Here is a 144,179-nt window from a genome sequence, read left to right on the forward strand (position 1 = left end):
CTTGAGACAAGTGTGAATGTTGCAATTGGCCACCTTGATTAGCACTGAATGGCCTTGCAGCTTCAATGTCTGGTTGGTTGCTGCCTGGAGGAACTCTTTGTTGGTTCATCTGATTTTTTTGTCGTGTCTGCAAGGACGTTGCCCAGGGGATGCCATGATGATTTGATGTTTTTATCATCCTTGTGGGAGGCTTCTCTCATGTCCCTGTATGAGGAGCTGGAGCTGATAGAGGGAGCTCAACTGCCTCTCCCTGGATTTGAACCTGTGACCTGTTGGTCTTCAGTCCTGCCGGCACAGCGGTTTAACGCACTGTGCCACCGGGGGCTCCTGGTTCACCTGATGAACCAACCTGGGCACAACATTTTATTTGAGAACACAGAAATGCTGGCCCACTCTAACAACTACTATGTTAGACTATACAGAGAAGCCATTGAAGTCCATAAGCATATGGACAATTTCAACAGGAAGGAGGAAACCATGAAAATGAACAAAATCTGGCTACCAGTATTAAAAAGTTCTAAAATCAGGACAGTAAATAAAGAGCAACCCTCAATAAACATAGGAGTTCCAGGCAAGAATCAATAAGGGCCAGGTAACACCTCCCAACAAAGGATCTCCCCAGGCAGTAACTAGCCAGGTTTTGAAGCTGAAAGGCTATTAAATGCTAATCAAGGTGGCCAATTGAGAGATACACACCTACCTCAAGCAGACAAGAATTCCTTCTCCCACCCTGGACATTATTCCATGTCAGACTACACAGAGAAGAACATTGAAATCCACAATATATCCTGGAAACGAGACAAGGGAGGTGTATCTGTCCAGGGTGGGAGAAAGAACTCTTGTCTGTTGGAGGCAAGTGTGAATACTCCAATTAGGATCGCCCAGGCTATTGTGTCTCTCATTTTAATGCCTGGTTGCACAACCAAACCGACCCGTGAAGAAAGCTGATAGGCACAGAACCAGCCCATGGGCAGGCGGGGTGGGCGGTGCTTGAGGCACGTCAGCGCCCTCCTCAGCCCGTGATTGGCCGGCTTCCCGGGCCGGGAAGGGGGCGGCCCTCCGCGCCTGATGTCACAAGCCTACAAGTGGGGGAAGGAGTTATTTATAGAGGCGGAGAGCAGCTGCGAGGAAGCAAGCCTTGGGTGAGTCGGGGAGCCTTCCGCCCCCCCCCCTTTTCGCCTTCCCCAGGCGCCCAGTTTGGGTCTCCCTTCGGGTCGGGGAAGGGGAGAGGAGGCCGAGGAGCGGCCATTCTGACTTAAACCTCTCCCTCTTTTCCTTCCGATTGTTGTTCAGAGCTCGATTCGAAAACAAGCCCCGGAGAGAAACAGGAGCGATGGACCCTTGCCACACCGAGGAGACCGGCACAGAGATCCCCGGCCTTGGTGAGTGGGGGGCGCCAGGAGGAGGAGGAGGGGGAGGAGGGAAAGGAAAGGCGGAGGGCGGTGAGGCCTAGCGGGCGTTGAGGCCTGTCTTGCGGCTGCGGCTTTTTTCGAGCGCTGGCGCAGCTCTGGGGGCGGGGCCTGGGCTCGAGCTGCGCGCGCAGCCTCTGAGCCCCTTCTCGCCTCGTTGTGACGTTGCCGGCTTCGCGCGCGCGCTCTTTCTCTCTCTCTCTCTCCCCCTGAGCCCTTCTTATCTCCCTCCCCCGCTTTCTTCTGACCACGTCCTGCCTCCGCCATTGTGGCGGGTGTTTCCGAGGCTGCGCAGTCCTGCCTTCCTCTTGCCTCGCGGGCGCCGCCATTGTGAGGTCAAGGCGCGCGAGGGTGCGCGTGGCGCTTTGCAGGCCGTACGGGGAGAGGAGAAGAAGGAGGTGGCTTAGACTAAGCCGCACTTCCATGATGGAGGAGGAGAGTGGGGAGGGAATCGAACCCACATAAAGCACGGCCTTGGGGGCATCCATGGAGGAAGAAGCAGCGTTGGCTGCCTTTGTAAGTCGGAAACCCCCAAAATGGAGGGGAGGCCGCCACGTGACTGGCGGGCAGCGTGGAAATGCGGCCTGGACGGTTCGCTTCCGCCTCACACCCAAGCTCACGTGGACCTTCCGGCTCCCCTTTGCCCTCGAGTGTCCGTGCCAAGACACCCAAAGGGAAGGGAAACCATATATCCCCACATCCTTATTGTTTTTTAAATCATGCCTTCAAAACGGCTTTGCAACCCTGTGCTTCTTGGCTACCAGGAGATTCCAACTGTCCAAGCAACGCCAAGTCTGTAGTAAACTTCCGATTACTCAAGCCAACAAAATTAAACTTTTTGTAATCATCACAAATGAGAGCAGCATAGTTTCAATCAATTTTATACTGATTTTAAATACCTTTATTTTTTCCCCATCACCAACTTTTAAAAAATAGGACAAATGGTACATTATATTGTAAAGTTTGCACACTTCACATCATAATCACATAACACAATCCGACAAATATATTTCATCAGATGCAGTTTTAGGCCATTTTAAAAGGTTTTTTGTGCTGAATTCAAATCTGTTTACTTTTTCTCTATTACATAGAGGTTTGCAATGAGACTAATCGAAGAATTAATATATTTATGCACTGATATCAATTAGATTCTATTGCTATATGTGCATTAATGCATGAATTGCAGTCCTACTGTTCACATATAGGTTTTGCAGACTAATTGAAGAATTAATATATTTATGCACTGATATCAATTAGATTATATTGCTATCTGTGTATAAATGCATGAATTGCAGTCCTACTCAGCTTTTTGAATGCAGTATTTCAATTTTTTGCCAGTTTTTTTGCGCAGTTTTGTCTACCATAGTACTTTTTAAAACAGTGCTTGGTTTTACCTGGAAATAGCCATATGTTAAAGCAAGAAGAGTTCTAGCGGCACAGCTTTACATTGCTAAGCAAGTAGATGTGTTTTGGAAAAATCCGTAAGTTTGAAATGAGAACATCAACACTAGTTGGGAAAACAGTTTATTAAAGCTCTTTAAAACCAATTTCTAGTTTGAGAATACTTGAAACCCAAAACAGTGCAAGGTGTGTTGTGTTTTGAAAAGCTTTAAAAAATTCAAAAGGTCAGTTTGCTTCAGGCTTACAGAGATATATATATATATATATAATACACACACACACACACACACGAGTTCCCATGAAATTTTGACTTAACTTCCTATGGTGAAATGTGCATCTCTTTATATTTGTAAACCACCTTTTATTAGCACCAGAAATTGGGTGTATCTTGTTCCCTGCAGGAGATCTTTGACCTGTTCCTACCAAGCATTCAGTAGAGCTGGAGATCAGTAATGATGAATAGCAACACTAATATATTAAGTGAAGAGTAGTGCCCTATTAATTGCAATTGCTGAAGTTTTTTTTTCATTCATTGTCTAAATGCAAAAATAACTAAAATAAGAATTTACAAAAATGTTTATTATACATGAGTTACTTATCTGGACAAAGGCAGTGCAACAAACATTGTTTCCATTGACATTGATGAGATACTTTCAGTAACAAGATAAATATTAACTTGTTGCAGTCAGTGTTTTTTCTTTGAAGATAGTGAATGTCCCTTCTCATCAGTATCAATCCACAAGAATTGGCTCTTCAAGTAATTCCAATGTTTTCAGTAATTTATACCCATGTGGTAAAATCCTTTGATCCTGTTATGTCACACCCCTTTTCATGCAGATACACAAAAACAGGCTATAAAAGTAGTTTATATACATTAGGAAATTGCAGATCCTCTTCACTGTGTAGTATTTCTATTTCTTAAGTTGTCAAAAAACCCTTCACCTGTGAAAAAATATGGTACATGAATAACCAGTTAAAAGCAATTTCCAATCAGAATCCTAGTCTTAAACTACACAATCTCCAGTAGTGAGAGTGGGTGGACTGATTTCCCCCTACCCTGGTTTAATATCTGTTCCAATTCATTTTTAAAGCACTACTTGCCACTGCTTGATAAGCAGACTAAGACATTCACTATTAATAAATGGATGACTGGTCTGGACTATACCACATTGACATTTGGGATTACATTTAATTTAATTGCATTCTGCATATTTGACACCAGTGCTACTCATAGTGGTGATCAGTGTTGCTCCATGTGCCCTTGGCTGCCAGTCTGCTATTTATAGGGAAGTTGCAGATACTGGGCACTAATATGATGCCAATCTCTGGCATATTAGGGGGGGAAAGTAATTAGCATTTTGCTAAGGAGCATTTTTATACACTAGCCAAATAACTGTTCAGATATGAACTTCCAAGTCACAAGACTGAATCAGTGGTTATTCAAGTACAAAAAAATGGGTTTTGGAGCAAGCTAGCCAAGATCACATGAAAATGCTGATTAACAAAATAATCTGTTGGGGGTCAGGTTCCTGCAGGGACTGTTCAAAGTACAAAATATACTGAATAGCAATACAGATTTAAAAACAATGGAAATACATACTTTTTCCAGCAAGTGTTCTTGTTTTATTTCATCATTTTTGAAGTCGTCATTAACATCTAGAACCAGAATGGGGATATCTTTCAGGTTGTTGAAATCCACCCTAGAAACAATAATTAGTTAAGTAGATTTTAATCAACAGAAATCACCATGCATTTTTCCAGTAGTAATTTTTGGAAATTTTCCTTGAATCGACGTCTACATTTGGCAACTCTTCATTAGTTTAAAAATTGTGAAATTTGGAAAGCAATTTCTAGAAAACCTTCAACAGTACAATTCATAGAAAACTACAGTGTGCATAGCCCTGAAAAATGGATATAACTCCTACATTTCCTGAACACAAGGATGTCTCAAACATTTCTTAAACAGTTGAGCAATGTCAGAGCATTAATCAATTTATGTAGTGCTTATATTAAATGTATTTCTTCTCTAGCATATCAAACTATTTAAAAAGCTTTAACAACTTACTTCATTGTTCTCTCGTGAAGCCAGATTTCATGTTTATAGTGGAGGTTTTCTAGATATTCAAGCTCAATTCCTTGTTCTTCTTCCCTGCCTCTACGCAGCAGCCTCTCCATGCACTTCTATATTTTTAAATGACAAAATACAATGTTTACAATCTGGTAACTATGAGGTTTCTGAAACACAAATACTCAGTTTTGCCTGCATTTAATATTGAAGTATTTCAAAAGTGACATGGGGCACTGAATCAGCTCTACTTTAGACATTAATACCTTATTTTAGTAGGTTTGGGATTTTTTAATTATTTTCTGCTGATACTACTATTACATTGCTAAAAGAAAACAGTTGAATTCCATGCTTGTCTCTTGGCAACAGTGAGAACTCACAGAATTCTGACATCAGAATACTAAAATATTTGGAATTGTCTTTCGGTTACAGTTGCTCTAAGTAGGTAAGACTGAGTTCTGCTTGTAAACCTCTATAAGGCAATCTTATTGTATTTTATATCAGCTTGAGTCTTGTGGGAAATTGGAGCAGAAGTTTTGATTTTATCTGTAATAGGGCTGAGTTGTACAAATTTAGTGCCACAGTCAAAAGGAGCCTACATTTGTACCTAAATTTGCCCTTGCCACGTGCGTCCAGTGCTTTCATTAGAATAAAAGGCCCTCTCATCTTTAAAAAGCATATTTTTGGGACACAATATGAAAAATTCCTATTTACTCTTTCAGATGGTTATCAAATGTCCAATTTGACCCAGTAAAGTGTACATATGTAACCACTTTAAATCGGAGCTTCGGATTGCTTTCAGCGTCCAAGTTTGCTATCAGCATGTCACCTAAAACCATAACCAACTCAGAAAGCATACCTCAGGGGTTGTCCGCAGGTAGATAATACCATCTAGCTCCAGGTTGGAGTCAAACTGGTTCAGAAACCATGCATGCCAGTCCTGATAAATGGCCCATTCTGTTTCATTGATGTCTCCCGATTCAAATAAACTGGAAGCAAATACATACCTGTGATAATTAAAAAAACAAAAGGATTTTAAAATGTGGATAGAAATGGATTTGAGAATGGAAGTTTCATAAAGCTATAGAAGTTACCTACAATCGTTTAGATGCTAACTTGAAAATAAGTACCAACAAACATAATGCTTCCTACAACCAAACAAACATCCAGCTATAGGATTGGCCTGCAATATCACTGTTGCGTTTTCTTAATGCTTATTTCTGATAACTGAGCATCCACTGTATCTTAAAACTTCCAAAATTCTTCCTGCACCAATTCAGTAAGTACAATTCCACTGAAGGTAGTGACAGTTGAAAAATACAAGAAAAAACAATTTCTGTAATTGAAATGTTGTAAAAGCACCCCACTGACTACAGATAAATTATGTAATCTCTTGCATTCTCATATTGCTATTTAAATAAAATCCTACATGTTTGTTAGCCATAGTCTATTTACAAACATGACTGAAGGCCATAGATGCATGCTGTATCTACCTGCCAGTTTAAAATACTGTCTCTACAATGGCTATTTCTGATGGAGGCATTTTTCAATAGGATTCATTTATACCAAATTTCATCAATCGTTGATGTAGTACTGACATGTAAAGTTACGTAAGCTTACCTATCGCTGTACACCGATCTCTCAAAAAACTGCACAGGATGTTCTGCTTCGTGGAGTTTTGCAGAAACTGGTTTTAATTGCGCTTTGACTCGACTCAAACAGGCATAGGTCTGGAACGTGTAAGCCCATCTTGTAGGCTTGCCATACAACATTTGAAGCAAATTTCCTCCACTCTTCTGAGATGTTGAAAGCTCCTGATAATGTTAAAACATGTTTTCAGTGTATAAAATAGCCATGCTTATCCTCTGTAGAAAATTTGTTTTAAGGTGGGTCCTGAATTATTTTACTGAAATTGTGTTTACCCTTGAGAGTATAGTGCGCTATTTTATGCCTGATGCTGAGGTCTTAATTCAGGCTCTTAAAATTATTTATGCATTTTTTTTCAGTGAAATCAACAACTAGCACTTACTTGGTGTTCATTTTCAGTTGTCTGGATGTTGCACCACTTGGCAATGGGTTCAGGAATTACTTCCCATTCATCGCTGTATTTTTCTAGCAGATGGACAAAGGTAGACTTCCCTGCAGCTGTGAAGCAAAGCAGTTGGAAATATTGGTTGATACTGGCACAGGGGGGGGGGGGGGGGAGATATAGCAGGCCTGAGATATAGTGTCTTCTGGTAGGCAGCCATCTTCCAAAATCTCCAAACTTGGAAGCTATTTTAAATTGCATTTTTTCTATGCTGTTTTGTAGTATGACCCATTTTCTCCTTAGCGATGTTTGTCTCATTCTGTAATCCCCCAAATGATACAAGAATGAAACCATTTGGGTAATATGGGGGAGGAAGACATAGTTGAAGATAATGGAGCTCTGGACAGACTCAAGCTTAATGGTGTATCTACACTGCAGATTAAACGCAGTGTGACCACGTTAAAATGCCATGGCTCAAAACGATGAAATTGTTAATTTTAGAAAGCCAGAATCACTGGGTTGTTGAAGATTTTCTGGGCTGTATGGCCATGTTCTAGAAGCATTCTCTCCTGACGTTTTGCCTGCATCTGTGGCAGGCATCCTCAGAGGTTGTGAGGTCATATGCAAGGGTCCCACAGCAATGAGCTAATGTGGTATCAAACTGCATTTGTGCTACAGTGTAGATCAGACATGGGCAACCTTCAGCCCTCTGGGTGTTTTTGGACTACAACTCCTACAATTCCTAATAACCTACTGTGTGTATTGTAGTCCAAAACACCTGGAGGGCTGAAGTTTCAACGTTCTAGGTATAAATGTTCCCTTTGTGAAAACTGATGACTACCAAGTGTGAGGGAGGCCAGCCTTGGAAGATGTCTTGCTTGTGTTGTAGGTTTTTTGGGGCTGTATGGCCATGTTCTAGAAGCATTCTCTCCTGACGTTTCGCCTGCATCTATGGCAAACATTCTCAGAGGTTGAGACCTCACTTAGTTTCCAACAGACCTCACAACCTCTGAGGATGCCTGCCATAGATGCAGGCGAAACGTCAGGAGAGAATGCTTCTAGAACATGGCAATACAGCCTGAAAAACCTACAGCAGTGGTTCTTAACCTGTGGGTCCCCAGGTGTTTTGGCCTACAACTCCCAGAAATCCCAGCCAGTTTTCCAGCTGTTAGGATTTCTAGGAGTTGTAGGCAAAAACATCTGGGGACCCACAGGTTGGGAACCACTGACCTATAGCAACCTAGCGATTCCTGCCATGAAAGCCTCTGACAATATCTTGCTTGCCCTTGTCACCTTTCATAGAAGTGTTTCATCCAGATTTGGTGCAGTGGGTAGGTCTAGAGTTTGGCCCTGTGGGTGAAGAGCAGCTGAACGCCCACGAGCCCAAGTGTTGTAGATCACCGGCGTTTCCCCCCAAACCAAAAATAGCGGGTGGCGAGGCCTGCCTAGATTTTGGCGCCAACATAAGGCAATGGGGCTGGGTGTTTCGCTTCCCCATAACTGGCACAGTCTCCTCGAGTGTAAGTCTCCTTGGGGGGGGGGGGCTTTGCTCTCATGGAATAGTTTGTAAAAAATGGGATTCAGACACGTGCTCCCCCGGATAGATACTCACCGATATTTCCCTCGATGGAGATCTTCTTGAGGCGCTTCTCGAAGCTGTCGTTGAGGGAGCCCTGGGGGCTGAGGCAGAGGCGCTTGTGCGGCGGGGACATGGCGGTCCTGCTCCTCGGCGGGTCTGGCGGGAAGAAGGAGCGGGGCCGGCGCTTCCCCTGGTTCAAAGCTCCCGCCTCCCGCCGGCCAATCCCTGGCGCTCAGGCAGCCTCCCGCCAACGCTGCGCCGCTGTCTCCGCCCCCTTGGCTGCCTTTGCCTCCAAGCCGCCCCCTTCCCGCGCTCCGGCAAACCGCTTGTTTGCGGAAAAGGGGGAAGGAGGGAGGGCGGCTGGCTGGCTGGCGGGGGAGCCGCCATTTTGTGCCCGTCTCCTGCGTCACTCCGTGCAGGACACACAGGCCGGGTCAGGTTAGGTTTAGTTGTCGTTTTGGGAGTACTCTTGTTCCAGGACTTCCAAAAAGTATATTTCAGGGGTCATCTGTCTTCCTCCCCCGCCCCAAAGCCATAAAGGAAAAAATAAAAGGAAACCACCTCTTAAGGATGCCTTAGGGCCCCTCTACCCAGACATATCCCAGAATATCAAGGCAGAAAATCCCACATCTGTTTTGAACTGGATTATATGGCAGTGTGGACTCGGGGCTCTTCCACATAGCCACATAACCCAGAATATCAAGGCAGAAAATCGCACATTATATGCTGTGAACTGGGTTATATGGCAGTCTGGACTCAGGGCCCTTCCACAAAGCCATATAACCCAGAATATCAAGGAGAAAATTGCACATCATCAGAGTGTGGACTCAGATAACCCAGTTCAAAGCCTATATTGTGGGATTGTCTGCCTTGATATTCTGGGATATAGGGCTGTTTGGAAGGGCCCTCAGGCCCTATATCCCGGGATCTGATCCAAGATTACCCTTAGATAATTACCCTTAGATAGAACCATAGAGTTGCTGAAGACCAACAGGTCGCAGGTCCGAATCCGGGGAGAGGCGGATGAGCTCCCTCTTATCAGCTCCAGCTCCTCATGCGGGGACATGAGAGAAGCCTCCCACAAGGTTGATAAAAACATCAAATCACCTGGGCGTCCCCTGGGCAATGTCCTTGCAGATGGCCAATTCTCTCACACCAGAAGCTACTTGCAGTTTGTCAAGTCGCTCCTGACACGATGCGGGGAAAAAGCACAATCAAAGCACCCCCCCCCCAATAGATGGCCATCTAGCCTCTGTTTAAAAGCCTCCAAGGAAGATCTTCCACCAGACTCCAAGGCAGAGAGTTCCACTGCTGAATATCTCATGATCAGGAAGTTCTTCCTAATGTTTTAAATAAAAACATATATAATTTTATAATTAAGTATATAAATGTTTTAAGTAAGTAAATAAATAATGTTCAGGTGGAACCTGCTTCCACACAGCTGTACAAAATCCTACATTACCTGCTTTGAACTGGGTTGTATGGCAGTGTGGACTCGGGGTCCTTCCACATAGCCATACGACCCAGAATATCAAGGCAGAAAATCCCACAGTATCTGCTTTGAATTGGGTTGTTTGAGTCCACACTGCCATATATCCCAGTTCAAACCAGATAATGGGGGATCTTATTAAACTGTGTGGAAGGGGCCTATGTAAATGGAAAGAGGCCTCTTAAGGCTATTCGATGCTGTCCATTGCTTTGCCTGCTATGAAGTAACTTCCTCCTGCTGCTTTGAAAAGTGCGGTGACTTGTTCCAAGTGATTGAAATGGGAAGGCAAACTTGGGCCTTCCAGGTGTTTGGGACAAGCTTAGCGGGGGGAAAAGGAAGGGGCCTGAGGCCAGGCATTGTGGGACTTGCAGTCCAAAGCACCTGGAGGGCCGAAGTTTCCTCATGCCTGCTTTAAGACGTTGGGTGCCTCTTTGGTTGGGCGACTAGGAGATCGATCACACGCTGAAAGATGTGAACTTTATATTCGCGTGTACGTGCAAACCTTCGGCTTTAAAAAGCGGCTTTGTTCTCGGGCGCATGCGTACAAAGCGATGCCTTTATTGTTAGGCATTGGCGCGTGCGCAGAAAGAGCCGCCGCCTTGGGGCCGAGGGTGGAGCAAGTGCAATTGGGCTGCGTAGGTGGCGCTCTTAGGCGGTGGGGGAGGGGGAGCGGGGGGGAAGGGAAACAATTTCCCCGCTGCGCGTGCGCTGTTTCATTGCCGAGGCGCGCGCATGCGCTGTAGGCTCGGATTGTGGGCCACGCCGCGCCAGACTTTGGAAGTAGGTGAGAGCGCGCTTTCCGGAGTTGTTGTTGGTCCCAATCCCGTGTTGCCAGAGGCGGCGGGGGCGCCTCTTCTGTACCGCCTGCTTTTTCTCCGAGCCGCTTTTGGCGGTTGAGGCCTGTTGTTTTGTGAAGCGGAGGCGGCTCCCGAGTTCGGCCGAGCGGAAGCGCAGGACCCGCTCGGCGCCATTTCCTTGGACTGGCGCCTGCCGCCTCTCGGGAGCTTTCAGCGTCAGGGGGCGAGGCGGGCCGTCGAGGAGAGTTTCTGTTGTCATGTGTAGGTGCTTCACAACGGGGGAGGGCAAGGAGGAAAGGAGCGGGGACCGGGGTTGAGGGGCGGAAGGGTGCCTGGCCAATCCCGGCCCGCACTCAGTGAGGCGACGCCGCCGCCTTTGTTTGTTTTCTTGCCTCGTAGTAACAGAAGGAGAAGCGGAGACTACGCTCACCTCCAGCATGATGTTGAACGCCGAGGGCGGCGAGGGCTACGTCGTCAAGGTGCGGGGCCTGCCCTGGTCCTGCTCCGCCGACGAGGTGCAGAGGTTCTTCTCCGGTAAGTAAGCCCGCCTGCCTGCCTGCCTTGGAGGCGGCTGCCGGGAAATGAGGAGCACCTGTAGGGTCTTGTTGTGAGGCAAAGAAGAACATAACTGTTTGCCATTCATGTGGTGGGAGAACAGGGTGGGCCGAAAGTCACAAAGGGACTTGTATTGAACAACTCCTTTCTTTTATTTTAATTTATTACAGTGACAGTTATAACATCATTTACATGTAAAGTCTTTTGCGTAAGTTATTATAGCAGCAGACACTTTTTGTGAACTAATTTGGCCCAGCTGACAGTATGAAAAGTTCAAAAAGTATTCCTAGGTGTATACAGGTTACTTAGAATGATCAGCCATCAGGGTCAAGAGTGCTTTAAATAACAGACGGAAGAATTTGCAATGACTACAGAACATAGAAATTAAACTCATATGTAGTTCTTGCATTTATTGTCTACTTAAAGTATATTATAATAATTATAATACTAATTGTAATATAATATAATCTTCTATATAATAAAAGTCAATGTTTGTATGCAGGCATGTAGCCAGGAGAGGGGGGGCTTGAGGGGCTTCAGCCCCCCCCCCCCCCAAAATTCTCATGGTGGTCTGCGAAAAGGCCTTACTGGTGCATTATTTAAACTGTTATGCTTATTCATATCATGATCTGATCACCATCCTCAATATATCCCATATGCATGGGGGTATTGGGGTAATGATACAAAAGGTTTGCTAGGGTAGACCCTCTTTCACTCAGACTCAGCCCCCCCCAACCCCCCCTGAAAAAAATCACCCCCCCCCCGAAACGAAATCCTGGCTACGGGCCTGTTTGTATGTATATATGTATGTGGGTATGTGGCAGCTTTCTGATTGGCTGCCACTTCCACAGGCCATTGCCACTCCTATGAATAACTGACCTGGACCAAACTTGACACACATAATTTGGATCACAGACAAGCAATGGCTTTTTCAAATAACTGTCACCGCTGGGTCCGCAAGCTAGTATAATAATAAAACTTTATTTGTATTTTCCCCAAGGGGACTTAGGGCGGATTCCAACATAACAATGGCAAACATTGAATGCCTACAGAAAATGCATGATATTAACATAAAAACCCAGGAAAACCCACATATAAAAGTAGCGTTAAAACCTGACATCAGTAAATTAAGATATATGTAGTCAGACAAAATTCTATAATTATCTTTAGCTTAAATTGCAAATATTTTGTGTCTGTGCATATAATAAATAAATAAATAAATAAATGCATGTGGATTCTGTGGTGCTATTACTGAAAACAAGTGAGAGAAAGTCATAGGAGGAGGGAGCAAGCTTGTTTTTCTTCTGCCCTGGAGACTAGGACACGGAACAATGGCTTCAAACTGCATGAAAGGAAATTCCACCTGAACATTAGGAAGAACCTCCTAACAGAGCTGTTCAACAGTGGAACTCTCTGCCCTAGAGTGTGGTGCAGGTTCCTTCTTTGGAGGCTTTTAAACGGAGGCTAGATGGCCATCTGTCGGGGGTGTTTTGATGCAGTTTTCCTGCTTCTTGGCAGGGGGTTGGACTTTATGGCCCACAAGATCTCTTCCAACTCATTGATTCTATGAATGCTCACTGAGAGTGCATGTGCAAGATTAAAAGTACACCTTTATTAGCCACGTTTTGGTATCCTTTTTCAGAGATCTGTTAGTAACTTTAATTCTCCCATTCTTCCCTAGAATGCAAAATACTGAATGGATCTTCTGGGGTCCGTTTTATCTACACCAGAGAAGGACGACCAAGTGGTGAAGCATTTGTGGAACTGGAAACTGAAGAAGATGTGAAATCGGCATTGAAAAAGGACAGAGAAACAATGGGACACAGATATGTTGAAGGTTTGAATTGGCATAGTAACTGACTAAATAGGTTTTTATTTGGGTGGAGTTTAGATGCATGATTATCTTTCTGTGTGTTTGTGAATGTAAACCTGTTCTCCAAATGATTGTCGTGCATTGACCTTTCTGCGCCAAATTCCAAAATTCATTAATTCTGAGTGCCTCTTACAGTCTTCAAGTCAAACAACGTTGAAATGGATTGGGTTCTGAAGCATACTGGTCCTAACAGCCCTGATACGGCTAATGATGGTTTTGTACGTCTTAGAGGACTTCCATTTGGTTGTAGCAAGGAAGAAATTGTTCAGTTTTTCTCAGGTATGTGAGGTAAAGTTCTGGCTATAGTTGTGGGTAAAGATCAGAAATGCTAGTGGCACTAAAAATGCCTAGCCATGTTGGCACAGTTAATTGTATTTAAACTGCCACTTCTGAATGTTTCATGTTTCTCGTGTTTGTAATTCAAGCATTGTTTAAACTATATTCTATTTGTATTGAAAGTTACCTCCAGAATTTCAAGTATCAACTTGAACTTTTATTCATTCTCATTCTCCAAAGTTTAAGGTGGATTAATACATTAAAAAGAAAAGTAGATACTGATAGACTGGAGGAGAAAAAATAACCATGTTAACCCTTTCAGTGTACTTCAAATCCTTCTGAAGTACGTGAATGGGAGATGGCCATTAATATAGTTAAATACAGGTTGAAATATGGAGTGAAATAATGAAACAACTCTGATTTTCACAGTTGGGCAAAGTTGAGCAAACTAAAGTCACAAAATTGTTAACTTTCTTTTAAGTTCTCAATATGTAGGGGGGGGGGGTGATGAAAAGAAGCTTTAGGGGAAAATGCTTTTGATGTAGGTGAGTCTACATTTCAGTTCTTTTTGGAGGTGGGCTAAATTATTTGCTAGTACTTTGATATCTGATTTTGTTGCCCAGCTGTGATCTTGGGAGTTCTTTCTTCTGGATCAAAATAGCTTTTTGTGTACTCTGAAATAACTCTTAGAACTCCTTTGTTTTCTGACATTTACAATAACAATATAGAAGAAACTTATCCTTATGTTTGTAAAGATGATTAGTTTCAAGATTGGATGTATATTTAAAACATTTGTTTCTTAAAACTGAACTTGGAATTGGAAATGCTTACGCGTAAGAGAAACAAAAGCAAATACAGAAATGAGTTTTACACATGAATGTTTGGAATGTAATGCAGTTGTCCAGATAAATTTCAAGTGTTTTCTTTGTTCAGTTGCAGTGTTAAGATCCATTTATGTAACTTAGATTTCATTGAAAACTGTTTATTTACCAATTTTTTTTTCACAAATTACAATTGTGTGCATATAGTTTCAAAACTGAGTATTTTGTAGTACAAATTTGATTTTATCAGAGCTAGTAAATTTAGTTGTGGTTGTTTTAAAACTTAGAACTTGTTATGATTTGTAGAATTTATCATGCTTTAGTTTTTAAAGATTTTAATTATTTCTTTTAAAAAAGAATGTTTGATCTAAGTGCTACAGAATTGTCTCTTATGCAGGGAGTTTGTGTTAAAAAAATCTCATAGAATGTAAAACATGTTCATGTTGAAATGTTTCTGTTATAATCGTGTTAATAGTATGGTATACTGATTCTAAACTTAAAAGTATAACTTCTGGTGTATGTTAAAGCTATAAGAAAATCGTGATTGGGCTTGTGATGTTAATATTACCCCCCTACTGGGGTTATTTGTCCTTGGGTTGAAGGGTTGGAAATCGTGCCAAATGGGATAACATTGCCGGTGGACTTCCAGGGGAGGAGTACGGGGGAGGCCTTCGTGCAGTTTGCTTCACAGGAAATAGCTGAAAAGGCTCTAAAGAAACACAAGGAAAGAATAGGGCACAGGTGGGGATGGATGGTTGGTTGGATATGTCGCTCTTCTTATGGTAACTGTTGTTAAATCCATATTCTCTCTTCTCAAGTACTCACATTACAACATATAATTTATCCCTACTAACACCTCCCAGTTTTATTTTAAAATGTTACTTTCTTAACATATGCGCAGACTAGCTGAAGCGCTAGTTTTGCTTTTTCCTAGATTATTTTTAAGGCTGTTAATTCTGAACAAGTTAATTCTAAACTTAAGGAGGTTGAGAGACTATGGCTTTAAATTTTTCTGATAGCACCAATTATGCCTCTTAGTTCTAAAGACACTTAGCATCTTATTACCATAAGAAAATGTGATTGCTAAACTTGTTCTATACATTAATGTAACATTTTCTTGTGTAATTTTTCACATAAATTTATAACTTCCAAAAATGTCACAAAGGGTTCTTTTCGAAGTTTTGTGACTTATTAATTGAAGCATGCATTTTTGCCTATGCCGATTTGCTGTGCAAATGCATAGGATGGGCTTGTGAGCACAAAAAGCTTGTTGAACTGTATTGATGGGTTAAAATTCTGGCGGAGGCTCGTTTTTTAACCCTCCTGCTTATTGCCACTTGAGCAAATATGGGTGCTGTTGAGTGGACATCTGTCCCTCCAGAATATGTTCTGATTATTTGAAATATAAATTAGCTTGCTCTCCCAAACCCTTAAGGTTGGGATCCCTTAATGAGCATACACATTATCAATAAACTGATTTATTCAATTAGCCTTGGGTTAACTTTCTCTAATCTTAAAAAAAAAACTGGCTTAAATTTGCCAGTTCCAAGGCTCTGGCTTTATAATGTGTTACTCTGTGTAATGTTTATGTGCGGCGTTTTCAAAAGAGGTTCAATTACTTTTATGTGTGTAAACTTTCCAGGTATATTGAAATCTTCAAGAGTAGCAGAGCTGAAGTGCGCACTCATTACGACCCTCCTCGCAAACTAATGGCCATGCAGCGGCCAGGTCCTTATGACCGGCCAGGTGTGGGAAGAGGCTATAACAGCCTTGGTAGAGGAAGTGGCTTTGACAGAATGAGACGCGGGGCTTATGGTGGAGGTGAATATGCAAACCTTCTTTTATACTTAAAAGCAAATTATATGCCCTGAATGTATGGTGCAAAGGTTAATTTCTGCATGTTCCCAACTTGGATTTGTAGGCTATGGTGGCTATGATGACTACAATGGATATAACGATGGATATGGCTTTGGATCTGATAGATTTGGAAGAGGTAAGCATTAATCATTGGGCTAAATGAAGCCGCTCATTCTACATACAAAAGATATAGTATGCACTCTACTTTCTACAGGAATATCAGATCACAGATATGGAGATGGATCTTCTACTTTCCAAAGCACAACTGGCCATTGTGTACACATGAGAGGATTACCTTACAGAGCTACAGAAAATGACATCTACAATGTAAGTTACTATGTTTCAATTGATCTGTTGTTCTTTGACCTACATTTTAGTGCTTAATTCCAGCTTGCATAGACCAGAGAGTCAGTGTGGTCTAATGATTTGGACTAGCACTGACACCAGGTTTGGATCCCCACTTGGTCATGGAAACCCAGTGGGTGACCTTAGGAAGGTCACACTATCACCCTCAGAGGAAGGCAAAATCCCCTCTGAATGAGCCATGCCAAGAAATCCCTTATTGTTTCACCTTATGGCTGTCACAAGTCAGAATTGCCTTAAGAGGCATACTTAGGTCAAGAATACACCTAGTGGATAAATGGGACTTACCCTATGTGATACTTCTTTATAGCAGTTGATTCAGTGGCTCTTCTGATTGGAACCAAGCAGTAAGATTCAGTCTATAGTGCTACAATTTTCATGAGCTTAACAATAGCTTCTATTGATTTCCTTTTCAGTTCTTTTCCCCACTTAATCCTGTAAGAGTACACATTGAAATTGGACCTGATGGCCGAGTAACAGGTGAAGCAGATGTTGAGTTTGCTACTCATGAAGATGCTGTGGCTGCAATGTCTAAAGACAAAGCAAATATGCGTAAGTCTGTGCTGTTAACATCTCTGCAGCAGTGTTCAGCCTTGAACTAAGACTAGATTTTGCATTAAGATCGTTAAGTTATATTTTCCTACTGTATGTCAGGTACCTTGATTTAATGTGTATGTTGAGATGGTTGTCTCCTTTTTGTTTCTGTAGAACATCGATATGTAGAACTCTTCTTGAATTCTACAGCTGGAGGAAGCGGTGGTGCATACGGCAGTCAGATGATGGGAGCAATGGGTATGTGTAAGCAATTCGGCTTCATGTTAAATGCTGCTGGAATTCAGCAAAGCTGGGTAATTTGATATAGTTCTTGCTTATTTGAAGTGATCTAAAACAAATTCAATGTTCTGTCTTAATCATAGTCAAGGAAACAGAAGGAGTAGTTCAAGATTGGAACACAAACACATTGGCAGGTAAATAAATATTTTAGTTATACATTCCAAAATTATATTACTAAATAAATGTATTTGTTGTGCAAGTAGTGGTGTGAATGATTTTTCAAGGTAGTATGGGGGTACCTAATGTGTGGGAACATTTTTTTCTCTATTTAATGTTGAGAAATAGGGGTTTTTTGAGAGGGGAGTAAAGAGCGTGTGTTAAATGGTGAAATTGCATTAGTAGTGATTAGCACAATGATTATTCCGCATCATTGATTTTCTTGTTATACTGCTAGCACCAAAATTGACTGGCCCATTTTTTTCTGCCTTCCTATATTCTGTAGAAATAATATCTTTAGAATCTGAGGTTGCTTGTTTTTATGATTTATGATTTTATTCTAAAAATGGTGGTTGGTTTCCTCTAATCTATGTGTGTTGCTTTTTGTACAGCACTTTGTGGAATGGCTTACATTTTGTGCTTCACAAGATAAAATTAAGTTTAAACCCTTCATATTCTGAAGTGCAAAAAAGTTTTTCAGATATGTGAATAGCAGTACCTTCGGCATAATTTCGCTTCAAAATGGTTTTGAGGTGCATATTTGAGAACAGCTTGGTTTGCAATGTGTGCTAACAGATAAAGGTTGTGATCTACCAAAATTTTCTACTTCCTATTTTCAAAACTTCACTTTGGTTAGTACATTTGAGAAAAAGATTGAATACTCAGGGGAATAAGCCTATTTCATGCAAACACACACAAATTCCTAACTAAATAGCATAATTGTCTGAATCATGTCACAGAAATTAATCATTGGCAAAATTGGCTCTGCAAAGAGTTTGCTTAGCAATGAAGAGAAAATGAAGAAGCATCTTATTCAAATGAGTATGTGGCAAAATAGCAAGAGATCTGCACTATCTAGGTAGAATGTAGTACGTGAATTTTTAATAAAAGTTGGTGGTAGTCAAAGTTGTAATTTGCATGTCCTTAACTTAAAAGGAAGCCAATCCAGTTATGGTGGTCCAACCAACCAACAGTTGAGTGGAGGTTATGGAGGAGGTTATGGTGGTCAAAGCAGCATGAGTGGATATGGTAAGAAGTTTTAAAATTAATCTTACAGGTCTGTGTATTGGAGCTAGCCAGTTATTTTAGGCAAAAATTACCTAGCTTTGGCAAACAATGAATTTCAGATAGTCGAGGATTCTGCAAGTATTTAGATTGTTACATTTTAAAAACCTAGAGGTGTGTAGTATACAAAAGCAAGGATAAGAACATTTTCTTGATAGCACTGATTATTTTGAACATTGAAACTATATAGTTACTTCTGTCATTTTGTGATGTGCAAAGTGATTATGTATATTAGATTACAGTAGAGGGGGAGGGCACGTTGATGTTTCAGGACTTACTTTGCAAAGAATTGGGGGGCTTTGTGTTTTTAAACTTGAAGTTACATGGAGGGAAGTTTGTCTTTTTAAAGGTAGGGGATTCTGCAAGGTGATACAAGGAAGATAACTTGTCAAGAGGGAGTGCGAACAGCATTGTTTTCACTTTTAACTTTGCTATCTCCCTTAGGTAACCAGAGTGCGATGAACAGCAGCTACTACAGTAGTGGCAACCGTGCTTCCATGGGAGTGAATGGCATGGCTGGGATGTCTAACATGTCCAACATGAGTGGTGGCTGGGGAATGTAAATTGTTCTCCTTGATTTTTCATCATTTTTTAAGAAAACAAAACAAAAAACTAAGTTTAACAGTTTTGCAATACAAGCTTGTGATTTATGCTTTACTTGTAAGTGAAATCAGGATCATTTTAAACCATTCAGGTTCAGTATTTTTGAGTATGCTGAAACTTTCATCTAGGGTGTAAGTCAAGTAAAGACGTTTCCTGTTAAACAATTTCAGCTTTCCCCCCAGTTTTTGTTGTAGGAGTGTATTTGAGCGGTAAGCGTATTTAGGTTCAAGCTGTTTGAATTATGTTAAATGTTGCCCTTATACCATATAACACCAAACACTTTTCAGTGCATGTTCAGGAACATGCTTTTTTGTACAAACAAAATATAGGAGCTGTGTTGGAAACTCAAGTGAACATTTGGCATGTTAGTTCTAGATTTTCTTTTTTAATATCTTGTAAGGCACATTTAAGCTTTTTAAGTTAATGGGGAAATGTGAGATGCAATACAGCTACCTTTAGGATTTTGGTCCTGGTATTCGTATGAAATCTGAGGCCTTGATTTAATCTTTCATTGTATTGTGATTTACTTTTAGGTGTATTGCGCTAAGTGAAACTTGTTAAAATAAAAACTTCCTTTTAAAAACCGGACTTTCTTTTGATTTTAAGTGATCATTTAACTAGTGGTGATTTTGACATTCACCTCTCTTGGGCTGCTGCCTTGCTGGAACTTGGTGATAGTTCTGCCTGACGTGTTCTCATATTTATTTTGCATGGATCTAGCTAACATAAAATAGAGATGTGTGGAAGGATTCTAATGCTAATACATGAGTTTTCTATTGAGAAATTCAGGCCTTACTTTGTCCATCAAGCAGAAAGTTGTCTACCAGATGTTTTCTTATGTTTAGGCAGCATCTCCTTTCTAGCAATTTGAAACCATTGGTTCATTTTCTAGTCTCTGGGGAACTGAAAATAAGCATGCTCCCTCTTCAACATGGTGCCCCTTTGAGCATATTAAAAATGGCTATCATATTTTTTCTCTGTCTTATCCAAGTTAAACATTCCCAGTTGCCTAGGTCATTCTTCAAAGGATTTGGTTTCCTTTGCCTCCTTGATTGCCCTCCTCTGACCATGGCCTAGCTAATCAGCCTATGAATCTCCTTTGAGGAGAGAAAGTAGGGTATAAATAAACACAATAATAATAACATCCTTTTTGAATTGTGCCCACAAGTGGACGCATAATTCTAGGTGAGATCTGGCCAAAGCTGAATTAGGGTAGTACCATTATATCCATTGACCTGGACACTATGCTTGTGCTGATTTTCAGTTTTGCCAGTTATTTTGAATTGTGATCCTGTTCCTAGACTTCATTCGCCTATATCTTTTGGACCTCAAGTCTCAGGAGGCCAAACCAGCTTGGAGCTGAAGTCCAAAACACCTAGAAGACCATCATTTGGGAGCCATTGCTCTAGTATTAGCAACTCCCCTCCCCAAATTTAGTGTCATCTCTGCTAGTCACTTGTGAATGAAAAGGAACCATTGATGTATTTTGATCAGTAAAAACTATTTAACAATAACACCATCTACACCACATTTGAAAAGTTGATCTTAATATCACGGGGGAGCTTTACTAAAAAACAAGACACAACATTCAGTGCCATTCCTTTGCTCAAACAAGCTTGGCTTAAAAGAAAAAAAGTTAAGATTAGTCTGTCCTGACTTGTTTTTGAGAAACCCAAGCTGGTTTAGTAATCACATTATTCATTTCTAAGTGCGCACAGGCTGTCAGTTTAATTTCCTCTGTCGTCAGGTTGACTGGATGCCTCTAATTTGCTATGGGAAAATAGCACTGAGATGCCATTTGAAACGGTCTGTAATGAACAGTTCTCAAATAATGAAACCTTATAAACAGCCAAATAAGTTTTGGACACAAGCAACTGTTGGTCTTTTGTTTAGGCTTGTAAACTTAACCAGACTGGAAATTTGTTTGTTTTAATACATATATGTGTGTGTGAGTTTTGGCTGCAGTGGCATGTTGCTCATTCTGCTTTTCATTGTACCACTTTTTTGTTGTCACTAGCAACCTCCTTTGTTATTGGAGTTCTTTTGTGAAGTAACAGAAAGGCACGGCCAAAAGAGCCCTGCTCACTGTATGGGCGTGCAGGTGGCATTAAGAGGAATTTTTCTGAAATGGCACGTAACAGGAGGTAACTGCTTTCAAAATTAAAAGTCCTGTGCAAAAGAAACTGATAAGAGTGTTTTAGCTACTGATTTGAAACATTTCCATCATGAATCACAATGCTTTGGAGTAGTGTTTGCCCTTTGAAATTGCTAGTGATACTCGTTCTAGACCAGAAGACTGCCAGGGTCTAAGGACCCAAATGTGTTTCCTTTTGGCTGGGGGTGGTGACCAGATTACCCACCCCTGCCGATTGGGCATTGGGATTATCTCCCCCCCCCCCTTTTAACCCTTACCTTGGGTGTGTGTGTGTGTGTGTGTGTATGCCACAATGAAACTAAAGAACTTGGGATAGGGGAGGGGGAATTTTCCCTCCAAAACTCTTAAACCTTATTTTTCAGCCCTAGGAAGGTAACTTGGGGGATTTTCTTTTTAAATGCGGGGGGGGGGGGGGGGGGAGGCTGGCATTGCCATCCTCTTCTCCAGGCTGCCTTAGCCTGGGGAGGAGAAGGGATGACCGTGGGGACTGCCTGCTGGGATTCCAAATAGAGATACCTGCAGAGATCCGGATTTTTTAATAAGGTCTACTACTACTGGGAACTCATGTGGTTATACTGATCTACCATTGGTCAGTGACAGCCTGTGGAGTTTTCAGTGCCTTCAGCAAGGTGCCAGGTATCAACTGGAGAGATTGGTTCTCTTCGCCTCCGGCCTGAATACCTTAGGCATTGGGCGCTCCAGAGAAACTGAGCAAGGGAATCTTTCATCTACTCTTCGTCTACAGAATCATCTATGAGCAATGACTTCAAGAACAATCAGTTACCTCCAAACTTTTAAATATGGAATTTGTTGTGGGGAAATCAAGATAGTGTCTGGGAGATAGGCCCAAGACCAATTAATAAAATGTTTGCTTCTCTAAAGTAACAGCGTGGACTCTGAACTGCTGAACAATAGCTTTCTTAAAATGTACTTTCAGGAATGCTAAAAAGCAAAAATAAAGCTGGCTTCTGCAACCGGCTTCTTGAAATAACAATATAGCTAAAATGAGTTGCGTTTGCTTTTTGCTATTGCATAGGTCAGTAATGGAACGGAACCTCTGCCCATATGATCTTTGAGTCCTGTCCACTGGTTTTGACTGCCTAAGATCTAAAAAATGGTCCATAGTATTAAGAACTTGGAGAGAACTGCTAAGAGCCTTCTGCCCATGCTTTCCCTGTGAAACAAGGGGTTATAAATACATTGTGAAGGCAAACACATTTAATTCCATCTTAAGTCTTTATTGCATTATTAGTATTTCATAGGTGCTTTAGAAACAATCTATATTTTCTGCTGAAGTATAGCGAAGGCACATTCATTTATACATTGCTTTAAAAAAGTCTTCCTTGGGGACACTTTTTAAGTTGCTGACCTGTTCAGCTTTGACTACATACAAATCTAGAGGGAATTTTAAGTGAAACTTCCAGAGTAGGTAGATCCACAAGACTTAAGTGTTCAGAAAAGTAATTTGTTTTTAGAGATCAAATGTACAAATGTCAAGTACAAAGTTAAATACAAATAGATCTTTTTGGTAATTTATAAACAAAGGTATGACTGCACATTCTCAAGAGTTGCAGCATTTTGAGAACATTTTAGGTCATAACATTTTCTGGCACTTAATCTATGCAAAATATTTAGTTGCCATAATTTCTGTAAGCCCCATTATAAATGTTCTTTTCTCTCATCCCAACTTGACAAACGACCATAAAAATTATGTGATGAACAATGGTGCAAATTTGATTCCACAAAAGACCTGTTAAATAAGATTATTACACATGGTTCTCCTAAAACAAACTAGTTACTTTAGGAAGAATTTGATGAACACCTCTGAAGCAATAAAGTGTGGCAAGTGTCACAAACTCGTACAGGCTTTGGATAAGATGGAAGTGCCAGTTCATTGCTGGAACACGTGTTGCAAAAGATGTGTCCACAGTTTCGACAATGGTGCTGTAAAATGAAATATCAAACTTTTACAATCACTAAGGACATGCTTTTCACTTAAGAATGAAGACGTTTCTGATAACTTAAGGGATGCGTCACAGGAGGTTGCTAGATTTCTGAAGCTCTTAATTCCTTGTAATTCGTAATTGGGTGGTCACATTGCTCTTGGTGGCTTTAATGTGTGCATAACGAGAGTTTATAAGTGTGTAAATTATTTTTATTGTTACTTGGAGACTGCTGACAAATTAGGTGCTGTAGGCTATATTGCAGAGAAAGGTACTGGAAAAACCATCTGAGCATTTCTTGCATAAGAAACCCCTATGAAATGTATGGAATTGCCAAAAGTTGTCAGGTGACTTGAAAGGTACGTACACACATACACACACAAATACACAGAAGGTTGTATGCAGTGCTTCCTTACACAATAGCAACTGACAGTCCAAACAGACAGTGACTGCTTGCAAGGGATGCTGAATAGGGTTCGTACATGCCCAATGCCCTCTCTTGGACCTTTGCCATTCTCAGCCTGGCTTCATAGACCTGCAACAACTCCAGCTTCCTTACACTTAAGAGTAACCAAATGAAGACTACTTGCTGTGAATTAAGACATTTATGCCCGCTTTAAAATGGTTTTACGTTATTATTTTGAGTACTGGAGAGCTTACAAAGTATTTTTGTGACATCAGAGTTATAATAGAAGGTATTCTACCACAGATGCTAGTTCATTTGGCTAGAATAGCTGAAATCTAAAAATAATGACCACAACAAATGAAGGAAGGACGTTGAATGGAGGACCCACTAATCTTAAAGGTTTTTTTTTTAATATTGACCCTTTAAATGCTACTATGTCTCTTGATTGAGAAGAAGAAAGAAGTGGAAGAGATTTCATACTGCACTGGAGATAAAGGTGAATGACAAACCCATCAGAATAAAGGTTCAATTCAAAATCCATGTATGACTCTAGAGCAGGCACTTTACTAATTGGATCTGATATATTGTTGCTGGTCCCTTGGTTTTGTAAAATGCTAGAAATGTCTTGATATACACATCCTATAATTTGCAGACTGAAGGGAGCTCCTGTATATTAATATAGTTACAGAAGCCTTCTCCAGAGTCCCCTTTCTTTCTGTAATTTACATTTTGCAATTACTGGATCTGACAAACTGCCCTCAAAAGGACACACAATGCCAAGTCTTGGTTGTTTCAGCCTCAGATGCAGACCTAGTGAGAAATACATACCAGTTCCTGTAACACACCTCACAACTGAACTGGGATGCTGCACTACTGACCCCACCCACCCAAAAGCCACATAATGTCTGTTTTCTCAAGTGAATTTAGGCTTTACAGATGGCCTTGACATTGTTTTGTAACACTGAAACATTGTTACTGGCATTACCTTTCTTCTTGAGATGGAGAACTCTTTCTCACACTGCTTACAGTGGGTTGCTTCATCATCTTTAAGCCAAGTGTGGCCCTAATATTGAAGCAAAAGGAAAATTACTATTGAAGTATTGAGAGGACTGAAACTTTGTTTCAAGGTCTCACACACAAAGTCAAACCACAAGCAGGAACAATAATATCTAGCTCACAAACACATTCAGGGAACTGATCTGAGGTTGCAGCCACTTTTACACTGGCCTGGAAATGGGAGTTACTTCTAGGGAAACAATCAAAATCACAGGAGAGACGAGTCCAACTCCCTGCCATGCAGGAAAAGCACAATCAAAGCACCCTAACAGATGATGTTTTTCATTCTGTTTAAACCCTCCAAAGGAGCCTCCACCACCAGGCAGAGTTCCACTGTTGAACAGCTCTTACACTCAGGAAGTTCTTCCTAATGTTCAGGTGGAATCTCTTTTCCTATAATTTGAACCCATTGCTCTGAGTTCTAGTCTCCAGGGCAACAGAAAACAAGCCTGCTCCCTCTGGGCAAGATCATATTGTTATTCATATAACTGACAATGGTCATTTAGCTAAAAGCATGTCACACTTAGAGGTCAGACAAGATCAGAGTGTCCTAATATCTTGGAAAGAATTTTGATGGTGCTGCACTTTGGAAGATGCAGCCAGGGTGTGTAACGGCTGCGTGTTGGACTAGGACCGGAGATCTTGGTTCAAATCCTTGCTCAACCACAGGGAAGTGACGTGATTTCCTGTCATAATTTTGAGAAGGACTGCAGAGGAAAACATGGCTATTTTGGTTAATTTAGGATTGTGCACTGCTTGGGGGGGGGGGGGGATGAAGGAAGGGGACTTTTGTGTGTTTTCATATGTTGAGGGGCTTTCTACACAATGTGGGGGCACAAATGGCAGGAAAACTGTGCCAGTGTTTTTAAGGGAATTTGTAGGAGCGATGTGGAGCCTAAAGGAGTCCCATGTGGCCCATGAGCTGCAATTTGTCCATCTCTTCAGAGTGATTGTTAAAGCTGTGATACCTTTAATGCCTTGTTTACTTCTTTAATATCTTCCATCTTAAGTTTGGATCTAGGGGGGGAAAAACAATATTTCACAATTACATAGAACTTTGAAAGCTAATGTAACATTATCTTGTGATTCTTACAAAGATATACTGCTATATATGGTTAATGCCATCCTACACAGGAGGTGAAGAGGGAGCAGGTAAATGAGACTACAAAAGAATAGCTAAAAAGAAAACATGTTATAAGTTTATGACATAGGCAAGATTGAACTCAAACAATTCCTAATTTATAGAGCCCTCTCTGGTATGAGGAATGCCTCATAACTCTTTGCAATTATCAAATGGTTAATGATTTTCATTACATACTGGGGTATTAGCGCTGAACCTGGAGACCCAGGTATTGGCGGAGACCAGGAGGGCTTTGCATAATTAAAACTTGTGTGCCAACTTCGCCTATTCCTTGAGAAACCAGATCTGGCCATGGTGGGACATGGCTTAGTTACAGCCCATCTGGATTACTATAATGTGCACTACGTGGGACTGCTTCTGAAGAGTGCTCGGAAATTTTAGCTGGTCCAAAGAGCTGCATCCAGACTGCTCACTGGGGCTGGCTACAGGGAGCAGACAACCCCCTGTTGCAGCAGCTCCACTGCCTGCCAGTCTGTTATTGGGCACAATTCAAAGCGCTGATTATGACTTTTAAAGTCCTAGATGGATCAGGTCCAGGCTATTTGGCTGACCTCATCCCCTTGTACAAACCTGCCCAGGCCCTGAGATCTTCAGGAGAGGCCCTTCTCTCAGTCCCACCTCCATCAAAAGGTCAGTTGGTGGGAACAAGAGAGTGGGCTTCCTTGGTGGCTGTCCTGCGACTCTGGAACTCCCTGCCCAGGAAAGCCAGAATGGCGAAAACCTTTTTATTCAGCAGGCTTTTAAAGAAGGTATTTAAGATTTACTGTGGTTTTCACTTTGATTATCAGGACAGTAAATAAAGAACAACATTCAAAAACAGATGAATTCCAGACAAGAAACCATCAGGGCCAGCTAACACCTCCCAACAAATGATACCCCCAGGCAGGAAGAAGCCAGACCTTCAAGCTGCAAGGCCATTAAATGCTAATCAAGGTTGCTAATTGCAACATTCACACCTTCCTCAAGCAGACAGGAGTTCTTTCTCCCACCCTGGACATTCTGCAGATACATAAACCCCACTTGCCTAGTTTCCAACAAACTTCACAACCTCTGAAGATGCCTGCCATAGATGTGGGCAAAACGTTAGGAAAGAATACTTCTGGAACATGCAGCCTGGAAAATTCACAGCAACCCAGTGATTCCGGCCCTGAAAGCCTTCGATAAAACTTTGATTATGTTTTGATGGATTTAAACTATTTTTTGTGCTGTTTGTGTTTAATTCTGTTTTAATTTTTGTATATTTGTAAATTTTAAACTCTGTGCTAATGCTTTTATGTCAAGCCACTTTGAGTCCCCTTTGGGACTCAAATACAAGTATAAATAAATATAATAATAACCACCCATTTAAAGGAAATATTGATACTAGGTCAAGTTAAAGGATCATCAAGATGTGTAGACTTTTGAAATCTCCAGACTGCTTCTTCAAGCAACATGCTAGAAATAACAAGTCAAATCACATGGACAAGTTGCAGACATTCAAATTGGGAAAGAGGAAATTTTCAGGTTTCATTTGCATAAATAGTGAGTGATTTCTCAATTTCTGAAAATAACATGGATTTCAGAATCAACAAACCATGCTTACTGGCTAAGATGAAGCCCCATTTCTTGAAGGGCCTGTTCTTGTTCTTCACAGGTCTTTTCTAACTGCTGCTTTTCTTCTTGCAGTTTTCTTAATTCCTATAAAACATATGCACACCACACATGAAATGCCATATATTGTTATTTGACAGACCTCCCTCTTCAGTGTCTTCTATTTTGGACTGGCTTTATAAGAACCAAAGAAAAATGGGGAGAGAAACTACCTGTGTAAAGGGAAACATTTCTTTTTGTTGTAAAGCCAACTAACACCAGGAAGATATTTGCACCGTAAGTTGCCCCTGGGGACTTTACCCCTTCTGTGGCCCTGATATGGTGGTTATGTAAAATACAGGTTTCCATCTCACTTACTTTTTTCAAGCCTTCCACTTGTTGTAGTTCTGTTTTTAGCAAAGTGGTGGTATCTTTCTCTTGATGCAGCTGCTGTTGCAGAGTCTGTCGCTGCTCTTTCTCAGATTTTAATTCTTTCTCAAGAGTTGAACTATTTTAGTTAAAAACCAACAAAAATGCCATACGTTAGACTGAAAGCTTGTTTCTGGAAAGTATGAACCTTTTGAGAAAATTCTGGAATAAGAAATGAGGGGTAGGTAGAGAATGCTCTTTTCCTGGGGTCACCAAAGAAGGATTTTGTATTTCTGTGTAGAACAGCACTTGCAATCCAGAGAGCTTCTTCAGGCATGTGCAAGAGCTGGTTTGGTGAGATTCTGGGTTATATTTTGCTTTAAAACAGACATTTGCACATCTTGAGCTATATTTTGCTTGAGCTGGATATTACAATGCTTTTATATTTCCTCTTAGTTTCAAGGCCTTTGTATATGACTATATGAAGAGAGGTGTGTTGCCGTTCAGAAGACACAAAGCCGAAGTGTCCTTATGTCTGGAAAACAACACTAATTGCAAGTCTAAAGTCCTAAAATCACATCATCCAATCCCATCTTTTACTATAAAACACAATTTACATGGGTCCTTTGTCAGGCAAGAATTGGATTCAGCTTTGTGGCTGATTGGTAAAATACACATTAGAAGACTTGGGAGAAAGCCTCTTAACCCTTCAATGTGCAAAATGAAACAGGAAAAAGAAAACATTTTGTTTATCGGTAACCTGTAGTTCTTTGTATAGTCATCCGTGAACTCAACAAATGGGTTACCTATACCAGCACAGGGCATTATTCAGAACTTTCCAGAGCTATTACCTAACTGTTTTGGAAGCAGCCCTGTCCACTCCTTGAGTGCCATACTAGCACATGTTCTACCAAAATCCTCAGTTTTATGGGTGCTGAAGAAGCACCCAAGGATCTAAGGAACACAAGACACAGTGAGGGGAAGATGGGTGGGTTGGGTGAATTCACAAATGACTAGAGGACAAGTTATAGGTAAGCAACCTGCCCTCTTCCTTCATGGTCTCTGTGACTCATCTTAATAGGAGACTAGTAAAGGTAAAGATTTCCCCTGACATTAAGTCTAGTCGTGTCCAACTCAATTTCTAAGCTGAAGAGCCAGTGTTGTCTGTAGACGCCTCCTAGGTCATGTGGCTGGCATGACTGCATGGAGTGCCGTTACCTTCCTACCAGAGCGGTACCTATTGATCTACTCACATTTGCATGTTTTCGAACTGCTAGGCTGGCAGAAACTGAGGGTAACAGTAGGAGTTCACCCTGCTACCTGAATTCAAACTGCTGACCTTTTGGTCAACAAGTTCAGCAGCTCAGCAGTTTAACCATAGGAGGAGGGAGTGCCATGCCACAGAAGGAAAAATAACAGCTTTCCCGAATGTAGCCTCCACTAAGCAGAGGAATTACACAGAAATAGTCTCTAAGACTCTGAAAAGGAAGCTAAACAATCAAAATGAAAGGTCAACACTACAGAAATATATGGAATGCAGAGATTGCATTCAATCAGTAGCAAGATTCTGGAAGAAAGCTGGAAGAACAACGACGTTCTGATTGAGATGGAAAACAGACACCACATTCAGTAGAAAGGAGATACCCAGATTCAGGACCACATTTGAGGCAGAAGATCTATCTATACCCATGGGATTTGCTTTGAGTGTTACATGTATTCCATCCTCTGCAGAACTCCTCTCCACCAGCGCAAGGGCTCCTTCCTCTGTCCTGGTACTCTGAATTATATTCTCAGTGGCTAATTTTCTATTTAAACAAGTAAAACCCACTTTAAAGACAGAGTGAAGACAAAAGAGTTTTAAATACCACTTGCTATCCAGCTGACTTAGTTGTTGCTTCAGGATCTCAATTCTGCTGCTTAGTTCCCTTTTCAGTTTGACGCTTTTCTCTTCTGCATCCCTCTTGGCCTTTTCTGCATGCTGAAGCCTAAAGAAGACACCAACACATACTGATTGTTTCGTAAAATCACAGTGGAAGCTGGAACGCTGTGGAACTAGGAAGATCACAAGTTAGACCAGCTCTATGGAAGAAGTTACCTGTCTTCCATTTGTTTCATAGAAGCAATCATTTGATTTGTTTTGCCTTCAAAGGATGATATTGCTTCTTTCTTCTGCTGTAAAGTAGTCTCTGTATTCTGGAGGGAAAGAATTCAAATATCACATGTCAAATAATTCCTTCAGGCTACAAAAATCAAACCATCTGAGGGCCCTGCTTGATAAGCATAAGAACAAAACCAGTCAGAAAGACAGTTTGCCAGGCCTTTCTTTCAGAAGCACATTTCCCTTCCAAAAAGGTAAATGTATAAAGTTGCCCTGCCTCTAAAATCTTATAATAGGTAATCTGATGGCAAGGGTAAAAGCACTGGCTTAGCTATGGGATGCACAAGAGAGACAAATGAGAGCATAGGAGCAACCCAGCAAATACAGTCTCAATCCAAACAATATGTTAATAGAACCCTAAAGGTTTAAGCCAAACTAGCTCCATCCTATTTCTAAATAAACACAACCTGGAAAAGAGCCTTCAAAATACTTCTAAGGCATTTCAGAGAAGAGCAAATTGTTGCCTCCTCATAATAGGCAAAGATGCATGCAGGCACTGTCTGAACAAACATTGATGCGACAGAGACTCTTACTTTTCTTAGAAAATCTGTCATCACCAAAGTGTCTTTAACAGACAACAAGCTTCCCTTTCAGCTTCTTGTCACTTTGTGCAAGTGAATATCTTTATATCCTACATGCATTATTGAGGTCAACAGGACATCAAGTGTAATTAAGGTGAAGTTTATGCAGGAAGCAGATGGGAGATGTCTGGACAAAATCCTGTTTTTGTATCTAACAGACTAACAAATCCCCAAGGTATTAAAGATGAGAAATTAACCACTGTACTATTGAATGAGATGACTATATACTAAACAGAGGAGAGGTTTTCATGCAGTGTTCGTACACTTTTTGGAATGAAAAATAATTACCAGGCCTGCACGCTTCTTTCTGTACTTGACCCTATTCCTCAAATACCACCTTTAGGATAACTTGGTTTGCTTAAAGCAGAATGTCCGAAATGGAAAGCTGGGTGCAGATGCAATCCTAGCTTAGTCATCTTAGGAGACATGAATCCAGACTTCTTGATCTTGGATGTAATGGGGGAGCCCCAATTTAAATGTTGCAAAAGCCAGCAGGTGAGAAAAGAGGAAGAAGTGTGTAGGTTGTGACACTAGCTCAAAGTGGGTTCAGAAGCTTGCCACATGACTTCCAGACTGGTCCCTGAATTGGAAATGCCAGAAGTCAAATTTCCCTGCCCCTAATAGGTCAAGTGACCTTGGGCAGGTGACTTGTCTTTGGTTCTTATGCAATAAGATGCTGCAAAGGCCACATAAATAAATGTATTTATTTATTTGCCATATTTATATCCCACCCTTCTCAACTCCACACAGAGGCACAATTTGATGCCATATATTACATACAATACATATCCAGCAAATAAAAAACATATACATTAAACCATCTGCTAAAAATATATCAACATTAAAATTATTAAAATTACATAATCCAATATCGTAGTCCAGGCCGTTCCAGTTTTTTTTTTGTCATGTCAGGAGTGACCTGAGAAACTGCAAGTCGCTTCTGGTGTGAGAGAATTTGCCGTCTGCAAGGACGTTGCCCAGGGGATGCCTGGATGATTTGATGTTTTATCATCCTTGTGGGAGGCTTCTCTCATGTCCCCACATGAGGAGCTGTAGTTGTTTGGGTCATCCTTTTTTCCCTTCTTGAAGATTGGGACCACATTGGCCCTCCTCCAATCTGCTGGAACTTCTCCCGTTCTCCAAGAACTCTCAAAGATGGTTGCCAATGGTTCCGAAATGACTTCCGCTAGTTCCTTCAATACTCTGGGGTGTAGTTGATCTGGCCCTGGGGACTTGAACTCATTAAGAGCAGCCAGGTAGTCGTCCAGGAATACCTGACCGCTCTTAATGAGTTCAAGTCCCCAGGGCCAGATCAAATACACCCCAGAGTATTGAAGGAACTAGCGGAAGTCATTTCGGAACCATTGGCAACCATCTTTGAGAGTTCTTGGAGAACGGGAGAAGTTCCAGCAGATTGGAGGAGGGCCAATGTGGTCCCAATCTTCAAGAAGGGAAAAAAGGATGACCCAAACAACTACCGTCCGGTCAGCCTCACGTCGATACCGGGCAAGATTTTGGAAAAGATTGTTAAGGAAGCGGTCTGCAAACACTTAGAAACAAATGCAGTCATCGCTAATAGTCAACATGGATTTATCAAAAACAAGTCATGCCAGACTAATCTGATCTCTTTCTTCGATAGAGTTACAAGCTGGGTAGATGCGGGGAATGCCGTGGATGTAGCGTACCTGGATTTCAGTAAGGCCTTCGACAAGGTCCCCCATGACCTTCTGGCAAGGAAACTAGTCCAATGTGGGCTAGGCAAAACTACGGTGAGGTGGATCTGTAATTGGTTAAGTGGACGAACACAGAGAGTGCTCACTAATGCTTCCTCCTCATCTTGGAAAGAAGTGACGAGTGGAGTGCTGCAGGGTTCCGTCCTGGGCCCGGTCCTGTTCAACATCTTTATTAATGACTTAGATGAAGGGCTAGAAGGCATGATCATCAAGTTTGCAGACGACACCAAATTGGGAGGGATAGCCAATAGTCCAGAGGACAGGAGCAGAATTCAAAACGATCTTGACAGATTAGAGAGATGGGCCAAAACTAACAAAATGAAGTTCAACAGTGACAAATGCAAGATACTCCACTTTGGCAGAAAAAATTAAATGCAAAGATACAGAATGGGGGACGCCTGGCTCGAGCGCAGTACGTGTGAAAAAGATCTTGGAGTCCTCGTGGATATCAAGTTAAACATGAGCCAACAATGTGATGTGGCGGCAAAAAAAGCCAATGGGATTTTGGCCTGCATCAATAGGAGCATAGTGTCTAGATCTAAGGAAGTAATGCTACCCCTCTATTCTGCTTTGGTTAGACCACATCTGGAATATTGTGTCCAATTCTGGGCACCACAATTCAAGAGAGATATTGACAAGCTGGAATGTGTCCAGAGGAGGGCGACTAAAATGATAAAGGGTCTGGAGAACAAGCCCTATGAGGAGCGGCTTAGGGAACTGGGCATGTTTAGCCTGAAGAAGAGAAGGCTGAGAGGAGATATGATAGCCATGTATAAATATGTGAGAGGAAGCCACAGGGAGGAGGGAGCAAGCTTGTTTTCTGCTTCCTTGGAGACTAGGACGCGGAACAATGGCTTCAAACTACAAGAGAGGAGATTCCATCTGAACATTAGGAAGAACTTCCTGACTGTGAGAGCCGTTCAGCAGTGGAACTCTCTGCCCCGGAGTGTGGTGGAGGCTCCTTCTTTGGAAGCTTTTAAGCAGAGGCTGGATGGCCATCTGTCAGGGGTGATTTGAATGCAATATTCCTGCTTCTTGGCAGGGGGTTGGACTGGATGGCCCATGAGGTCTCTTCCAACTCTTTGATTCTATGATTCTATGATTCGAACCTGCGACCTATTGGTCTTCAGGTCTGCCGCCACCGGGGGCTCCGCCGTTCCAGTTATCATTGCACCATTCCATGTTCACATATTGCACTAATCAATTATCCAAACGCTTGGTCCCACATCCAGGTTTTCAGTTTTTTCCTAAAGGTCAGCAGAGAGGGGGGATATCTGATGTCACTGAAGGAGAGCCGGGCCTTCCCAGATCTTAATCTCTGAGATGGTTCAAAGAGGGAGATACGTTCGGACAGGTAAGCTAATTATCCCAATGCATTATGCCCATTCAAAGTGTCAGGGATAGGAACATTAACTTGATACCCATACCTGAGATTTATTAAACATCTGCAAATTGATAGCTTTGACTTCTTCTAGCTGCTGACGAAGGGCAACTAAAGTGTCTTGCTTCTCATGAGTATCTTTCTCCAGCAGTTTCATGGCAATTTCCATTTCAGTTTTCATTCCAATTTGTAGCTCTAGCTCTTTCTCCAGCTCCTTAAAAATTCCAATGCAAAACTCAATGAACAAAACATTTCTGCTGTACAAAACATGAGCCAAGCTTCAGAATAAACAAGCCAAAGGAAGTTGCCTATCTGCAGATCATGGCCTAGTTCACCAATAGAAGTACAAAAGGTGGAATTCCAATATAGCATATTGACTAGGACTTTTGAGGCTCCCCTTCACCAAAATGATGTCCACTTACATGAGCCAAAGGGCTGCCTTGTCCATTTTAAAATTTTTCCCAAATGCTTCCCAAGCCCCAGAGGAATACAACAGTATGTTAGACCATTTGAGGGACAGCAGTGGTTTTGTTTTCCAGTAGGAAGTGAGCTGGGAATAGGCCTTCTCCTGAGTTTAAAATGACCTTGGAGAATGTGGCACAATATTTTCTCAACTTTTCAAAAATACGTTTTGGAGGTGGTAGGGCAGGGGTATGTACCCGTGGGCCACTATCTTCACCCTGATCTATACTCTTTGCTGTTCCGCTATCCAATGGTCAGCAATTCATAGTGCTTATGTACTACTGGCCTTAAACAGAATTGATTCAGATTATGCAGACAACTTATTCACTTCAGATCATGAGAATGTGGCATCTCACCATTCGAATACGTTTTTCCTCTTTCAGTTGTTTCCAGACATCACTATACATCTCATCCAAGCCTTGCCGTGTCTGCTTATAAGTTTCCAGTTCAACTTTCGTGTCTTCTTTAGTCACCTAAATACAAAGTGGTTTGTAAAATTTTGCTGCACACATATTGGAGTAGTTTTTCTGGGGTAGTACTTCCTTCATGGCAGGTTTTACCTGATTTAAAGTTACTTCATACCCCAGACATTACTCTAAACTAAATAAACATATCAGGTTTGTAGGCAAGAATGAAAGAGAGTTTGCTTCTTTTTCAAAGGAAAAAAAGCTGCATTAGTAAGCCAAGCTAGTCGGGGCTTCTAAGCAGTGCACGTCTGCTCTGTAGTATTCCTGACTGACCTCTACATGTTTCTCACTTCGTTCACGGATTTGTTCATTTTGCTGCCTCAGCTCCTGCTGCTCATCCTGAAGTGCCTGGATCCGATCTGTTGCTGCTGTCAACTGGCAAAAGGGAAGCAGGGGAACAGGAAGGAGAGAAAGAGCCATGTGCCCTTGAGGTGAACATAATACCCATTTGTCACTCAACTGGAGCATAAAATCAAGACCTCAAAATTCAGCTAAGACAGACTGCGGAACTATTTACATTATTTCTGCTCCTAAACTGCTTACAGTGAGTGTGGGATTATCTTAAAAGAGGCTGGCTTACAGCTGTTAAATATAAAAGTTATACTGAATACATATTTTATTTATTTGGAATAAACGCACCTAACACTATGCCAGTGCTGGAACCTAAAAGTTAAAAGAGTATCCCTTACAAACAGAACAGACTTTATACAACACAGAGGAATTGGATTTTGATGGCAGCATACCCTTGGGAAGGGAGGGGGATGTCTGATCTGTTAGGATTCGTACTATTGTGCCTTGCCCTCCTTGTCAGAGTTTCTTGGTGTGAAAAGAAAGAGACAAAAATGATGGAAAAGACACGGGAGTATTACAAACAGAATATGACATCTGGAACCACGTAGAATTATTTGAATCAGGGCAATAAATGCCTTGAGTGGAATTACACCTACTATTATTTTTTCTCTCCATCAGAGGTGGGAATCATGAAGCCCTACAGGTGTTGTTCAGAGTGCATTTCCCATCGCTCCTAGCCATTACAGCCAATGGTATGGGGTGATGGAGGTTGTAGTGCAACATCATCATGCATTCTGATTCTCATATCTGTTTCACATCAAAGCACTTTTCCTTTAAGGCAAAAAAAAATGCTCAAGAGGCAGAATCTTTCATAAACTTGGACTAATAATTAATTTTTCTCAGCTCATGGTGCACAACACAATAACACACAAAAGGGTCAATCCCATACAGTAATGGGAAATATTCCTACCTGAAATCTCAGAGAGCTTCAGACAATACTGTGCTAAACAGCTCAATAATCTTAAATGTTATAAAGCAAGTTTCCCAAGTTCTGCATATTTTACAGGTTGTATTCATATTTAATACCCTCTCTTATCTATAACATTCTTTTTATCTTATCTACAGGTATATTATTTCGATCACATGATATTTCCAGCTTGTTGAATTAACATGTGACTTCTCGCTCTGCTTAGGTCTTTGTCAACATTTGCTAAGACTTAATTTTAAAAAAGCAGTTGCTACAATTTTATTAAGGGAAAAAAAATAAAAAATTGAAATAAATTTCACTCTCACAAACCTCTTCCTGAAGCTTTGAATTGGTCTTCTCTAAGCTCTCTATCTTGGTTTGAAGGTCTCCAACCGTACAACTGGAACAAAAGATCATCAATATCTATTTAATTAGAACCACTCCTATGTCATTCAAACCAGGAAATCTTAATAATTACTAACAGGAATTATGTTTTTCTGAGATTTTTTTAAAAGGAAGGATATGATATCAGTAGAATGAAACAAACTAAGTGCCCTCTCCCATGACGCACACCTTAAGTGCATTTATGAAATAATGTGGTAGAACACAAAGGGGAACTAGTGAGTAATAAGACAGAAACATAGAAAATTGATTGCAGAGAAAAGGATAACACATTTGGCAGAACTTGGTACTAGGGAAGAACAACAAAACAGTGGCAGAAAAAGGGGGAGGTACCTCTGAAACTATAGCCCTCTTTATGTTAACATTTTGATTTTCACACAAGAGGGGCAAACAAAAAAAAACTTTCAACAAAAAACCTACCTTAGATGACGGTTAAGTTCTTCCACATAATGTTTCTGATCAAGCACAGCAGTGATTCCTCCATCTCTAGTTTCAAAATAAAGATTTTGTTCTCAGAATTGTCAGTTCTTTCAAGGGCTACATTTATATTAGCAAAAGACCACAAGAAAACACGACAAGCTTGCAGTGTAAGGGTCCAAGTGATCTTTCCTTATAGGGGACCAGTACAGTCTCAAAAAGGCATGGCTCAAATTAAAAAATGAAAATAAATAGAGTGATTTCTTCTGGGGAATTAGTATCAGTCAGGCCCAATGTTTTGACATTAAAGTATAATATGACCGCCACTGCAGCAAAAAATAACTATTTTCAAAAGAATAATTATGTTGAGAAAAGCTATTAAGTTATTGTTATGAAAAGACAGATGAGCATATAACTATATCATGACATATGGAAATTAATATTTCTTTTTAATTCCAAAGTGATCCTTTCAAAGAAGACACAGATCCATTCCAAATATACAAAGTAAAAGGTAAAGGTTTCCCCTTGACATTAAGTCCAGTTGTGCCTGATTCTGGGGAGGGAGGGGGGGCTACTCATCTCAATTTCTAAGCCGAAGAACCAGTGTTGTCCGTAGACACATCCAAGGTCATGTGGCCAGCATGACTGCATGGAGCGCTGTTACCTTCCTGCAGAAGTGGTACTACTTCTACTCACATATGCATGTTTTTGAACTGCTAGGTTGGCAGAAGCTGGGGCTAACAGTAAGAACTCACCCCACTCCCTGAACTCGAATGGCCAACCTTGCGATCAGTAAGTTCAGCAGCTCAACGGTTTAACCCACTGCGTCACAGGGAGCTCCCATATATAAAGTAGTGGGATTGAAATTGTGCAAATTTAATTAAGGACAGAGATCCACATTAGCAGGCAAGAAGCATGTGTTTCCAACTATTATATTTGGTTAGTCATATTAATTTGGAAGGCCTTAGACTCATTCCCTCCATAAGTAACTAGATTAATTCTCTATATATCACAATTCTCTTTTAAATACTGATTAAGAATAAAAGCTTATACATACTCTTTGCCATTGTCAGTGCTTTGTGTATCCTTAAGGTAGAGGGAAAAATCAATCACTGCAACCTAAAAAGAAAAATCAGGTTTACTATACAACTGAATTAATTTAATACTACAGCTAATGCCCAGATAGGATCAGCTAATATTTCCTTATTTTCATACCCCCTTTCACCTTCAAATAAATGTGGAGAAAGAATTGGTGCAACAACACGATACTCTTTTTAGAGAGATTATTCTTTCAGTTCCTTCCTAGGGCCAACTAATTTGCATAGCTTCAATTAGACATCATATCAATTATTTTCTTGCTCTACTCAATATAACCTGGCACCAGACACTTAGGAAACAAGGCCTAGAGTCCCTTCTGAGAAGTCCTTGGACATCTTAACAACAGTTGCTAGAGACTAAACAAACTAGCGAAAGACTAAAGAGGAGTGGCCAATACAAGGAGGAACTGTATTTCTATGGGAAAGAGCTTTCTATACATCTCTCTTCTCAGGAATCTAGCTACTGCAATGGCAGGGGGATAACAAGGAGGATCAAATCTGGGAAGTGGCATGAGCATCTGCTGTTAGCCCCAGCTTCTCCCAACTTAGCAGTTCAAAAACATGCAAATGTGAGCAGATCAAAGTCATGCCGGTCACATGACCTTGGAGTCGTCTATGGACAATGCCGGCTCTTTGACTTAGAAATGGAGAGACACGACTGGACTTAATGTCAGGGGAAAACCTATACTTACAAGGTAATAAGGACACTGACTCTTTACATAGGAAATTCTGCCTCTATAATGAATTTTTTTAGTTCCCAAATTTCAATGATTACAAGAATGGGTTGCTGAAAATCATTCATGCTTACAGCTCTTGCATTTGTTGGGTTCACAATTCCTTGGTCTATTTGCCTGCTCTTTTTCTTTGGATGCTTAAAATGTTTTTCTGAATGCTCAACTAAAATTCTAAGTTACTGTTTAAATTTAAGAGCAGGATAAATATTTCATCTGAGGAGTGTGCATATGTACTATGTTCTCCTTCCTGCCCCATAGTGACACATACATCTCATTTGAAACCAAGAGCTAGATTTTAACTGTAAAACATACACATTTAGATTTTCATTCAGAGTACCTGACTTTTAATAAAAAGATACCACTTTATGGAAGCCCTTGACTCCCTGCAAACTCCCATAGTGTAATTCCTGTATCCATGAAGGATACATCTCAGGACTTTGCATGGATACACAAAACCATGGGTAATAGCAAACCCTACTGAATGAATGACTTCCAACATAGTATATGTTTTGTTAGATGTGGACAAAAGAAACCACAGGTACTGGCCCTGTGGATAGGGGAGTTGTACTGCACCTCTCTTAGGATAGGAATCACGAGGAGCAATAATTCACATTTTGAAATATTAGGTTGTACGCCCCCCACACGGTTTACTATCATAGATCAATCTTTTTCTTACATAATATGAAATGGACATTATTTTCATCCCTCTCTCCTTCTTGACTTGTTGGCAGTCCATGTGGCCTTTGGGTGGTTCTGGGGGAGAAGGATGACCCACAGATTTGCCCTATTTCCATACCTGGACCTTGATTGACAACTGCTGCCCACAAAGGTTCCCCATGTGCAGCTTTTTTTCATTATTACGATCGAGGAACAGGAAAATCCCTTCTGAGCTGCCTAAAGGGGTGTGAATCAGGAAAGATACTCCTTCATTTAAAGGAATAATGGTTTCACCTGGGAATCCAGATCTTCTCCTTTTAAGCAGAGATTTGCATCAATGACATTCAGTCCCACAAGGAGACCCACCATCACAGCTCCTTCCTCTTCCATCATCAAGGCATAAGACTCATAAAATTCACTATAAAAATAAAAGACAAAAATATTTGAGCTGATAAGTTTACACTCTACCTTGATGCCTTACGTAAGGACAAAGCCAATATAAAAGTACATGATGATGATGATTATTATTTGTATCTCGCTTTATCTCACTAAAAAGAGACTCAGAGTGGCTGTACTGTACTTTCAATAATACCTTTTACATTCAATCTGGTTAGGAACTGCTTGGAGTACTGATTTTGCAGAAAATGCAAATCAGTAAATAAAATTAATGAAGGTTGTATTGTAAACAGTGCTTCTGTTGTGGGTGTCCCCAAGTTATGAAGAAAAAGTGGTCTGTAGGTTTGTTCTTAAGTTGAATTTGTTTGGAACAGGTACATTTTAAGTCATATGGAGGTGGGGGAGGAGGAGGGAGTGCTTTGGATAGCAAAGGGAATGTTTACACCCTTGTGGTGTTTGTTTTGCTGTCTGTGGCCCTGTTCAGAAGATTCTACCTCACTGTGTCCCTGTGCTCATTGGATTGTTGGGGAAACAAGGATTGGTGCTAAAGCTTCAGTTGAGACACCTTTTCCCCATGATAACTCTTTGACGAGTGGATTTCCCTTCCTAAGGGAAGATTTTCCTCCCTCTCAGTTGTCTCATCCCTGTTTTTAACTATGAGTCGTTTGTAAGTTGGATGTTTGTAACTCTGGGACCACCTGTGTATGTATGTATGTATGTATACACACACACACACACACACACATATACTTAGAAAATCCTAGCAGTTGAATGTCCCATCTAGCAGTTTCCCCCCCTTCCATATATGCCTCTGAGAATCTGTTCCAGAGCTGTGAAGGAGCAGGTGGAAATAGCATCAGGGAGCAGAGAAAGAGGGGCGTATTTACAGCTAACTTCCATTTCCATTTTATGGATAGTTGTGAAAGCTGGATAGTGAAGAAAACTGACCAAAAAATCCAAAAGACAATTTACTTAATTTCTACCAACACCATGGATTATCAAAAGGACAAATGAGTCCTAGAGCAAATCAAACCTGAATTCTCTATAGAAGCCAAAACGACTAATCTGGGGCTATCACATTTTGGACATTTAATGAGAAATGACTCATTAGTAAAGATAATACTTGGTGAAGTGCAGGCCAGTAGAAAAAAGAGGAAGGACACATGAAAGGTAGATAATAATGGAAACCACCGTCCTGTGTTTGCAGGGCCTGAGAAGGGCTTGGAAGTCTCTCATTCATAGGGTTGTCATAAGTTGATGTAATAGCTATTAACAACAACAACAACAACCCATTTCACCCATAGGTGTTTTCTGAGCAGATCTTTCCATTTAATGGTCTTAACGGAAAAGCAGTACTAATTCAATTATTTAATGCCTCTTTTTTCTGCGTGACAAAAGATATCACTATGAAACAAAAAAAGATGATACCTCAGCAAGTGCTTGTGGTCCAAGAGTACTTTTAGGTAGTCTGCCAGTTTCTTTTGCATCACTGCAAGATAAAGCCAAGCTCTGCCTCTTCCTACAGGAGTCCTACAATTGCACAAAAGACTAGCTATCAAATATGTCAAATCACCAAGCATACATAATATGTTATGATAGCACTTGTATTAAGAAGTACACAACTAGTTAATAAATACAAGGAAAGACAATAAATCTCTTTAAAAAAAGAAAGAAACAGATAAAAATAAACAGGATTTTTCTGCTAGAAATTATTGTTTGAACAAGAGAAACCCATGCTATACTGTTACATCAAGAGTTTTTGACAATCCGAGAGGAAGCTCCACTTGCTAAAAGAAGAGAACCCATTTCTAGCAGAAGATAACCATTTATTAGAAAGGTGGAAAAAGTAGTTATATCTTTATCTCTCTTGATAAAGATATAATTTATTTTAGTACTATTTTGTGATGATGACAATGATGGTTATGATGGTACATTTTTATTTGTTATCTACCTCTCCTCGTGGCTTGAGATGGGGCACAACACAATTGAAACACATCACCATAAAATACATACATTAAAACACACCATCACAAAATACATATACTAAAATACACATTGCAAGGATTAAAATGCAATGCAAATGCATCTATTAAAATACAACTAAAATGTAAATTTAAAGTTCGGGTTTAAAATTGACTGGGTAGGCCTGCAAGAAGAGAAAGGTCTTCAATTCTCTCTTGAACTCTGACAGTTCATTTAGCCGTCAGATCTCTTCCAGTAGATCATTCCATATATGTACTATATTACCTTGTTATAGATAGTTTTAAAAAAATGTTTAAAAAGCGATAAGGGACTACTCATGTATCACTATGAAATTAATCTGTGCCGGGATGAGCAGTTCTGGTACTGAGTCCAGTGTGACCTTTATTACTTTAAGTCAGCTTGAATCCTTGCTAGTGGCACCTGAGTGGCCATTTTCTGGATCAGATTATGAAACCTGATAGTGAATTATCAATACAATTTTGATATTCTTAAATGTGGAATGTTAACATTATGTGAGAAATCTGAATAGGGTAGTTAGTAAACACGCTTCTTTAAAAACATTCTAGCAAAAAAATTACATCTTTTGCTCATAAATTAGTTAGCTCATCATATGATTCATCTAGCTAAACCAGCCACTAAAATATATGATAGCACATAATTATTAGAAATAATAATTGGGTTTTTTTTTTAGTATCTTGTTGGATTTTGATTTGTTTCAACTTACTTTAATTCTGGCAGATTTCTCACACTTGTTGCTAAATCTGATGCTTCTGGACAAAGTTTTTCCACCAGTTCTAGAGGTCCAAAGAAGGATTTGTTTTGACCAATAAAACTCTTTTTAGCTAAATGAAAGGCAAGAAAATATTTTATTTCAGTTCAAAGCACATAAAGCACAGAGAACAAAGCAAGTTACATCTCTGCAGATCAAAACAGAGTGAAGGGAAAATAAAACAAAACGGGATAAACCTTCAATCACAGATTGCTCAATGCATTTTCAGAACAGGCGAGGAGGGAATACAGTGTTTGCTTACTTCCGGGTATTCATTAGACTCAGACTCAGGGTTTAAACTTGTTTTATAAACCTAAATATAACACTTATAAGGAAATAAGACACATTAAATATAGTGGAACTTATTTCTGACTAAATGTATTATTTGACCACAGTGGACAGGTGTATCAAGACACGATTCAGCCATCCTAAAAATAATGTGATTTATTTTCATTCATCTGTCTATCTGTCTGCCTAACAGATTATGCTGGAGAGTTCTTGAAAAACACCTCCAGACTCAGCAATGCTACTGTATAATCCTTTGCCACGAGAAAACATTTCGTTTTAAGAAGACTGTTAAGTCAGCATTAGATACGTTTGCATACAGGAATGAGGTTCCAAAGGAGTTTAAATATCACACACAACAACCTCCTCAAACTTATTAAATAAGCTTTAGAGCACACAAGAACAGGGTCCACAACCACTACTTCAGTAGACTGGCTATTAATTTAATGCCATTGGTAAACTGAGGTAGGTCTATGGATAAGCTGAGTTATGAATTCTCCTTTACAGATATAATTCCTCTATCTTTACCCTTCAGTGTTTCTAATCATTTTCTGTATAAGTGAGATACAACTTTGCAAACGATTTCTACAGGCTTCTGTTTATAACCATGAAGACAAATACCTATAGTGTGGTTAAAATAACTTTGATTAAACTTAGGATGCATCTAAGTTTGGCACCACTTTTATTGCCATGGCACAATGCTATGGAATCATGGGAACTGTGGACAAGGTCTTTAGCCTTCTCTGCCAAAGGGTGCTGATACCTCATCAAACTACAGCTCCCAGGATTCCATAGCATTGAGTGACTGCTGTTGAACTCATGTCAAACTGTATTAAGTCTAGTGTAGATGCACACAAACACACCTCCATAAGGATATATGGCCAATTTTATATGCAGCCCAAACCAGTACTCAAAGAAAACTCACCTTTAAGTCCATGCTTGAGACAATGCTCCATTACCACAAAGAACTGTTGCAAAGGAGGAAAGTCAGAATCTAGAATCCTTCCCAGACTCAGAGCCGACTGAATTAGGACCTTAATGCTCAGCTTCATCATGTTCATGAGATTTGAACGTTCTTCCATCGTGTGGTAATTGGCTGTTGAAGATATATAAATACACACACACATAAGAAAGAGCACCTGAAATAGCATTTCCAAACCATAACATTTCAGAAATAACATAGTAACATCTGAAATCCAACAAACAAACTAAAACGCACAGAACACATCATGCAAGCAAATAAATGGTTATTTCTGACATGTTAGATTATGAGAATTTGGAGAGGATAAGGCAAAAAGAGCAAAAATAATTGGTCATCCGTTGGGGGTGCTTTGATTGTGTTGTTGTATGGCAAGGGGATGGATTGGGTGGCCCATGTGGACTCTTCCAACTCTATGATTGAGTTTTATTCAGTTCATGTAGCATTAAATATTCTACTGGATAATTTACACATTGTACACTGGTGAAGCCTAAAGACATTAGGCATATTGTGATCTACATGCATTCCTAAATAACTCTATGGCATTTATGTTATTTTAAATTGATATTACATGTTTCTAACTCATGTGATGTGTTGTATTTTAGTCTTTTCCTCGTTTCGATACATGGGAGAGGCAGGTAAGAGATAAAGATATTGTCACAAAGCATTTCTATATTTAATACCAATAACTTTTTTGTTTTTAATGAAGAATATCATAACGTAATGTAGGGTATATATAGGAAATAAAATTACATTATGTGTAAAATCTTTCCAAAGAAATTTGTGAAAACGTATGAAAACATCAGACACCTTTGTGACTTTTCTACTACTATCTCTCTCTCTCTCTATATATATATATAGATTGATATAATAACTACATATTATAAATTATTATTTTTATTGAGTTGCTGTGAGTTTTCCAGGTTGTATGGGCATGTTCCAGAAGCATTCTCTCCTGACGTTTTACCCACATCTGTGGCAAGCATCCTTAGAGGTTGTGAAGTCTGATGGAAAACTAAGCAAGTGAGGTTTACATATCTGTGGAATGTTCAGGGATATATAAACCTCACCTGCCTAGTTTCCAACAGACCTCACACCTCTGACACATAAGTGGATGAAACGTCGGGAGAGAATGCTTCTGGAACATGGCCATACAACCTGGAAAACTCACAGCAACCCAATGATACTGGCCATGAAAGTCTCTGACAACACATTATTATTATTAGTCAACAGTAACTCGCAATGCAGATGCAGGCCTGGCAAGGATGTGTGAAACCCAAAGGTTAGGGTGTCTTTGAGCTCCAGTCTAAAACTGGAAGGAAATGCACAGCTCAATTCCATCCCCATGAGGGAAAAAATATTTGGGTGCCACATTTTATTTCCTCTTCAGGTTCCCTACCAGAATTGCTGAAGAGGATGGAGACACTCAGAAACTTCCCTGACAGGAACCCCCACAGAGTGTACACGTGTCTGCCTGGTCCTGAGCCTCATTTCTGAGGAGACCTCTTCCTTTCCTAAGGGCCAAAACAAGAAGTCTCCTGGGGAAAGGAAAGGGCAGAGCACCTGGCCTCCTTGCAGCTTGTTTCCCCCTCCCTGAGAGCCTCCTTCTCCTCCCTTAACACCCCTGTTTGGGCTCCTCATGGCTGACAAGCCCCTCGGGCAGGGCTCCCTCAGCCCCCACGCGCCCACCCCAGAGCTGAGGCCTCAGCATCCCCCTCCCTCCCTCCCCTTCCCCATTGGTTTCTCACCTTCACCTGCGTTACCGCAGCAACAGCCCCCACCCCTTCTCCATCCCAACACAAGCTCCTGATTGGGTCAAAACTCGAGGTTTCTGAGCCCCTTCCTGGAAACCAATTGAAACGCCAGGGGCATAAGCCCGGCGTTCCTGATTGGCTGCGTTCTCTGGCCAGTCCCCACCCGCTCCGACTGATGAGGTCTTACTCCTGCCTCGATCCTGATTGGACAGAGGAGCAGACTGTTTTGGGAAAGGACAGGCGAGGTTGTAAACAAACGGGGAGAGGCCGGCTGTGCATTTGTAGCGGGGCGCCATTTTGGGCGCTTGGCTTTTCTCCCTTCCGCCTGATCTTTTCATGGAGACCCTCACCTTTCTGTGTTCAGTGGGATCCCCCCCCCCCCCCCGTTCTCATTTCTTTCCCTGCTCCCGTTTCGGGACGGCTTGCTTCAGAGAGGGCTAAAACAGTAACTCTCAGGATCCTGTATCATTGAGGCATGGCAGTTAAAGTGGTGCCACATTGCATTAACTTTGCAGTACAGATGTATCCTAAGTAACTGATTAAAATGGATAAACCTATAACACTTGCAAGCCTTTCAAGGATTTATTGTCGAAGGCTTTCATGGCCGGAATCACTCAGTTCTTGTGGGTTTTTTCGGGCTATATGGCCATGTTCTAGAGGCATTTCTCCTGACGTTTCGCCTGCATCTATGGCAGGCTTCCTCAGAGGTCTGAGGAAGCCTGCCATAGATGCAGGCGAAACGTCAGGAGAAATGCCTCTAGAACATGGCCATATAGCCCGAAAAAACCCACAAGAACTGACTTTCAAGGATTAGTTGGTTCTTAATCAGGAAAGTTTGACTCAGCCTAAGGCTCTCTTTATTCCCCCAGCTATTATGCGCTCCTCATTTCTCCATGCTCCTAGCACAGGCCTGGGGCAACTTGGGCCCTCCAGGTGTTTTGGACTCCCAACTCCCACAATTCCTAACTGCCTCAGGCCCCTTTCCTTTCTTTCCTTTTGCTTAAGTGGCTGAGAGGGAAAAGGAAGGGGCCTGAAGCTGTTAAGGAATTGTGGGAGTTGAAGTCCAAACAACTGGAGGGCCCAAGTTGGCCCAGGCCTGTCCTACCAGCGTCTTCACATACATTTGCTGTATAGCGCAAAACTGTCCCCAAATTATAGTTGTCTTTTCACAGAATACTCATAAAAGCTAAGAGAAACCACAAAAGCCAGCCAGTCTAGTTCAGACCTTATTCAGAAAGTTTATTTGACAACAGGTAACAATTGTTTTAATTTGTTGGATTGCTGCTGGTTAGTTTATGTGATCCGTGGTTTCTAAGATATACAGAGGATGCGTTGGAGGTTGTAACTAGTAAGAACATTTTGTTTTTGACACCATCAGAAGGCGCTTTTTAAAAGTTTCCTTTTCCCAATCTGGGATGCACCTACGCTGCAGTTTGATTCCACTTCAACTGCTATGGTTTAATGCTATGGAATCCTGGGAGTTGTAGTTTTACAAGGTCTTTAGCCTCCTCTGCCAAAGAGTGATGTTGATTCAGTGTGTTCTTGAAGGTTTTCATGGCTGGAATCACTGAGTTACTGTGAGTTTTCCGGGCTGTATGGCCATGCTCCAGAAGCATTCTTTCCTGATGTTTTGCCCACATCTATGGCAGGCATCCTCAGAGGTTGTGAGATCTGTTGGAAAGTAGGTAAGTGGGTTTTATATATCTGTGGAATATACAGGATGGGAGAAATGATTCTTGTCTGCTTCAGGCAAGTGTGAATTTTGCAATTGGCAACTTTGATTAGCCTTTAATGGACTTGTGACTTCAAAGCCTGGCTGACTGCTGACAAGAGTTCTTTATCCCACCCTGGACATTCCACAGATATATAAACCTCACTTACCTACTTTCCAACAGACCTCACAACCTCTGAGGATGCCTGCCATAGATGTGGGCGAAACGTCAGGAGAGAATGCTTCTGGAACATGACCATACAGTCCTGAAAACTCACAGCAACCCAGTGCTGGTGATTCATCAAACTACAATCCATATGATTCCATAGTATTGAGCTGTAGCAATTCAAATGGTGTCAAGCTCCATTGATGTTACAGTGGAGATGCACCCCTGGTCTCCCCCACACCTTATATGAACTAGAAAGCCCATAATAAAATTGAAGTTCAACCAGTGCTGTCAGATTGGGAAAGGCCATCCTAAATTTGAAATCTCATTTTACTATCTGATGCGTAAGGCTTTGTAAGAAATGATATGTGAATTTCAGCAAGAGCAGCAATCAGATATTAAGATTCATCTGAATCAAGGACAGTTTGTTAAATAAGATATATTTCTGGTTCCACCTGAGCATATGCAGAATATTTTCCTGCATGCTCTGTCTTCCCATTCCCTATCAGGGTCTGCAATGTGATAGAGCACATGCTTTGCTCATTTAACTGAACAGAAGTTAGTTCCAAGAACATTTTTTAAAAGACATAGTAGGTTGAGAAGTAAATAGTTACAACAGGATTCATGTTTCAGCAGACATAAGGAAGGCATGGGTTCAGCTAAATAACTTGATTCCAGATTAATAGTTCCTCAAACCAAGCAATCCACTGAAGGAGAAAGGGGATGGAGAAAAGCAATGCCAAGAGAAGCAAAATAAAAAGGGGAAAGTTAATCAAACAGTTTACTTATGTCCCATGCAAGGTATATAACAAACACACTAAAGGATTGCAAAGGGGTTCACCCCAAATAATAACGTGCAACAGTTTACAATGGAAACAAGAACAAAATGGATAGAGGAGAACAGTTGAAGAGTGTAGTGACACCACCTGCTCCCTAGAAACACATGCAGGCCCAATGTATCTACAAAATGGCATTTCTGGTCTAATGGCTTGTTCTGCAAGGGCCGTGGCTGCTTGAGGATGAAGCAAATAAATTAAGCCCTCACCCCATTCTATTTCCTTTTCCCCCTTGGAGGCTCTCCAATCCAAGCCCTTGAACTGTTTTCTAACTACAAAACCTTCTCTAAGGCTGAATCTACATTGCCATATAGTGTAGACCTATATAATGCATTCCAATGCAGTTCCAACTATATTATATGGCAGTGTAGATCTAGCCTAATTTTTCCTTTTGCCAAAGGCAGAGATCATAACGACAAGCATATTTACCTGTCTTAACAATAGAGTTTTGTGATATTTTCACCCAAAACTAATCCTTAAGCATTCTTGTTTTACTGAATCTGCCAAAGGAAGAGCTATGGTGAACATTTTTAGAGGAAAGGTTTATTTTGAGTGTTAGTCAGCAAATTTAGCAAGCTAAAGAACAGTTAGGATGAAATACCAACAAGCTAGTAACATACTAACCAAGTAGTTATTCCCCGTCTTTGCTGCATTTCCAAAGTGCTTCTAAGGCAACTCTATGGATTTTAAGTATTTAGAGAAAATTGGTTTCCCATTTTTTAATTCTTTGAATGGACACATATTTGCTAGATAACACATGAATCAGTTGTGTTCATATCTCAAAAGTCAATACCTTAATATAGTGTACAGCGTAATCTGAACTAGATACTAAGTATTGCATTCTTTTAAGGAACCTATGTATGTATGTATGTTTCCATTTTATACTTACTGCAATTCGTATATTTTGTATTTCAGAGTTAGCAGCTGGGGCTACTAGAAATTTAAAACCGATTTTTCATTATTATTTTTCAGTCCTTGGTGTGGCTATACTACTTACGGCTAAGAGAACATTAATGCACAGCCAAATTTGTGATGGGATTAAATGAATATATTACTTGAGAGAATGGAAGAATTCCCATTGTTCTCCTGTCAGCAGGCAACTTTTCCTCTGGCAGGTTTTTGCATAATGACAGCTTGCTGAAGAACAGACTTTCAGCTGGAGATATTATATTTTTATTGATGTGCTTTAAAATTTCTTTGCATTCAATTATATTTTAATAATATAACCTCTTTAACTATATTTTAATATTATAACTTCCCCCATTTGCTGTACCTTTTAAAAGTTAATATGAGACACTTATTAGCTTCTATTTTGGGGAGGAAGATAAGAAATCAAACAAACAAATATATATTGTTATGTCTATGTGCTCTGCACACTGGTTCCAAGGTGCTTAAACATGTCACTAGTGTGGATTGCAACATGGATTGCACAAAGGTCAGAATGAAAGTTAGATTTTTTGTTATTGTTATTGCAACAAGGTATCCTGACATAGTTTTAAGAATTGATTTTTGCAGAGATTTTGCCTTTCATTTTTTTAGTTTAAAAATGTCTAAATTTGAGACCTGGGGTACAGCACAGGAAAGAGGTGCTGTGCAGCAATCTAATTAGAAAACAAATCTCAAGATATTGTGGTTTATTTCCAGATAAACTGGTATAAGATTGTTGCACTGCTAGTAAATAGACTTGTAATTAATATGCATGGGAGTTGGATGTTTGCTTTGCTGGAGAGACACTGTACCTAAACCATAACACTTCAGATGAAAATTATTGTACTTTGACACAGTTATTGTATTTTAAAACAATTGAACTATTATACATATTTTGTTTAAAACACTCATAAACAATTTTAAATCTGAGGACAATTTTGAATCTACCTATGGAAGCATTAAGTTGTACAAAAATGTATACAGAATTGGCAACTTTTGAATATTTGTGTAAGCTCTAACATGAATAAAATGTAAATATATTGAGCTCAGTGCAATATTGTGTTAGTGCACCTTTCCCACAGCATTTGCTCAAAACACTCCATATGGTTTTCTGGCTCCCTGGAGCAGATTATGAGGTTTCAAGGTGACTTCAAGAGGGCAATGAAATTCCTCTCCATCTGTTTCCACGGATGTATTTTTTTTGTCAGCAGAAAGACATTGGATCCTGGCCATTTGCCTATCTAATTCTAAACATATCCACACTCTAATCATATGTATATACCATATTAAGGAACTATTTTTTGTTTGAGCAGCATATTCCAAAGAAAGTGGGAATAGAAGATGAGAGGGAATTGCTGTTGATAATTCTATCAAGTCAGCTTTGATTTCTGGCAACCTGATCAATGTCAGACTGTCAAGGCACCCTAATCAATTCAAGTCTAGCAGACTCAGGGCTGTCACATTTTTATTGAGTTTATCCACTTATAATGTGGTCTTCTTTTCCTACCACTTTCTAACTCACTACATATTATTGTCTTTTCTTGTGAGTTAGGTCTTCTCAGATAGGTCCAAAGTCAACAATCTCAAGTCAACTTGGTTTCTTCAGAGATTTCAGGCTAGATTTGTTCCAACACCCATTCCACTGTATCTATAGAACTCTTCTCCAGTGCCACATTGCTAATGAATGGATTGTCCTACTATTGGCTTTCTTCATTGTCCAACTTTCACTATCATACAGAGGAATGGGAAATATGATGGCATTTAGTACAAAATGATATATCTTGACATTTCAAGATATTGTCTAGTTCCTTCATAGCTGGCTTTCCAAGTCATAATCTTCTGATTTCTTGAATAAGGCTCATTCTGATGAATGACTAAGCCAAAATATGGAAAATCTAAAATGTTTCAATGTCTTCATTGTCTAATTTAAAGTTATGTAAATCAGCTGTGACCATTATTTTTGTTTTGTAAGTGTTCAACTGTAAACCTGCCTATGCATTTTCTTCCTTTATTTTCTTCAGTAATCATTCCATTATCATTTGCATATGTTAATTTCCCTTCTTCTATTCACGTCTCCTTCCTATTTCTTCTTCCATATTTTGGTATTCTGTCATGAAGATAGCATATTGTGCTGAGTACAAGTTCCACATCAGGATAATCAAATGTTGTGGCACACCCACTTCTTTAGGAGTGATACATATTTTTAATGATCTACATAAAAGACTGCAGCATAGACTATTTTTTTTTGGAAAGTCTTTGTTTGAGCTCCATTATCTAATATATGTTTGTAGTACGCTCTCTACTACATATTCCTTTTTTGAGCTTGGTTTAGACATCTGGCATTTCTTGCTCCATATATGGTAAAAGTTTTTGTTATAGAATTTTTAACAACACACTGCTTGCATGAGAATGCTCTTAACGTTATTGGTGTTCCCTTTCCGTGGGTCATTCTTTTATTTAGAACTAGAGCAAATGCTGTCTCTGTAGCTTGAAGTACCTACTGGATGTCATCTATTCATGATGACTTAATTCTCCCAAGTGCTTTGATGCAGATTTCATTACATTTTTTAAAACCAGAGGTTCATCTTCAACTGGTTCTTTACTTGAATTAATCTGTAATCCTTTCCTCTTTCTTATATAGTTTTTCAGAGTACTGTTCCCACCATCTTTTTTTTCTTGCTGTTTGTACAGTGTCCCATTCTTGGTTTAAATTTCCCTTTGATTTCTCAGACCTTGTGGCAGAGGTCTCTTGTCCTTCCCTTTTTTGTCATTGTCTATTTTTCTGCATTGATATTAGTTCTCCTTGTCCCTGTGCCCAAGTCATACAATAGTTGCATTTAGGGTTCTGACTCTATTTATGTCCCCTTTTATGCTTCTCATCTGCCCTTAACTGGTTTTATGCATCATCAGTTGTGGCTTCTCTTTCGTTTGTTCAGAGAGTTTCTTCTTCTTAAGATTTTGATTTCCTGAGTAAAATGCTGTGTAATTGTCTGACCCAAAATGTGCCATTACTCTGCATATCATCATCATCATACTATTTATTTATACCCTGCCTTTCTCCTCTTGGGGACTCAAGGCAATTAAAACTCCACACTAGACAAGTTTAAAAGGTGCAATACAAAAGTTATAAAACAATTAAATAGTAACATGTGGTGAAAACAGAATTAAAATACAGTAAATAAACTAAAATTGCCTTTAGCTGGTTCAGTTCATGTACAGTTCATGTTTATACATTCCATTTCTTGTTTTACTGTGGTTATCTTCCCTCATTTTCTCATTCTGTATTCCTATAACATGTGCTGTGCAGCTTTAGACTTTCCTTTCAACTCAGAGCATGTCAACGGCTGAATGTCCTTTCAACTTGAGTCTAGTTGCATCATTAGACACAGCACTACTCATAGTTGTCTTCCAAGGGCTTGTTGAGTGCCACTCAACCTGGGAATTTCATCTTCTGGCACTAACTCTTGTTTCATTTTCAAATGTCTCATCATAGGGTTGATGAATTTATTATGCCCTCTTTCCTGCATTACTAATAGGTGTTAGCTATGATGCCAATGAGAGATTCTCTTCCAGGATTACTTTCCACTTCTGCTACTGCCCAGTAGCTATTTAGTCTGGCTCCTCAGGAAAAGAAACATTACTAGCAGCACTCCTGCCCTCAGTATAGCCTCTTACCCCACAGGTGTATGCAAACTCATCACTGTGGAACAATGGTGTTAAGAATTACATTGCCATATTATCCTTGTTTACCCAAAGGCAAACTCTATAGAGTTCAATGCAATTCAATCCCAGATAAGTAGATCTTCAATTGCAACCTTAATTAGAGACTCTATTTGGAAGAGGAGAGTAAAGAGCTTGTAAAACTACCATCTCCCATGATTCCATAGCATTGAGTGATGGCAGTTAAAGTGGTGTCAAACTTCATTAATTACATGGTGTAAATGCACCATAAAATGCTAATCTAGTTTCCCCCCACAATTTGGGCACTGATGGAACTGGAAGAAAAGATACCTGGCTCTATGGAGTCTATGAAGGACCCATTCAATGGTTACATTAGTTAAGTTTACAAGTATTGTAATTTGCCAACCTATATTTCCTAGAAGTTGGCAAAACAGAGCCTTCTCAGTGTCACCTTCCCCCCCCCCCCCCCGCCCCCCGGCTTTGGAATGCCCTCCCTAGGAAGATAAGGCCGGCCTCAACACTGTCCTCCTTCCATAGGCAGGCATGTAGCCGGGGGGGGGGGGTCCACGAGAAGGTCTTACTCATGGTGGTCCACGAGAAGGTCTTACTGGTACATTATTTAAACTTTTATGTTTATTCATATGATCTGATCACCATGTTCCCATATGTATGGGGGTATTGGGGTAACGATACAAAAGATTTGCTAGGGTAGACCCTCTTTCACTCAGACTCAGCTCCTCCTCCCCCTGAATCAAACTCAGCTCCCCCTGAATCAAAATCCTGGCTACGGGCCTGTCCATAGGGATTGGAAGACTTGGATGTTTAAACAAACCTTTGAGAATGTCTAGCCCCAATGGTCCACAATTAATGACACGGCACTGCACTCTCATCCCATTCCCTTGTCTTGTTTATAGTTTGGCCACGTCTTATGGCAGCTGTCACCATAGGTTATTGGGTATTGTTCTGAATTTTAAATTTTTGTTTTTATGTGCTGTTGGTTTTACTTTTTTGTATTGTACTGGATGTTTATTTTATGCATTGTTTTTAGGCATTTTGTGACATATGTAAGCCGTCCCATGTCTTTTCGGGGAGATGGAGGTGGGGTACAAAAATAAAGTTATTAAAACAGGATTATTATACATGGAGATGAATGAAGTCAGACTGAACATTAATCTAAAAGAAACCAGGGTAAGAAGAGGATAATTTTATTTACTTGACTGTTATTGTGCAAAACTCAATCATTGTGAAAACACAGATGTAAATCTAACGTTTTCATATATTTTTGAAAAATTGAGTACAAAATTCCTTAAGATTCTATATGCAAATTTTTTAAAAACCATAAGAAGAAAAATAGTCTTGTCATACATTTACAACAAAGCAATTTATTTCATCACACAATTTTTCTTGCATGGAAGAGATGGATTTTAATCTAAGACAGTTTATGATGAAATAAGGTGGTTAGTTTTCAAAGTGTCACATAACTACTTGTTTGTTCCTTTTTTCTTCCCTGTTATGCTTTTACAGAGAAGGCCCCGACTTTAGGCAAAGTCAGAAAACTGCCTCTGTGGCAAATGCTGGAAGAAAGAAGTGGTAGCTCCACATAACTATTTCTTTTGGACTTTTGAACTTTCTTGGGAGGATGGGATGCTCATGCCACCCCCATCTGCACACTCTAGTTTGTTATTTTCTGGTGTTATGGGAGCAGCCACCCCATGACTAGTACTGCAGTAAAATTATACAGCCAATCTGCCAGGCATGAAATGGAAGTTAGGGTGGAGTAGCCTGCCTTTTCTGTCATAAGATTAAAATGTCATGGACCACCCTTCTTAGGACAGCTTTTCTAGTCTTATGCAAACCAGTAGATCACAATCTAACACGCACAAGCATCATTTACAGTTAGGTGGACTTCAAAAAGTTTTCCTAAGTTTGCTGAATTACAGCAATTATGTCTCCTTTTCATGAATTGTTGATTCGAAGGAAGCAATGCAGCTGAGCTTCCAAGAATCACCAAGGCCAGACACGTGATCCTAGAAGTGGAACGGATGAGAAGGCTCAAGGCATAGTTCCTGCATTAATACACATTAGTCTCAGAAGTCATTCATGTTTCAGAAAGATATAATAGCAACCATGGGTGCAACTGTATTCTAGAATTAATGCAGCAACACTTGAACTGCCATGGCTCCATGCTGTAGAACCATGGGATTTGTAGTTTGGTGAGGCAGCAGCACTCTTTGCCAGAGAAGGCTAAAGACATTGTGGAATGACAAGCATTGAGCCATAGCAGTTAAAGTGGTGTCAATCTGCATTCATTCTAGAGTGTATTATTTATTTAGTTAGTTACTATATTTATATACCGTCCCTCTCAGCTTGCAGGCGACTCGGGGCAGTTCACAGTTGGTGCCGAGACCATAAAATACAATTTCAATACAATAAAAATAATCGGATAATAAAACCATAACAAAATCAATAAAAACATGAACATTAGGGTCTCCTATTAAAAACATTGTCTAATCACATTGTTCAACCATTCCATTTTCCTATGTGTATTTGGAAATGCCTGCTCAAAGAGCCAAGTTTTGATTCTCTTTTGAAATGTTAAAAGGGAGGGGGCTGATCTGATATCCTTAGGGAGGGCGTTCCATAGTCGAGGTGCCACCACTGAGAAGGCCCTGCCTCTCTTTCCTGCCAACCATGCTTGTGATGAAGGCGGGACCAAGAGCAGGGCCTTTCCAGACAATCTTAAAGTCCTGGAGCAGTGGTTCTCAACCCGGGGTCCCCTGATGTTTTGGCCTTCAACCCCCAGAAATCTTAACAGCTGGTAAACTGGCTGGGATTTCTGGGAGTTGTAGGCCAAAACACCTGGGAACCCACAGGTTGAGAACCACTGTCCTGGAGGGTTCATAAGGGGAAATGAATTCGGACAGGTAAGTGTAGATAGACCCTTTGTCTGGAGGTGAACCCAATATCAGTAAACAACAAATGCTTGGATTATTCCATGATGAAGCCTAGTTTACATTAAGATTGCTTAGACTTTATTTACTTCTGCTCCAAGTCTCATAACAAAAGCGACACCTCAGGACACATCTACACTGTAGAACGAATGCAGATTGACACCACTTTAACTGCTATGGCTCAATGCATGTCATTTCACAACATCTTTAGCCTTCTCTGGCAAAGGGTGCCAGATAAATTGACAAGAGATTGACACTACTTTAGCTGCCATGGCTCAATGCTATGTAAACATGGGATGTATAGTTTTATAAGGACTTTAGGCGCCTCTTCCAAAAAGTGCTGACGCCTCACCAAACTACAACTCCCTGTTTTTTTGGGTTTTTTTTAAGCACTGAGCTATGTCAGGTAAAGTTGGGCCAAACTGTATTACTCCTGCAGTGTAGATGCAACATCAAAGGACACCTGTTGAGCCCCTTTTCATGGGACAAAGACTTTATAGAGTGGCACTGAAAGGGTGCATCTACGCTAGGTATGGGCAAACTTCGGCCCTCCAGGTGTTTTGGACTTCAACTCCCACAATTCCTGAATTGTGGGAGTTGAAGTCCAAAACACCTGGAGGGCCGAAGTTTGCCCATGCCTGTTCCACACAGTAGAAATAACAGTTTTACCCACTGTCACTGCTGTGGCACAGTACTATGAAACCTTGGGATTTCTAGTTTGGCGAGGAAACCAGGAAAAGCGACAACTCCCATGATCCAACGGCATTGGGTAGTTGAAGTGGGGTCAAACCGCATTACTTCTGCAGTGCAGACGCAGTCAAACTTTTCCTCCCAGACGTGCAAAGTAAGGAACAACTGGCTGGCTGGCTGGCTGAATGACACCCCAGAAAGGAGAAGCAGGAAAAGTAGTAGCCGTACTTTGTTTGGCGGCGCTGTCAGGGCTGACGGGTTTGGGCATGAGTCCTACCAAGGCTGCAGACTTCAAGGCGCTCCCATAGCCGGCCGCCAAGTTTTCCGAGGCCCTCTTGGCCAAAGAGAGGAGGGGCGCCGACCAGGCCGGGCCTTCCACACTCTCCTCCGGGCCGTCGCTTGGGAGCTCGGAAGTGTCGGGCGCCTGGGCCCCGCCGAGGATTTCGGGGCCCCCTCTTGGCTCCGCGGCTCCTTCCCCTTCGGCCATCTTGGCTCGAGGGGGGGGGGGGTGTCACGTGATACGCGCGTCCCAAGAGGGAGCCTCTGCCTCTTGAAGGGTGGATGAAAGAAGGAAGGAATGCAACCTGACGTCACGTGATCTGCCTTGGTTCCATGCTAAGGAATCCTGGGAGTTGTAGTACTTTGGATGGAGGCCCCAGCTCTCTTAGGCAGAGAAGGCTATATAGAGCAGGAGTGGGCAAACTTGGCCCCTCCAGGTGTTTTAGACTTCCACAATTCCTAACAACCGGTTAATTGTCGAAAGTTTTCATGGGCGGAATCACTGGGTTGTTGTGTGTTTTCTGGGCTGTCTGCCCATGTTCCAAAAGCATTCTCTCCTGACATTTCGCCTGCATCTATGGCAGGCATCCTCAGAGGTTGTGAAGTCTGTTGGAAACTAGGCAATTGGGGTTTATATATCTGTGGAATGTACAGGATTGGAGAAATAACTCTTGTCTGCTTGAGGCAAGTGTGAATGCTGCAGTAGGCCACTTTGATTAGCATTTAATGGCCTTGTGACATCAAAGCCTGGCTGACTGCTGAGAAGAGTTCTTTCTCCTACTATGGACATTCCACAGATATATAAATTGCACTTTTCATCCACATCCATGGCAGCAGGCACCCTCAAAATGGCCTATCAGTTTTCAAGGTCTGGCTTCTTACTGCCTGGGGGAATCCTTTTATTCATTAAAATGAACAAAATCTGGCTACCAGTATTTAAAAAGCTCTAAAATATAACAGTAAATAAAGAACAACACTCAAAACGGGAATTCTAGACACAAAACTATCAGGGCCAACTAATAACCTCCCAACAAAGGATCTCTCCCCCCTCCCCCCCCCGTCAGTAAGAAGCCAGACCTTGAAAACTGCTAGGCCATTAAATGCTAATCAAGGTGGCCAATTGAAACATTCACACTTACCTCCAACAGACAAGAGTTCTTTCTCCCACCCTGTACATTCCACAGATATATAAACCCAGTTTTCCTAGTTTCTAACAGACCTCACAACCTCTGAGAATGCCTGCCATAGAGGCAGGTGAAACGACAGGAGAGAATGCTCCTGGAACATGGCCGTACAGCCCGGAAAGCACACAACAACCCTGCTCATGGTGACCTGTTTCATATAATTCTAATTCTAATCCTTTTGCATCTTCCAGGATAATTCTAACCTTTTCTCCTCTTGTCCTGTACCTGAAAAGAGAGCTGAAACTTACTGCAGGATAAAAACTGTGAACCACGAGCTTTCACTGCCATCTAGTGAGTTAATCTAGTCAGTTACCTTGTTTGTTCAAGAGCCTTGCATATAAGGAAAGAAAAAAAAAGAAATGGTATTCACAGTAATATGTGGAAATTGGCTCCCTGGGTGGACAATTAATGGCCAAGCAATGATTCTGCAATTTTAACATTGCAGTGTTTTTCACAAGTTCTCCTATGGATGTGGTCTGCAGTGGAAATATTGGTGGGAAAGGATTCTGCATACCATTGTGGTGGCATCATCTACCTGCGTGGAGGCACCTCCACTACCTAGATTTAAAAAATGAAATTCACAAAAGTCTTGGCTATTTGGTTGTTATGCACTCACATGGTTTCTCAACCTCTAAGGCAGTGGTTCTCAACCTGTGGGTCCCCAGGTGTTTTGGCCTACAACTCCCAGAAATCTCAGCCAGTTTACCAGCTGTTAAGATTTCTGGGGACCCACGGGTTGAGAACCAAAATTAGTCATCTGATTAAATTAGTCATCTGATTAAAAATACAATAATTAAGTAGTTATCTGATTGAGAGCCAGCATGTTGTAATGGTTTCTGTGTTGGGTTATGACTTTGGAGGCCAGGATTTCAAACGCTGCTCCGCCATCGAAACCTACTGGGCGGCCATGGGCAAGTCACTCTCTGAGCCTCAGAAGAGGCAAAAGCAAATCTCCGAACAAATTTTGGCAAAGGAAATCCCATCATTTTCAGGCACAAGAGGAGAAAAAGATCCTGTGGATGACTTTATTGTTATAGAATCGCTTTTGGGGCCCTTCCACATGGCCATATAACCTATAATACCAAGGCAGATAATCCATAATATCTGCTTTGAACTCGGTTATCTGAGTCCACATTGCCATATAACCCAGTTCAAAGCAGATAATGTGGGATTTTATACAGCTGCGTGGAAGGGGCTTTGGCAACCCAACCTATGGCAACCCAAATTAATATGAAGCATGCACTGTATTTTTTTCCAGTTTGATGCTTTATATTCAGATCTGCAATTAATATCAAGGAATTTCATTATATCAGGGAAAGGCAGCTTGTGGCTGATCAGATGTAACTGGACTGCTATTCCCATCAGCCTTAGGCCCCTTCCATACAGCTGAATAAAATCTCACATTATCTGCTAGAACTGGAATATATAGCAATGTGGACTCAGATAACCCGGTTCAAAGCATATATTGTGGGATTTTCTGCATTGATATTCTGGGGTATAGGGCTGTGTGGACGGGCTCTTAGTTAGCATTGACAGTGGGAAGGATAATGGGAATTACAATCCAACAACCCCTAGGGTCATAAGATGCCCTCACCTGACTTACATTCTAGCATAAACAAGAAATTATACTGAGTTTCAGTGTTGAACATAGCTGAGAAACGGGGGAAAATATCTGTTGTTCTCATTACAAGCAGTGGAATTGCCATAGTGGCAAAACGTTGTCCTGTAACTTCCAGATTCCTCCAGCCAGCATTTCTATAGATCCCCCTTTGAAGCAAAAGTTTCTAGCGGAGCCCCATCATTTAACTTATACCACTATCCAATATTTGTGCATTTCATTTTTTTCTTGTCTAAATATAGTACTTTCCTTGTTATCGACATCAAGTTTATTAGTCTTCAGTTGCTTGAGTTTTCTAGGCAACATCCATATTATAGTTTTCTGTACTAATTTATTTGAAATCCAGAAAGCTGAAAAATTAAGGCAACCACCCACATATTTGTTCTATTTCTTTATTCCAATAAAATGACAGTAGCACATTATTTTTGCTAGAACATTTGGCATTTATAGAAAGCCTTATCATGATTCAGAAAGTCAAATGGTCATCTTTGAGTTCTGGTTACCCAGAAACCAAGTTTCTCAATATTTATAAAGCTCTTCCAGATGCAGTATTAAAATTCATTTGGGGTAGCTATTTAATACCATAAAAGGAGATGGTGTATAACTGACTTGGAAACACACCTGCTTCTTCTGGACTTAATAAAAATCAGGATAAAAATATCCTCAAATTAAGGAGAAGGGATATGAGATTTTGAAGAGCTGAAGCGAAAGATTCTGAATCTCTGGTTAGAAGGGAAAAGATTATGCCTGTGCAGAGCTCCTTTCTCAACCATTCAAAGAACAAGGAATTTATTACTTCATAAAGATTTCTACAATTCATATGAAACAAACCTTTTGAAATTAATTTTAAAAACCTTCCTCTGGGATAGCTTGATCTTTTTCAATGAGTGCTTTATGATATAATGTTTAATTAATGTAGTTTGAAATGCAAATGGGTCGGAACATCATTTGGAAGAGATGTATTGAGTTCATAGTGACTAGGATGAGGAACATCCCTGCCCCCTTTTCGCACAACTAGAGTTGGAAATGTTACCTTTTGGGAACTATACCTATAAGTCCCAGTGGTCATACGACATGGGGGATTTTGAGAATTATAGCACCAGTTCCCAGTTCACTTTTCCAAGGTGTTTATCATAGAAGACACTTGTCCCATGCAAAAAGTGCTTTCCCCCTACACGGAAAGATAATATGCTACCTTTTGCACTACTGGTGCAATTTAAGTGTAACAGTGTTGCCTCCTCTAATTGTCCTTTTAGCTTTCTGATGTTGAAGGTAGCTGTGACTCTTCCTTTTCTCATTATTATTACTGGTCAGTGAACTTTATATGTTTGTTTGGCTATGTATGTAAATGCTGTAATCTGCTCTGAGTTCCTTAGGGGAGAAGGGCGAAATATAAATAAAGTGTATTATTATTATTATTATTATTATTATTATTATTATTATAAAATCCAAAGTTGTCCATAAGGGTGTCTGGGATAGGGACACCTGTGCTTTCTGGTGGTCCATGGCACACACAATATTGGTTTCATGCATTATATTATTAAGCATACTACATATGAGATTGACAGGGAAGGCCCTCCTCTCGGTCCCACCACTGCCTCAAGTGCGGTTGGTGGGGACGAGAGAGAGGGCTTTCTCTGTGGTAGCCCCCTGGCTGTGGAATACCCTCCCAAATGAGATTAGATTAGCCCCCACCCTTCATTTTTTCCATTCCAACATGAGTAGGCTGAATGGGTCCATATGAAACACATGTGAATTGACGGCAGTTGGTTTTATCTACTGTTGTTTTAAAATTGTATTGTTTTGATTTTATACTAACATATGTTGACTGGGGATTGTTGTTATAATTTTATGTGACTTGTTTTATACTTTTGTACCATTTTTACCGGTTGTACGTTATATGTGCCCTGGAGTGTTTTGCAAGTTGCCCTGAGTCCCTTTGGGGAGATGGTGGTGGGATATAAATAATTAAATAAATAAATACATTAATTTATTATTATTATTATTATTATTATTATTATTATATAAAATTACTATTGGGATGTGTGTATATGGTAAATATGAAACATAAATGAATTTTGTGTTTAGATTTTGGTCCAAAACACTATAGAAATGCCAAAGAATCATAGAGTTGGAAGAGACCACAAGGTTCATCCAGTCCAACCTCATTCTGCCATGCAGGAATACACAACCAAAGCATCCCCAACAGATGGCCATCCAGCCTCTCCTTGAAAACCTCCAGAGAAGAAGACTCCGCCACACTCCCAGGCAGCATATTTTACTGCTGAATAGATCTGACTGTCAGGACATTTTTCCTGAGGTTTTGGTAGAATCCCATTTCTTGAAATTTGAATCTACTGCTCCGTGGCCTAGTCTATAGAGCAGCAGAAAACAGGCTCACCCCCTCCTCAATATGACACCTTTTCAAATATTTAAACATGGCAATCAGGTCCCTTTTCAGTCTTCTTTTCTCCAAGCTAATCATACCTAGCTCTTCTCAGCGTCTGGCTTCCAAACCATTGATTATTTTGGCTGCCTTTCCCTGCTTTTCAGTATCCCTCTTGAATTGTGGTGTCCAGAACTGAACACGGTATTCCAGGTCAGGTCTGACCAAAGTAGAAAAGAGTGGGGCAATTACTTTCCCTGATCTAGTCACTAAATTCCTATTGATACAGGCTAGAATTGTTTTTTTAGCTACTGCATCGCACTAAAAGATCTCTCATTATGTATAGGTAAAATAATAAAAAATCTGAAATCCAAAACCATTCTTGTTCCAAGCATTTTGTTCAACCAGCACTTTTCTGTAATGTGCTCTCATTGTTAGCTGAGGAACAGACGGAGCAGAGAGCTTCCAGTAGGTGTCACTGTTGCATTTCCCTGATTGTGACTGGACATCTTTAAGGACCAACCACATGGAAGGGTGGCATTGCTGTGTGGCTGCTCTAAAAACCCAAAAGCCAAAGCCCAACTGATTCCAGTGGGTAATTCCTACCCACCCCATTATATCTCACATAAAGTAGATTTTAAAAAACCCCTCTTTATTCAGGCTTTTTCTTCCCTTGCAATAAATATTACAGGAACAAAAAGAACAGCCCCTGCAGTGTCTAGATCAATGATGGGCAACCTTTTGAGCTTGGTGTGTCAATACTTGCCAAAAAAACGAGCATAACTCAGGTGGGGTGTCACTTCGAGAAAAAACCCCCCATAATTTCATGATATTTATAGTTTAATAACAAAAATATATTATTGTAATATATAACTGTATTTAATTAACCAAAAACTAATTATTTAACTTACCTGCTTTTTCTATAATGCCATATATCTTGGCATTATAGAAAAATGCTGGTGTAGGAGCTGAGGATGAAATGTCCTTCTTGGGATGCGGCCCCATCTTCTCTGTATGCGGCTGCATGCGACCGTGTGTCATCAAAAATGGCTACGTGTATCAGTGCTGACACATGTGTCATAGGTTAGCCATCATGGGTCTAGATTATACTTCTTTCTCATTCCCCTAAGACATACTGTTAGCCAAACTGAAAAGTTAAATGAGAATAGGGGAAATTTTAAAAAGAAAAATGGAACACTAATGAGACTAATAGATATCTAACTGTGTCATGGTAAAGCCTTCTATGCTTCCAGATATTTGCTCTAAAATTGTCAGCAGACTCATATATTTAGTAAATTGGGATTTACCTAAATACATATTTTGGGAGCCCCAATGGCACAGCAAGTTAAACCACTGAGCTGCTGGACTTGCTGATCGAAAGGTCGGCAGTTGGAATCCGGGGAGCGGGGTGAGCTCCCGCTGTTAGCCCAGGCTTCTGCCAACCCAGCTGTTCGAAAACATGTAAATGTGAGTAGATCAATAGGTACCGCTCCAGTGGGAAGGTAATGGTGCTCCATGCAGTCATGCTGGCCACATGAACTTGGAGGTGTCTATGGACAACGGCAGCTCTTTGGCTTAGAAATGGAGATGAGCACCACCCCCTCAGACACAACTAGACTTATTGTCAAGGGGAAACCTTTACCTTTTAAACACATATTTTAAAGGCATTTGCTCAGCAAACACAATGTATTTTTAACATATTTTATAATGTTGTAAAAACAAATCAATAAGCCAAATCCCAAGTTTTACACATATAAATCCTGAGTAATTCAACAAATATTAAAGACATCATGCTAATTTACACTGGTGTAGATTACATTTTCCTCACCCTCCCTCCCTCTCCCTCCCTCCTCAACCACAGTATATTTCTACTAATCTTGTAGATCCAGCCAGTGGTAGAGTCTTATTGATCAATGGTTTGGAAGCCAGGCCCTGTGAAGAAAGGCTTAGTGAGCTAGGTATGATTAGCTTGGAGAAAAGAAGACTGAAAAGGGACCTGATCCCCATGTTTAAATATTTGAAAGGATGTCACATTGAGGAAGGGGCGAGCTTGTTTTCTGCTGCTCTATAGACTAGGCCACAGAGCAATAGATTCACATTTTAAGAAATGGGATTCTACCAAAACCTCATGAAAAATTTCCTGACAGATCTATTCAGCAGTAAAATATGCTGCTTGGAAGTGTGGCGGAGTCTTCTTTTCTTGAGGTTTTCAAGGAGAGGCTGGATGGCCATCTGTTGAGGATGCTTTGGTTGTGTATTCCCCATGGCAGAATGCGGTTGGACTGGATGAACCTTGTGGTCTCTTCCATCTCTATGATTCTTTGGCATTTCTATAGTGTTTTGGACCAAAGTCTAAACAACAAAATTCATTCATATTCACCTTATACACACATCCCAATAGTAATTTTATATAATAATAATAATAATAATAATAATAATAATAATAATAATTTATTTATATCCCACCACCATCTCCCCAAAGGGACTCGGGGCAGCTGGGGATTTGGAGAGGGACCTTCTTTGCAATGAATCTTGCCTACTCTATAGATTTGCCCTTGGTCCCATCCTTTCAATAGCTTTGTATAGGAAATTTCAGCAGATTTGCCTTCTATACTAAGCCACACTTGCTAGAGTTGCTTGGTTTACCTATCTGCTGATAAGTGTCAGAGCACTATCTTCTTTTGAATGCAGCAAACCTGATGTAAGAGGAAAAGCATGGAGACATATGGAGACATTTGTTAAGAGGAGAAACCAGCACAAGATCTGGCGACTTGGAAGGCGCTGAACAGACTGCGCTCTGGCACCACGAGATGCAGAGCCAACCTTCAGAAATGGGGCTACAAAGTGGAATCCTCGACATGCGAGTGTGGAGAGGAGCAAACCACTGACCACCTGCTCCAATGCAACCTGAGCCCTGCCACATGCACAATGGAGGACCTTCTTGCAGCAACACCAGAAGCACTCCAAGTGGCCAGATACTGGTCAAAGGACATTTAATCAACTACCATACTCACAAATTCTGTATTTTGTCTGTTTGTTTGCTTTGTTCTGTTAGAAATGTAATATAATTGACTGGCTGCCCTGACACGACAAATAAATAGCACAAGATCTGAGAGAGAATATTGGAGGAAATATTGCAGAACCTACCAATGGTGTTGAGGCTTTGCCTTTTTGTAGATTTCCACTTGTGATATTTTGAAGTGACGTTCTCAGACTGTTTTTCTGGGATGTGTGGGATGCTAATAGAAAGTGTCTCCAGCCTTTCTCTGGCTGTGAAGAGTTATGGCCAAACCATGTCAGCTCCAAAGTCTATTTTCATCTATCCTAGTTCTCATAAAATGCTTTTTCTGATGTCTTCCACTGTTCTGTTGTTGGAGCAATGAGCACTAAAAACCCTCGTATTTTCTTTTATATCCTCACTGGGGAAATTCCTAATGATTTATAGGGAGGCTCTTGATGTTTTCAGCCATAAATCATAAGAACCTAACTAATGTTACATCCCAGTTGCATGTGTGTATATGTTTGGTTTTCAGAGGCTGGAAACAATCTTTATTAAAAACAGCAACCTCTAGGATCTCAAAGGCAACATGCACAATGGCTATACTGACAGGGGAATTCTAGGAGTTTCCATTAATTCCCAGTTTACAAGATAGTTAAGGATTGTTCTCTGTAGCTCAGAATGGAAAGCTGATGGTAATGGTGTTGGATATAGAAGAAAGTGTTCAGGAAAACTAAATGTTTCAAGGTGAAATGCATTGGCAATGAAGATCAGGTCATTTGAACATGTGAAAGACTTAATAATATCACTCCAGTTAGTCACCATTATCCAGTTTGGCCTTGTTGTGCCTGTTGGATCACTTTTCCTTGTGGCAGCAAGTCTTGATTGTCTTGCTGGAAGGCCTTTCGCCCCTGAAAACTGCTTATTTCACTTTTATTAAGACAAAAGGCAACCTCCAACTGAAAACAAGGCCAGAAATAAACCAACATAGCTACAACCTGAACTGGTTTGATTATTCACAAATACATCATTAATACCAAAAAGATGTACAGATAGGATTTGAAGAAAAAAAGACTGATCTTGACAAGATACTGCAATTAAAGAATAAACAACTATCTAAGTTCTACAATCACTAAGAAGACAAATGTGTCAAGGAATGTGTGATAAAATGGGCCAAAAATATTGGCCGTTTGATCAGCTTAGATGAGTAGGTACACCCCCTGAGTGGCCTTGGCCATGTGGAGGGCCTTGCGCTTGCCCCTTCTGAGGCCGCTGGGGGCAAGAGTCTAGCGGAGAAGGCCCCCCAGATAGCCTTGGCCATGCGGGAGGCCTTGCGCTCTCCCCTCGCCCCTTCTGAGTCCGGCGGGGGTGAGAGGTGAGCAGCGAGGAGTCTGCTCAATCCTCGCCCCTTCTGAGCTCAGCAGGGGGCAAGTGGCGAGTGGCGTGTTTTCTCCCGTGTGCTCCTTTGCCTCCAAGCTCCTCCTCTTGACTCCCTGCAGCCCTGTGGGAAGAGGAGAAGGAGCCAACCAGGAGCACCTGGCTGTTTGGCTTGCACAGGTGCCGGCAGCCATTTTGGAGGGGCCATTTTCCGCGACCCCCGGAAAATGGCCCAGCAACCCTCTTGGGGGTTGCGACCCCAAGGTTGAGAATTGCTGAGATAGGGCATTCTTTGTTCTAGCACTTCTATGGAATGAAAAATCTGTTTGTATTTTCCATTAATAATAGAGTTATCTATATTTGACTAATGATGGCTATAAAGAAAACATGAAAGGTAAAAAAAAAGCCAAAAGCTCAATCAGAATTTACAACTTTTGCCAGACAGCTTTCCTGCAACCAAACTTTTGTCTTAAGTTGAGAGCCCAGAAAAGAGAGTTGTCCTTTGGAAGTTCCTTCCCTACACAGTCAACTCCCCATCGCTTTTCCCAGTCTTCTGTTTTGAATTTGTGTGTGGAAAGATGTTTGTTTATTCTTTAAACAAGTTTAAATGACTTCAAAGCAAACAATAACAGCAATTCCACTTAATATCTCAAGACAGCTCACAAATAAAACCAGTTCCATGCAATCCTTAAAAAAACATCTATATTTAAATAGTTTAAAAGTATATTAACTAGTTTAAAGAATGGAGTGGAGAAACCCATCAGGACCAAAGTTTTCCAAAACCTAATGGCCTGGACCCTAATGGTTTTCTTCTGTCTTTTACCAAAGCCCTGTTGTAATTTTAGTGTTTATCAGCCTTCCTGGGGAGGTCATTCCACAACCAGGGTGCCATTGCAGAGAAGACCCCATTTCCCAATATCACAGAGCAGCTGTATTTTTCCCATCAGTGGGACACAATGGAGGATCCTTCCAGCAAACCTTAATCCTTGGTCAGGTTAAATTAGGAAAAGCCCCTCCTTCATATATTGAAAGCCATTTAGGGCTTTTGATGCCATTTTATTCACATTAGAATTCAAACCAGCGCCTTGAATACAGACTGGTAGAATAGTAGAAGTCAGTGCAAATCCTTTTGTGTTTTATGGTTTCTGCCTATTTGCTGCACCACCCACTAGTGAAGCTTCTGAATCATCTTCAAGGGAAACCCCACAAAGTGAAATACAGTAAGACCCCCTGCAAACTCTGCAAAACAAGTAAGACAACTGCAGACTCATAACTTCTATTTTTCTCTAGGAATATGCAAAATTCTGTGGGCAATTCTATGGCGTCCTTCCCCCCAGAAATTTACATAGATCACACCAACAACCACCATGTCAGACTACACAGAGAAGCCATTGAAATCCACAAGCATGTGGACAATTTCAACAGAAAGGAAGAGACCATGAAAATGAACAAAATCTGGCTTCCAGTATTAAAAAACTCTAAAATTACAACAGCAAAACAGCAGAGAGGAAACAACCAGGCACATCTTAACACCTCTCAACAAAAGATTTTCCCAGGCTCAGGCAGGCCTTCAAATGCTAATGAAGGTGGTCAGTTGAAACATTCACACCTAGCTCCAGCAGAGAAGAGCTCTTTGCCCCACCCCAGCCATTCCACAGTTATATAAACCCATTGTCCTATTTCCAACAGACCTCACTACCTCTGAGGATACTTGCCATAGATGCAGGCGAAACCTCAGGAGAAATGCCTCTAGAACATGGCCCTATAGCCCGAAAAAACCCACAAGAACCTAATTTCCATAGAGCTGCATTGTAGGGTATAGGAAATTCCTGAATGCTGGGATTGGAATTGAGGCAGTGGCTTTAGGCTGTATTTGCACCTTCAGGTAACTGTGGTCTGGAGAGAAACATATTCCTCACAAATGCAGGGTCTTACTATAGCTTAATTGGGAAGTTACCAGTACATGAATTATTATAGCCAGATTGTCCTGAGTCAGAAAAAGGTTTAGCTGGTGTATAAGCTGAAGATGTCACAAGCACTCTGAGCCATGTAGCCCTCAGCTTCTTCTTCAGAGCAAATGCAATCACATCCAGGCCATGTCATTTACCCGCATTCAGACATGATTTTGTCAGGATTCAGTTTCAGTCTATTGACCTTCATCTGGCCTCAAACCCAAGCAGATTGTGAGAACAAGAAGGATAACTTTTCTGTTTTGACTTTGTCTATTGTGTTCTTTAATAGTGCAGTCCAAGAAATATCTACTAAATCCTGTAAATGCCTACTAAAAAATAAGCTGTACTGAGTCTAATGGTGACCTCCCTAGGGTAAGGTATTGGATGTCAACTGTTCTTCTATGGACATTTCCAGAAAGTATGTCCAGTTGGTCCCCCCCCTTCCTGAATAGACATTTATTGGATTGATCTGCCATTCACTTGACCTGGCTTATATTGCATGAATAAATGTTTGGGTCAAATGTCTTTAGTTTTGGCTTTGTAAAACATTTACAAATAGCTAAAAGTGTTTGATAAGAAAAAAAGGGATGTAAATCTAGATAAAAATCAGAAACTGAATGCAATGCTTTAAAAATATGTGAGTTGTCTTTGGTGATTAGCCATAAAAAATTGCTAAATAGGACTTAAGGAAACCATCATGATTCCATTGATGCAAAAGAAATATGTTGTGAATTATAAAAGATCCGATATCTGTCAAGCCAATAACAACAACAAACACAAAAGCACATTCCTAGAATGATTCCAGCTTCCATAGTGATGGAAAAACAAAAACAACATTGGATGGGCATGCACTAACCAAAGATATGTATTGTGAATACTGTTTGATTTAATGAGAGAACTACAACATAAGGCGCCAACAAGTCCCATGGGGAAATAAACCCATCGGAGCCCTGTAAACCTCAAAAACTTGGAACTCTCTCATCAGTATGATGAAATGATTCAAGTGTTTAGAAGGATTGGGCTGAGGATGAAGATGCTGCAAAAGAACTTGGGTCTCTGAAGGGTCCAGGCCTGAACAATAAAAGCAAACAGTGTAATTCGACTCCTTTATACGCAGGAAATGGTTACTGGACTTCATGGAAATATGAAACTGTGGATAACAGTGATTATCAATATGATGAATGATAGAAGTATCAAGAAGATGGTGCAGCTTTTACAAGAGGCCCTAAGACAGTGGTTCTCAACCTGTGGGTCCCCAGGTGTTTTGGCCTATAACTCCCAGAAATCCCAGCCAGTTTACCAGCTGTTATGATTTCTGGGAGTTGAAGGCCGAAACACCTGGGGACCCACAGGTTGAGAACCACTGGCCAAAGAGAATAACTGAGAAAGTGAAATGGTGAATAATTAAAACTGTGCATACTGGTTCAGCCTATATAGTGGACATACAACCAGTTTGGCTCCACTGGATGGCCACCCCTTACCATCGTTCTCATTTTCTTGTTGGAGCAGAAGCCACCGGGCATAAAATGGCTAGTACGCCCACATGAAGGCCTCTTGCAAAATCCATACAAGCACAATTTTTTTCTGTCACCAACCTACATTTTTGTTACAATTTCCATTTTGGTGACCAAATTTATAGAACTATGCTAGGAATAACTGGTGAGATAGGTTTATCTGAACTCTGGAGGCAGCCGCTGTTTACCTGCATGTTGTATGCAGACACATGCAGCTGCAGCAGCATCACCTAAAGGAGAATCCAATTCTTTCCCCAGCCCAGGCTTTATTTCCTTGCTTACTGCAACTCAGCTCTAAAAGTCTGTGTTTCTCCAGTCCACTTTCCCCTTACCAATGCATGCAAAAAGCCATACCCAAATTTGTAAAATTCTGTGAAAGCAATGCTGAGTGGAAAGCCTCTAGAAAGCATTGGTTCATGTATGACATCAAAAATGCAAAAGCTTGAAAAGCAGTTGTAAAACCACCTTCCTGCACAGCCAACCACAAATCAATAAACACAAAACTAACATGCATTTAAAATTAGGAAAGATGCTCAAAAGTATTCTGAGTGTTTTAAGTTTGAGATCTATATAAGATATTAATGAATGGTTAAAAAACACTTCATGGGTGGTGATGATACCAAAGATCAGAGCTGACAAAAATGCTGTTGTATAATTGGTAAATAGATGGGGCAGTTCACTAGGAGAGATACCTGGCTAAATTAAAATGTAGCATATGTATGAGTGAAGCTGAACTACAACTGCAGGGTGGGGTTGGGTTTTTTTAAGCAAATAAAGATTTTTACAGTCATATTTCTCAGAGAGTGAAACAAATTTTAACAAACTTTTAAAGTAGTCCATTGACTTTTTATGTAAGCAAGATTGTACTCAATATATAAGAATATAGAACACAAGTCTTTTATTGTTCCTCCTCCTTTTCCCCTGCAATATTATTTAATAATTATTAGTATCTTCCAGTTCTCCATGTTATGAAGACGTTGTGAAGAAATCATGCAGAAAGCTTCAGTTAAGAGTGGTATAGGTTGAATATACCTACTCCAAAATGCTTAGATTTTGATTTTTTAAAATTTTTTGGAATACCTTTATTATCATACGAGTACACAATGAGATTTCTTGGAGATGGGGCTCAAGTCTAAAAAGGAAATTCATTTATGTTTCATATGCACCTTATACACTGGAGGTAACTTTATACAATATTTAAAATAATTTGAGGCATGAAACAAACTTGGTGTACACCAGTGGTTCCCAACCTTTGTTCCTCCCGTTGTTTTGGACTTCAACTCCCAGAAATCCCACCAAGCTTACCAGCTGTTAGGAATTGTGGGAGATGAAGTCCAAAACACCTGGAGGACCAAAGATTGAGAACCACTGGTGTACATGGAACTATCTTAAAAGCAAAGGTCAGCTACCCATGTGGACATTATCAGATTTTGTAATATTTCAGATTTCTCAGTTCTGGATAAAGGATGCCCAACCTGTACCACTTTCCTTCCCAGAGGTGTTTCCTTAAATGGTCAAGATACTTGCAAATCTTGAAGTGCTTTGCTTTGTGAATTCTTTTTTTATTGAAAGCTTAACTTGAAATCTGATTGCTAAAGCATATACCTCATTTAGGGAAGGAAAACAGATTAAGGCCAAATGATATGCATTCTTTTTAATCTCCAGAACTGTTGCTATAGCACATGTTTAGTGCTAAATTATTATAAGACATCAACTGGATGGACTGGTTTAGATACCTGGGTCCACTGGATCACTAGGGTGCAGTTAAATATGTTCCCTCATGGTTCTGCTTTCCTTCTATGACTCTTTTTTTCTTATTATCCACGAAATAGCATTTGTCACAGTAACTGAGTTTATTTGCTGTGACATTCCCAACCGTACATTGCTGGAATAGAGTCGTTACCTTGTATCCTACCTGCAGGGGGATGCATACTGTTTTTGATGGCTGCACTAGCAGTGCAAATTCAGGTAGCACTCAGTCAAAGAGAACAGGTGAAATTGAGTGAAATTTGAGGTAGGATGAGAGGAAGCATTCAAACTTCCTTTTGTATTGCAGGAGACCACAGCTACCAAGTAGATACCTCTGTTTTCAATTACGGCCCTGTTGAATTAGAGCTATTTAGATAAATTTGATGATTTAGATGAATTCTGAATGAGACTCTTCTGTTAAACAAAGACATCTTTTTTGCCTGTTATACAATGTGCACATAAATTTCTGCCAAAGATGTTTGAAAACAGAGACATTTATTGTTGTTAAAACAAGCCAACCAGAAAATATTAAGTGAGAATTCACATTATTATTATTATTTCTGTTTGTTTATAGATCTCTTCTCTATCTAAGGGCTCCCAAGGGGATTTGCATGATGTGAACACACTGAATACACAGTGAAGGCCAACAAAAATATAACAATCCTGCAGTTCTCACAAGAGATTTAAAAGTATTACAGCAGTTAAATAATACTAAAAATCAAAACACATTTAAATGCTGGTAAAACCAGAAGCCAAACAATGAAGAATCAATACAAATCCTGTGATATACTATCTAATTTGTGGGCTGCATGTGAGCCTGGAAGACCCCTCCTTTCCGAGCCCACCAAACCAGACTATTAAATATTTAAGCAGCTTTTGAGCCATGTTTTGCATCAAAACTATACATAAAGGTCCTTAGATGCATGGAAATATACACATCCAGAACTGGTTGACATACTTCCATCCACAGATGAGGACCCTTGATGGCAATCACCTCTGTTTTGTCTGGAGCCCCCGGTGGTGCAGTGGGTTAAACCCCTGAACTGCTGAACTTGCTTACCAAAAGGTCATAGGTTCAAATCCGGGGAGCAGCATGAGCTCCCGTTGTTAGCTCCAACTTCTGCCAACTTAGCAGTTTGAAAACATGCAAATGTGAGGTACCGCTCTGGCGGGAAGGTAATGGTGCTCGATGCAGTCATGCTGGCCACATGACCTTGGAAGTGTCTATGGACAACGCCGGCTCTTTGGCTTAGGAATGGAGATGAGTACCATCCCCCCAAGTTGGACACGACTGGACTTAATGTCAGGGGAAAACCTTTACCTTTACCTTTACTGTTTTGTTTGGGCTCAGTTTCAATTTGTTTTTCCTCATCCAGCACATTACCCCCATCACACACGGGAAGTGTAGCCCAAACCGGTTGGGGCGGGGCCTCTGTCAGAAATCAGACAATGTTGTGTGATGGCAGGTGTGGGGCTCTGTTCTCCACGCAGGCTGGAAGTGTCCTAGGACACTTGATTTGGTCAATGTGATGAGATCCCTAGACAATTCCTAGAGAGGACATATTTTGTTGGATACGGATAGGTGAAACCATGGGTACACGCCTGTCTTACAAATACGCGGTCACTCTTTATGGTACGCTGCCTTGTGGGCAATCTTTTTTTCAGAGATGGCTTGCAAATATGGTTAATAGATAAACTCAGGTACTTAAAAAGACTTCAATTTTGATCAAAGTCATATGAAGTTTAGCCTTTTTCATCTTTGTAGTCATTATCAACCATACTGAAAGTTGCTTCTATTTGCATAAAGTGGAGTTGTCGAGATTTTCCATATGTTTGGCTAGTCTCTGAAACTAATCAGTTTGGCATGCAGCCTAGGAAGTCTGCAGAGTGAAGAGGCAAACTTCTGTTATGCAACCTGGTGGTATTTGTTTGATGAAGGGAACACACTGAAGTCTCAGTGAGGATGGAAGGCAGTTTTATAATTCACCATATCATGTTCGTTCTTTATCCTCTTTTCAGAGAAAAGGAGACAAAACAGAGGCCACAGCAGGATAAGAACAGCTATGCCCACCATTGTTCTGAAACTGTTATGTAACTTATTATATTTATATCTTGCCTTTCCTCCAGTGTACTCTGTGCAGTGTATATGGCTCTCCCCCACCCCCTTTATCTTCCCAACAACACTGTTAGGGCTTCCATTACTCTCCAATTCTTTTGCTCTATACCAAAATTTTGCAAACACAGCCTCTGCCTTTAGGATTTTGCTACTGGGTTAAATCAACTTGTATAAAGTGATTTGCCATAGAATTTCACATTATGATCATGCACTCTCAGGTCCCATGTGCACATCCCAATTTTGCTCTGAATCTTCTGCTGCTGATAATCAACCTTTCACTGATTTCATTAATGATAAAATCTCTACTATCTTTCTTTTGCAATTCTGCTTCAGATCACATTTTGTTGACTAACCTCTGAAATAAAGACCATACACAGATATGGATGGAAATGAGTATAGTATTATTTAAACAGTTACCTATTTAAAGAATTTATTTGAAGTCTGCTAAAGGACAGAACAACGTAGTGCTAGAGCACCTGGGGCAGTTTGTCACCATCCAGACCTCTTTCCCAGCTTTCCCTGGATTAAAACACCTGAGCCCCTGAAAGGAACTCTTTCCAAAAACGGAGTTGCTCCCATATTAACCATTTTCTGGAAGGCTGACTTGTGGGTCTTTACCTTCATGTCACCTGACCTTTATTGTAGTCGAAACTCTGAGTTCACCCTCAATACACAAACTCTTTCTCCACCCCACTTCTTGCCACTTGACTTGCAAGAGTAGTCCCAGAGTCCTATCCTTGACCTAAAGGGTGCCATAGGTGCGCACCAGATTCCTATTTTCTTTCTCCAACACTTATTTAGGCACCATCCTAGCCAAGTCCACTGCTGATAGTGTGGGTGAGAGGTGGAATGAACAGAGGGAGAGACAGTGATGGTGCAACCTTAAATAGGCTTAGACCCACTCTGTTTTCTCCATGCTCTGGGGCTTGGCACCAGGATGCAATTCAATGTGATCTCTTCCATAAGAGGCCAGCAAAATAGTCTCCCTCAACCATGCTGCTTTGGTAGGGGAAAACTGAATTTCTACTTCTGTTAGCAGTGAGGACAAAGGATTTGTATTTGGATTGATGATGCATTTGATTGCACACACATACATGTCTGTGCATTAGTGAGGTCAGATTTAGACTAGGACCACAGTTAAAATGGGCCTATGCCTGGCAAGCATTTACGCTAGAGCCTGAAGTTCCCGATTGAAGAAACCAGCCACAGAGAGGGTTTTTTTTTGTAATCCAGCCAGAAAGGATGTAAGTATGGCTAGCGCCAAAAGTACAAGTATAACATGACAGAGACATGAGGTTTTATAGAGTTGACAGCTATTCAAGTTTTCCCACTCCACCCATTCTCTTTCATCTATTGGCCGCTAGAGGGGCCAGCTTGAAGCAGCACCTTGATTGGCCGATGCAATGACGTTGCTGCCTCCAGGAGGGGATTCCTTGACAGAGGGGAGGAGATGGAAGGGGCCAATCAGCTGTTGGGGGGGTGGCCTCCCCATGAGGAGGCAAGCCCTGGAAAAGTCCATTGTCCAAACCAGGAAATGCAAATGGATACTGAATTAGCTTTGATTGTTTTAGTCTCTGGCAAGGAGGAAATCTCTTGGGATAAACAAGGGTGCAGGCTTTCAGAACAAAAGGTGCTGCTCTCCTTCAATTAAGCCTTGGGTAGAAAATAAAGGACTTCAGTTTGTGCACATACTTTGGGTCTCCATTTCCACAGCCAGCCATCTCTCAGCTCAGTTGAGACCATCAATGCATAAGTACCGGCCCAGTGATATCAGATCGAGAATGGAAACCTCCTGCTAAGCTGTACATGCACACAATGAGTCTTTGACTGTCACCTTTGTTCAAGAGATTAGCCTTACTCAAGTATCCAGGAAATTCCTTGATGGGGTCAATAGGGAGGCGATGTCCCCGTGGCTGTCTCTGGCAGAAATTATATATGCATAAAGGATGGGGAATAAAATGTATAAGATGGGCAAAGGCCATCAAGAAGAGATACAATGTAAGCAGGGTAGCAGAGAAGAATACATTTCATTAATAGGCTGGGAAACTGTTGTCTGCAGAACCTAAACTTGGGATCTACTGCACTATTGCCAGGTGCAAACATACACACTTTGTTGGATGGGGGTATCCCAACAGAGGATTGACTCATAATATATTGGTGCAAGTCCTATTCCCTAATCATTGAATCTTGCCTGTTGCTACATCCAGAAACCTGGTGAGCATAACTGGGTCAAGTTGATAATCTTTCAGTTAACCAGATTTCAGTCATACATGCAAGGTCAGCTTGCTTGTCCATGATTATACAGCTCTTCCTAGCCACTGACCCAGCCTTAAGCAAAGTAGATTGTGGTCTGATGGTTTTTTCCAAGAGTAGACAGGAATCTGTTGGTTGGATAGTGAACTAGAAGGAGGAACAGCCATGAGAACTCTCTCCACTAGTATCTTCCACTGCCTTGTTCTACCTCCTCCGTCATACCTTTTCTGGCCCATTATGACCTTTTTGCCCCTTCTGAACACATATTTTGTTGGCTAGAAATACAAAATAAACTGTCATAAACAATCACACAGATCAGTCTAGCTTGAAGAAATCTCAATACTTAGCCAAAACTGGCCTCATGAGATTCTCCTCAATAGGTGTTCTGGCAAAACTTTCTCAAGACTCATGCATAGTAGCTTGCATTTCTCCACTGGCCATTCCATCTGGATTCAAAGGCAAAGGAGATCTTTGTTGTATCCTGTAATGGATTGGCCTACCTTACATGGTTGGTGTAAAGGCAGTAAACAGGCCTGGTTGGAAAACCTAAGGAGAGCGGGGGGGGGGGGGGGTGGTGGTGGTGGTGGTGGCGGCGGCGGAGAGATCAGGCAGCCTCATAGCTGGAAGTGCAGTCTGATTGGCTGATGAATTTAACGGGAGTTGCTTAGCAACCAGAGATGGGCAGAGCCTGAGGTAAAAGAAGGCACTAAGGCAGCCATAGTTGTGTCAGTTGGTAGTTTGGTGTTTGAATAAGTTACTTAGGAGTTTTGAAGTAGAAGGAAGGAAGGAAGAATTTTGGGAACCGTTTGTTAAGAAGATACCTCTTTGAGGAAAATAGTTAAAGCCTTCAGGAAGAAGGAGAAGAAATATAGTAGGCTTCTATAATGTTAGAGTGCTGGTGTGGAAGGAAGATTAAAAAGGTTCAAAATAACCTGTTTGTATTCCTGTGTGTGGAACATTATTTTAAGAAACTCAAGTTATAAGACCATTCTCTGTAAAAAGTTAAGCCTGACAAGTTATTTGAAACCATTACGCAGCTTTATTGTTCAAGAACAAAATAAACATCATAGTCTTAAGAGTTAGTGTGGCTTCTTAAACATTCTAGTGAAGGAGGTGGCCTATGAAACAATACATTGGTGACAGCAAAAGAAAGCTTAGTAAATATTTGGTGGCAGCAAAGAAATATTTAATATACAGTGGTAGCGCCCTAATGTCCTGCCTTGCGTGTGAGGGTGTGTGTGCCTCTGGTCCCTCATGGCCTTTGCCTTGGGCCATACCTTGCCGTTCCACAGTGTCCATCTTTATTGCATACCCCATACAGTGACCCCAGACTCAGAGCCTCAGGGCAAGGGGTCTTCTGCTCTCATTCTTCTCTCTCGTTCATCTCCTTACATCTCTATACTTGATAATTTAATCTCGAATTATCTTTCCTGCCATTTAAATTATTCTCTTCATGGGAAGTTCCATAAGTCAACATTTTGGAGAGAACAGAGGTGAGTCATGAAGTATGCTTTGCCAAGTTGAGGCTACGTGGCAAGTGCAAAACCTGACAAAAGGCCAAATCATCCTGGTCCCACTGAGCTTAGGTATTTTTTCTCATAAGGAACACATGAAAACAACCATGTCAGATTTTTGATGTAGACACTTGCTTTAAACATTATGAACATTTTCCTCAATGCATATAAATACCTGTATATTTCCCAACCATCTTTTTAAAAAGCAGTTAACTACCAACTACATTTCTCACTCTGCAGATTTATAGCTTTTCTCTAGATAATGCTTTCATCTACTCTTCAAGCCAGATGTTGGAAATAAAATGTACCAGATTGTTGAGTTTTATTCTCCTCCTCATCCCTTCAGACCATTTAAATAACTGTTTTGAGGGTTGAAAACGGTTGTAAGACATGGGTAATTAAAGGGACGAAAATATCATAAAGAGTGTTTATGGTTCTAAAAGGATGCATGTACAACTGTAAAATTTCAAAAATGCTGCTCAGCTTGTAACCGTACTTTTTTTTTGTTATCATGAATTACCATACTGTTGTTGGTATGGAATATTTGTGCATTTCACATCCAATAAAACCCAGTAGTGGAAAGCTGGGCAAAAGTTATCTTCATGTGGTACAGTGGTTCCAAGGTATTGATTTGCTCAGTTCCCAGGCAACTGAGGCTCAAGATTCTGTCAAAATGTAAAAGATTCTTAGGTGCACCAAAACAAAGGTTTATTGGTTACATGAAGATATTAAGCAGGATGCATTGTAAAACCTGAAGCAAAGGCAAAGCTAGCTCATGTCCCTTCAGCTCATTGAAGTAGTCCTTCATCACAGCTGCTGTTTACTAGGGTCCAAATGATGAATCAGACTTCTCTCAACAGATTGTTTCCTGGGCTGGACTGCAGCAGAATTTCAGGAAGAGACTGACTTCACAGGCAAAGTGGAGAACAGTTACTCCATCAGGACCCCATGATTCCTAAGAGTGAATATTTCCAGGTTCCTAAGATTGAATTTTATTGTATTTTATTTTGATGTTATTATTTGCTTGTTTGTATTTTATTTTGCTGTATTGTAATTTTGGGTTCAGCCTCATGTTAGCCACCTTGAGTCCCCTTTAGGGAGATGGTGGCCAGGTATAAATAAAGATTATTATTATTATTATTATTATTATTATTATTATTAGAAGCACAACAAGATGAGTCCACAGCAGACACTCTGCTGGCTGTTGTAGTAGATCACACGTCAGACACTTCCCAAGTGTCTAGGACGGTGTGATGTAGTGGCGAATAATGAGTGCAGATCCCAGTAAGGTGGCCTTTTGCAGCTGGTAGATGGTAATTTTGTCAGTGCCAATTGTGTTTAAGTGCAGACCAAGGTATTATTATTATTATTATTATTATTATTATTTGAATGTTTTTTGAGATAAGAATGTTTCTACTTTAGTGATAGGAATGTTTCTACCTTAGAAACATTCTTATCTACCCTTCAGCATGAGCTACACTTGCACAACCTGCCAAAACCTACCTAATTAGTAACGGCCCAGGTGCTATAATACAGGTATGGGCAAACTTTGGCCCTCCAGGTGTTTTGGACTTCAACTCCCATAATTCCTAACAGTCAGTAGGAAGGTAGGCTGTTAAGAATTGTGGGAGTTGAAGTCCAAACACCTGGAGGGCCAAAGTTTGCCCATGCCTACTATTTATTTATTTATTTTGTATCAAAAACGTTGTATAAATTAGTATAAAACTGATAATAATAGAAGGAGCATAAGCAGCTAAATATTGTTTGACCAAAATGGGCAACAGAAATGGCATTGTCTGTAACCTCCAACAATTCTTCCTCTGTACATGAGGCAGGGCACAATGGACAAGCATACAGATGCAGAGTTGTCCATTCTGCTCCACAGTCACACAATGTGTGGGATTCTTTTACGTAGTGCCATTTTGTAAGGTTGTCTTTTGATCTGCCCACTCCATTTCTGAGTCTGTTCAGGGACTTCCAAAAGCATTGCTTTTAAACATTTTAATGCCTGCTATAATACGCATCCTTTAATCATATATCACACATAAAGTGAATTGTTGGTATTGTTGGGGTTTGGTTCCTGGACTGCTAGTGGATACCCAAATCAGTGAGTGCTCAAGCCCCATTTTATAGAATAGTGTCCAAAAATGATATCTCTCATATATCAGAAGTTTGTCTTTTGGATTAAAAAATATTCAAGCCCTGGGGGGTTTAATCCATGAATTCAGAATCTATAGATATGGAGGGCTGGATGTGAGAGCTGTAGATTTTTCAAACACTTGTTGAGATTACAAATCCCTTCACATGGATATGTATACTGTATATATACACAGTTGCAGTTTGTGAAAGGAACAGAAGCAGAAAAGCACAATGTTCTGCACCAGAGGATATCTGGCATAAACACTAGAACGGATATGTCATCTCATTTAACTCTTGGAAGACAAGTGTAGCCATTAAGTGTCAAGGAGGTTTTAGAGACAGTCGTATTAACAACAAAAGAAAAACAACCTGAATTCCATTACTGAAAGCTAATAGCTGAGGATACTCAGTTGCAATGATGCTGTTTGCAATCTGCTATCATGAAGTTACTAAGTATTGGGAGGCTTCACAAACATACTTTTATTGTGAGACTATGTAGGCTCACACATGTGGTCTCTTTTGCCAGCTGGACATTGGAAACCTACCCAACACTGCTTTTTATGACAGGCAATTGCTGGTTTTCTTTAGGGGCTGGACATATCATTTTCATATCATTGTGCATTTTTTTGGCCTTGGTTGGAATTGTACTGCATATTAGAGTATTGGCTAGTTGTAGTTTTGTTATGAAACTGATCTATGTGGCAACACTGCATGCAATTCTGAAATGCTTAATGGCTTGATATAAATGTATTACCCCTGTTTACAAGGAAGAAGCAAGCCAGAGATTGCTGCAATTTTTCACTCTCTGTGGTAAGTGAGGTAGACTCTATATCCTAAGAAGGGAGAGGGACGTTTGAAGAGGAAGAAGGAGCTCGAGATGGACTACCTTGAAGATTAGAGTAATCACATGGTCTTACTTAAGCTCAGGCTTGAGCCAAGCTCTAGCAGTTTAGAGACAAGGCAGCGAGGGTGGGGGAAGAACATAATAGTCCTGGCAAATTTGGGTTTCACCCCACCGCCTACGTATGTTTGTTTTTTATTAATATGCTCTTATTATGAAATAACGTTATGGCCAATTTTTACATCCAACTTGGGTGGCCAGCCCTTTCTTGCCACAATTATCTCTGGCACTTGGCTCATTCTACAGCTGAGGAATGGATAGTCCTGTTTATTGATTGATTGATTGATTGAGGTCAGTAAAAGAAATAATAATATACAACCATTTATATTCACAATAGGCATCATACAAAATGGGAAAAATGATCAACCTGTTTCAGTTTCAAGACTGATTAATTACATCCAACACATTATATAACAGCACATGTTCCCCAACCAAAGATGCAAATATAAACCACGTGTTTTCGTAGACAAATCTGGTGATTTTTTTCTTTGCTCTTCCTCTACAGCCAAATGAAGCTGACAAAACACTACAGAACAAAACGGTTGATATTTCCTCTATAAAACTCTAAGTAAAGTCTGAGATTGAATCACATATTTTGTCTTGTTCATATAATAAAGATACTTCATTGTTTGATAATGTCTTATATTTGCCTTTATTGGGTTTTGTTTGTTGCTGCAGATAAATGCTATGTGGAAGGCTAAAAAAAAAAGGAACTAAAACTGATTCATGAGTAAACTTAAAGCTCCATCTACACTGATGTATACAGGCAGTCCCTGAGCTGCAAACACCCAACTTACAAAGAAATCACACAACCTCATCAAACAGGCTACTTGGCCTGTCCTATGCCACTTGTTCTTCCCTTTCAGGACAGAGCCCATTACACAACATACTTGTACTTCCGGTCAGCCTTTGTCCAGAAAAGGAGAGCAAGTTGTGTATTCTTCCATGGCAGCAACACGGGATTCTTCTCGTGTTGTTTTACCAGCAATGGGGGGAAGCTGGGTGGCATTGCTTCCCCCCATGGGATGGCGAAAAAGGCAAGTTGTGTGATAGCTTCTCCATGCCCCCTGTCAGGAGCCCATGGATTCACCATGATGCATGGTGAATCCATGGGACTTTGTGATGAGGTCCATAGTGAAGAATGGGGGTGAGACAACAGGAAGTGAGAGAAATCTAGCCCTCAGAAGGGAAATTTACTCCTGGAAGAGTAATCACGGGGAAAAGATGTCTCAACTGAAGCTTTATTATCAATCCTTGTTTCCACAACAGACCAATTTTTTCATAATCCAATTATCACAAGGACAGAAAGTGAGGTGAAATCTTCTGAACAGGGGCACAGACAGCAAAACAAGGGTGTCAACCCTTCCCTATGTTATCAAACACACACACACACATTTGGAGTTACACTTAAAATTTACCTGTTCCAACTTACATACAAATTCAACCTAAGAACAAACCTACAGAACTATCTTGGTTGTAACTTGGGAACTGCCTGTAATGCAGTTTGAAATGCATTATATGGTCAGTTCAGGTTCATATAATGCAGTTTAATTGCATTGAACTGCATTATATGAATTTACATTGACCACATAATGCAGTTCCAGAATGCATTATATGGTACTGTAGATGGGGCCTTAGGAAAAGGAAGCTATGTGAGATGGGATAAAAGAAGAGGTGGACATGTAGTCATAATGTAATGGTTACGACCTGACCTGCATTTCAAAACCTACTTTAAAATCCAGCCAGCTGCACTGGGATGCCAAGGAGCAGGGCACTGAAGGATGATGCATCTAAGAACCTCATTACATGGAGGCAGAGACGCCAGGGGACAGTGGGGGAAACCATAGGGCCATGTACCGCTTCATCCCCTTACCATGGTTGGTTGTGGGATCCCTGCTGTCCCCGGCTTCCTCCCTCATTCTCTCCAGCTTCCTTTCTGAGGGGTTAGGTGTACCCCTGATCACTCAGGATCCCATGTCTCTGCAGAGCCCAACAGCCTCGTTGGAAGTAGCCCTGCATTATCTGATGGACTCCAGCAGACACTTTTAACGTATTTATTATTTATTTACAGTATTTGTATACTATCCTTCTCAACTCCAAAGGTGACTCAGGGCGGTTCACAGCTCTTTGCCCCCCATGTGATGAGGTTGTAACTCTCCTGTCAGTGAACGCTGCTGCACCACCTAAGCAGGGACTCTTGTGACAACTTGTTGACACACTGCCACTTTCTGGTGGAAGGGGGTGGACACATCCTCTATCAGTGCCTGACGGCTGGTGTTGGAAGACTCTATACTTTGAAATGGCCAGTTAGATTTCAAAGTGGCTTTCTGGGGCTTTCATGATTGTGGCAATGGTACCATGACCAAAAATGTAACTGACGCTTCTCAGGATTTTAGCAATGGATTGCTTCAGTGACAGATGTGGGGTCCCCCCAAACACTATGATTTGACGTGGACATTCTGTTCATATATAGGCATTATTTCTTTATTACTATTATTCTATTTATTTATACCTTGCCTTTCTTCCAAGACCAGAACCGAAAGCAGATTACAACCTTAAAAAGTATAAAAGTATAAAACAACTACAAAATATAAATATTAAAATAGAATTAAATATTACATTTATTATAACAATTATTACAAATGTAACGCCTAATTGTACTAAACAGTGCTTACCATCCATATATACAGAAATCTGCTTCTTGTCATATCCAGTATGTCTTCATTTCAACAATGCACTTTTGGATGTTGGACAGTCATTTGGTTGTTGCTATGGCTAAATATGTAATTGGAAATCCGGGATCATCGTTAATCTACTGCAAACCTATGTGATCTAAACCTATCTTCTTCTCATCTCAGAATGAGAGATATGATAAAGAGCTGCACTGCAGGGAGAGCACCTGTGAACTTTCTTTAGTTGTAGGACCATCTCTCAGACTTAGTTTTGGATTTGTGCTTTGTACTAGAAGATTATGGTAGTTCCTCCTCCAATTTTGTGATTCTAATTGCTGTGCAGAGGTGAGGTTGGCAAAATATAGAGAAAGATGGGAAATCTGTGCCCCCTCAAATCTTAATGTTGCATGGTGGGGGAAGGCCAAAATGATTTCCGTGAGCTGGAAGTTCTCCCTTCCTGTTGTACTGTATGGCAAGAGGGAGAATACTGAGGACTAGGGCTGGGTGGTTTCGTTTCGTAATTTTGTAATTCGTTAAAAATTCATTATTTTTTTTGATAACGAAGCGATATTGAATCAGTCAGGAGCAACTAAAAAACTAAACGAATTTTTCCAATTCGTTTCGTAATTGTTTCGGAATTGATTCGTTATTGATTCGTAAATGTTTCGTTATTATTTCCGTATGTCTGGTGCAAGTTTTAGGGTTGCTGTTTGTTTTCTCAGTGAAAAAAAATATAATTATCACACCAGCAGTCAACAACAGAGAGAGAGGGAAGTTTCAGAAGTTTTTTTAGCGTATTGCGCTATCGCGGCCACCATTAACGAATCGATTCATAATCGATTCGTAATTGTTTCGTAATTGTTTTATAATTTCTGAAATTTCGTAAATATCGAACTTTTTTTAAGGAAAATTTCGGAATTCTTTTAAATAACGAAACGCAAAAAACCCCTAAAAACGAATCGAGTTTAGAAACAAATTTTTCCGTGTTTGGACAGCCCTACTGAGGACATATCTTAATTTTGTTTGTATCCCTTTCCAAATATTTCTGCATAGGAAAACTATTTAATAAAATTCATGTTTTTTTTTCTTTTCTGATATTTATTTTTTTTCTCTCTCACTATTCCATTGCAATGCTTTTTTCACTTTTGCTGTAAACATCACTTACAACACAATAAACTTTAACTGGGAAAAAAATTAAAATTTACGTTTATAAAATGCTATAGACACCTACCATATATAAAATGCTATAGGCACCTATTCTGCTTGAAAATGAAGTGCATGCTCAAGGTCCACACTCATTTAATTAAACAAACTGAAGTAAACATTCTGTTGTCACAATCCTTTGTGTTCTATCTTTGGAGAACAATTTGTTCTCTTTGCAGAATGTTGGCTTTGTGGCTATTTTGAAAACTTTTCTTTGTAAGCTTATTCCAACATGTGGATTTTTGTCAAAAACGGCACTTCTTTGATTGTGTTTCAAGAGGATTGAGTTTTAATCCTTTCATTTTTAAACGGTTTAGGATGGGTCAACAAAAGTAAACAATTAGAAGGGCTTTTCTTGGTTATAGTTATTAGAACTTTATTTGTGGCAATTATCACAAGAAATACTTCTATCTCCACACAAAATTATGGAATAAGGAAATATTTTCACTTCCAAAAACACATCTAAAAGTCCAGCATTTTCCCCCTAATCTGGATTGATGTCTTCTCTGCTGGAAACAAGTAAACTTCCTGGCCCAATTTTTCAGAGCACTTAATCGCGGGGTTTTTATCCCTTTGGCCCTTGGGCACATTTAAACATTCAAGTAACTCTTTACAAATAGTTGCTTGATATAATTGATATAAATAGTTGATTGATATATTTATGTTGTGAATTTTATATATTTTTAAAAAGGTTAGTTTGGATGTTTCAGTTCTTAATAAATTGTGTAGACCTTGAGTTTATAAGTATTTGTGATACTAGGTTTATGCTACTGCAAAAACACCAACTTTTACTATTTGGGATTATCTTTGCACTGTGCATATTCTCTTGTTTCTTACACAAATGTGCGAATTGCAATATTCTTTTATCTGGTTGTCCATGGAAGCCATATGCCTTGAATTTAAGGGGAGAAATCCAGCAGCCCCCCCTCCCCCAAATGGCTCATTTTCCTTTCTATGTGGCTTGTGAATAAAGACTAGCTGACTGATTAACAACTGAATGAGCATAAAGGAATCAAAATAGAATTTAACATAGTCAAGAGCTAGGCAGGATGCAATATTTTTGATCAATAATTTAAACACAATTCAATATGTGTAAATGTTGGCAAGAAATGTCAAAGGTTTACTACAAAAATTGATCTCAAAATTAAAAGGCTGTTTTTAAGATGAAGTATTTTGTGTAAGAAGTATGAATGAAAAAATGCAATTAAAAAGAAATTAGATTAAATAATCTATTAAACATCACAAATGGCACAAGAAATTCGATGTGACAAAATAAAATATCTCCTCTCTCCCCACTCCCAGTGGAATACACTGCTGAACTGGATCAACACAGAGATGAAAAGACAACATTAAAAGATTGAAGAATAAAATGGTTATGTAAAAACGCTTTGTAGTGATGGAAGAAGACCTTGCATTTTCTCAGAATGTCTGTGCAAGCAATGGGTGCCGACTGTCATGTGTCAGGAAACAGGAGGCAGATCAATTCCTATGTCACATGATGGTCTAACAATTGCATTTCCCTGAGAACAGGTTTGCTTTTTTCCTGCTGAAACACCATGTCTGTAGCCAGCAGTGTCAGAGCTTATTAGAACTGCATAAATTGAATTCGTATCATAATTCTCTGATTCTCCTTCAGACTAACAGGATTTCTCTCCTTAACAATATAGGCTAGCAGTACATGAACTTTGTATTATTTTGATTATGGGACAGCTTTTCATTACCAGTACCTCTACATGAGCGCTTTCTAAACATTTCATATTGGTGGCACACTTTTTGTATGTACGTAATCTTGTGACACAGCAATTCGGTTTTAATAGCAAACCAAGATTAAACTCACTCCATATAAGAAATATGGAGACATACATAAATCGATTGGGACATGACATATGAAAACCTTTCATTTATATTTTAGTGCATCATACTAATATGCACCTATTCTGCTTGAAAATGCATGCAAGTTGCTTATTTCACACAGAATAAGAAGTTTCTTGTGGTATTTGTGTGACACACCAACTCACTGCAGCAGACACATTAATGTGTTGTGAGACACAGTTTGGAAACAGGGTTGTTGTAGGTTTTCGGGCTGTATGGCCATGCTCTAGAAGCATTCTCTCCTGACATTTTGCCTGCATCTGTGACAAGCATCCTCAGAGGTTGTGAGGTCTGTTGGAAACTAGAAAAATGGGGTTTATATATCTGTGGAAAATGGAGCCCCCGGTGGCACAGTGGGTTAAACCTCTGTGCTGGCAGGACTGAAGACCGACAGGTTGCAGGTTTGAATCCGGGGAGAATGCGGAGGAGCTACCTCTATCAGCTCCAGCTGCTCATGCGGGGACATGTGAGAAACCTCCCACAAGGATGGCAAAACATCAAAACAACAACAATAAAAAACATCCTGCCGTCCCCTGGGCAACGTTCTTGCAGACTGCCAATTCTCTCACACCAGAAGTGACTTGCAGTTTCTTAAGTTGCTCCTGACACGACAAAAAGAAAAAAAATATGTGGAAAGTCTAGGATGGGAGAAAGAACTCTTGTCCGTTGGAGCTAGGTGTGAATGTTTCAATTGGCCACCTTGATTAGCATTTGATGTCCTGACAGTTTTTAGGTGTGGCTTGTTACTGCCTGGGAAATTCTTTTGTTGAGAAGTGATTAGGTGTTCCTGATTGTTTCCTGTCTGGAGTTCCCCTGTGTTTGAGTTTTGTTTTTTATTTACTATTATAATTTTAGAATTTTTTAAAATACTGGTAGACAGATTTTGTTCATTTCTATGGTGTCTTCCTTTCTGTTGAAATTCTCCACATGCTTGTGGATTTCAATGGCTTATCTGTGTAGTCTGACATAGTGGTTGTGAGAGTGGTCCCACATTTCTGTGTTTTCAAATAATATGCTGTGTCCAGGTTGGTTCATCAGGTGCTCTGCTATGACTGTCTTCTCTGGTTGAAGAAGTCTGCAGTGCCTTTCATGTTCCATGATTTGTGTTTGCCGCTGGGTTTGGTGGTCCCTATGTAGACCTGTCCACAACTGCATGGTATACAGTAGATTCCTGCAGGGGTGAGAGGATCCCTCTTGTCCTTTGCTGATGTAGCATTTGTTGGATTTTCTTAGTGCGTCTGTAGATAGTTTGTATGTTGTGTTTCCTCGTCAGCTTCCCTATGTGGACAGTGATTCCCTTGATGTATGGCAAGAACACTTTTCCTCTGGGTGGATCTTTGTCTGTACTCTCAAATGCTAATCAAGGTGGCCAATTGAATCATTCACACCTAGCTCCAACAGACAAGAGTTATTTCTCCCACCCTGGACCTTCCACAGATAGATAAACCCAATTTCCTAGTTTCCAACAAACCTCAAAACCTCTAAGGATGCTTGCCACAGATGCAACGGTTCTGGCCCAACTTACCTATCCAAACGTGTCTCCCCTTATGAACCTTCCAGGAATTTAAGATAATCTGAGGAGGCCCTGCTCTCGATCCCGCCTGTCTCACAGGCGTGCTTGGCAGGGATGAGGGACAGGGCCTTCTCAGTGGTGGCCCTTCAGCTGTGGAACTCCCTTTCTGGGGATATTAGATCAGCTCCCTCCCTCCTGACCTTTAGGAAAAGAGTAAAAACATGGCTCTTTGAGCAAGCTTTTGGAACCTCTTTGTAACCAGATAATCTCAGCATTGTGAACAAATATGGAATGGCCAGGGGCGGCTCAACCCATTACCCAAAGTAAGCATTTGCAGTATAGTTGATTTTGCCCAGGGGCGCTCTTGAGGCGCTCTTGGGGGAAAATAGACCTTGACATATGCGAGTTGTAGTTACTGGGATGTATAGTTCATCTACAATCAAAAAGCATTCTGAACTTCACCAATGATGGAATTGAACCAAATATGGCACACAGAACTCCCACGACGAACAGAAAATATATATCAGTGATTGGTTGGGGGACGCCAAAATACTGTTTGCTTACCGTTGAAAATTACCTAGGGCCGCCTCTGGGAATGGCTTAATGATGCAAATGGACATGGCTTTAAACCTGGAAGTCATTGATTTTTATAGTTTTAAATTGTTTTTTTATATGAATTTTATTATGTGATTTTAACCTGTTTTAAACAATGTATTTATGTGTGTTTGGCATCTAATTAATAACAACAACAACAACAACACTTTATTTGTATTCCGCCGAAGGGGACTCAGGGCAGATCACAGTACATATACTTGGCAAACATTCAATGCCATTTTGTATAGACAATACACAGACAGACAGACAACAGAAGGATTCAGTTTATTTGTTTTGATTCAGTGTCCAGCTGTTTTTGGTGCCATGGAAGGTTGGGCTTGAGTCCAGGGGGTGTTGTTGCTCTATCCTCTATGATGAAGAGCCATCAGGACTTCCTCCTTCCTTTGGTCGCCCAGCATTTTCTGAACTTCTCTCTTTATGGCATCATAAAACACCTCCCCCGCTTTTTTTTAGTGGTACCTAATTTCTCTAATTACAGCTAAAGCTGTTTTCGAATTGCTTAGCTAAACAATGAGCTAGGGTGTCATTTGGCAACTCACGCCAAACCTGGGTGTTCGAACTTGCAACCTTTGGGTTGATAGATTTTATAATTGCTGATGATTTACCAGCTATGCTAAACCTCTGGCCTGTCTGAAATTGTTGCCAGTCTGAAAAGGGCGGGATAAAAGTGTGGTAAATAAATAAATAAATGCAGGCAAAACGTCGGGAGAGAATGCTTCTAAAACATGGCCATACAGCTTAAAAAACCTACAACAGCCCAGTGATTCCGGCCATGAAAGCCTTCGACAATACACAGTTTGGAAAGATGTATTCGACACTATAGAACTGATGTAGTTTGACACTGCTTTGACTGCTATGGCTCGATGCTGTGGAATTCTGGGAACTGTAGTTTGGTGAGGCACCAGCACTCTTTGCTAGAAAAGGCTAAAGACCTTGTATAACTACAGCCCTCATGATTCCATAGTATTGAAATCTATATTCATTCTACAGTGCAGAGCAGACATGGGCAAACTTGGTCCCTCCAGGTGTTTTGGATTTCAACTCCCACAATTCCCTTACAGAGGCATCCCTTTTGAATGATTTCTCAGGAAGAAAGGTGATTGAGCTAGAGATGTTTAAGAACTGGCCTCTGACAGCAACTGTTTGTTAGGGGGCGGACAGGCATTCTGGACAGGCTTTGAATCATTTAACATTTTTTTTCCTGGTGCCAGTGTTGAGACCTTGCACAGAGTAAGTTCTTCTGATTCTCTTCTTTTCAGGTCAATTATTTCATTTTTGGGCTAAGAAAACCCCCCAAATAGATTGCATATTAAATCCCATTTAGGACCTACTATGCCTACTATGCATGTTTTTTTTTTACTGCAGCAGTAGCAATGGGGGAAATAACTTTGGCAGAAGATCCTTAAAGACAACAGCACTTGTTGTTAGTATTGTGCAGAAGAAAGAATGGTGAACCACCCCTAAGGCTTTTACCTAGAAACCCTGATGATGAGAATTTTCAAAATGAAACAACAGATAGTGCCAGAAGATGAGACTTCCAATTTGAAAGGTATTCAACCAGCTCGTGGTAAAGAGGAGAGGACAAGTATGAAGAGATATGGAAGAAATCTTAGGAAACATATTCCGAGGTAGCTGGGTGGACCATACAACAGGCGTAGCTATGTTGGCCGTATAACACAATCTAAAATCTACCAAAAAATGATACTTTTTTATTGCTTAGGGCAGAGGGGGAAAGTGGAAGGAGAAAAGAGAAACTGGAACTTTTAAAAAGTAATTGAAAAAAGTGTGATGACAGAGCATTAATCCTGATTGTCCCTGCCAAATCAGGATAGTTGGAAGATACCCTAGCCAGCTTGTCTGTAGGCGAGGCACAATAAAAATAATATTTCATAAACATCTGGAAAGTTGAATATTCTCCAGGAGGAATCATCTGCTTTCCTTTTGTGTTGCCCAATAGTTTGCAATTATATTAGTAATTGTTATTCTTTTGTATCTGGAAAATTCAAGTGTGAAACCTCTGAATACAGAGATTTTATTGATAAATGGTGTCCACTGACAAAGAGCAGAACTTGGAAATATTGTTCTTTGGCCAACAACTTATTTGCCTACCAAATACTTTTGACAACAACTTCCACCATTTTATTTATTTATTTATTTATTAGATGCACTTATTGACCGCCATTCTCAGCCCTTACGGGCGACTCATGGCGGTGTACAGTACACATAAAAAGACAGTTACAGAGGCCAGTATCAACAGCATATGACTATACAACAAATACAAACTACATAAAAATCCGCTTCGTCTCTTAGTAGAATCATAGCCAGTCTCATTTTCCTTATACCATTCCAGTTCTCATTACCGTAATGTTGTTGCTTAGCACTTAATTAAATGCCCTCTCGAACAGCCAGGTCTTAAGGCTTTTTCGAAAGGACATGAGGGAGGGCGCCTGTCTGATGTGTGCCGGGAGAGTGTTCCACAGCCGGGGGGCCACCACCGAGAAGGCCCTCTCCCTCGTCCCCGCCAGCCGTGCCTGTGATGCAGGCGGGATCGAGAGAAGGGCCTCCCCAGACGATCTCAAGGTCCTCGTGGGCTCGTAGGCCAAGATGCGGTCAGAAAGGTATTTTGGGCCGGAACCGTTTAGGGCTTTGTAGGCCAAGACCAGCACCTTGAATTGGGTCCGGTAGCAAATCGGCAGCCAGTGAAGCTGGGACAACAAGGGCGTTGTGTGCTCCCTGCTACCCGCTCCAGTTAGTAACATGGCTGCCGCACGCTGGACCAGCTGAAGCTTCCGGGCCGTCTTCAAGGGCAGCCCCACGTAGAGAGCGTTGCAGTAATCCAGGCGGGATGTGACAAGAGCGTGTACCACCGTGGCCAAGTCAGACTTCCCGAGATACGGGCGCAGCTGGCGCACGAGCCTAAGCTGTGCAAATGCTCCCCTGGTCACCGCTGAAACCTGGGGATCCAGGCTCAACGATGAGTCCAGGGTCACACCCAAGCTGCGAACCTGCGCCTTCAAGGGGAGTGCGACCCCGTCCAGCACAGGCTGTAACCCTATATCCCGTTCGGCCTTGCGACTGACCAGGAGTACCTCTGTCTTGTCTGGATTTAGTTTCAGTTTGTTCGCCCTCATCCAGACCGTTACAGCGGCCAGGCACCGGTTCAGGACCTCGACAGCCTCCTTAGTAGCAGGTGGGAAGGAGTGACAGAGTTGGACATCATCTGCGTACAGATGACACCGCACCCCGAAACTCCGGATGATCTCACCCAGCGGCTTCATGTAGATGTTAAACAGCATGGGGGACAGTATGGAACCCTGTGGCACCCCACAAGTCAAAGGTTGTGGTGCGGAACAGGAGTCCCCCAATGACACCTTCTGGGTGCGACCCTCCAGAAATGACCGGAGCCACCGCAAAGCAATGCCTCCAAGACCCATTTCCGCAAGGCGCCCCAGAAGGATACCGTGGTCGACGGTATCGAAGGCCGCTGAGAGGTCCAGGAGCACCAACAGGGACACACTCCCCCTGTCTAGCTCCCGGCGCAGATCATCCACTAAGGCGACCAAGACCGTCTCGGTACCATGCCCCGGTCTGAAACCAGACTGTGCCGGATCCAGATAATCCGTGTCTCTCAAGAATACCTGGAGTTGTGAGGCCACCACGCTTTCCATGACTTTGCCCAAAAAGGGGAGATTGGAAACAGGCCGAAAGTTGTCCAATTTAGTGGGGTCCAGTGATGGCTTCTTCAACAGCGGCTTTATAATAGCCTGTTTTAGGCTCGCTGGAATCTTGCCTTCCCGAAGGGAGGCATTCACCACCACTGTTACCCACTCGGCCAATCCCCCTCTGGCCTCTCTCAGAAGCCAGGATGGGCAGGGGTCTAGGATGGACGTGGTGGGCCTCATTCCTCCAAGTATCTTGTCCACATCCTCGGGTTTCACAAACTGAAAAGAATCCAACAAAATAGGACAAGCAGGTGCTCTCGTTACATCCACAGAGTCTGCATCTAACGCGGCGTCCAGCCCAGAACGGATCAAGGCGACTTTGTCTGCGAAGAACCGAGCAAATGCTTCACAGCGCGCGACCGAATTGTCAGGGCTCCCACCTGCAGAGGCGGGAGTTAAAAGACCTCTGACAATCCGAAACAGCTCCGCCGGACGGTTCTTTGCAGACGCAATAGTGGCCGCAAAGAAAGTTTTCTTTGCGGTCTTTATTGCCGCGGCATATGCCCTAAGAAAGGACACAAACCGTGCTCGGTTTGACTCGCTCGGTTCCGAACGCCACACGCTCTCTAGTTCCCTCTTCCTTCGCTTCATAGCTGCCAGCTCCTCAGTAAACCAAGGGGCTGGTTTAGCTCGGCTACTTGAGAGGGGACGTTCCGGAGCAATCATGTCAATAGCCCTGGTCATCTCCCCATTCCAGAGAGCCACCAAGGCTTCGACATGGTCACCTACCGAGGTGGCGGGAAAATCCCCAAGAGCCGTCAGGAAGCCATTCGGATCCATCAGTCTCCTGGGGCGGACCATCTTAATGGGTCCTCCACCTTTGCAGAGGTTAGGGGGCGCAGTGAGCCTAAATCTGATCAGGAAGTGGTCGGTCCATGGCAACGGAGAGATGGACAACTCCTCCACACCGCCACCCTGTTCCCATCCCTGACAGAAAACCAAATCCAATGTGTGTCCAGCACAGTGGGTGGGGCCAGATATTTGTTGGGACAGCCCCATGGTTGCCATGGCAGACATGAAGTCCTGAGCCGCGCCTGTGAGGGTCGTCTCGGCATGGACGTTGAAGTCTCCCAGCACAAGAAGCCGTTGAGACTTCAATGCCAGGCTCGAGACCACCCCCGCTAGCTCAGGTAGGGAGACTGTAGTGCAGCGAGGTGGACGGTACACTACTAGAATCCCTATACTGTCCCGGTCACCCACCCTCAGGTAGACGCTTTCGAAATTTGCGGTCTGCGGGATGGGGCACCTGGTCAGATGGATGGAGTCCCTATAGACCACTGCGACCCCGCCTCCCCGCCCTCCGGATCTAGGTTGGTGCTGCACGGAGAAACCCGGAGGACAAAGCTGGGTCAGATTTACTCCTCCAGCTTCATCCAACCAGGTCTCCGTGATGCACGCCAGATCTGCCCATTCGTCCAGGATTAAGTCCTGGATCCAGGTCGTTTTTCCGTTGACAGATCTGGCGTTCAACAGCACCACCTTCAGACCGGAGGGTCCGCTCACCTGGTTACACCAATTTACCTTAGGAGACCGATTTGGAATTTTGATTATAGATAAGTGGTCCGAATTTGGCCGAATTTGAGGTCTCCTTTTCCCGCATCTCCTCCTTCCCACCACGACCTCTATGGGGGTCCCCTATTATTGGTTATGCTGGTTAAGGCTGATGAGAACTGTAGTCCCAAATAGCAGGAGGACCCCAAATTCTCAACCTCTGATCCCAATTCTTTCAGTTTGCATGTTAGTGCCTGCCTTAGTGCTGTGATCTACGAATGCCTACTGTTATCTTGTCTGACAAAAAATGTGTGGGAAACCACTTGTTTGTTTCTTCCTTTTTCCAATTGAAATTCCAAGAATGTTCTCAGCATTAGAAGAAATCAGCCAATAATTTCTATAATGTGTTATTGTCTGAACAATGTACGACTTCCTGGAAGGAAGCACCAATTCATAGAGTGCAGGGAAAGGAAAGATTGCTAAAACAAAACATTGTCTCCTTTTCACAATCCATAAATTTAGGTTTTTGATCTGCTAGTCCATTTTTTTCTTGATCCATCCCATTTTTTTGCATAACAAAGGCTGCTATTTCGTAATTGGTTATATATATTGTGTATATATTAGATGAATTACCTCTAATTTTCTTCTGGAACTTTTATCACAATGCCAGTAATTCTTATGTTTTTTTTGCACAATACACAAAGAATGCTTGTTATTTAAAACATAGTTCTTAGATATTACCAACACAGTGCTTGCCACAAGGGAGCGCCATAACAACTTTCCTTGAACATTTTTGTGGTTGCAGAAAACATTATATGTGAATAGGAACAATAATGCAGACAGATTGTTGAGGTGGAATTATTGTTTAATAAAGTTGTACAGCAGAACTTCCCAGACAGGGGGCTACAAGTCCCAACACTCTTTACCTATCCAGGAAACCTCAGGAGTTCTGTAGCACTTATTTGGGTGCTGTGGTCAAAGATGCAGTAATTTTGTATTGGAGGCACGTAATGCTATTAAAGCTTGCCCAGAAATTCCCAAGACTTCAATTTCTAATGAAAAAGTGTTCCTAAGACAACTCCTATTTTCAGCTAAAGGATATTGTAGTATTGCCTTGCTCATGAGTTCCAGTCTAAATACGTAGCAACATCTAACACAGTGGTTCTCAACCTGTGGATCCCTAGGTGTTTTGGCCTTCAACTCCCAGAAATTCCAACCAGTTTACCAGCTGGTAGGATTTGTGGGAGTTGAAGGCCAAAACATCTGGGAACCCACAGGTTGAGAACCACTGATCTAACAGATCTCAACTAGCTGTCAGCCTGAAGTTCCAAAATGTCTTTATTTTCTGACGTTGATACATTTGCCTACCCGATTGAGCCACTGAATCAGGCTAGTGTTCCACAGTCCGGCCACAAGCTGCTTTCTGCTAATCTTTTGTGAGAGTTAGAAATGTTATCACGCCAACACTAATTGTTGGTTTTTATGTTTGCTGAATTGTGTTGGTTAGATATATTGCACCCAGACTCTTACACTATTGTGATTTGTAACCATTTTATTCTTTATTATCTCCATTAAATTGCATATATACATAATAAAATTCTACCTTTCCTACAATTAGTTTCAGGCACCCTTCTCTCCGCCCTACTTCCTACCTCTCATTTTATGATCATAGCAGCACTAGTGGAGAAGGTTGTGACCGATAAATTTTGCAACTCAAAACTCCCACATCTCAGGCCAATATGATCACCTTTTCCCTCTGCTTCTTTTCTCTTTGAAGAAAAAAAAAAGAAATCTTCCAGGCATAAAAAATATGTCTAAATACCCTGAAAGCACCAGATTGTTTCTGATCTTGGAAGCTAAACAAGGTCAGCCCTGGTTAGTACTTCGTTGGGAGATCGGCATTGAAGACCAGGTGTTGTCGGTTTTATTTCAGTGCAAGGAACTGGAAAAACTACCAAGAAAACCCTACGAGATTTGTGGGGTAGCCATAAATTGATGGCTTGACAGCATGTACACACATTAACATATCAATGAAAGTTCAAGAAACAACAATAGAGCAGGACAAAATCCCAGATAAAGCTAGAAGGATTGAAAGAAATTATGTATATTGTAAGAAATTCAATTCTTTCATTTTGTGCAGGTTTTACAGCACCAATTGGACCTTATTTTCAAATGGAAATTATTATATAATATTTATATTTTCCAGTACTTTTGTATGATTAATGTGATAGGCTGATCTTTTCTGAAAATGCATAATAAATACCAGCCACACTGATGCATACTATATGGAGAGTTTTATTGCTGTCTTGCTTTCTGAAATTTTATTTCAGAAATTGTAGCTAGTCAATGAATAATTCAAAGGACAGGATAAAACAAAATCTAATAAACTCTGTGTATGATTGAACTTTGACATTAATTCAGTAATGTGTATATATACTTCCACGTAATCTTAAGATGTGATCTTCTGCAGTCTACAAACAACTTTTAAAAATAACTTCCTTATGGTGAAGGGTATTGCCAATGTACTAACTAACTGGCAAAACTGAATTTAGGATTCTTTTCAAAGAAATAAAACAAAGGTCTTCCTAGATGGTGACCAATAAAGTGAGGCATGAAAATGGTTCCAACAAGTTGGTAAGAGGAAAATGGACTTCCCTGGTTGGGTCATAGGCTAGAATTGTTAGACTAAAGTGAAACTATCTAAAGACTTTATTGCGTGAAGGAGGAAAATGGATTTTGAAAGCATGATGCCACGTGCATCCCATTGCCAGTCCGCCTTCCTGTGATTAACCTAAACCCCACTAGTGACAGCAAAACTCATCAATAGTTATCAATCTTGCCACGTTGGCATTGCCTTCCTGGTGGGATGGGACCATTCTATTTCTGTGCCAGCACGCTCACACTGAAGTGACATCAAAAGGTGGGATTCTCCTCCTTTCCCCCTCTCCCTTGCTATTTCTGGGGCAGTACATTTTTGATTTTTAGTAGTATTTCATTTAAAAAAATTAACCATACCTACAATTGTAAAATTGCTTTAAAATATACTTTAAAAATGATGGAGCAGCAGAAGTACAAGGGGTGGAATTACGAAATACTGTGGAAATACAAATGCAAGATCACAGATTGGTGAATCAGTGCAGTTGCACGCTTAGAGAGATCTATGATAGGCAGGGTGCTCATATTGCTATATAGCTGCTATCAGTGATTCCATGACTGCTGTGGGATAACAGCCTTTTGTGATAAAGTCCTAATACAGCCTAATAAATATCACTGCCAACAATGGGCCTCCAGGGTCAGTGCTGAGTCCAGGAGGACCACCAAATTGCTGACCTGTGTCCTCAGGGGGAGTGTAATCCCACCGAGCACAGGTTTCCACCCTATACCCCAATAAGCCTCACGACTGACCGGGAGGACCTCTGTCTTGTCTGGATTTAACTTCAGTTTGTTAGTCTATCACAGCTGACCAGAATGGAGCCACACACAGTACAGGATGTCACATCTAATTTGGCACAAGTTTGCTGAAGAATTGGGTTATGGGAAAGATTATCACTGCCTTTATAATAAACTAGCTGTGCCCTGCCACGCGTTGCTGTGGCCTATAGTAAAACTTATCAAAGTTGAGGTAGATATCTGGACTATTATGAAAGAAAGGTACCTACCTATTCCTTCCCCCTTTTCCTCCCCCTTTCTCTACTTTCTTCCTTCTCTCCCTCTTTCTTTCTTTCCTTCTTTCACTACTTGGTTTCATCCTTCTCTCTTTCCTTCATTCCCTCCCCCTTTCTTCCTTTGCCTTTCTTCCCTCCCTGTTTGCTTCCTTCTTTCACTTTTTATTTCCTTTTATTTCACCACCATCATAACAATAACAATAATGCAATGCATTGCCTCTGGGACCTGACACCTCTCCCATTCCCCCTAAAAGGGTCTCATAGGAACAATAGCATCATCATAATAATAATAGAAATAACAACCTTTACCCGCCACGTGTTGCTGTGGCCAATCTTCCCTCTTTCTCTCCTTCTTTCTCTCCTTCTTTCCCTCCCTCCCTCCCTCCCTCCCTCCCTCCCTCCTTCCTTCCTTCCTTCCTTCCTTCCCATCTTTCCTTCTCCTCTTCTTTCTCTATCTCTTTCCTTCTTTCCCCCTTTTTCTTTCTCTTCTGCTGTCTCTCTTTTCTTTCCTTCCATCTTTCCTTTTCTTTCCTTTTCTTCTTCCTCTAACTTTCCTTCCTTCCCCCTTTTTCTTTACCTCCCTTTCTCTTTCTTCCTTCTTTCCTTCCTTCCTGTCTTTCCTAGATTTTGACAGGGCGGGAAGGGGCGGGGTGGGGTTTGGAGGTGGCCTGAAGTAAAAGGAGGTAAGATTGGGGCAGGCGAGTGTTGGAGCGTGAGGTTGTGTGTGTGTGTGCGGCGGCAGGGGAGTGATGGAGCCTGGGGTTGTGTGTGTGTGTGCGGCGGCGGGGGGAGTGGGGTTGCGTGTGTGTGCGGCGGTGGGGGGAGTGATGGAGCGTGGGGTTGCGTGTGTGTGTGCGGCGACGGGGGGAGTGATGGAGCGTGGGGTTGCGTGTGTGTGTGTGGCAGGGGGGGTGTGTGTGCGGGAAGCGGCGCGGCGGGGCTTCGAGTGGGCATGGTTTCCGCAGAGGGAACGTTGGCCAGAAGGCCATGTGCTTGCGTGATGGAACTTGCGGCTGGGCGCCAATGCACATGCTCAGTTGTTTTGCTGTTTTGTGAGTGTGTTGTTGTGTTGTTTTTCATTTTGAGTAGATATGTTTGTACCTTGTGGGTTGTGTTATGGGCACGGGGATTTTGGTTAAGTTTTGTTGGGGTTTTTTTTAGTTTTGTTGTTTTGCCGTTTTGTGAGTGTGTTGTTGTGTTGTTTTTCATTTTGAGTAGGTATGTTTGTACCTTGTGGGTTGTGTTATGGGCACGGGGATTTTGGTTAAGTTTCGTTGGGGGATTTTTGAGTTTTGTTGTTTTGCCGTTTTGTGAGTGTGTTGTTGTGTTGTTTTTCATTTTGAGTAGCTATGTTTGTACCTTGTGGGTTGTGTTATGAGCACAGGGATTTTGGTTAAGTTTCGTTGGGGGATTTTTGAGTTTTGTTGTTTTGCCGTTTTGTGAGTGTGTTGTTGTGTTGTTTTTCATTTTGAGTAGATATGTTTGTACCTTGTGGGTTGTGTTATGGGCATGGGAATTTTGGTTAAGTTTCGTTGGGGGGTTTTTGAGTTTTGTTTCCTCGTTGGATGCCGCTAACAAATTTATATATATAGATAGTAAAAGTAAAAAGTAGGCAAATAAAATAATATTGAAGAAAGTAGTAAAGTATGAAATACAGAAAGCATCATGGGGGATGACAGCAGCAGGATTTTTGGCAGGAAAATGGTATGATTCCCATTCAGATTTGGAATACTGTGTTGAACTGGGATCCATGCTTGCTCTTCTTTGAGAATAAAAAGACAAATGCACACTTCCTAAAAAGTAAATGTATTTACTTTGGATGACAGCCATTTACCTCAAAACAGCTGTCATGGCTGTCATGCAGAATTCTGCACTATGCTGGGATCTGGGCAGAAATGCTAAAAGGGATGTTAGGGTGGGTAGAAAGTGCTTGAGAAGTGTGTGCGTGGGGGGGGGGGAGCTTGAAAGAGAGGAGCAGGTGTACATCAAGGCACTTTTAGAATAGTGTTTGGGAAACCCTGAAGTCAGACACCAAGCTGTGATTATGGGATTAGTTACAGGATTCATTGGTTTTGGATGCTTTCAAAAAGGGTATTCCAGGTAAGATTATGTAAGTTCTCACTGGCTTGAAAACTGGATGGCAGGAAAGATTAATGTAGAGAATGAGAACATCTTCATATGAAGTTTTGTTCAAACAATTACATTTTATCTTCAATCTTCTCCATGGCTTCACCTTTTGTCACAAAGTAGAAATAATTCTGTGAAGGTCAAGGAGTCCACAGTTTCTGTCATTGCCCTGTTGGGCTGAAACTGCAAAATCTGGCTTCTTAGCTACTTTCTATGGATGGCATCTGAGCAGAAGATCATCTTGAAGTTGTCAGTAAGCAATGTATCAGGTTTATTTGACACCTGTGCAAATATTTTTTTAAAAAATCCTTCCTGGTTGCAACAAAATTATGTTTAATAATAACCATGAAATTAAATACATAATAATAATTGTTGCTTATTTGTTCAGTCACTCCCGACTCTTTGTGACTTCATGGACCAGCCCATGCCAGAGCTCCCTGCTTGCCATTGCCACCCCCAGCTCCTTCAAAGTCAAGCCACTCACATCAAGGATACCATCCACCCATCTTGCGCTTGGTCTGCTCCTCTTCCATTTTCCTCAGCATCATTGTCTTCTCCAAGCTTTCCTGCCTTCTCAATGTGTGGCCAAAGTACTTCATTTTTGCATCTAATATCCTTCCTCCAGTGAGCAGTCGGGCTTTATTTCCTGGAGTATGGTTTCATTTTCTTGCGGTCCAAGATACTCTCAGTATTTTCCTCCAGCACCACAATTCAAAAGCATCCTCTTCCTTCGCTCAGCCTTCCTTATGGTCCAGCCCTCGCATCCATAGGTTACTACGAGGAATACCATTGCTCTTACTATGTGGATCTTCATTGTCAGTGTAATGTTTCTACTCTTCACTATTTTATCGAGATTGGTCATTGCTCTCCTCCCAAGAAGTAATAATAATACCAGAAGAGAAACACAGATGGTGAAAAATCCCTTTTATTGAACTTTGCCTATACAATCATACTAGTAAAAATAAATAAATAATCTCTAACCCTGCATTTGCACTTTATACCTCACCATTCCAAGTCTTGGCTGTCTTCTGTTTGCAGTATTGTGTCAACAAATTGTGTATCTTGATGTTCCTTCTGCTCATGTTTCTTTCCTCCATCCAATCTAATCTAGTTTTATTTGTGATATGTTAAATGTAAAAAATTAGATAAATTACATATGGTGATAAAATACAGGCTTGCCCAAACCTTTTGGCAGCAGTGCTGTTTCTTTATACTGATGACAGTGCCATCTTGCCCTGTGAATTACACACATGACAAGAACAATGTTGTGGAGTACCCATTACTGTGAGGGGGAGTGAGGGAGAACAGAACAAGTCCATCCCCTGATGTCACTTCTGTGAAGGATTGCCCACACAGAAGTGGACCCTGCCTCACTGTATAAGATAAGTGACATGTTAATCAGGGCCTATTGACATGTTTGTCACGGAGAGATAATAGACCAGCAATGGGTCGAGTATGGTATAGTGTGACCGTTCTGCTTCTGCTTCTTCAAGGCTAGTTTGCTAGTTCACAGAAGTGACATTTTCAATATCTCTCTAGCTTTCTACAATTGTGTTTTCCTTTTCAAATGATTCTTCCTTAAATTAGTCTGTCACCCTTTTCTCTCTTTTATATAGTTCTTCAGTGTATTGTTCCCATCACCCCTTTCTATTTCTTCTTGATCATGTACTCCTCTAGCCATATATCATTCACATTCTTCTTTCAAATTTCCCTTTGATTTTTCACATCTTGCAAAAAGATGGTTCAAAGGTGTTGGTGTAGCTTCAATGTCGGTTTGCCTGCCTCATACAATAAAGTCCTGAATGTCTATCTTTACGCCTGAGATTATCACCTAGTTCTTTCATAGGCGCCCTCCCCCCGTCTTCCTTGACTGTAGTCTTCTTATTTATTTATTTAATTCATGTATTCTCACTTTTTAGTCCACCAGGGAGCCTGAGGCAATGTACAATAGATGAAAGCATTTAAAACACTAAAAACATAGCTAAGTTTTCATCAAAGTAAAACACTGAGACTAAGATAAAGGAAATAGTTTACTATTTTATATCTTCATCCACATTTGAGTTTTGCAAACTATTTGTCATTATTATTTTTATTTTACCCAGCTCTAACCTTTCTTCTGCAGTTGATTTATAGAAATGGAAGAAAAAGAGGAGGAATTACTGTTATTTTTGTTGCTACATGAGTCAATTCATGATTTGACCCATATTGACAATAGACTTAGGAATCCACATACCATTACAACTAAGCAAGGAATCTTTTGCTGTAAGTGAAAGCCTTTGAACAGCAGAGTAACCTGTATAATGAGCATAAATTCTAACTTTCAATGAATAATCTACCTTTCCCGTTTTTATATAACACCTGAAGAATGAAAGATTTGTTCGAACTCATGGGCACAGTGGAGACCAAAAGGGGAGGCGACCTTGGATTTTAGGATGTAATATTTTTAATGGAAGGATAATATAATCGTAATCAAAGATTATACTCCACCTACAGAGGCAGAAGGAGAAACTGAAAGATTCCATGCTGGAATCCAGGGGGAAATTGATCACCTTAACAGAATATGTTAATGATAATATAAGTGATTGGAATACAACAGCAAGAAACAGCAGAACCAAAGACTGTTTAAGAACTAGGATTAAGAAATGAAGCAGGAGATAACATTTCTGGATAAGGAATATTCAACCTGATCTATATATGCATAATATTCTTTATAAATTTGCTATTGTGAATTTCACTTGTCACTTATCTTTGAGAATTCTTTGATCTGCAGTGGGATGGAAGAAAATCCCCTTCTTAGGTCAGTATTGTTCTCTCAGCATGCCCATATCATCTTTAAGTGAAATGTTATGATGACTATGCACCGTGTCACCTTTCTTTCAGGATTAATTTGTACATTTCCCTGTAATAAGAATACCAATAATGAGACTTTTTTAAAAGGAAAAACTAAAATTTAGATTGGTGACCAGGTTCCCAGATCCCTTTGCTAAAGAAAAATGGAAATTTAGACCTGCTTGTAAATATATCCAAATCTAATTTGATTTTGTTTTCCTTTCTTTTGGGCTTTGCACATTAAATTTCTTACACTCTGCTTGAGCATTAATGTTTATCTCACCGAGCTGAGGGAATAAACATAGTTATTAAAGAGCAACCTGACATAAATAAAAAATGTAGCATAATACTGTGTGATTTTTAAAATTAGAATGAGAGATCTTATCAGTACAAGAGGGTACTATTTGTAAAAACCATTTGTTATAAATTTCTCTTTATTTATTTTGGAAAAAAAATGTAAAAGCTCTGATAGACTAGGGTAACCAACCCACTTGCTTCCAGGTCTTTCAAACTGGTTGATCACTTTTGGAACTGAATGTTGGACTGGATAGACATTTGGTCTAATCCACTATCCATTATCTTCTTAGTCCTTAGACTTTCAACTTATGCATATATATATATATATATATATATATATATAGAGAGAGAGAGAGAGAGAGAATCTATCAAAGCCTTTCCTAAGAAATTGGAAAATAAATTAAATTTAAATTGCTATTAAAAAGAATTATGCTGAAAATGTTTAAACTCCCATAATATGTTCAAACTGCAACATAGGCTTCATTTATATTATTTAAATAAACTACTTTAAAGTTTGTAATCAATCATCATCATGTAACTAACCTCTTATCTTCTCTTTAAAGTTGATTTTGTATGTGCTTTTTTCATCATTATTTTTGAATTACAAACAGAAAAAAATCAATTAAAATAGCAGAACATGGAATTCGTGTGTCTTAGTACTACTTATAGAATACTCTCTGTACCTATGTTTTCTAGGCAAGTCAGGCCACACCTACAGAGCAACATGAGCCATACTGGCCTCACTTTACTGTAATGGTAGCCAGGGGCGGCTCAACCCATTACGCAAAGTAAGCATTTGCAGTATAGTTGATTTTGCCCAGGGGCACTCTTGAGGCGCTCTTGGGGGAAAATAGACCTTGACATATGCGAGTTGTAGTTACTGGGATGTATAGTTCACCTACAATCAAAGAGCATTCTGAACTCCACCAATGATGGAATTGAACCAAATATGGTACATTGAACTCCCACGACGAACAGAAAATATATATCAGTGATTGGTTGGGGCAGGGGGCAAAATACTGTTTGCTTACCATTGAAAATTACCTAGGGCCGCTTCTGATGGTAGCCTCAAGCACCAGACCAAACTTTTTGTGATGCCCCCTTAGTGTCCAGACAGTTCAGCTGTGCTGAAAATGCATCATCCTTGCTGGCCAGTCCCTTTGTCCTCCATGTCACTTCCACTGCTCCTAAACAGCCCTGGAGCTCCCTTCAAGAGTCTGGCCATCACGGTTGCATCTGCTGGGGTAATAGTATGGCACTTGTGTAATCAGGAAAGAGTAGGTAGAGCAGCCAGTGCAGGGAATGGGTAATGGCAATGTAGACAATGGATGAGCCTGAAACAGACTTGATCCAGCTGTGCCTGTCTGAGGAGTGAAGTCTGCAGTGGGAGCTCCTCCCCTGTGTCCCAACCAGTGTGGTCAATGTATTATGTGAGGTTGTAGGAGAGAGTTAGGGTCATTCGTGGCACCCCTGTTGTGAAATGCCACCTCTTGGGAGGTGAATTAGTACTTTATTTAAATGTTGACTCGATAGAGTTACAAGCTGGGTAGATGCGGGGAATGCCGTGGATGTAGCGTACCTGGATTTCAGTAAGGCCTTCGACAAGGTCCCCCATGACCTTCTGGCAAGGAAACTAGTCCAATGTGGGCTAGGCAAAACTACGGTGAGGTGGATCTGTAATTGGTTAAATGGACGAACACAGAGGGTGCTCACCAATGCTTCCTCTTCATCCTGGAAAGAAGTGACGAGCGGAGTGCCACAGGGTTCCGTCCTGGGCCCGGTCTTGTTCAACATCTTTATTAATGACTTAGATGAAGGGTTAGAAGGCATGATCATCAAGTTTGCAGACGACACCAAATTGGGAGGGATAGCCAATACTCCAGAGGACAGGAGCAGGATTCAAAACGATCTTGACAGATTAGAGAGATGGGCCAAAACTAACAAAATGAAGTTCAACAGTGACAAATGCAAGATACTCCACTTTGGCAGGAAAAACGAAATGCAAAGATACAGAATGGGGGATACCTGGCTCGAGAGCAGTACGTGTGAAAAAGATCTTGGAGTCCTCGTGGACAACAAGTTAAACATGAGCCAACAATGTGATGTGGCGGCAAAAAAAGCCAATGGGATTTTGGCCTGCATCAATAGGAGCATAGTGTCTAGATCTAAGGAAGTAATGCTACCCCTCTATTCTGTTTTGGTTAGACCACATCTGGAATATTGTGTCCAGTTCTGGGCACCACAATTCAAGAGAGATATTGACAAGCTGGAATGTGTCCAGAGGAGGGCGACTAAAATGATCAAGGGTCTGGAGAACAAGCCCTATGAGGAGCGGCTTAGGGAACTGGGCATGTTTAGCCTGAAGAAGAGAAGGCTGAGAGGAGATATGATAGCCATGTATAAATATGTGAGAGGAAGCCACAGGGAGGAGGGAGCAAGCTTGTTTTCTGCTTCCTTGGAGACTAGGACGCGGAACAATGGCTTCAAACTACAAGAGAGGAGATTCCATCTGAACATGAGGAAGAACTTCCTGACTGTGAGAGCCGTTCAGCAGTGGAACTCTCTGCCCCGAAGTGTGGTGGAGGCTCCTTCTTTGGAGGCTTTTAAGCAGAGGCTGGATGGCCATTTGTCAGGGGTGATTTGAATGCAATATTCCTGCTTCTTGGCAGGGGGTTGGACTGGATGGCCCATGAGGTCTCTTCCAACTCTTTGATTCTATGATTCTATGATTCTATGATTCTATGATTCTATGACTCAGCTCATGGAGACTTACCTGCTTCTGGATGGCCTATTGTTAACTGTATGATTATTTTAAACGTGTTAATTACCTCTGACCATTACTAGTGTCATTAGAGAAATATGTCCCAATTATTTTACTTTGTATATTTAAATTTCTCATTTGCTATTGAGTTGCTTTATAAGTATATTCTGATGTTGTCTATTTGATTGTTTATTATTTGAAGTGCTTTATTACTGACCTCATCACACTAGAGAATGAATCCACTTTAAATCTGATTTCTGCCTCCTGCAGAATTTTGGGATTTGTAGTTTAATGAGGCTATTAAAGGCTCCTCCCTAAACTACAAACCGCAGAATTTTGCAGGAGGCAGAAATCGGATTTAAAGTGGATTCATTCTCTAGTGTGATGGGGTAGTATGTTCTGTTTCTCAGGCATTTAATGCTTGCCGATCTTTGGTTGTACACCACCCTGAGTCCCTTTTGGGAGATAGGGCGGTATAGAAATAAAGTGTTGATATTTATTATTATTGGGGTTCTGGTTTCATTTCCAGTAAACATGGCTAATTATTAAAAGCTTTGTGCCTCATCAATTTATGTCCAAATGCTGAAATGTGTGGTTATAAAACTGCTTTAATTTTAAACACATTTTAACTTGTTAATCATATTTAGCTTGGTTTTTTATTCCATCTAAATTATATTGTTTGTTTTAGCTTCACAGAATTGATTTTACTTGTTCGCTAGTCTGAGATCTTTTGACACAAGGCAAGACAGAAATATTTTAATAATTAAGAGAATAAAATAAACAAGAGTTTGCATTCTGTTCAGAATTATGAAAACTACTCCAGCGTAGCCACAAAATATAAGCACCATTGTTTAGCTGGCATTTTGGCAAAATCACAAGTGAAAAATGTGAAAATTGGTGGCTCCTAATGTGGACCAAATTCTCCTGCATTCCTCTTTTTACTTGGAAGAGACTTTATGTTACAAAACAAAACAAAACACAAGACAGTAAGGTATTATGTAAGTGCTGAAGAGAAATTTCATTTCTCTTAGAGTAATACTCCTATAAGTAGGAGCTGGCTGTCTTGACAGTTGATGAAAAGCTCCCTTTCCATGTCTTCATTAGGAATCGGCAGCATCTATATGATACACTTGGGATTAGTTAGCTACAAAGGAGGTTTCTTTATGCAAAATAAAGTCTGGAATGATGACTCTACATCTGTTACATAGACACAATCTTGGGTGGCATTATAAACTAAAAGGGCACCAAGCTTTTGTTTGATTATATGCATCTCTCTCGATAGGATTGCTATAGAGAATTAAAGCTAAAATGTATGTAAATCACACTAAGATGTCCCAATGAATGCAATTCCCCTTATTATAATGCCATATTCTGTCTTTGCCAGATGCTTTTGGGCTAAGTCCACCATTGCAAGCATCCATTCTAGAACATAATGGCTTGTCTGGAGTGCAGTTCAGCACCCCAGAGAAGGGAAATTTTCCTTTTAACACTGTCTGTGCTGTTAATGTGGTGAGGAATACAGAACTCTAATCATTTTGCTTGGAAGAATATTGCACTGAGAAATAAAAAAGGTTATTTCAGACCCTCTGTTAACAACATAATAAATGTATAATGATTTCTGTATGTATGTCTCCTTCTGGGCTGAGGGCTCATAGCATTACAGATCTGCAGGCACTCTTACCTTTTCCTCTTAACAAGATTGTGTGGGAATGGGAAATGGGCAAAAGACAAAGCAATAAGGAAACATGGTAGAGTTACAAATTGAAGAAGATATTGTCAACCATTATGAATAAATCAACCTGTGGAAACAATGTCTGTGTATAGAGCTCTCTTTTTCTCTCTGCGTGCATATGCATATCTGTGTACAGGTTTTGTGGTTGAAGAAAGAGAACTAGTTTGCTCAGAAAAATGGGCCTCATCCATACAGGCACTACAGTTCGCTAGAAGCCAACTCAAGGTTGGGGTGTTTACGAAACATATACCCCCAATGCGACCTCCAACCCACATCCAGCCAGAAACCACGTTTTTAAAAAACCCACCAGAAATACCAGATCATGCCATAAAATGCACTGAAACTGATTATTGCATAAATAGTGCAGTGCTGGAAAGCAGGAAAAAAAACATTTGGACTGCTTGTCAGGACAGGATTAAACTCCAAAAGTCACAGACAGAAGCTGAATTAAGACTTTGGAATGAAGGTAAACAGATGCCTCCCCTCTTGCAAGGAAAGGACAGCATTCCCATGGGAATGCTGGATTTCAGTGCCTCAGCTTGCTCTGCTTTAAGTCAAGTGATGATCAGTTTTTTTCAACTGGTGCTTTCCACCAGAAAAGCTAAAAAAGTAATAATCCTGGGTTTGATTTGGTCCAGAATCAGTGGAGCTTTGGGGATTTTGTGGCAGCTTTGAACAGGTTCAAGGTGTATCTGTGTAAGCCAGTGGCTCTTAAGCTGTGGGCCGCGGACCTCCAGTGGGCTTAGAGGACCAAAATCTGGACTGCGAGCCTTTCCCTTTCTTTCCCCTCCTTCCTCCGGGACAGTTTGTAAGGGTTTTAAAAGTTTTTTTGGGGAGGATGAAAGGGGGGATGCAAAGCCCAATTGGGAGAGTTGCTGACCTTGTCATAGTTTGTATCCTCCCTTCGCCCAACCGGGGGGCGCACGGTGTGCAGCCGCTCCTGCAGCCAGGCTTGCTTTGCAATCCTCCAGTGTTGGGGGAAGTGTTGCCTGGTAGCCACATGGGCCTCATGGAGCTACTGCAGTGGCTCCAGCTGCTGCCGGGGCTTGCCTCAAGCCCCCACCCCTCCGTTGGGCCAGGCCTTCTCCTTCCTTTCCTATTTCCTTTCCTCAATCCCCCCCCTCCCCAAAAGAAAAAGGACTCTGCCTTCCTGAATGGAAAGGGACTCCATGGCGAGGCTTCTCTTCCCTCACAACGGTTGGTGCTTCATTCTTCTCGCGCAATGGGGAAAGGGGCTTTTGCACATGTTCTGTAAGGCATTTTTCTTTTTGGGGAGTTTTAAGTTATTTCCCCTTCATTTTTTTATGTTTTTTTGTTTGAAAGACATAGATCAGATTATAATGTGTTTTGCTGCCAAATTTGGTGTCAATTCGTCCAGTGGTTTTTGAGTTCTTTTAATCCCACAAACGAACATTACATTTTTATTTATATACACTAGCCGTCTCCTGCCACGCGCTGCTGTGGCCCAGTCTGTGTATATGTGTTTTGTGTGTATATATGTATATATGTGGTTTTGTGCATGCATTGTAATGTAATTTTTAATTTTTTTTGCTTTTTAAGTTTATTCCACTGTGTTTTTCAGTGTTTTTATGAGTGATGGTCACTCGTTGGCCTGATAGGTGTATTGTGTCCAAATTTGGTGTCAATTTATCCAGTGGTTTTTGACTTATGTTAATCCCACAAACAAGCATTACATTTTTATTTATATAGACTACCTGTCCCCTGCCACACGTTGGTTTGGCCAAATTATATCGTTGGTGGGGTTCAGAATGCTCTGTGATGGTAGGTGAACTATAAATTTTAGCAACTACAACTCCCAAATGTCAAGATTCTATTTTTTTCAAACTCCACCAGTGTTCACATTTGGGCATATTGAGTATTCGTGTAGCGTTTGGTCCAGATCCATCATTGTTAGAGTCCACAGTGATCTCTGGATTAGGTGAACTATAACTCCAAAACCAAAAGACACTGCCCACCAAACCCTTCCAGTATTTTCTGTTGGTCATGGGAGAACTGTGTGCCACGTTTGGTTCAATTCCATCGTTGGTGGGGTTCAGAATGCTCTTTGATTGTAGATAAACTATAAATCCCAGAAACCACAACTCCCAAATGACAAAATCAATTTTTTGAGTGAAGGACATACATTGGGTCGTTAGGTGTCTTGTGTCCAAATTTGGTGTCAATTCTTCCAGTAGTTTTTGAGTTATGTTAATTCCACAAACAAACAAACATTACATTTTTATTTATATAGATTTTATTTCTGCTCCTTTCATGCAGCCTTCCACTCCTTCCCTGTTGCTGACCATGGCATATGTTCTGTATCAGAAACCAAAGCTAATATGGTCTATCCAATTCCATTTTCTGAATCAGCACCTCAAAACGAATCTAAAGTTGACCAAAAACTGATTCGTAACTTTTTTGGTACTAAAGTTGGAGAGTGGTCCCTGGTCAAAGTGGTCCCTGGTTAAAAAAAAAAGTTTGGGAACCATTGGTGTAGGCACTCTGAAGCAAACCAGATTTTAGAAATCCAAATCCTGACCCAGATTAAATGACTGTGTGGAAGTGCTCATGTCTCCACTGTCAGAGTTTTAGTTGGGAGAATACAGACTTCTGGGCAGGAAAATGGTGGATTGATTATTCTAATTAGCGTTCTGCAATGAGGAGAGCTTTCACCATGAAATTGCATTTTAAATGGTACCTCTGGCTGGAAAAACTCATCATGGATTAAAAGGGGAATGAGGGGATTGCCCATGAGGCTCCTGAATTCTTGTTAGCCTCTAAAACCGATGAGTGGGTTGAGAGAAAGATAAAAAAGAAAGGTAATCTGCCTTAGGATAATTACATTCCTCTATATTTGTGGGTTGAACTTTTGCAGATTTGATTATTTGTGGATTTGATTAATATGGTCTCCAACATGACTCTGTGGGTCAGCTTCTGCTGGAAGTTGACTGCAGAGACATGCTGGATTACCTAGAGATTTCAAGAGAGTCATTCTCACAGGTAAAAATAATAGGTTTTTTATTTGTGGACTTCCAATTTTTGCAGGGGTCTTGCACACCTAACAGTAAACCTTAAAATTGGAAACTTGAAGGAGATGGAAATAATAACAAAATGTAATGAAGGGAATTTAAGAAGACCAAGAGGGCGAGGTCTTGGTTTGGATGGAGGAAAAGGAAAGCAAGAGTTAAACTGAAAATGAAATAGTAGAAATTAGGTTTGGTTCAAATTAGGTTATGAGTTTTAGTTATCATGAGATAACTCATCATGAGAACTGGATGTGGATATGATATTCAAAAGGATTTTATAAGATGAACTTGGATAGAAATATTGGGATAAATACATGAAGAAAACTTTAGAGCAATCAGGGAGTTTAAAGATAGAATGGATTTAGTGGTGCTACATAATATGTAAGAGATTTACAGTTTTAATTAGTAAGGATTAGTACTATGTAAATTGCTAGTAAGCTGCTGTTAGTATTAAAGGTGAGAAAATGGAATGTTATTTATCATGATGTAATAGTCTGACAGGAATATAGCAAGAATAATAAATGATTGATTTGACTGATATTTCAATGCTAAGTAAGTCAACCTTTTGAAGAAGGAATTAGTTTTTTGCTGTTGAGAAATAATGACATAAAGGTTGAAAAGAAGAGAACTGTTGATTTTTTGTGTTGAAACAATTTGAGTGCTACATACCAATTAAACGAGGTAATCTTTTTCTTTGTTATTTTCCTTTGTTTCTTTATGCTTTTATCTTTTAATCTCCTTTTCCTACTCTTTCTTTTCTTTTCATGTATTTGTTGAATTTTAGTGTACTTGAAAGCTTTCCAACAATATTATTCAAAAAAGAATTTGGGTTGAAAGGTATATGGGTTTGGTCAGTCGCTCAGGCTGTGGAATTTATTTTTTCCAGCTCCATATTTTATTTCTTTGCTTGCTTTTTTATGAAAAACACATTTTCTGGGAAAAATGAATTGTTCTGGCCTCTCAAGTTTTCTGATCTTCCCTTTCATGACTGATGGGTTTGCCTTTTCTCTTTCATCCTAATGTTATGGACTGCCATTTTGAATCTTGTTTCATAGTGAACTTAACATTTTATTTTCTAAATTTTGTGGCCCTTTTGAGGATCTCAGTGCTAAAAAGTGGCATGTAGCCTGATTAGTAAATTATGCCAGTTTTAATAAGGCCAATGTGTTTCAGGAAGAAGTCTGCAAAAGCAAGTCAAGCATTGACAAAACAAAACAAAAAGAAGAAAACAAAAGACACCTCAGAATCTGCAGTGCCATTCTGCAAAACTGTGAAACGATTATCCTGGTGCACCAGATATAATTAAAGATACTACTTTCTTAGGGTGCATCTACACCTTAATGAAGAATTAATGCAGTTTAATACTACTTAAAATAAGATGGGTTAATGCGATGGCGCCCTGGGATTTCTAGTTTGGCGAGGTATCAGCGCTCTTTGAAAAAGAAGATTAAAAGTCCTTGTAAAACTACAAGTCCACAATTTCATAGCATTGAGCTATGGCAGTTACAGTTAACATGGTGTCTAATGTGGTGTAGCTCTTCTTCGATAGAGCTACAAGCTGGGTAGATGCGGGGAATGCCGTGGATGTAGCGTACCTGGATTTCAGTAAGGCCTTCGACAAGGTCCCCCATGACCTTCTGGCAAGGAAACTAGTCCAATGTGGGCTAGGCAAAACTACGGTGAGGTGGATCTGTAATTGGTTAAGTGGACGAACACAGAGAGTGCTCACTAATGCTTCCTCTTTATCTTGGAAAGAAGTGACAAGTGGAGTGCCGCAGGGTTCCGTCCTGGGCCCGGTCTTGTTCAACATCTTTATTAATGACTTAGATGAAGGGCTAGAAGGCATGATCATCAAGTTTGCAGACGACACCAAATTGGGAGGGATAGCCAATACTCCAGAGGACAGGAGCAGAATTCAAAACGATCTTGACAGATTAGAGAGATGGGCCAAAACTAACAAAATGAAGTTCAACAGTGACAAATGCAAGATACTCCACTTTGGCAGAAAAAACGAAATGCAAAGATACAGAATGGGTGATGCCTGGCTCGAGAGCAGTACGTGTGAAAAAGATCTTGGAGTCCTCGTGGACAACAAGTTAAACATGAGCCAACAATGTGATGTGGCGGCAAAAAAAGCCAATGGGATTTTGGCCTGCATCAATAGGAGCATAGTGTCTAGATCTAAGGAAGTAATGCTACCCCTCTATTCTGCTTTGGTTAGACCACATCTGGAATATTGTGTCCAATTCTGGGCACCACAATTCAAGAGAGATATTGACAAGCTGGAATGTGTCCAGAGGAGGGCGACTAAAATGATCAAGGGTCTGGAGAACAAGCCCTATGAGGAGCGGCTTAGGAAACTGGGCATGTTTAGCCTGAAGAAGAGAAGGCTGAGAGGAGATATGATAGCCATGTATAAATATGTGAGAGGAAGCCACAGGGAGGAGGGAGCAAGCTTGTTTTCTGCTTCCTTGGAGACTAGGACGCGGAACAATGGCTTCAAACTACAAGAGAGGAGATTCCATCTGAACATTAGGAAGAACTTCCTGACTGTGAGAGCCGTTCAGCAGTGGAACTCTCTGCCCCGGATTGTGGTGGAGGCTCCTTCTTTGGAAGCTTTTAAGCAGAGGCTGGATGGCCATTTGTCAGGGGTGATTTGAATGCAAAATTCCTGCTTCTTGGCAGGGGGTTGGATTGGATGGCCCATGAGGTCTCTTCCAACTCTTTGATTCTATGATTCTATGATAATGCATTTATTCTACAATGTAGAGGCACCTTTACACTACAAGTTCATTTACACCAGTGATTCTCAACTTGTGGGTCCCCAGATGTTTTGGCCTTCAACTCTCAGAAATCCTAACAGTTGATAACCTGGCTGGGATTTTTGGGAGTTGTAGGCCAAAACACCTAGGGACCCACAGGTTGAGAGCCACCAACCAGGTATCATGGGGTCAGTCTACAACAGGAATTGCAGCAGCAGCGGGGTGGCGTCTACAATGGCCCAGCCAGTTTGTCCCTTCCCTGTTGCCATTACTGCTGCTGCCCCTTCGCACGAGGACTCCTGGCCATCTCAGACACTCTGTGCTGACAACAGCAGTGTGGCCTGTGTGCCAAGGGAGAAGGGAGGGCAATCTCTTTTCCTTCTCTCTGGTTGCACATGTACCTTTGCTGATGTCAGCATGCAATGCCTGCAATGGCCAGGGCTGCTCCTCCCAAATTCAGAAAGTTCATGGGTTTCCTTTGTGCAGGGCAGAACTAGCTTAACCTAGTATACATTGTGATATGGACCAGAAAGCCATGGACAATTGTGTAGATATAATAATTTCTCACTCATCATCTGGTATACAACCAGTGTAGATACGTCCTTCGAGTAGTAATTAGACTTACCCCATGTCTCTCTAAAATACAAATTCTTTAGCATTGCTCGATTCCTGCTCATTTGAACAGTTTTTGCTGGTGTCTCAGGAGCTTTTTCTGTTAGACATTTGGTATCAGGCCAACATTATTTTGCTTCATTTTTTTCCAGGAAGAAAATGCTTTTGCATCATTAGGTGACATTTCCAGCGAATTAAATCTGCATATAAACACAATTTTTTTTCTGAGTGGTTGGCAATGTTATGGTTCCCATCTCCATGTAATTTGAGAATGCTTGATTAAAATCTTTAGTTATAGGTGATCTTCTAAACTTCAGTATCTTATCCTCCCAGACTCTGATATTTATATAATCTCTTCCAAGCATTGACAGAGGGACAAGGTAAGCTCAGCATGTTTGTTTGTCTTCTGGTTTATGTAATCTGAATTCATTCTCTTCTCTTATTTCCTCTCCCTGCCTCTCCCCTCCAGAACTTTATTTTCTCTGGCATGCTTCGCCTTGATAAAATGAGCTGTTTTTCATAGCAGCAGAAGTTAGATCCCTCACAGCTAGAAATTAACAGGATGGTATATCTGAAGGAGAAAAGAAAATTACACAGAATATAACCGCTTGAGTGACCTGACTGTCCATCTAGGGAAACACCAGGTCAAAATATTCTATTGCAGGTCAAAAAGGAAGCTATGTGGCAGATTTCCCTTCAAGTTGCTAGAGGAGACTGCAGAATGGATATATGCAGTAAAGTTTTGAGAAAGTAATTTAATGGAGGAATCCATACAGGTCATCTTAAAACATTAGTTTTCACATTGTTCTCATGTCTATAGGTTGAGCATCCCTTATCTGTATTTCAGAAATCTGACATACCCCAAAATCTAAAATTATCCACATAGGTGTTTGAGATAGTGACAATGTTGCTTTCTGTTGGTTCAGTATATACAAATTTTGTTGCAGTGCACAAAAATATTTTTAAAATATTATATAAAATTACTTTGAGACTTTGAGTATAAGGTGTATGTAAAACAATAATGAGGATGCCTGCCATAGATGCAGGCGAAAGGTCAGGAGAGAATGCTTCTAGAACATGGTCATACAGCCTGAAAAACTTACAACAACCCAATAACGAACTTTACATTTAGACATGGTTCCATCTCCATTATGTATGCATATGACAATATCCAAAAAAAACCAAAAACAAAATACTTATGTAAAAGGGAGGCTCCTGCTATGCTTTATATTCCTACCACATTAATATGTTCATAATATTTCCAGACGACCTCAGACATTTCTCTTGCATTTGCTATGCACCTTTATGAACAAGTCATATTCAATCATTTATTCTTGTTGTTGGAGACAAACCATACCTACCTTCAATAGCCTCACCCTTTTCCTGTCAGTCGCAAACCCACACCCTCCCTTCCCTCCCTTGCCACATTCAGGGAAGCCAATGACATTATGCTAAAGAAAAGAGGGTGTCTTCAAAGGAGAAAACCTTGAAGTCTTGTGTGTTAGCTTCCAGTGGAGTAAGGACCAAACAACATGGATATTTTCCTTAATAATTTCTATTTTTTTAATCGTGTCAGATGGCTGTATTGAGCAATGAAATTCCACTGAAAAGATGGAGGATCTAATTGGTCCTCCACATTTGTGGGTTTGACTTTTGTGCATTTGATTCTTTGCAGACTTGATTAAAATATTCTTTCTTAGGATTTCTCTATCCTCCAATGCAACTATATTGGTCAACTTCAGCAGGTGTTGTTTGTCATGTACCCAGGTAGCACTTCACTTCTGTTGTTAGCAAAACAGTACTGGAAATGGCATATCCTTGATGGAAACAAATTAATGTAAGGTTTAGAAACATAATGAGGAAAAGAATCTCAAACCGGGTGGAACTTAAAGTCTCTGACTTATACTCTGGCTCAGTTGCAAAGGGGCAAATGTTTCTCAAGATTCTTTATAGCAGGGCTGAAAAAACTGCACCACATGGACTGCATATGGCCACTGACCTCCACTTTTGCCCCTCTAGTGAGCCCTGATGCTCACTGCCTCTCAAAATTTAAATTTAAACACCAATTTTCAGTTATTAAACTGAATTGTGACTGCAAATGCAGTGATTTATGTCAGCAGCTCCTTGAAATTGGCCAAAATGCAACTAGAAATGATGCAACATCAATTTGCATACACCAACACACTCAGTGTGTTCTGTAGGTTGTGTGTGTGTGTTTCATGATGGCAACAATCAACTTCCAACCCAGGGCAGTTTCTCACCCTAGCTTTACAGTGTTTTCCACCAAAAGACCTAAAGGCATTATGGCAATCTTGCCACCAACTCAATACCATTCATCTTCTTGCTGCTGTGACAGCCATGTCCAATTTGGTGCCTCTCTGAGTTGATCTCAACCTCCATTGGGGCTGATGGCCCAAAGGCCATTAAGTGAAATGAGAACATCATGTTTGGACTTTCCTGAAAATGGCGCCAAGAAAGAATCAAGAAAATTACTCTGTACTTCTTTTATTTGGTGTCATGGTGGAGATGCATGAGGGAGATGTCAGCAGGAGAGGAGTGTGTCTCCAGCAGCCTCCAGTTATATTCTAACTTTCTGAGGAAATTGGGTCCAATCTGTTATCTGCCCTAAAGTATGTGTATTTCATGTACAGATGTGAGATCACCAGCCGACTCCATCTTGTTGCCTTCCATGCCAACTGGGAATGATGGGGTTTTTAGTTCAACCTATGTGGAAGGGGGAAGAATAATATCACGTACAGATTTATGGTTAATTTCCTAGACAAAAATGCATTTCAATGTGGTTAAAAATTTGATATTGGTGGAATGCAAATCTTCTGTTATGGCTAACTGTTGTGTTAAACTGTTTTAACTCCTTGATATTGATTGAAGCTTTCCTTATTAAGTTAATTTTCCCCGTAATACCAGACACCAGGATACCAATTTCTGGTTTTTCCCCCTTTGTTTTGACTGAGTTTCACCCCTTAGTTATAGTTCCTATTTCTCTGTGAGCTATAATATCTTTTGTGTGCACAATTTCTTCTCTTTATATGTTCAAAGATCTCAAAATTGTGGTCTTAGATCTAAGCCTATGCTTTTATATCTGTGTTCTAATATGAAAGGCTTGGTATGTTCCTTTAAAGATAAATGTTAAGAGAGATGCTGAAGAGTGTTCACTATTAAAACACAGGTCAGACAATGGGCCACTAGATGTTTTCATCTATTGTACATGAATCACTAGTAATTGGCCAACTCAGGAAAATCATTTCAATCTTTCCTAAGGACTCAAGGGGAAACACATTCAGTGCCTATGTGGGGCATGGCTCTTGATGAGTTCAAAAATCTTCAATTGAATGTATTCAAGATTTTTTAATAAAATATTTTGAGTGTCTATAGCCTATTTTTTAAATTCTACACGATAAATAACGATGCAAGCAGAGAGCACTGTGATCTTAAACGATGATGGATCTGGATTAAACTTGGCACACAGACCAATATGGCCAATTTTGAATACAGGTGGGGTTGAAAAAATGACAGACGATGAAGGGAGTTGTAGTTTACCCATATTCTTATAATTTTATAATGAGGCCATTCTTAAAACTCAATAGCCAACAATGAATAGTTTTTGTGTTGACTGTTATAAAAGATCTAACTCAGGCATCAACAGGTACCTAAGCTAGTTGGGAAATAAACCTGGGTTTAATCTGGAAGTCTATTGTTGAACTCCAGCAAAGGATCACCGCCTTGTCGGGGCGCTGGAGCTTGAGCACCTCAATGATGTCATGAGCGAAACCGTGAAGGGCCACCCAAGACGGGACGGTTGTGGCAGAGAGGTCAGACCAAGCGTGATCCCTGGGGAAGGCAATGGCAAACCACTCCAGTATCCTTGCCAAGAAAACTAAATGGACCAGTACAACCAGAGATATGTCGGTATGCCATTGGAAGATGGGACTCCCAGGTCGGAAGATGGCCAAAATGCTACTGGGGAGGAGCAGAGGATAAGTTCAACTAGCCCCAGATGTGATGACGCAGCTAGCTCAAAGCCGAAAGGAAGGCTAGCGGCCAACGGTACTGGAGGCGAACGACGAATCTGATGCTCTAAAGAACAACACACCATAGGAACCTGGAATGTAAGATCTATGAGCCAGGGCAAATTGGATGTTGTTATTGGTGAGATGTCAAGACTAAAGATAGACATTCTTGGGGTCAGCGAACTGAAATGGACTGGAATGGGCCACTTCACATCAGATGACCACCAGATCTACTACTGCGGACAAGAGGAACATCGAAGAAATGGAGTAGCCTTCATAATTAATAAGAAATTCGCTAAAGCGGTGCTTGGATACAACCCAAAAAATGACAGAATGATCTCAATTCGAGTGCAAGGAAAGCCTTTCAACATCACAGTGATCCAAATATACGCCCCAACCACAGCTGCTGAAGAAGCAGAAGTAGATCAGTTCTATGAGGATCTGCAGGACCTACTGGATAATACACCAAAAAGAGACATTATTTTCATTACAGGAGACTGGAATGCCAAGGTGGGAAGTCAAATGACAACTGGGATCACAGGCAAGCATGGTCTGGGAGAACAAAATGAAGCGGGACGCAGGCTGATAGAATTCTGCCAGGAAAACTCGCTGTGTATAACGAATACTCTCTTCCAACAACCTAAAAGACGACTTTATACATGGACCTCACCAGATGGTCAACACCGAAATCAGATTGACTACATCCTTTGCAGCCAAAGGTGGCGGACATCCATCCAGTCGGTGAAAACAAGACCTGGGGCTGACTGTAGCTCAGATCACGAACTTCTTATTGCCCAATTTAGAATAAAACTAAAGAGATCAGGGAAAATACACAGACCGGTTAGATATGATCTCACTAACATTCCTAGCGAATATACAGTGGAAGTGAAGAACAGATTTGAAGGACTAGATTTAGTAAACAGAGTCCCTGAAGAACTATGGATAGAAGTCCGCGACATTGTTCAGGAGGCGGCAACAAAGTACGTTCCAAAGAAAAAGAAAACCAAGAAGGCAAAATGGTTGTCTGCTGAGACACTGGAAGTAGCCCAAGAAAGGAGGAAAGCAAAAGGAAACAGGGATAAGGGGAGATATGCCCAGTTAAATGCGCAATTCCAGAGGTTAGCCAGAAGAGATAAGGAACTATTTTTAAATAAGCAATGCATGGAAGTGGAAGAAGACAACAGAATAGGAAGGACAAGAGACCTCTTCCAGAAAATTAGAAACATTGGAGGTAAATTTCAGGCAAAAATTGGTATGATAAGAAACAAAGATGGCAGGGACCTAACAGAAGCTGAAGAGATCAAGAGAAGGTGGCGAGACTATACAGAAGATCTGTATAGGAAGGATAACAATATCGAGGATAGCTTTGACGGTGTGGTGAATGAATTAGAACCAGACATCCTGAGGAGTGAGGTTGAATGGGCCTTAAGAAGCATTGCTAACAACAAGGCAGCAGGAGACGACGGGATCCCAGCTGAACTGTTTAAAATCTTAAAAGATGATGCTGTCAAGGTGATGCATGCCATTTGCCAGCAAATATGGAAAACACAAGAATGGCCATCAGACTGGAAAAAATCAACTTATATCCCCATACCAAAAAAGGGAAATGCGAAAGACTGCTCCAACTTCCGTACAGTGGCCCTTATTTCTCATGCCAGTAAGGTAATGCTCAAGATCCTGCAAGGAAGACTCCAGCAATACATGGAGCGAGAGTTGCCAGATGTTCAAGCTGGGTTTAGAAAAGGCAGAGGAACGAGAGACCAGATTGCCAATATCCGCTGGATAATGGAGAAAGGCAGGGAGTTTCAGAAAAACATCTACTTCTGCTTCATTGACTATTCTAAAGCCTTTGACTGTGTGGATCATAATAAATTGTGGCAAGTTCTTAGTGGGATGGGCATCCCAAGCCACCTTGTCTCTCTCCTGAGAAATCTGTACAAGGACCAAGTAGCAACAGTCAGAACTGACCACGGAACAACAGACTGGTTCAAGATTGGGAAAGGCGTACGGCAAGGCTGCATACTCTCACCCAACCTTTTTAACTTGTATGCAGAACACATCATGCGATGTGCGGGGCTGGATGAATGCAAAGCTGGGGTGAAAATTGCTGGAAGAAACATTAACAACCTCAGATATGCAGATGACACCACTCTGATGGCCGAAAGCGAGGAGGAGCTGAGGAGCCTTCTAATCAAGGTGAAAGAAGAAAGTGCAAAAGCCGGGTTGCAGCTAAACGTCAAAAAAACCAAGATTATGGCAACAAGAATGATTGACAACTGGGAAATAGAGGGAGAAACCGTGGAGGCCGTGACAGACTTTGTATTTCTAGGTGCAAAGATTACTGCAGATGCAGACTGTAGCCAGGAAATCAGAAGACGCTTACTTCTTGGGAGGAGAGCAATGTCCAATCTCGATAAAATAGTGAAGAGTAGAGACATCAGACTGGTAACAAAGATCCGCCTAGTCAAAGCCATGGTCTTCCCTGTAGTCACCTACGGATGTGAGAGCTGGACCTTAGGGAAGGCTGAGCAAAGGAAGATCGATGCTTTTGAGCTGTGGTGCTGGAGGAAAGTTCTGAGAATGCCTTGGACTGCGAGAAGATCCAACCAGTCCATCCTCCAGGAAATAAAGCCCGACTGCTCACTGGAGGGAAAGATACTAGAGACAAAGTTGAAGTACTTTGGCCACATCATGAGGAGACAGGAAAGCCTAGAGAAGACAATTATTCTGGGGAAAGTGGAAGGCAAAAGGAAGAGGGGCCGACCAAGGGCAAGATGGATGGATGGCATCCTTGAAGTGACTGGACTGACCTTGAGGGAGCTGGGGGTGGTAACGGCCGACAGGGAGCTCTGGCGTAGGCTGGTCCATGAGGTCACGAAGAGTCGGAGACGACTGAACGAATGAACAACAACTATTGTTGAAGCAGGTGGGATGGAAAACAGGTTCCTTTCTACATCTTGTTTGACTCAGAGAATGCACATATATCTTCTCAACAGAGTTAATGATTGCTATGAATGCTTGAGGATGAAATGAAACACTAACACTTTGCAGAATGAATCTTTAACTGCATTGCAAATTGATATGATGCAATCTAGATGGAAGAAACCACTAATACTCAATAGAGTTTATTAAGTTTTCTATTTTCTCAATTTTATTTCCTTCTTTTCTGCTACTATATTTCATTACTTTATGTTGATTACTTGTCAATGCTAAGTATTTTTTTAAAAAAACTTGTCAGTTATAAAAAGAATAACACTGTCTTGATTGCTCTACCTAATTTTAAAATAAAATAATACATCTATTTCAATTATTAACAGCTTGTTAATAATTAAGTTTGGTCTTTTATTTTCCCATTGCAGTCACAATTTCCCAATATTAAGTCTTCCAATATCCCACATCCTTTATATCAGCATGTGCTGTTGCTCAGCAACAGAAGATTTGCTCTTTAAAAGGATCCAGGGTTTCTACAGCCAGCTTCCCAAGCTGTGCAGTGGGGAAGCTGTACTGCCTTCTGTATTTTGAAAATATGGCCATATTTAGTTTAATTGCTTTATTAATGGTATCTTCAGTTAAACTAAGAAAAAATAGATATTTGACTGTTAAGAATTTTACATAGCTATTCTTTACAAATTTTATATAGACTTGTTATAGGTTAAACTGGAATTGTATTTCTGTTGCATTATAACTGTTCTGGCTAGGAATCTGTACAAATTTGGACATTGGATATATACTCTGTTTAAAACTGGTTACAAATGTCTAGTTTTGCAAAGCTCTGTGCCACTCTTTCCGTATTCCTCAACCCCTAGATAATAAATAAAGTTTGAAAAAAATCCAAGACCAGAGTTTAAATAAGAATTTAAAGAATTTAAATTAGAAATTAGAAATTTGTTGTTATTACACTGCCTTCAAGACGACTTAATAATAGGGCCAATGCTTACTTGTTTATAGCTCTTAATATTATGGTTTGCTGTTGGTTTAGGGCAAGTCATGACTCTATAAAATAAGATTATTGCATAAAGTGAAAAGAATATTTTCTCCCAGATAATCGTATTATGTATCATCTGCAAACATCATGAGAATGGAAGTTGATGGCCAAAAACAAGGTGTTCTCGAAAAATTGGATCCCACTCCCAAAAGATGGACTCAACATGAATTCTAAAATCACATATGAATTTTATTTTATTTTTACATTTTATAAGGTTTCACAATATCAAAAGAGTAGTATTCCTCCTTCCTGCATTTGGTCTCATTTCCAGTAGCCTGGCCAGGAAACTCCACATTCCAAAAGGGATTAAATAATCTATCATCAACAAACCACCTTAGGGGAACTAAAGAGGAAATGTGCACCCACTAATCCCAGACAAAAAGCCTATCTGTAAATCCTTTAACAAAAGGGGTTTCGCTCACTGTCTCATAACCATACATTTATCTTCCTTCAAAAATCTAAACACAGACTGCTTTGTATATTGCCTCAAAACATTCCACTTGTTTGCCCCGCTTTCAGGGAGGACTTTCCAAATGGCTCCAATTTCAAATCCAAACATGAAAGTTGTTCATTTCTTCCCCCCACTGAGTAAACCCTAACCACCTCTGGAATCTGGAGGATTCCGTCAAGAAATGCCTGGTCCTGGCTGGGCCGGCATTCTGACCAATCAGGAGAGGGCGTGTTTATTTTGAATGGCTGTCAAAAGGAATAAAATGCCCTGTATTTTGCTGCATGCTTTATGTTTGATCCTTTTGAGTGAAGACTCTGTATCTGACATCCTTTCAAGCCTGAAGTAATAAGTCTCTGCTCCTGTTGACTTCAAACCCAGTTTGCTTGTTAATCTGGTTCGCAAAGTAGCGGAGCACATTGGGCATTGAGCGCCAGCCCTCTCCTTTGGCAGGTAGCTGAATCTCAACCTCAGAAGCAGTTTACTGTTTGTCCAGCAAAGATATGAAAGTGAAGTTTTTAAGTACAGTAGGCCTGCTATGTAGTTTATGTTACATGGTTTCTGTTATACATGAAGACCCCCTCCATGTATAAAAGCAAGAAAAGCAGACCAGACTGCTCATGATGAACTCACAAAAGCAATTCCCTCTCAGAAGCCAAATCTGTCTGGAAACCCTGCTGTGCAGAGCCTCACACTCCTCTCCATTGTGAAAAGAGTCCATGCCTTTCCTCTGTGGAGAGAAGCAATGTGAGACCAACTGTGCTTCTGACCGCTGAGAAATGAGTTTGCAGAGAGAAGCAACTGAAGTCTGGTAGTATTTCCTCCCCAAAGGAAGAGTATGTCTACTTTCTCAGTGGAACTTTGATTGCTTCAGCCCACCAAGAAAGGAGTCTGTTTCCTTCCTCTATCTATACTGAACTTGATTTTATCAATTTCTACCAAATTATCTAGTTTATCAAGGTCCATTTGAATCCCTATCTTCTTTTTTCTTCTTTTTATTTATTCATAATAAAAATTATGCACATCACACAAAACTAACATTAACACAAAACATACAATAAACCAGTGAAACCATTAATCATATATTTTATACATGTAATCTCTATGTGCACCCACCACCCATGGGACATACATTCATCCTTAATATTAATAATTATGATATTGACCTCTTCTCCAAAATGCTAATGTATGTCGATTTAGGTGTATTCCTTTTTCTTTGACAAATAAATATTCTAAGTAATTTCTTTTCTTTTCATTTTTACATTTTATTTCACAAGTCAGTTTTCACATTTTATTTCACATGGTACAGTTTTTAATATTTTCACATCCCCACCATAAATGTATATAAGTCCCAGTTTCCTTATTGCACCTCCAACAATTTTGTAGATTGTTTCTACTATAATAACTTAACATTATTAGAACCATGCACTATCTCCAAATTGTTTTATTTATTTATTATTTACAGTATTTATATTCCGTCCTTCTCACCCAGCAGGGGATTCAGGGAGGAGTACAATGTACACATACATGGCAAACATTCAATGCCATAGACATACCACAACACATATAGACAGACAGTCAGAGGCTATTTAACATTCCAGTTTTCTGGCCACCAGGGGAGCTGTTGCTTCACCGTCCATCTGCGACACTGATGAAGTACTTTCCGCATTCCCCGCATGCTTTTGCTGGAGATTTTTTATGGCCTCATAATTTTTTGTTAAATTAGCCTCCCCACACATAGGTGGTACCTAAATTTCCTACTTGACAGATGCAACTGTCTTTCAGGTTGCAAAGGTATAACAATTTTATAACAATTCTCTTTAATTCTCACATACATATTTGTCATAATTCTTTGTTTCTGAATTTTGAATCCCTATCTTCTAATGTAGAAGCCATTGCACCCAGTTCTGTCTTGCTGAGAAATGGCCCTAAGACAAAATCCTGAGGCACTTTACTTGAGGCTTCCTTACAGTTTGAAGTGCAGCCTTTGATGATGACTTGTTGACCAACCAGTTATGGATCCATCTGATGGTATTGCTGCCTATTCTATATTTCATCCAAAGATTTATGGGGAATCTTACTAAATGCTTTGCTGAAATCTAGATAAATGGTGGGCTCACTTGTGATACTAGGTGAACTTGATGGTGGGGCTGTCATGAATGAGGGAAAAGGAGGAGGAACATAAGACATCATTGGATCATGATGACACTATATTATCATGCCCAACCAACACCCACAAACTATAGGCACCTTACAGATGGGCCAGAAATAGATCCAACCAGATGTGTTGATATTTCTAGCTTGCAACAAGGATGGTGGGTCACACTGGAACAGACATCCCTTACTACATCCAGGGCTTTTAGTTTCAGGCATAGGCAGCAATTTATTGAATGCTCTTCCATCGCCTTTAACAAGATAAAGAGGTTACCTGCTGTTTTCTTAGCCTCTGACCCAGGAACCATTGCCAGCAAAAAGTTACTATTTTAGATTAAAACTCCCAGCCAGCATGACCATGGAAGGATTTAGGAAATTGAGGTCTTAAAGATAATTTACAATATAGGCAGAAAGCTTGGAAAAGTCTTTTGATGCCAGTGGCTGGTTTCATTACCATCAAGTAATTTTTAATCAAATTTTCTCCTTGAACCATTTAAAATATTTGCATAGCCATGTTTTTCACACCCATGAAAGCTACTTGGTTGATTACAGAGCCTATGAGTAATATTATTCTCTGGGGAAATACATCAATATATCATTAAATTGGAGTATCTGTTCCTTTCTGTTTTCTGTTCTTTTCCACCCTCCTGCCTTTGCCCTTTTCTCCTGTGAAGTTTTAATATACAAAAGCAAATATTTACAGTTGTGTTAGCTGCAGATAGACACCACGTCTGCCGGTTTTGTAAATTACATGTTTTAAGAATGCCTGGAAGAATGAAAATAAGGAGAATTGCTTAGCACTGAGAACAAAGTGGGAAAATAGCCCCTATCTGAAGTATGGGCTAGACTTTTTTCAGTAAGTAATTGAAAGAAGTGTAGACCTGTTGCATATTTTGCTACCTGTGTATTTATATTAATACACCCGATCAAAGAAAGGTATGGGATGTGAGAGGGGCTTTCTGAGGGAAAAGATAAACCCATTTACTGGAACAAGACATGCTGGGAGATCCATGACTTCTTGTGTTACATTCTTTAAAAAATTGTTGAAGTTTTGTTATTTTCTGTGTTTCATTTCAATGTGTGCTGTTGATTTGCGAAATGTTTTCTTCAAGGCCTAAGGCCCTTAAAAATATGCCTGGGGACTCAGGCAAAATGAACCATCAAATCGGGAAAGCTTCCTTTAACATCACAAGTGCATAAATTGGATTTCTTAATTGGGCTATTGGGGCATATTTTAATCACTTTTCAAGACACCAACCCAGTAGCTTTGAATTAATTTTTAAAATTAAGTGTTTATCTAGGCCCCGGAAACTAATCCCTAAACTCCCTTGAAGTAACTTCAGTTCTTCTAAACAAACCAAAACAAATTACTCTTTAAAGTTCTGATCCTTCAAACATTTGGAAAACACATCAGTAATGTTTCTGAGCATGTGAATTATTTTACAATGCATTTTATCCTTAAAACAACATATATAAGACTCAGTAAGTGCTAGGAATAAGTCTGTATTGAGCGGGAATCCTTGTTGAGCTTCTGCCACTTATCCAGAGGAAAGAGACCTTACAAACTTTGACATAAATGGACTTGTCTTTATCTAGTATGGCCCCACAATCAGAGAAAAGTGTAACTAGACTTGTTACCAATCATTTAGTTCAAGGAATAGTTTCTTGTTTAGCTTAATAGTTTTTTGTTTAGCATTTGAGTCTTCTTCGTGAGTGATAAAGCAGGGTATAAATAAATATAACAACAAGAACAAGAACAAGATCAACAACAACAACAACAACAACAACAACAACTTAGCCCTAAATAAAGAACTCTTGTTGAATCAGCAGTGAAAATGGGGTTAAGGGGTGCTTGGCATCATTGTGGTGCAATAGAAAACTATGTACGTTTCAGTTATAGATTAATGGCCCCATATGGGCTTGGATCCGGATAGTGGATCACCTGCCCGCAATATTGAGAAGTGGCTCCCATATCAGTGGGATAAATACATCTACACCAGGTTTTGGCTAGTTTTAAAGAAGCTATCCAAAAAGTTGTTTAGGAATTGGGTTCAGCCCCCCGGAAAGCTCTTTTCAAGCCTACAGCAAAACCTATAATAGACCCACTGTCCACAGATATCAGAATGACCAGCTGCCACTGTGCCATCTGTTGACAGATGAGTGAGAAATCCTGAGTGAGGAATGAGAAAAATATTTATATACTAGCCGTCCCCTGCCATGCGTTGCTGTGACCCAGTCTGGTGATCTGGAAAATAAAGTAATGCGAAAGTGTTGCTTTCTAATATGTGTAATTTCTTTATGCTCATGGGTAAACAGTATTTCTTGCTGTTTTTTGTCACTGTTGATGTGGAGATTGTCTGGTTTGCCTACTCTGGAACATGCAACATATAATTATCCTTCTTTAGGGGTCCTATAATACTATATCTCTCTGTGTGTGGATCAAATATATTTATCTATATCTATGGCTGGATGGCTCTTTGTCAGGAGGGCTTTGATTATGTTTTCTTGCCCTGGTGAAGGGAGTTGGACCGAATGGCAGGGATGGTCCTGATTAATCCTCTGTCATCCCATTAGTTCAGTTGCTTTTAATATGTCCTATTTTCTCTTCCTTCTTTCTGTGCTTTCTCTTAATTTTCATCTTACTTACATTATTGTGCAGAAGCTGTTCGTGCTCAGTTAACTCAGTGAGTGGGGAAGAAGAGAGGAGCACAGAGAATGTTGCCCCTCTGAGTAGATTCAAGGAAAAGTTTGCATTTTCTTTCTCATTAGAAACTTTTGCTATGTTGTCCACACTCAGAAGTTGCTTGGTCATACATGGTCTGGTTTTGATCTGTGAAATGTTGGAGGGTATGCAAATCTGACTCCCCAGGTACATCTGAGCCCATTCTGAAATAAGCAACAATTGTTCAGAGCCAGGACTGGCAAGCAGGTTGACTCTACAGCAGCAATAGGGGATAGCCAAACAATAGAGAGGATTAAGACCTCTATAGCTGGACTTCTCTCACAATGCAACACTTATATTATATTCTATTGTGAGTGATTTATAATGGCACTGACATGTTCAATACTGTGTATCTTCCATCAGCACAGGGCAAAAAGTTGGCCCAGTTTGAGGAAGAATAGAGTTTATTTGACTAATTTACCCACACTTCATTATAAGTGTGGGTAAATTAGTGGGCCTTTAGTAGAATTAGCTACAAGTAGTAAAAGTAGGTTACCATATCAATTTCTCATTTTTTACTTTATAAAAAGAATAGAAGGAGTAGAAATAATAGATAAACTATAATTTCAAACTGGTGAGTTGGAAGTCATATTTATTTATTTATTTATTTGCTATACTTATATACCGCTGCTTCTCAGCCTAGCCGGCGACTCAGCGTGGTTCACAACAAAATATAACAATTGGCAATATACAGTTTAAAAGCATAAAAACATAGTACACAATACATATATCAACAAACAATCCAATTCAACTCCTGACTAAAATCGTAATCCAGTTTCGTCGTCCATAATTGCCAATCCTTTAATCATTACATTCCTTGCACTGAGTTAACCGAATGCCTGCTCGAACATCCAGGTTTTTAGTCTTCTTCGGAATACCATCAATGAGGGGGCTGATCTCACCTCCATGGGAAGGGCGTTCCATAGCCGTTCATATGCATTCCCCCATGAGTTATTTTTACAATGTAGTGTTCAATGTAGTAGTTGTAGATTTAATTGCTATTTTTTATTGAGATATGTTTGCCTGCTCATGGTTTTTCATCGTTTGTATTATTACATTCCTTATATACTTGAGTATAAGCCAAGTTTTTCAACCCCCTTTTTAGACTGAAAAGCCCGACTTGGCTTATACTAAAGTCAAAGCTATTTATCAGTTTGCTCTGTTATTCTTCTTCTTTTTAATACATTTATTATTTAACTCTATTATTATTATTATTATTATTATTACACTATTTTACTCTATTTTTATTATTACATTTATTACTTTGCTTTATTATTGTTGTTACTTTACTTTATTATTGTTGTTATTTTGCTTTATTATTGTAGTTATTACATTTATTATTTTACTCTATTATTATTATTATTGGAAGGATACATAAGCATATTTACACTGAAGAAGGTTAGAATAATGGTTTAATCAGAGTTGGAATGTCTTCTCTTAAATTACAGGTTGATAATACACGTTGATATGGGAGATGGAAGCATGACACTTTGTTCCACCCTGAGCCCACCATGAAAGCCTTGAGCCAACCAAGGCTTTCACGGTGGGCTCATACTAGGTTCAAGTTCTAGCTTTTCGCTTTGTATTGGTGGGTGGTACCAAGTAGTTCTAAAAGTTTACCAGGGTTACAGACTTCGGTAGAGAAACAAGGGTTTTGGTGAAATAACATTTCGGTCTTTGTTTCCTCAGTGTAACTAAGGCTGATGTATGTAAGGATTATTTCATCCTCCTACCCCACAATCCTATGAGGTAGGTGAACTTGAGGAGAACAAATGAATGGGGCAGAGTCACTAAGCCATCTTTGTGTTTGGAGAAGATTCAAGACGAATCCCTCTTGTTCCATTTCTGTCCACCATACCAAACTAGAATTTCTTTGACACTTGACAGGTTAACCAATCCCTTAGTAATTGCTACGGCTGTATCTTATGGAATCCCATTATTTATAATTATTAATTATTTTATTATTATTATTAAACTTTATTTGTACCCCGCTAGCATCTCCCGACGGACTCGATGTGGCTTACAAAGGCCAAGGCCTCAATACAGAACACAAACAATACACTTAAAGCAAATTAAAACAATTAAAGCAATATTAAAACAACGAAACCAAAGGCAATAAACAGTACATCAAACAAGATAAAACTAGGCCGGGCCAGAGTAAAGGGTACAGGATTAAAAAGTGCTGATGTGACAGGTGATATGTAGGGATTATAAGGCAAGTGCAGTGTGCAGTGTGCGGCAATCTTAATTCTAATAAAGTGCTTCTGGGACTTGGTATAGGAGATTTCCTAATCGGGAAAGGCACATCGGAACAGCCAGGTCTTCAAATTCTTTCTGAAGACTGCCAATGTAGGGGCCTGTCTAAGATATTTGGGGAGAGTGTTCCAGAGACGGGGGGCCACCACGGAAAAGGCCCTGTCTCGTGTCCCCACCAAGCGTGCTTGCGACGCTCGCGGGATCATGAGCAGGGCCTCTCCAGATGAGCGTAGTGAGAGACTAATATTTTCTAGTTGAGAATTCTCGGTACCTCACAAAAAATCTCAGGATTTCATTAGATGGAACCACTACCACCACCACCACCACAACAACAACAACAACACTTTATTTATATTCTGCCCTTCTCACCCTGAAGGGGACTCAGGGCGGATCACAACACACATAGACGGCAAACATTCAGTGCCGCTTTTGTAGACAATACACAGACAGACAAAACAGAAGGGAAACGTTGTTGACTCCGTGTCCAGCTGTCTTTTGGTGCCAGGGAAGGTGAATCCAGCCACAGGGGCTGCTGTTGCTCCATTCTCTATGCTGAAGAGCCATCAGGACTTCCTCTTTCCTTTTTGGTCACCCAGCATTTTCTGATCTTCTTTCTTTATGGTGTCGTAAAACATTTCCCCTGCTTTTTAGCGGTACCTAATTTCTCTAATTACAGCTAAAGCTGTTTTTGAACTGCTTAGGTAAACAGTGAGCAAGGGCTGACTGTCGACCGCTCATGCCGACCTGGACTTCAAACTTGCAATCTTTGGGTTGACAGATCTTCTAGTTGCTGGTGATTTATCAGCTGTGCTAAACCTCTGGCCATAACTGTATAATATGGAAATGCTATAATTGTATAATATGAAAGACACATAGCTCTTTGTGTGCCATTATCATTATCATGTGTGTGCGTGCATGAATCTGGGAAGGATGTGTCCAGTGCAAGTTGCTTAATGCATTCTTTATTTATTGATTTATTGCACTTATATACTGCTTTTCTCACCCCTGAGGGGACTCAAAACGGTCCTCAGAATAATCAATGGCAAAATTCAATGCTCTACATGTACAAAATGACACATATCAAAACAACGACAATGACAATAGATTAAAACCATTAAAATTATCAAACTATAAAACAACAGTCACACACAATACATTATGTGAGCTAATGACAGTTAAACAATGACACAAGGGTGGAGGCTATATGTTAATCAGTGCAGGACAGTTTGTTGAGGAAGGTGATATGAAGCTCTGGGGGAAAATGAGGTACATACTCTTCTATTTCTAAGGTAATGCTAAGAATAAAAATTATTATTATTATTATTATTATTATTATTATTATTATTATTATATTTATACCCCACTTTATCTCCCCAAAGGGGACTCAAAGCAGCTTGACATAAAAGCATTAGTATACTATTTAAAATATACAAATATACAAACATTAAAACAGAATTAAACACAGCACTAAAAATTCAGTTAAATTTAATCAAAACATAAAGTTAAATAATAAATCTTTCCCACCTTTTAGAATGCAATCATATATGTATTTATCTAGAAGTTACTTCTAAACATATATAGAACTACATTATAAATTGCCACATTTTGGTTGCAAAGTAGCAAGTCATTAAATGAAATAGAGATGAGATTCCTATTAGGCAGTGAAAACAGCATTATTGCTCTTTTCAGCAGAAGCTCTGTCCTGGGTCAAGACCTGGAGATCTTCCGTTAATTAACTGGGGGAAACTGGCTTGTATGTTTCTACCAATACTGGCACTTGCCATATCATGCATCTCCAAGGCCAGCTATCAAATGAAGCAAATGTCACATTGCTTCCACACTGAATGAAAGAATATATCAATAAGTGTCTGTTTCTCTTTTTTGATTGTTGGCCTTTTGTCACTCACTCTTATTATTCGGATTGTTAGCAAGCCTTGTTTTGTTGGGGAAACCTCCAGGAAAATCTGATCCCATGGAAAAGTGAGAAATAATTAAGCCCTGATGACCACTGAAGACTGATTTTTTAACAGTCAATGCTCAAAAAGAAAGAACGGAGCATGGTGCTTCTTTTTCTCTCATTACATGGAAAGCAATGCTTGACATAGACCATTTGTGCAAAATGTATGGCACACATTTTTGTATCTGAGAAACTCTACTCAGAGTGTTTCTTTCTACACAATACATTGGATCCAAAGGTCCCTTCTTCCAAAAGAAGGACTCTTTCCACTTGCTCATCAGAGGGGAAGGGAAGATCTCAATATATTTTTGTGTCAAGGAGAGTACTGAAGCTGAGTGCAAGAAGAAAGAGTTGCAAATTGTACTTATAGTGAGATCAATAGAATAACTGTTGTTCAGGGGGATTCAGTCAGGAGTATTAGCACTTGAATTAGAAGCCTCAGAGTAGATCCACAGATACTTCTTCTGGTGAGCCAAATGAGGCTATGAAGTAGAAGATTGATAAAGAATAGCTTCTAGTCATGTCTCCACACTCACTGTCGTCACTTGGTCATTTATTGTCTGACTTGGCGAAATGAGTGCTTTTTATGGGTCAGGTCTGGGAATTCTGTTTGCAGATACAGCTTTCTTTTGCCTGCAGCTCTGAGTATTCCTTGTCTAAGAAAACCCTATGGAACTTATGTGGTCACCCTATGTTGACAGGTGACTTGAAGACACATATGCATCTCCTTTCCCTCCCAAGCTTGATGAAGGTGCCTAGGTCTATCAGATTGTCTGTTTCTTCATTATTCCCATGCCTCTTTCCCTCCTAATCTGCTATTTTCCTTATTCCCTTGTCCGGGTTCCACTTCAGGGTTGGCCCTACTATTAGGTAGAATGAGGCAGTTACACTAGGCAGTAGGAGTGTGTGAAATTCTGGACATAATTTCAGATTCAGAAACTTTTGGTGATTCGGAGATATGAACCATCAAAACGAAATGTGGGAAGGACCTCTCCGAAGCATTAACTAATCAAAACATAAGTCTCCAAAACTTGTGGAGAAATTCAGAAAAGATTTGTTGATTCAGACCTTTTTTCCGCAATGTAACATCTTCCGTGATTGACAAGGGCAGCTGCATACTATTTTTCCCCCTTGTCAGCCAATCAGAAGAAGAAAGATATCATCATCATCCAGAAGTTGTAATTAAAAAAGTAACTTTACAAAGCTGAGGTTTTTTTTTACTGCAAGGAATGGGGCAAGATATCCATAGAATTTTCTACCTCAGGTGGAAAATACTTCCTGATGGTAAAAGCTGTTTGACAGCTACATACATTGCCACAGAATGTGTTGTATCTCCTTCTCTTGAGCTTTTTAAAAATAAAGCTTGGATGGACATCTGTCAGAAATGCTTTGATGGCTTGTTTTTGCATGGCAGGGGGTATGACTGGATGGCCCTTAGCACCACTTCCAACTCTACAGTTCTAAGATCCTTCCATTTCTCTGCATGACTCCCATTGAATTTCACTGGATATGAACAGCTTACTTGTGTGCAAGATTACAGCACAAAGGGATTGTGCAATGACGGTTCTCATTGACTTGTAAAATTATTCTTAATGATTATCATAATTCTTCTTGTCCTTGGAATGATTACACTTGACAGGGGAAGATAGGACTTTTCTCTATTTTCCTGGATGAAAGCAATGTGTATGAGAAGATAAACTGGAAAGATGCTGTTTTGCAATAAGAACCCCCTCCCCCTTTGACTGGGCTTTCTTGTATAATGCAGAGTGGAAATTACAAACACCCCTAAATTAAATGAGGATAACAACATCAGCCTCTAGGTGATGAAAAGAACCATAAGACTCAGCATCAAATGCACCTGCAGAAGGTTTATAGCTGGAAGAAATATCTTCTCAGTCTATTGCAGGGGGAGTGCTTGGGGCTTGCAGTTTGGCCAAAGGCTCCAAAAGGGGCTCCCTGTCTGATAAACTCCAAGTCCCATGATTTTTTCCTTGCTGGGTGAACAGAAGGCAGGCAAGGAAGTTTCTGGGACATTTGCATTTTATAGGGGCCTTGTGTAAGCAGCCTTCCCACCTTCCCTTTTCCCTGTGAGGGCTCCTTGATGAAAAACACAGGGGGCACTGGATTAGCCCCATTTTCCTCAAAACTGGGCATGAATAGCTGGTGGCAAAACATTTTGGACTTTGGAACATTTTGAATTTCCAGATAAGGTAGACTCAATGTTTAGCTCCCTAGCCCCCAATATTGTTGGGTCTCTGCAGTGATTAGTTAAAGGTAAAGGTTTTCCTCTGACATTAAGTCCACTCATGTCAGACTCTGGGGGTTGGTGCTCATCTCCATTTCTAAGCTGAAGAACCAACGTTTTTCGTAGACTCCTACAAGGTCCTGTGGCTGGCATGACTGCATGGAGCGCCATTACCTTCCCACCGGAGCAGTACTCTACTCACATTTGCATGTTTTTGAACTGCTAGGTTGGTAGAAGCTGGGGCTAACAGTGGAAGCACACCCCACTCCCGGATTTGAACCGGGGACCTTTCGGTCACCAAGTTCAGCAGCTCAGAGGTTTAACCCACTGTGCCACCGGGGGCTCCCTGCAGTGATTAGGTCAGGTATTTTCTAGGCCTGGGTAACAACGGAAAAATTTGTTTCTAAAATCGATTCGTTTTTTGGGGGTTTTTGCGTTTCGATTTTTAAAAGAATTCTGAAATTTTTCTTTTAAAAAGTTCAATATTTACGAAATTTCGTAAACGTTAAAAAAATTATGAAACAATAACGAATCGATTTCGAAACAATAAAGAATGATTCGTTAATGGCGGACGCGACCGCGAAATACGTTAAAAAACCTCCAAATGGGACAGGGGGAACTTCTGAAGCTTCCCTCTCCCTCTGTTGTTGACTGTTGGTGTGATATTATAATTTTTTTCACTAATTAAACAAAAAACAACTATAAAACTTGCCCCAGACATGCGGAAATAATAACGAAATGACTTCAAAACGATAACGAAACGAATACATAACGAATCCGAAACAATTACGAAATGAATTTAAAAATTCGTTTTGTTTTTAAGTTGCTCCAGAATGGTTCGTTATCGCTTCGTTATAAAAAAAATAACGAATTTTTAGTGAATTACGAATTAACGAAACAAAACCGCCCAGCCCTAGTATTTTCATATACACATTATAACTGAACCACCAATGGCAAAATACAATTATATTGTAACCCCAGACTGTGAAAAGATTCATTTTTCTCTTTTAGAAATCCAAGCCGGTGGAAAGTATGTGGCCCTCCAGATATTGTGGGACTGTCCTTCCCTGTGGTTTCAATCCATACAGGCTATATTTGGGGGCTTGAAGTCCTATATCATCTGGAGTGCCACACAATTCGCTCTTCTGATAGGATAACGCCTTTCCACTTCTTTTGAACTTCCTTTTGTTCCCTCTCCCAATGACTGTTTCCCCCTGAAAACTGCCAACTGATAGGACAAGATCCTAAAAGAATCTATCAGAGCAGATGTTTTTAAGTATGTTCAACATGTACATTCCTTCCACTCCATAACTGTCAGATGGATTTTCTAAAGAGTTCAACTTTGCCAAGAATATTTGGAAAGGAAATGCACCTGAAATAGTTAATAGTTTTTAAAATTACAGAAATTAAATAAATAAAATTAATTGATTTGTGATAAGGAAATAAGGAATTTTGAGACCAATGCATGACATGAATGGGTTGATGACAAGGCATGGTTTGCCAAATCCAATTCCTGAGTTACTGATTTTTCTTGGCTGCCATATTGTTTGCCATTTCTTGGGGGGCATTTTTTTCTGGGGGGGGGGGGTTAATCCACCCATTTCATATATCAGTACATACCTCCATAACCAAGTTAGTAACCCCAATCACACAAATGCTCACTTCTGGTTCCACAGAAACATTTCTGGACGACTTAATCAATGGGTTGAGAACTGTAACACATAGATGAGAATGGAAGACAGTTTTGTAATATAAAAGGGAAGGTTGTCTTCTCCGTTGCTGCTTGAAATACCTCGCAGTTGCCTACTGACACACCACACTTTACACATAGTGGGAATAAATCATAAATGGTCCACAGTTGCAATGGGGTAAACGTTTGACCCGCTCAAGTAAACAAGCACATGCTTAAGCCATCTGGTGGATATTCAAGGAAATATGTCTAATTTCCTGACTAAATATGAATAAAACACTGGCAACGACCCCGACAGATGAGCTAGGAACAGGCTAATCTGTAGGCAGACTTGATTTTCTGAATCTGCAAACCCTGTATTTTTTAAAGTAGCCACGAAGATTACATAGTATGTTCAGAAACAGATGTATAACTTTCCTCAAAACATTTTTGGAAGTAAATGATCACTTGCTTCATAATGGGGATAACATATAACCATTTTATAAGAGGGTGCGGTGAAATACGCAATGCAATACTTGCTTGATTTCCATTTTAATTTAATTAATAGTCTAGGCAGAGAGTATTAGAAAGCTATTTGGTGTCTGTATGAAGATGTTGGAAGTTGTCATCAGGAGATTTGAAGCCACATGTTTGATTATTGATACTACCCATCTTCTCTGTCACATTTGTGACAGGTCTAGCCATATATCTTCTGGACCAGCATTTGGAGGTGGGTGAGGTTCAGTCTACTCTGGCTGAACCATGGCAGGATGCAGGTATAAACTATTAATTTTTGCTAGTTTCTGTTTGCATGTTCTCTGGAATAGTGAGTATCTCTTTTGGAAGATCTCCCTCATATTGAGAGAATTGTGGTATCCTAGATGGATAAGTTCTTTTTGCAACTCAAAGAAGAACTTCTGTGGGGAAAAAACCAATGCTCTTTCAGGATTACACCCTGTGGCTGGTTATGAGTAGAACAGTATTTAATCAGGCAAAGCAGCTGGACAGGAAAAGGATTTACAGTGCTTTATTAAGTACTCAGCAATATCCCATATAAGGAAGAGTGGAGGAGGAGAAGAGTTGTCAGTTAAGCCTCCTACGAAGAGTGAAGCTTAGAAGTCTGGAAACGCCTGACTCTGAGGTATCGGTGGAGGAATGTGAACGTGTTTGTGAAAAAACCTGTAGCATTTGCACTATTGCCAGCCCACAAGGACAGTGGCCACTTTGCTTTTTTCTCTCCCTGTCATGCATGCAAATATATGTATTTCTAACTAAGGTGTCCTTATGATTATGTGATTATGTTGAGTTATGCTAATATATCACTATGCTGTTTAATATCTACATGAAGCCGCTGGGTGAGATCATCCGGAGTTTCGGGGTGCGGTGTCATCTGTACGCAGATGATGTCCAACTCTGTCACTCCTTCCCACCTGCTACTAAGGAGGCTGTCGAGGTCCTGAACCGGTGCCTGGCCGCTGTAACTGTCTGGATGAGGGCGAACAAATTGAAATTGAATCCAGACAAGACAGAGGTACTCCTGGTCAGTCACAAGGCTGAACAGGGTATAGGGTTACAGCCTGTGCTGGTGCAGGTTCGCAGCTTGGGTGTGATCCTGGATTCATTGTTGAGCCTGGATCCCCAGGTCTCAGCGGTGACCAGGGGAGCATTTGCACAGCTCAGGCTCGTGCGCCAGCTGCGCCCGTACCTTGGGAAGTCTGACTTGGCCACGGTAGTACATGCTCTGGTCACATCCCGCCTCGACTACTGCAACGCTCTCTACGTGGGGCTGCCCTTGAAGACGGCCCGGAAGCTCCAGCTAGTCCAGCGCGCGGCAGCCATGTTACTAACAGGAGCGGGACGCAGGGAGCATACAACGCCCTTGCTGTACCAGCTCCACTGGCTGCCGATTTGCTACCGGGCCCAATTCAAGGTGCTGGTGTTGGCCTACAAAGCCCTAAACGGTTCCGGCCCAAAATACCTGTCTGACCGCATCTCGGCCTATGAGCCCACGAGGACTTTGAGATCGTCCGGGGAGGCCCTTCTCTCGATCCCGCCTGCCTCACAGGCACGCCTGGCGGGGACTAGGGACAGGGCCTTCTCGGTGGTGGCCCCCCGGCTGTGGAACACCCTCCCTGTGGACATCAGACTGGCGCCCTCCCTCATGACATTCCGCAAGGGACTAAAGACGTGGTTGTTTGAGAAGGCGTTTGAGTAAGTGCTGCAACAATTGGCAATGACGATTGGAACGGAACATGGATAATGAGATTTGGAGTGTGATTCAATGATGAGACATTGCGAATGATTTAGTATAACTGTATTATTGATAGTGTCGTTGTTTACTGTTGATGTGATATTGCTTATGTTGTAAATTGTACCTGGTTTTATATGTTGTACACCGCCATGAGTCGCCCTAGGGCTGAGAACGGCGGTCTATAAGTGCAGTAATAAAATAAATAAATAAATAAATAAATATAGATATTGTTGAACTCCAGGACACGAAAAGCTCTCTGACTTTAAACACTCACCGTTGGATGGAAAACAATCCTTTTATTGAAGATAATTAAAAAGCAGTAAGGTAAAAAAAAAAACCCCTAAAGAAACAGGTAAATCAAATTAGGTAGGAAGATTAGCAGGAACAAAGTAGTCCAGGTAATAGTCCAGCAAAGTACATAAAAACAAAGTCAAAACTTCCCAAAGAAAATGCAAGAAATCAGGAAACATGAACCTAAGGCATGAATATAGAAGCATAAAATCCAAGAATCAAAACCACGAAACAAAGGCACTTAAAACATGAATTTCCCAAGCAAAACCTCCATGAACAAGAATGAGAACTTGACTTGAATCCAAACGATGCTTCATCTGGCTGTATATCCTGTACTTGGGACTTTTATCTTCTTATTAGCTAAGTCTCTAGCATTCAGAAATTGGTTTCGTTTTAACTGAGAATTTCTTATATTTTTTTCTCAGAGCCTGGCAGACCACTGTTCAGCTCTCCTGTTTTGACTAATCTCCTCCTGTCTATCTATTTGCTCATTATCTATTTGCTCATTAATTTCTGCAGCTGTGCCAGGTGCCAAGCTGTTTTCATGTTCCCTATCATGGGAACTCTCTGGTAACAATTTAGAAAGCATACCATCATCCCTACACCTCTCAGGGACATTCTCATTGGAAACTATACTTGAACAGGGATTTCCTGGTCATTCTCTGCATCAGTATCACTGACCAAACCATTACCATCTTGAAACTCATCTTGAAACTCATCAACATCACTCCCTACATCCAAAGCACCCTGATTCTGAAACATTTTCAACATTTTCTAATGTTACACCATTATGCCGTATATCTCGCATTGCAGAGGGATTGGCTAGTGCCTGCTTAGTTTTCTTGAAGTTCAGTGAGAGTCTGAGCTTTTCATATGTTTCTGCAAAGGTGTTTAGAGTGGCTTGTAGGTCTTCTTCTGAGTGAGCATAGATTACATTATCATCAGCATATTGGAGTTATGTAACAAATGTTGTTGTAATTTTGGTTTTGGGTTTCAGTCTGCTGAGGTTAAATAGCTTGCCATCTGTCTGATGGATGATTTCCAGGCCAATAGGAAGCTTCCCACCAACAAGGTGCAGTACCATAATGACGAAGATGGAGAATAAGGTTAGGGTAATAATCTCGGTGGTGGCTCCTCGGCTGTGGAACGCCCTTCCTACGGACATTAGACTAGCACCATCTCTAATGGTATTCCGCAAAAAGGTGAAGACCTGGATGTTTGTGCAGGCGTTTGAGTAATTTAGTGCAATCTGGTAATGGAACATAGGAATGGAACAATGGACGACGAACCTCGACTACGCTTGGATGATGAGAAGATTGGGTACGGTTGTTTTTTGTAATAATTGTGCATTGTAATTGCTTATTGGTAATTTATGGATAATGTGTTAAGTCAATTGTTATATGTTGTATGGAACCACTGCTGTTTCTACTGTTTTTACTGTTTGTGAACCGCCGTGAGTCGCCTTCGGGCTTGAGATACAGCGGTATATAAACAAAGTAAATAAATAAATAAATAAATAAATAATAACACATCCCTGTTTGACACCTGATTCCACCTTAAATGGGTCACTTTGTGAGCCACTGCTCTCCAAAACCATTGCCATTATGTTGTCATGGAGGAGTCACAGGATGTTCACAAGTTTGTTAGGGCATCTGATTTTTTGGAGGATGGTCTAGACAGCACTGCAATTCACTGTGTGGAATGTTCCTGCATTTTTCATGGGGCTGTCATGCAGTGAAGATCATGTCCACTGTTCCTCTGGAGAAGTGGAAGCTGTTCTGGGATTCTGGAAGGACGTCTGCCATTTTTTGAGAAATGTGTAGATCCTCCAGCATGAGGGGTGGGGTGGGGTGGAAAATATGATTCAAACAGATATTGTGCACAGAATCCTGCAGAGGATTGTACCGACCTCAAGTTTAGTTGTCACAATGCTAGGCAGCACTCAATCACATACATCTGATGGCACTCAGTAACATTTTTGAGAGCAATATGTCCCTATAGCTATGGGCCTGACATGTGGTTTTACTTACCCGCCGCTAACAAAATGTGTCCTTTCAAGGCATGTTCTTGGTCCTCCAAGCAATTATATGGCATGCTTCACCCTGGAGGTCCTAGCAAATGAACAAAACAGAAAAAAATGCATTGAAAATACCCCCGAATCAGGCATGTAGCCGGGGGGGGGGGGGGGGGGGGGGGCTTGAGGGGCTTCAGCCCCCCCCCCCCAAATTCTCATGGTAGTTCGCGAAAAGGCTTTACTGGTGCATTATTTAAACTGCTATGTTTATTCATATCATGATCTGATCACCATACTCAATATATCCCATATGCATGGGGGTATTGGGGTAACGATACAAAAGGTTTGCTAGGGTAGACCCTCTTTCACTCAGACTCAGCCTCCCCCCCGAAACAAACTCAGCCCCCCCCCCCCGAATCGAAATCCTAGCTACGGGCCTGCCCCGAATAGTTACATTTTATTTTGGATTATGATATGTTCATGAAATCAAAAATAAACTTCTATGAGGGAGGTGTGTGTATGTGTGTGTGTGAGAGAAAGAGAGAGTAGCAGTAATCTAGTATACAATACTAAGTGGATAATATGTGGACATCACATTAGCTCCCAAACTGCTAGAATTTCATCCATGTCATAGGAAAAAAGTTACAGAAAATTGTATTACTAGTGAGAATGAATATTTTCTGTCATTCAGTGGTACAGAGCTGTTTTATCCTCACATGTTCTGTCTACTCTAAAAGGTTGCTTAGTGATATAATCTCCTTTATTTGGTATTTCCCATCCAGGATGAAGGCAGTCTTTGATGCTGGGTGTCACCACCAGTTTCTGGGCTGTCTGGATTTGTCCTAGATGTCTGGAAACCATAAACATTAAGTTGTATTTACATGGGACCTATGTTTATAGACCCACTTGTCCTCTCTGGGTGGATGGCTAAACTCCATTACCTCCATTAAACTAAGCCAGGGACATCAAGAGCGATGCACAATTAATATGAATGTATGCACACATATTTGACTTATCTAAAGGAAATCATTCAAATGGCCTGACTTCCCAAATGTTTTCAATTGTAATGGCATTTTGAAATCCTGCCTGCATAAGTAATAAAGCTGATGCTCATCAAGTATTTGTTACAGCACAAGCCCCCCCCCCCCCATTAAAACGAAGTCTCCCAAACTTCTGGTTTACTTTAATTGGATCTCTCTTCTAAAACAAAGAACAGATGCAATGCATCATACAGCTGAAAAAAACCAATGAAACTAACCTCCACCCCAAACCACTCATCTTCCTGCAATCTGGATTCAATCATTTAATTTTTATTCTTCAGGCTGTAAACAGGCAAGAAAATTGTGACATGTGCAAATATCTCCTATGTTATGTAAATGTTTCCCCATTGCATGCCACATTGGAATTCTGAGGTCAGATTAATTAATGCTATTTTACCATATAATGTTTATCAAAAGAGTGTTGGCATACTGATTCTAAGCCTGTGCTGATTTGGAAACACTATAAAATGTGTATGGAAACTTCCCTTTTGAAATGATTGAGATCTTCTAAACGTTTGGATTTATCAAAAACAAGTCACGCCAGACTAATCTGATCTCTTTTTTCGATAGAGTTACAAGCTGGATAGATGTGGGGAATGCCGTGGATGTAGCATACCTGGATTTCAGTAAGGCCTTTGACAAGGTCCCTCATGACCTTCTGGCAAGGAAACTAGTCCAATGTGGGCTAGGCAAAACTACGGTTAGGTGGATCTGTAATTGGTTAAATGGACGAACCCAGAGGGTGCTCACCAATGCTTCTTCTTCATCCTGGAAAGAAGTGATGAGTGGAGTGCTGCAGGGTCCCATCCTGGGCCCGGTCCTGTTCAACATCTTTATTAATTACTTAGATGAAGGGTTTGAAGGCAGGATCATCAAGTTTGCAGATAGCACCAAATTGGGAGGGATAGCCAATACTCCAGAGGACAGGAACGGGATTCAAAACGATCTTGACAGATTAGCGAGATGGGTCAAAACTAACAAAATGAAGTTCAACAGGGACAAATGCAAAATACTCCACTTTGGCAGGAAAAACGAAATGCAAAGATACAGAATGGGGGACGCCTGGCTTGAGAGCAGTATGTGTGAAAAAGATCTTGGAGTCCTCATGGACAACAAGTTAAACATGAGCCAACAATGTGATGTGGTGGGAAAAAGAGCCAATGGGATTTTGGCCTGCATCAATAGGAATATAGTGTCTAGATCTAGGGAAGTAATGCTACCTCTCTATTCCGCCTTGGTTAGACCACACCTGGAATATTGTGTCCAATTCTGGGCACTACAATTGAAGAGAGATGTTGACAAGCTGGAATGTGTCCAGAGGAGGGCAACTAAAATGATCAAGGGTCTGGAGAACAAGCCCTATGAGGAGCGGCTTAAGGAACTGGGCATCTTTAGCCTGAAGAAGAGAAGGCTGAGAGGAGATATGATAGCCATGTATAAATATGTGAGATGAAGTCACAGGGAGGAGGGAGCAAGCTTGTTTTCTGCTTCCTTGGAGACTAGGACGCGGAACAATGGCTTCAAACTACAAGAAAGGAGATTCCATCTGAACATGAGGAAGAACTTCCTGACTGTGAAAACCATTCAGCAGGGGAACTCTCTGCCCTGGAGTGTGGTAGAAGCTCCTTCTTTGGAGGTTTTTAAGCAGAGGCTAGATGACCATCTGTCAGGGGTGCTTTGAATGCAGTATTCCTGCTTCTTGGCAGGGGGTTGGACTGGATGGCCCATGAGGTCGCTTCCAATTCTATGATTCTATGATTCTTTAAAATCTTAGCATACAGGATTAAATAAGCAGCTGATCTGCATAGGTATTTATGAAATCAGATTCAATACTAGAAGAATCAAATTCTTAGAGCACTGGTTAAGATACTAACTTGTTGTCAAGTTAACTATAATTTATGGTGACTCTAAGAATGAGAGACCTCCAAGTGCACTGTAACCAACAGTCCTGAGCAGTTCCTGCAAACTTATGCTGTAGATTCCTTGGTTGAGTCTATCCACCTGCCTTCCTCTTTTCCAACTGCCTTCAACTTTCCTAAGCAAGATGATCTTTTTAGTAAGTCATCTTCGTATAATATGCCCAAAGTATAGTTCTCTACTAAGTTATCTGGGCTTCTAGAGAGAATTCAGTCTTGATTTGCCCCAAATCTTTTTATCTATCTTCTTAGCAGTCCATGCTGTCCCCAGAACTCTTCTCAAGTACCACATTTCAAACGAGAAGATTCTTTAGTTATCATTTTTTCACTATGAATACTCAGAGATGATTTTGGCAGTTCCTTCCTCAGTCTAAGATAGACTCCACAGTACTTGGTGTTCCTTGGCAAGCTCTCATCCATAAACTAACCAGATTGACCCTACTTAGCTTCCAGGATCAAAGAGTATCGAGTGCTCTAGTGTATTTAGTGGGCTGGCTTCAGTATTTAATGATGTGTCTTTACATTGAGAATCTTGTCTGGCTCCTTTATCGCTGTTATTCCAAGACCTAGCCTTCTTGATTGCTTGAACTGAAGTATAAAAAAACTTTGACTATCTCAATGTCTTTATGTCTAAAGTAATTTAAATAATCTCAGGTTATTATTTTTTGATTTTTTACTGTTTGTTGTAAACCTGCCTTTGTACTTTGTTCCTTGACTTTCTTCAGTAGTTGTTTTCTGTTAGTAATTTTCTGTTTTATGCTAGTAATTTGCTGATATCTGCATATCTTAAATTGCTGATGTTGCTTCTCCCCATTTTATGCTCCCCTTCCTTAGAGTCCAATCTAGCATTGCATATCATATATTTAATGTACAAGTAAAACATATAGGGTGATAGAATGCAAACCTGCCCAAGCCCTTTGCCAATTGGAAAGCATTCCGTTTCCCCATATTCTGCCATAACATTTGGCCTCTTGTCTTCAGTGCAGGTTACACAATTGATGGATTGTCACCTTGTCGTGGTGAGAGGGCTTGCACATTCCAATGAACCAGTGGGCATAACTGCCAGAGTTATGTACTCATAGGAGGGGCTGCAGAGGAGGACACAGACCAAGAACAAGACCTCAATGGTGGAGCAGGCGGACAACAACATGGTACATGTTGCAATGGCTGTGAAGGCAGAAGAAGGCTGCAACAGATGAGAAGCCACTGTCATCGTGTTAACCATGTTGCTGGATCGGACCCTCATTCTGTCAAGACTGTGTGTTAATTGGCTGTGTACTGACCTCCACATATTAAAAAAACTCACGCACAGGCAGAAAAATAAAACAAAACCAACAAAAGTCCCATGGTGATCAGTGAATGGCGATAGGGGCATGACTGTGAAATCTGGAATCTCTTAGTCACAGATGTGGATGGTGGATATGGATTCAGTAGTTCTGCCTCAAGGCAGTTGAGTAGCCCGGCAGCTGTATCCATGACTGAGTAGCCCTTTTTGGGATCCACTCTGTTCACCCTACATGGGAAGGGGGCAAGAAAAGGTGCTCTAAACATAGTCTGCCTCTCTTATCCCTGACTGGACTGCCGTGCCCAAAGGGGTCAGTACCTTGTGTGCTCTCCATTTGAGCCTCTTCGAATTCCACTGCTGTTAAGATTGCACTGCTCCTGGCAGTTGCACAGTGCTTGCTGAGGGGTAACAGGAAGCATCTTTGAATTTACATCTTTCTTCTCCTCTCCCTTAATGTCCTGGAGGAGAGGTACTGCTTTCTCTCCAAGAGAATCTTCTTTGGGAACATTTGGAAAGGTGGCCAAAGTCTGTGATGGGTGCTAGAAGACAGAATAGCAAAGTTAAGCACATGTGGATGGAAGCATGCATATGCACATTTCTTTATCTCTCCAGTAGGACAGGGGTTGTGAGTTCTTCCTTTTTAGGTGAGGAGGGGGAAGAGGGATACATCAACAGCAGATTAGGGCTAATGAAAATAAAAAGTCAATTGGTTTTGGTTTCCAGTGGTGGAGTTATAGCTTGAGAAAGAGGCGA

At 40.7% G+C, this 144,179-nt stretch overlaps 3 protein-coding genes across 9 annotated transcripts; 1 reads left to right on the forward strand and 2 right to left on the reverse strand.

Annotated features, from left to right (window-relative positions):
• Positions 1-1,036: 1,036 nt before the first annotated feature.
• HNRNPH1 (heterogeneous nuclear ribonucleoprotein H1) lies at positions 1,037-19,760 on the forward strand. 5 transcript variants are annotated; one of them, XM_060765396.2, is made up of 14 exons: positions 1,037-1,142; positions 1,294-1,382; positions 11,169-11,303; positions 13,006-13,161; positions 13,333-13,476; positions 14,897-15,035; positions 15,937-16,115; positions 16,216-16,287; positions 16,366-16,478; positions 16,931-17,066; positions 17,223-17,306; positions 17,432-17,482; positions 18,441-18,533; positions 19,014-19,760. In XM_060765396.2, the coding sequence occupies exons 1-14, from the start codon at positions 1,069-1,071 to the stop codon at positions 19,130-19,132; spliced, it is 1,584 nt and encodes a 527-aa protein (XP_060621379.2). In that variant the 5' UTR covers positions 1,037-1,068; the 3' UTR covers positions 19,133-19,760. The 5 variants fall into 5 exon arrangements, with proteins under 5 accessions (XP_060621379.2, XP_060621378.2, XP_060621380.2 ...); XM_060765395.2 differs by having other exon boundaries at positions 16,375-16,478; XM_060765397.2 differs by having other exon boundaries at positions 11,175-11,303.
• Positions 3,369-8,689, reverse strand: LOC132768932 (deoxycytidine kinase 2-like). Its single transcript, XM_060765398.2, has 7 exons — positions 8,517-8,689; positions 6,905-7,020; positions 6,496-6,689; positions 5,735-5,882; positions 4,876-4,991; positions 4,411-4,510; positions 3,369-3,752 (listed from the first exon to the last, which is right to left on the reverse strand). Exons 1-7 carry the CDS (start codon positions 8,614-8,616, stop codon positions 3,729-3,731), a joined length of 798 nt encoding a protein of 265 aa, XP_060621381.2. The 5' UTR covers positions 8,617-8,689; the 3' UTR covers positions 3,369-3,728.
• Positions 19,761-22,544: 2,784 nt separating the features above from the next.
• On the reverse strand, positions 22,545-56,814 carry RUFY1 (RUN and FYVE domain containing 1). 3 transcript variants are annotated; one of them, XM_060765390.2, is made up of 18 exons: positions 56,515-56,814; positions 43,517-43,687; positions 42,262-42,379; positions 40,983-41,084; positions 39,453-39,576; positions 37,728-37,789; positions 36,674-36,739; positions 36,182-36,251; positions 34,867-34,968; positions 34,483-34,599; positions 33,711-33,878; positions 29,907-30,004; positions 29,677-29,796; positions 27,821-27,950; positions 27,456-27,550; positions 25,701-25,749; positions 24,662-24,739; positions 22,545-23,271 (listed from the first exon to the last, which is right to left on the reverse strand). In XM_060765390.2, the coding sequence occupies exons 1-18, from the start codon at positions 56,771-56,773 to the stop codon at positions 23,128-23,130; spliced, it is 2,073 nt and encodes a 690-aa protein (XP_060621373.2). In that variant the 5' UTR covers positions 56,774-56,814; the 3' UTR covers positions 22,545-23,127. The 3 variants fall into 3 exon arrangements, with proteins under 3 accessions (XP_060621373.2, XP_060621375.2, XP_060621374.2); XM_060765392.2 differs by having other exon boundaries at positions 56,564-56,638; XM_060765391.2 differs by lacking the exon at positions 56,515-56,814 and adding an exon at positions 45,319-45,412.
• Positions 56,815-144,179: the final 87,365 nt, after the last annotated feature.

The sequence above is a fragment of the Anolis sagrei genome, chromosome 2 (genome assembly GCF_037176765.1).
Source record: "Anolis sagrei isolate rAnoSag1 chromosome 2, rAnoSag1.mat, whole genome shotgun sequence".
NCBI lineage: Eukaryota > Metazoa > Chordata > Lepidosauria > Squamata > Dactyloidae > Anolis > Anolis sagrei.

Excerpts from the sequence above, each read along its gene's own strand:
- HNRNPH1 (XM_060765396.2), top strand. The coding sequence starts at position 1,069 with ATGTCACAAGCCTACAAGTGGGGGAAGGAGTTATTTATAGAGGCGGAG. Across the intron at positions 1,383-11,168 it reads CACAGAGATCCCCGGCCTTG|TAACAGAAGGAGAAGCGGAG; the intron begins GTGAGTGGGGGG and ends CTTGCCTCGTAG. Across the intron at positions 15,036-15,936 it reads AAGGAAAGAATAGGGCACAG|GTATATTGAAATCTTCAAGA; the intron begins GTGGGGATGGAT and ends TAAACTTTCCAG.
- LOC132768932 (XM_060765398.2), bottom strand. The coding sequence starts at position 8,616 with ATGTCCCCGCCGCACAAGCGCCTCTGCCTCAGCCCCCAGGGCTCCCTC. Across the intron at positions 6,690-6,904 it reads CAACTGAAAATGAACACCAA|GAGCTTTCAACATCTCAGAA; the intron begins GTAAGTGCTAGT and ends TAACATTATCAG. Across the intron at positions 4,511-4,875 it reads CTTCACGAGAGAACAATGAA|GGTGGATTTCAACAACCTGA; the intron begins GTAAGTTGTTAA and ends TATTGTTTCTAG.
- RUFY1 (XM_060765390.2), bottom strand. The coding sequence starts at position 56,773 with ATGGCCGAAGGGGAAGGAGCCGCGGAGCCAAGAGGGGGCCCCGAAATC. Across the intron at positions 41,085-42,261 it reads AGAAATCTGCCAGAATTAAA|GACTCCTGTAGGAAGAGGCA; the intron begins GTAAGTTGAAAC and ends GTGCAATTGTAG. Across the intron at positions 27,951-29,676 it reads AGTCAGCTGGATAGCAAGTG|TTCAACTCTTGAGAAAGAAT; the intron begins GTATTTAAAACT and ends TAACTAAAATAG.